This window comes from Aulonocara stuartgranti (assembly GCF_965226115.1).
Source record: "Aulonocara stuartgranti genome assembly, chromosome: 14".
In the NCBI taxonomy this organism is placed as follows: Eukaryota; Metazoa; Chordata; class Actinopteri; order Cichliformes; family Cichlidae; genus Aulonocara; species Aulonocara stuartgranti.
Genome location: NC_138950.1, coordinates 31998537 through 32138700, shown reverse-complemented (window position 1 = coordinate 32138700; position 140164 = coordinate 31998537). Strand labels below are relative to the sequence as shown.

Below are 140164 nucleotides of genomic sequence, written 5' to 3'. Positions count from 1 at the left end.
CGCCCCAGCTGCTGGAATATTACCGTTTTTTAAGATGTTTTTTGTAACGGTGTGGGATCGTGTTTCGTGGAGTGAGTGTGTGTGTCGAGGTGTGAATGCATTGCCACGATTTTGCTACTACTTATAAGACTGACAAACAATGATTTTGGTCTTTGGGGCCTGTTGGACAGCAAACCTTAAAACTTATCTTTGCCCTACAAACAGTCAAAACTACATCACACACACATGAAAATCAAGGTCAAAACACATAACCAAATTAAATGAAAGCAGTATAAATACATAAGCAAATTAATGAATTAACTTTTACGTTTTCATACATTTTTCCATTTGCCAAAGAAAAAAGTACTGTAAGGTGTTAAATTTAGACAACGCACACTAGCTTGCTGGGTTTTTTCTCAAAGGCATTTCCATCTGCAGTACTTTACAGTATTCATAGAACACTACAGTAATTTACAAAAATATCCAGCATAGTGGTGTGACTACAGTTTTGTATGGTGTTGTATCACTAATGGGGATTAGATTAGTATACTGTTTTCCTGCCGATGCTCAGGTAGCTCTACCTTGGCAACAGACCATGTGATAGAGTTCAATGGGAGAACACGACATTAAAAATAGACTTTCTAAAATTGACTCACTGATCATTCACTCTGTATCAATGGTGAGACTGAAAAAAGTGAAAGGAGTGAAATGAGTCACCATGGCAACAGAGCAGCCAGTGGGAGCGTTGGTTTTGGGGGGTAGGTTGTAAGGTCGTGATGGAGGAGTGAGGCACGAGCAGGAGAAAGAGCAGCAGGACAGAGGAAGCAAGCGATTGCGTGGGCAGGAGACGAGGGATGGAGCGGGGGTGGGGGTGGGGGTCAGTGGAGGGAAATAGAGAAAGACAGAGAGAGAGAGAGAGAGAGAGAGAGAGAAATGATGGCCGTAATCCGGATTAAATCAGTGGGTTTTGGACAATCCCGAGCTAAGACCGTCCGTGCCAACTCCCCACCCACCGTGGCAATCCCGTGCCAAGCCCCAGCCCAAATCAGCCTCTTTGGCACATGCAGGGAGCCTCCATGACACACAAGCAGACAGCACATGGCCATGCAGGGAACATCCCAAACCCACTCACACAAAACACACTCCAGAAAAAAAATATTACTAATACCTATTTTTATACAGTGTTTCTACAATCATGCAATCATGCAAATCAATGACAAATATGAATGACTGAAAGACACATGACATAAAATTTTTTAAATGATCTTAAATCCTGGGTTTTATATAGATGTAAAAGATCAACATAAAGTATGAGAATAAAAGCTGCCACTGTAGCTGGTTTAAAGACACGAGCGTGTGCTTGCTTCGGTTTTTACCACAATTTTAATGATATTCCAGTACAGAAGCTCAGAGATATACAGATATACAGAGGGACATGTTGGAACATTTTGAAAAACTGAGAGTTTGTGTAAAAAATTTAGCAAAAGTCGATGAGATAGAAACAAGTAACTATGAGATGATGTTGCGGCAGCAAGCAAAGGGACCATTGCAGTGTATACTGGGGCCTTAACACGGAGAGACAGACAACCATTCACACTATGGCCAATCACTAATTAACCTAACTGCACTTATTTGGACTGTGGACAGAAGGCAGAGTACCTAGAGAGAACCCACACTAACACGGGAAGAACATGCAAACTGCAGATAGAAAGAGCAAGATATTTATTTTGTTTTTATTTAGCTTTTTCATTTAGGAATACAATATAAACCTGGGCATGTTTAGTGCATGGTTGCCTTAAAAATGGCAACAGACAACTTTCTCCATCTTTCATATACAGTCTATGGTTTTATCCTGCTTTTCAGAGGTGTGATCACAAACTGCCTGTAGTAAATACATGTTTTCTTAGTCTTTCATTAAATAGAAATAACTGAGTGATAATTGCCTAGAGTTAACTATTTCTTTCATTCCCTGCTAAGCTCTCCCATTAAGAATTCACATGCTATTTATTGTCAGAAAGCTTGAAGTGAAAAGCTTCTATCGAAACCATGTGACGTGATATGAATGGAGCCTCGATAAATGCCACACAGATGCCTGTTGGGAGACACAGCTTTCTCCAGTAAATTGCAGCCAACATCACAAATCCTTTCTGCTGTCATTCTACAAGTTGTGAAGTCTAAATTTATCTGTATTCACCTCACAACACTGTCTACCAAGTATCTCTTTTTTCATAATTAGCTACGAGAGTGGTGCAAATGCAACCTACTGCTGAGAATAAAGCGCGCTCCCTGCAGCTCTGCCTCACCGCTTAATTGAAGAATCTGCAAATGGGATCGTGCTTCGTGGAGTGTGTGTGTGTGCCGAGGTGTGAATGCATTGTCACCCCCTATCTGCTTGCTGATATGATCAGCTGCAGACATGGGGACTGCGACAGTTTTGGCAGCATGCACGTTCGTGTGAGAAAGCGTGTCTATGTGTATGCTCCTGCCCCTGAGTGATGAGTAAATATAGTAACCGCACTGCAAGCTTACGCACATGTTCGTATATTTGGATGACCATCTGGTTATGAGTGCGCACATGTGTGTGAAGGGGCATTTGTGTGAGAAGGCAGTGAATCAGATGGTGCAGCATGTTAGTCCTGGCAGAGATTGTGTGTGTCTTAGCAAGGTGTAAGGTGTGTGCACTTTTGCTATTTGTTTATTCGTGTTGAGTCAGTTGCACTGTGCAGTCGCTGATACTGCCTCTGAGGAATAGTCATCACAAACACGCACACTATAAACAGCAGAAACAGATGGATCGACCACAAACCAAGTGGTCCTAACAGTAATCCAAGTGAAGTGTTAAGATGCAGCCGAAGATGGGAGTTGCTTTGTGGGGTGCAAGGGGGATAAATCAGTGTCAGAAGAATATCCTTTTCATCTTCAAAAAGCGAGATGGGATGAGATAACAGGATACATGATGATGTGTAGAGGAGTGGTTTTATCTGATCAACAGACAAACATGATGATCAATCAAATAAAATGGAGCGTCTTTACAAAGCCTGCATAGTAATGCTCTTAGTCATGTCTCACAAAAGCATATTGTATAAATAAGACAATAATCTCACAGTAATCTCACAATAAAAACACCAAGCTCACAAAAATAGACCCAAGTGAGAGAACATCAAAAGCTGACGCTCTGCCTTGTTCCAAACAAAGATCAAAGATAGATATTTGTTGTAATTTTAGCCCTCGTATTTTATGTAAGTTGCTTTTTTTCCCCTCTTCCTAACCTTTTTATAGCACTGAAAACAGCCAGGCAAGGATGAGTTTTAATGACATTTCATTATCATTAAATCACAGATTCACTGTGTTTTGTAAGCACTGCGTGCACCATACACTTACAGATATTCTGGGTGGCCCTACATGGGAATTTGTTCCACTGTAATCAAATGTTTAAATATTTCAAACACAACTGTCTCCCTTGGTAACAGCTGTGTTTACATGCATAGGAGTGCATTAAATACAATCATGTGAAGAAGTAAGAGTTCACAGGACTTTTATGTCCAGTCCTGGACAATGTTAAGTACAACCTTACTGTTTCCACAGGAATTAAGAGCAGAGGTAGCAGCCAAGTGCTGCTAATCAAATGCATTTGATTTACGGATAATTAGAAAGTGTGACCACTGCTGTAAAAGCAGAAGTCTTGGCAGTTTGCTGGTCTGGAGCATTCAGGTATGTGTTAACACAATGCCGCAACCTCCCCAGGATTGGACGTGGCAGCAAATTCACTCCGAGGTCGGACCGAGTATTGCTTAGAGAAAATGCAAAAAAATGCAAAAGCTACATCTCAGACTCTAGTGGCCGCAGTTAACATGTTAAATGTTAAAGTTCATGACAGAACAATTAGAAAAAGACTGAACAAGTGTGGCTAGTTTGGAAGTGTTACCAGTAGAAAGACTTTTCTCTCTACAAAGAACATGGCAGCATGGCTTAGGTTTGCAAAGTTAATCTGAATAAACCAAAAAGACTTGTAGAACAATAGTGACTCAGTCACTAATATGCATAAGGAATTGTTCTTACCCTGCACAAAAAGTGAAAAAAAGTGATGATGAAAAAGTGAATCAGACTTTTTGCAAATCCTTGGTGTCATGCTCACTGCCTACAATCCGCATACTATCTGCTTACCACTATACTGCCATTTATTTGTATAAGGAAACAAGTTCACCTTGAGGTGGAAAAGGTGGTGACAATATTGTTATACGCAGGGTTGCACATAAGTGGTCTGCAGGTGCGCATTCGCTGTCAAAATAAAAGACGCGCACCAGATAAGAAGTTGCCACGCGCGTTTGCGTACATATTAAAGGCAGTGTTTTTGTCCGGTAGAGTGGTATTTTCACAGCATATTCTGCACCACATCTCTGTGCGTTCATCATTTGTTTGAAGCCAGCTCACCTCCTGCAACCACTTTTCCGAGAATACGCGCTTCTTTTGCGGTTCGGACTCCTTCTGACATTTCTTTGGAGGTGGAGGAACACCAAAGCTTGCTTCTTCGACATCTTTAAGAGTTCTGAACAAATGTCTGTCCTCCTCCAGAAAATCTTATGTACGCAAACGCGCGTTGCAACTTCTTATCTGGTGTGCGTCTTTTATTTTGACAGCGAATGCGCACCTGCGGACCACTTATGTGCACCCCTGGTTATACGAGACAATCCTGCAAAAAAGGTCAAAAAGGTTTGGCAGGACAAAGTCTGAATTAAGAAAAGTAAATGGCGTCTGAAATGGAAGCCAAAAAAGGCACAACTTTGCAAAGGGTTTCCATGGACACCTCATACCAGCTGTCAAACACGGTAGTAAACACGGTAATAATTTGGGCTTGTTTTGCACCCACAAGATCCCCAAGCACATTAGCGTTACTGTGTCATCTATGAACTCCTCTGTATAGCAAAGTAGAATCTGAAATGCATAACCTGAAACTAGGTCATCCAACATGGCAATGAGCAAATCTTGGTATCTGTCTATGGATGCAGCTTTTTGACTAGGGTAGCTCACATTAGCTAATAACTTGGCAGTCTAAAAATGGTCACTTCTGGCCCTGAAAAACCAACCAACCATTTCCAGCTTCACAATGAGAATCCACTAGAGGATTACCTCATGGGCCATCATCTTATCCATCTTTTATTTACAGTCTGTGAGTTACATCAATACCCCAAAACCACATTTACTGTGGGTAGAGGTGATTTTTGTAGTTTAAACTCATTGTCTGGCTTTTTAAAAAAAAAAAAATCAGGGATCCGAAAGGTGTAATGTTTGCTTTACTTTGGATTCAGCTTGTGCCGCTAAAGCATGAAAACCAGCATGCAGTGATGTGAAGTTTGTTTATGATAAATAATTCATTGCATCACTCTGAGTATCATGCAGTAATACAGATGAGCACAGGGACTGCTTTTCTTGGGTGGGTTTTAAGGTATTGACTTTGTGACAACACAACAGTGGATGCCGGCAGGTGGTTCTTAATAACTTAAGGTGAATCAGAAGTGCGTGGATGCACCACCAGGGACACAACTGGTTCTGCTTTCCACTCCATTTTATAAAAAGTAGAGCGAACCATATGATAACTGCTAAGGATTCAGTTGCAACTTGGATTTACACTGGTGTTGGCAAAAATGATTTTCACTGCACTGTTCTCAAGTGATACAAAGCTAATGACTGCCTGGAAGGGTAGAAAAATGTATCAGTCTAGAACTAACAAGCACATATATGATAAGTAACAATAAAGTCTTCTAGATATTTCAACTATAATTACTTTTTACAGCAGGGTACCAAGGTTAATGTAGCAGAGCTTTAAAAAGAAACAATATCTTATAAATGAAGATAAGACTAAATTGCCTTAGATAGACATTTTTCCAGGGTGGATCCCGTGTGTGTGTGTGTGTGTGTGTGTGTGTGTGTGTGTGTGTGTGTGTGTGTGTGTGTGTGTGTGTGTGTGTGTGTGTGTGTGGTATTGTCCAGGTTAAACTAACCCTCCAGTATCATTCTAACACTGACCTGCTCCGTCCTCCAGTGAGGTGCTAACACTAAACCCATAAGCCTTGCTGAGTCACCCCAACAGGGACAGCTTCCCTCTGAGGCTCTGCAAGGTGAATTCTTTCTGAACTTTGACCCCTGCTCTAATTTTCATCCCCTCCACCCTTGAGATGTTTTTATAAATTGATGCCCTCCTAGATGCACAAAGCAGATTGGCATTAGTGTACAGGTTTATCATCTACTTTAAATAATGTCTTACAGTGTAACCAGTAAGCTGTCAGCCTGTAAATGTCATAGGCAGCTGTGAAACCCAAATGCAGTACACAGTATTTAAAATCAAAATCATTCTTTAATGCTGTTTAGAAATGTTTTTTTGAACTGAATCCAAATATTCAAAATCACTTGGAATAAATTCCTCAGAGAAAACAGAGCAAGAAAGTGAAGAGCAATCAGGGACAGACCCAAACTGAGCGTTCAAATACACAAAGGCTGATTAGGTGGTCGGTAAATAAAACAGGTGTAACCAATCAAGCAAAAGAAGATTTAACAAGAAACAAAAGGGAGCTAGAAACAAATAGAAACGCAAGGAATGCCGAATAATAAGACTATCCTCAGGAACTACGAGCTTGAGACTCAGTACGCTAATGAAAATACATTAAGAACATATAAATGTTAAGCACGCAGTGTGGGTGCTCGGTTAATGACCCAGGAGCATGACAGTAAATGCCATGTCAACCCTGACCTTAGCATATGTGGAGCGTGAGATTGAAGCAAGGAAGAATAAGCAGCTGGGGTACAGCGAGAGGATGGGGGAGGAAGTAGATACGGGGTGTAAGCAAAAAGAAATGAGAACACAAGCTGTGTAATTACATGCAGTTGCTCTCTTTTCTCCCCCAGCTACAACTCTGCCTCTATAGTAATCCCAATGGAGGCTGGTTGTAGTATTCCAGCCATGAAAGGCTGTGAGCAGCTAAAGAGCAGCTCTTTCCTGCTCTGAGGGCTCATTTCCAGGATCTTTGTATCTCGAGCAGGAACACTAGTGCATACTTGTGAGGCACTGTCAATAATAAACTTATGTTTGATATTTCATTTCCAGATGCTGCATGTAATTAAAGTTTTATCAGCAGCTGTGTAGGAGCCATCTAATGTAGCAGGAATGGCATGAGTCTTACTCCCATCAGTAATTCATAATCTGGCAATATAACATGTGAGGTCATTTTAATAAGTGTTGTGTGGTAGCACCGTGAAGGCGCTGACATTACAGCCGGCAGCATCTCAGGGGTCATTACATATGAATGGAAGGAAGTGTGAAAGCAGAGACAGAGAGGGATGGAGGGAATACATGTTGGCGGTCTCACTTGGCTCCCTGTTAGAGTGTCTTTTTAACAGTCTCGCAGGGGAATCTGCCGCAAGCGACTCGATATCGCAGCCTCTTTCCTTTTTTTTCCTGCAATATAGCATCATTTGTGAGCTAATTCTAATTATGTACAAACAAAATCGAGCGTAGCCTCTACGGGGTTGCGAGTGCTCCACAGGGACTTGCTAAATAAATGCACCATGATCTAAAGGTCATGTGACGACAGAGCTGAAACTTGCCACCAACCAGAGACGCATCGAGTTGCAGATAACAAAGGTCACTAATAAATATTGGTTTTAGCTTAATGCATGCATTGGAGTGTGCTGATAAAGTGGCATACACAGATACATGCACACATATATATGGATGAGCTCCCTGAGTGAACACTCTTGAGATTTACAGGGGCCGTGCTGAGGAATCCCACTGAGAGAGCAGGCCTTCGTCAAGAACGAGATGGAGACCTTGACTGGAAACATACAGTATTGATAAGTCTGCATGTGCACAGACACGCTGAGATCAAATGAAATCCTCCATCATCTTCTCTTCTGAAGGGAGACGTTAATGAACTGAAGCTGGAAGGCCTACTTGAAATGCACATCTAAGCAGTTCGAAGGCTTCAAAATGCTCCAGACAAAGTGCTCGTCAGATCATCTAACAGTGTCTGAAAACCTTTGGGTGCGTTTGGTCAGGCTTACAGTAAATTCTTTACATTTTTTTAAAGCAGAAACAGCGAGAGCTGAACGAACTACAGTTTGGGAATTTAACCCTTTCACGCATGGTGGTGGTCACAGTGACAGCTATTCAAAGGCTGTTTTCTTGTATTTGTGTCAGTGTTGATGGTATACTTGCACATAAACCACTACATTGGACACTGATGTGTCACTCTACACCAAATTCAGAATGTATGTTGTCCTCCTAAGTGGACAAACTCTTAGAAAAGTACATGTTTAAATAATGAAGTTCAAAAATCTTTTTTTCATGCCTAAAGATTAATAAAAATACTTAAGAAAAAAAATCCTGATTGAGGTTGTCATAATTCATCCATGAAAGGGTTAAACAGATCAGGATTTGCAAAAAACTTGTTATCCTGTCTTCAAGTGTGACTGTTCAAAGCCAGCGTAAATACTGTTTGATTACTGGGGATTTATGCTTCACCGGGAAATCTATGCTGTAGCAACGTCACAGCTGCAAACCCCTCTGAAACCCTACTCTGTAATGTAGCATGCACCTCCCTAGAAATATAACTACACATCAGGTCAATGCACCTCGCAACTTCTGGGATTGTTCTCTTCAGTACTGACAGTTCCTCCTTTGCATTTGCAGCTACTTTTCACAGAGTGAGAATAACCATCATCATCTCAATATAAGGTGCAATAATCATAGCATCAATATAAGGACTCACAAATTCCCCCAAAGTGGATTGTAAATACTATGCAATGTGAGGAAACATAAAAAGAAGTGGAAAAACTAGAATCACAAGTATGTTTGCCCCTGAAATAAACAACAAAAAGCAGGAACCAGCAGGGAAAAAAGTCCCGGCATTTTATTCGTTTTTGTCAACTTGCACTGCATATAAAACACCAGGACGCGACCACATGGTAATTAACACATTAATAATGTAGCAGCACAAGCAGAAATGTTGGCAGTAACATTGGTCATAGTCTCTACAAAGATTCCTCACAGAAGTCTAAATCCGGCCTTAGATCAGAATACTTTATTAATCCCAATGAATTATGTGGTCACAGTTGCTTAGAGACAGTAAGTACCAAACTAAATTTAAAAATACAATATATTACAAATGATATAGTTGATATAAAATTGATTAATATTGTTATTTTCTCTATAGCTGATGTGCAAATAACAGCATTAGCCTCCAAATATGCAAGAGTATAATTTTCTGTAAAAATGTGAAAAGTCATGTTGTATTTGAGAATTAAGTATTTAAATATTCACTTTGAGTAGTGAGAGTGTTTCTGCATACCAGCTCTCAGAGTGCTGCATTATCTGTTGATTTGGCTAAGTTTAAGAATTTACTGAAGTCAACAAAGTAAATTATTTATGAGAAAATTCGAGCAAATGCAACTCCTTTACGCCTTTACTCCATAAATACGCCGGCTCCTCTGTCAGGTAGCCAAGAACGAGCAGTGCCACCTAAAGAGGCTCAACATAAGGACTGAAAATCAGCCAGAGAAACTTGTCCTGATGGCTCCAGAGAGCGAATGTGTGATAGAAAGACATGCAAATGCTTGATTAAGGTTGTTCTTTTTCCCAGCAGATTCTGAATAAAATTGAAAAATTGAAAGATGGAGAGGATCATGTCTTTGAACTATTAGTATCATAGAGTCATGTTTTGTAGCTTCAGAGAGTCACTTGCTTCTTGATATTTTTATCTTATGAACTTTAATCTTAGTGTTCATTGTTTCAAGGTTTTGCTTTTATTCTGGATTCTTTGAGGGCGGTTGTTCTCTCTTATATTGTCTCTAGTCATGCCTATTAGGGCTGTCAATGGACCTGTTTAACACTGCTGCTCATAAATGGTGATGCTGATCACTGAACTTTTATTTTACTGTCTTTGGGGTGGCTCATTGAGAAAGCCATTGTAAGAATAAATATTTGGCCTGCTAATTAATATCAAGGTTTATGTTAACAGGCAAAAAGTCAATGAGGTACTTAGAGCTTTAATCGCTCACTTAACATTTCAGTCAGTTAAACCCATGAGGTAATTCGTATTGCAAATGGACAGGCCTGAAAGTCTGTTTCATTAAGCGACCTGTCTTCTGTCAAGCGCCGCTTTCCATTCGATTATTGGAGATCAATATTAGGAGGTGGGAGGATGGACTTACATGTTTAGCAGTCTCGTGCTGGCCAATGGCAGCTGACAAATGACACTTCCGCATATGGAAGGAGGACCATAGCGACAGAATGAGTGATGTGTTGACAGCAGTTAAGTGGCGAGTGTTATATCACAGCTTGTGTTCAGAGGCTGTGTGTACCAAAAGGCAGTGCCACAGTCCATCATGTGATCCCGGAGAACTCGATTTACACCTGGGCCGCTGCTCGTAATGGGAAGAATAAATCACTGCTAGCAGGTGATGCACAAGAACACACACACTCGCAGGCAGAACTAAAGCAAGCGCACATGATCTGCTGCCAAAGTACGTTAGAGCTCACGTTTTACGTACAGCCTGAGTGTTTCTGTAGACACACACACACATACATATAAACCCTGACTGTAGAAGGGACTCTACAGTCACGGTCGTGTGTATTCTTACACGAAGGAGTGTTATATTACTGCTAAAGTGTGCGTGACTCATGTATGACAAATTGACTCAGGCACACGCTGGCATCGCCTTAGGGACAGCAACCTGTCCAGTGCTTCTTTCACAGGACGCCACCTTCAGTGACCAATGAGATGAAGGAAAATAGCAGGGGAGAGACAAATGGGTTTAGGACTGACGGAAACAAGCTTTATTAAGAGACTTAAGTCCATGATTACACAGAAAAAGCACAACATAAAATATATATATATGTATATATATATTTAAAACATGAAACAATATTAGAAATAGAATCTACAATGAATACAAATCTTATATTACACATAGCGCAGTTATAAGAAATCAGTTTACACAAACACTTCAACCATTGATTCATTAGACTGGATGAGTAACAGGAAAAATTCACAGTAGGATTCATGAGCACTAAAATTATACTGTTAGCAGAACCATTCAAACTTTCTATAAAAGTGAACATTAACTTCCTGAAAAGTGCTTTTAAAGTACAAACACCTACACTTACAAACATCTGACATTGCATCTTTGGATGCAACGTGTACCTTCTGGATCTACTGATGAGCATGCCAGTAAAAGAGAACCCTCACAATGTACCCAGGAACACATTGTTTAAATTTACCAATAGTTTCCTGTGGTTTGCTCGATCAAAAGCTTTACACACATCAATAAAACACATGAGGACTGATGAATTTTTGGTCCTATACAAGTTCACTGTTTTCTTAAGTCCACATATACATATGTTGATACCATGCTTGAAACTAAACTGATTATCCAGAGAAGAGATATACACACTTTATCAAGCAGGATTCTTTCTAGAACCTTAGATAAAATACTGGCTAGTGTAGTCGGCCTATAATCATCCAGACAGCTCACTAGTCCAGCTTTGTCCTTAATAACAGGGAAAAGCAAAATACACAACATTGAGTCTGGTATGGCTCATAAAACCAGGGAAACAGAGTGCTAAAAGAGCTTAAACGAGCATTTTTTAGATGTGCTGCAGTAATGTGATCCATAATGCAGTAATGTAATGTTGTCTCCATAATGCTGCAATATTATCTGCCCCAGAAATATCTTCAACCACACACGGTAGAGATGGTTTGCCTGGTGGCTGATGGTTTCTTTCCAAAAATCTGTGACTTTATTACTCACCATTGTCCTGGCCATAGAGTCATAACTTTCTCATTTTAAATATAAAGCGAATAGCATACTTATATCTGGAATTCGCAAGTTTCTTCTGTTCAAACTCTGGACCTTGCTTAGGTCTTTCATCCATGGCTGAAAGATTATAGGGAGTATAAACATTTAGGATAACAAAACTATTGTTTTTCTGCGTATATTGTATACCAATACACCAGCTGATCATCCAGTCTAACTGACTTTATCACAGCATCATTTTTCTTTGCCCCAAAGCACATTCACACCCCCCCCCCCCCCCCTCAATTCTGTCTCTGACTATAGCTGTGCTGACATCAAATTTTGGAAAGGTAGTTAAGTTTCCCAAGTCTTTTTTAGGTAACCATGTCTCTCGCAAACATAAAATGTCCCATTCTGCAAGCAAACTGTCCACAACGATATGTCGAGCTTTATCCCCTGTAGGCCACGCAGGCCACCACAGTTGTAAGACAACACCTGAAGAGACATCATCATGCTAATATGTTAACACCAGGAGATGCAATTATCTCCCCTGCTGGATGCACTTTTTGACCATTTCACTAATGTCATTACATTCAGCAGTAACCTTGAAAGAACTGGGCTTGTTGCATATATTGACAGTTTTCTGGTGGGTGACATCTCTATTAAGTTTCTCTTTAAGATACAGAGAACGCGTTTCTGCATCTACATCTGTGGCAAATTTAGTGTCGAACATAATAACTAATTTAGTCTTTACAGTTTTGATAGTACTCACAGCTGCAGTACCAATGATAGATACAGTTCCAGGTCTCTTGTTGCGTCCAATGGTTGCAACATCCATTGCCGAACCTGAAACAACCTTCTCCGGCTACCGGAAATCCTCCCCTTCTTCACAACTTTACTCTATTGTGGAGAACACGTGAAGAGCTCTGACTCAGCTGGATCCTTCATAGTAGTAGTGTCCATGTTAAGTGGCTGTCATCAGAGCCAGATCTTGATCACACACTAAAATCTCTAGATAACACACTGACTCATCACTCACCCAGATCCTCGAACCAGCCAAGCCTCCAGCTCCCTGCCTTCCGGTCAGGCCACCTTTGCCTTGACTCTCCTGCAGCTCTTCAGAATGATTCCCCCAGGATAAAGTGAGAAGCGGTCCCCCAGTCCCTCAGCGCTCCGAGTAGCAGCCCCAGCCAGCAAGTCAGACTGACACTTAAGAGCAGTCACACGGTTTTTGACTTCCACAGCGCCAGCCCGAACTTGCTTACAAATGCCCGCCTGAAGTTTGACTACATATTTCAAAGCACCCACCTCATTACACTGCTGGTCCATTCACCGTAGTAAACAACAGACATAATCCCCATGTTCATCCATTTTTTAATTGGACAAGTTGCTAAAATGTCCTCCAGCATGACTGAGATAAACAGCAATGTGTTTGAGATTTCCAATAAACAGACTGTGTATCTCATGATGAGTGAATAAATATCCGAGTCACTCCCACCAGAAGCAACGAAAATAAGCGGTCGGTTGGCAAGACTGCCTGAGAAAGGCAAAGCTGTTTATCAATCAGCTGGTCATTACACAGTCTGTCAGTATGTCAAACAATGTGGGAGTGGAGGACAAAGTAGTTCCAAAAACACTTCTACAGTAAACACAGACTGGTGTCAACCAGTGTTTTCAGTGTGGGGTTGAAACTTTAAATTGCCTCTTTACATTCACGTTGATGTCATCATAGACGGTATAAAAAATGGACATTGCTTCCAAATTATAAGCGTGGAAGTGCCTGAAACCCGCTTTCTCTCCACCGGATAGCGATATCTGTCTTTGCAAAAATGTCTGTTGGGACATGGCTTTGTGTCTTGGAATTGGAATTCAAATGCTGATATAACAGCAGCCTTTAACCCACTTCTAACCTGAGCTCAATCCTAGGGCATCAAATACTGCCGTTCTGTCAAAGTCGCTGGGGTCTTGCACATATGCGCAAGGTGTTCTTTGATGTCAGTGCCATTATGTAATAACTGCTGCAATGTTAGACACCAACAAAAAATGCTCCTGATTGAAAGAACAGGAAGGTGCATTTAAAGCCTTAGTTATACTTGGTTGCGGACAGCTAGAGACCCGACAGGCAAGTAGTCGTTCCTATTATACTGCTTTAAAGTCCGCTGCCTGGCCGCATGCATAGTCGGTGCATTGTAATGTAAATTCTTTACAGACAAGTCCACACGGGCACAGAAAACAGCCAGGCATGCACACTCTTGCATGAACCCTCTCGCTGACTGTCTCATGATGACATTGACATCACTGGGACCCAAGCAGACGCTAGCAAACTCGCAGAGAGGGAAAACATAATCCCCACTTTAGGCATTGGCAATGATGTCTATCAGAAGACTGGCGTTCGTATTTTGAGTGGGAACTCTCTTTTTACTTACTGTTCACTTTTGCTTTTGTTAGCTTCAAGCACCAAAAGGGTTGGGTTTAAGAAAAGATCGCAATTAGGTCCTGCCGCAGCATGAACTCTACATATTAAAAAACTAGTGCTAATGCAGGGGTGGGCAACTCCAGGCCTCAAGGACTGGTGTCCTGCAGGTTTTAGATATAACCCTGGGTCAACACAGCTGAATCAAATCATTCATTCATATCAATTCATTACCAGGCCTCTGGAGAACTTCAAGACATGTTGAGGAGGTAATTGAGCCATTTAAATCAGCTGTGTTGGATGAAGGATACATCTGAAACCTGCAGGACACCGGTTCTTGAGGCCTGGAGTTGGACACCCCAGTGCTAATGGTAAATGGCCTGCATTTGTATAGCGCTTTTCTAGTCCTTGAGGACCCCAAAGCGCTTTACACTACATTCACACACAAGCTACATTGTAGCCACAGCTGCCCTGGGGCGCACTAACAGAGGCGAGGCTGCCGGACACTGGCGCCACCGGGCCCTCTGACCACCACCAGTAGGCAAACACGGGGTTAGTATCTTGCCCAAGGATATTTGGCATGCAGCCAGGAGGCAGCCTGGGATCGAACCACTGACCTTCTGATTAGTGGCTGACCTGCTCTGCCACCTGAGCTACAGCCACCCCATCATCTAATGGGACGTTATTGTGTTAAAGGGTTTAAAAGGGGTTTCCAGTTACATTATTAATTCACAGTGTAAATTTCCTGCAGAAGTCTAAATCACACATAAGGAGTCTCGCCCAAAACTTTCATTAGTGGCGTGTTGGCAGTGAAACCAGGCAAACCACAACAAGGAGAATGAGCCCTTAGCTTGGATAGTGATGGTGGTGTATTCATGATAAAAACTTCTTTATTTAAAAAAGTACCACCTCAGTTTTATCAGAAAGATTATGTATGAACTTTTGTTGTCTGTAGATATGTGGGAACTTTTCAGGTGCTATAATTTGCAGACTTGCTACAAATATTGCCATATGAGTATCTAGAGTGAGGGTACTCATTGAGCCAGAGCAGATGCAACTTAAGCAGGAAAGGGCTGCTGGTAAGCCCATGTGAATGTTTGGATATTTTTTTAAATTTCTAATGGGCTCCTCCTGTGTTCTGAACATTTCAGCTGTCTGTACAATAGATATAATCTGTGCAAAGATGATCTGAGCCTCTGGGTGTCCTGCTTGCTCTGCTTAGGTCATGACATGCAGCACCATCTCGTGACGAGACTCCTCTTGGCTTCCTACCAACGCCCTGCAGACTGAAGCCATGTGTCTGCTCGCTTGTCTGTGAATAAGCGCTCCCCGCTGCCTTCGCCTTCACTCGGTCTTTTTACTCTTTCTCCGTCATCTGCTTCGTGTCTCCCACATCTCGCACTCCGCTTGTCGGTTCTCCTCATCCCCGTTCTACTTTGGAACCAAGTTCTCTTGCTCTGCTTTTTGATTTGTTTAATTTTTACCCTTTCCCTTCACTGCCTGCCGTAGATGTCATTGTTCTTTTTGAGAGTTTCTCCTTAGCTACCCTCTCTTTCTGTCTTTTCTCCTTCCCGCTCTTTGCTGAGACCCCACACCCATTATGACTAGCCTAGATGATGAGGGACAGTGTGCTCCCAGGGTCTCGTGAATGAGGGAAAGCAAATGCTGACAAACCATGTATCAGAGTTTTGTAAGCAGAAGAAGACTCATCCAGAAAAAAAACAAACTCCACGCATCGTTTACTTTATAAACTGCCCAACATTCATTCGCTCAATAATTCAAGAGTACCACTAGCAAGGGTGAGTCAGTAGCTGGAGGGAATTGGTTTAAACTGCAAATTCAGATGGTTTCTCATGAACTTAAGTTGAACTTGCGGTTTCACACATATCCTGAGAAAGCCTTCATACTCAGGAATACGTCCTTTACTTAATGTTAAGACGTTTCTAATAATGTTTACAGAGCCGATGTGCTAAAATGCTCATGAATAATTGCTCGTCCTGCGGCCCTGAGAACGAGTTACTCCAACTAAGATGCAACACATCTCGGCATGTTAGAGAATGCATAAATCATAACTGCTGTGATCGGCTGTGGCTCGTGGATTTTTTTCTTTTGGGGGGGGGAGTAAAGATAAAGAAGATGACATCATACTTGACAGAAAAAGACAAGAGGTGAAGAAAACTGTGGTAAATTGTCAACTGGGTCACGCTTGTGTAGCGTGCTGGCTTCTGAAACCAACTTGATGTTACGGCAAGGAGGGAGGCATCAGTGTGGAGAAGCACATGGCAAAAACTGGGAATGACAGAATTGTAGATGTTTTAGTCCTCTGTGTGGACTAATAGTAGCCCTCATGGCTGCATAACCCTCCCATCGTATCACCCAGACAGATTAAAGAAACTAACCCACCTACCCCCCACAACCTGCAGCCCGTCACCCTGGACCTGAATGTGAGCACAGAGGGACTCACAGTCAGCATGCACACACTTACTATACTGTAGAAACACATATAGATAAGGACACATGCACATAATTTCAATTAAAAGATAGCATTCACGTCTTCAACAGCTCACCTTCCAATCATAGTAGAGTGCTGCTGCACAGCAGCCTCCAGGAGGCGCTCTAGGATGGTCCATTCTCCCATGGTTGGAGTCAGGAGGCATCCACTGGGCACAGAAAGTCAGGACTGACCCCACTTCAGGTGGGCTTCCCAGACAGCTGGGGTTCAAGTCAATCAATCAATCAATCAATCAAAGCTTTATTCGTCCTTGTCTCTCAGTGTTCAAGTCCACTTGTTAGGTTGAGTTGAGGTAGGGAGTGGCTTCAGGTGGCTGGTTTGGTATAGAGAAGTCAGGAACCTCAGTGACACCTCATTGTAAACTCCGTGTCTTCTATTAAATGTGCTGTCCGCCACGCTTTCCTCACACCACTAACTGTGACTCCTGACTCCGCGTGTGCGATTCGCCTTCCATGCACTTCTTCACGTGAACGTGTCTTCCTTCTCCTCTCCTCTGGGCTACCCCGGCTCTGTTTACCTCCTAAAACAGCTGGTGTGTCCTATGTTCTCACACCAACACTCGCACACACCTGCTCTGACAGAGACCCGAGCCTCTCGTCTACTTCTGCTGACTTTTGCGGAGCGGCCGTAGTTTGTGCAAACAGACATCCATCGCTCGCACACTAACACTACGCCCTCGTACGCTCGTTCTTTGACAGCATCTTGTAGTAACTCCGGCCGGGCAGAGGTCCATACACTCATGTGAGCCTGAGCAGCCAGGGGTTTCTGCGTGTTCTCCTCTCCTCCATCCTGTTTCTCTGTCCACTCTTCAGGCTGTTTTTCGAGGGATTCCTTCTCCTCCTCCTCTCTGTTGCTCCTTCCTTCCCTCCTGCTTTGGTTCAGGCAGAGCAGCACTGTAGCATCGCACTCTTCCTCCTCCTTCCCTCTGCTAGAAACCGTGCCGGAGTCGCTGGGTTATCCAGTTCCTCCCTGCCTCTCTCTCTCTCTGTTTGTTTCTGTCAGCGTGCTTTACGAGGCAGCGCTCCTTTCCTTTCTTCCCTTCATCTTGTTTTTTTCCTTCCCACTTGGTTTCTCTCTGTGTGCGCCCTCCACCTGCCTCCGTCTCTCTCCCTCTGTCTCTCTGAGCCAGTAGGCAGCCAGACCGAGCGTGTGTCTAGAGGATTAGAGCGAGGAATCATCTCTCTGCTCCTCCCCCCTCTGGCTCCCTCTCACTCACTCTCCATCACCGTGTTTATCCCCCCCCCCAATCATACCATACAAACAGTTTTTCACTCTTCCGCCACACACGATTTTCTCCTGCATTTACATTTTTGCCATCCATTGTGTTCTCGCGTCTGTGCAGTGATACCTACTGTACACTGCAGACGGAGACATTAGAGGCAGTGTCACGCCGAGGCTATGCAAGGATACTGAGGCGACACAGGGGAAGTGTGTGACAGAGCGAGAACACGATGGAAGCGCTCCATGTGTGTGTTTGTGTGTGTGAGATACTCACTCAAACACACCATCAGTAATTATGCGAGTAAATCACGCATGACCAAACATCTAGGTGTTTTCATTATCAGTGATTCTTCCCGTTGTTGCTCTTTTTTTTTTTAACAAATGCATTAATCATCATTAAATGTCACAGAGCAGATGTTGCAAAGAGGCACTGTAGTACTCTGTTTCATGATCTACGGTGATAAATAATAATTCAGATATTATGTAATATGCTGCTAGTAAGGCTTTTAAATACTACCTGGACAATAGCCTATAAGGGATATACATTAGATATATTTCGCAGTGGTAATATAAATATTAATGTGATATAAATATTAGTCAATAATGAGGAATTTCAGTATTTGCAAATAAGATGTCACATCTTGTACCTTCTGATATTTTTATTACATCCATTTTCCACAGGCTTAATGTGGAAAAATTGTGTGTTTAAGCACTTTTAAAGATGATAGAAAGCCAGAAAAGAACAAAATCAAAACAAACGAGTGTTGATATTTCACATTCAGGGCATCCCTACTCAGTATTACAGAAAAAATATGAATCCCGAATCTAGCACAAAGGATAGGGTCCTCCTTTGGCTATTTTGCTCGAACAATCCCATATTTAGTTTGCAATGACATTAAAAACAAAAACTTGAAAATATTTGACTTTTTTTTATGTTTAATATTAAAATATTTGACTTTCAGCTCCTCAGGACACATTTCCTGTAGTTTCAGAGACAGTGCTGAAAAGGTGCTATGCTCCCATAAACTTGATTAAAAGGTATATTTACAGTATGGTACAAAAAGCAGTATGTTTCTATGGCTAGTTTCCCCTTCAGAATAAGTGAGTACTGGGACTGAAAACACCTGGATTCAAAGATTGATAGATGTCGACTTCAGTCCATATATTTTGTGTGAGTTAGGAGAGCTTCTGTGTTGATTTGACAGGTGCTCTGACACACAGATTGTACATTCTAAACACAACAAACATATATGATTTTTCAGCACTGCTTCCTTGTCTGAAGTGTATCTTGTTTTGGGGTCATTCTGGGATCTTTATATCCCTGTATCCTGCATCACAGAGCTCAGTGCGTCCACGTGCCTCTGCGTGTGCTGCGTGTACGCAAGGAGGACAAGGTGAGACAGGCAGGAGGATACTGGGCCGCCCCCCCCAAAAAATAAGAAAGAAAAAAAAGAGCACGAGAGAGGGAGGGGAAAAAAATGCCTGTCACTTTGCAGCAAACAAGCCTGAGATCACTTGACAACGTTGACTCACACACACATATACACACTGTGGCATCTCCATGCAGCGCAGCTGAGTGTTTTAGAGGCTTCCACTGTTACTCGCTGGCTCTGCAGACCGGAGGAATAGTAATCTATTCTGAAGGAGGTAATGAGTGACTGCGCACACACGTAATCCCTCCTACTCCTCATGCCAACACAATCTGGCAGCACCATGTCTCACACGTGAAGAGAGGAGGGCAAACGGGAGGGGAGCAAACAACTTGGCTGCAGTCGGTCACTGGGATGAGTGCAGGAGAAAACACTAATATCCTTATATGGTGATGTGCGCGCTTTTGTTTTGACTAAAACAATGAAATTAGTTTGGAAACAGCTTGGTGACAAATTTTTATGTTGATTAGCCACGGTATGTTTATGTGCAGTTGGTGATAGCGTTGTAGAGCTGCAGGCCTCACCATAGGCCTGATTTATCAAATCTCAGTTCTCCAGACCTGTCACCTCCCATGAAGGCCTACAGATTTGGTGTTATATGTCAAAATGCCTCAATTTTTTTGATACAACCTACCAAATACTTAAAAAAAAAAAAACCCAAAAAAACCCAGCAACATCCACAAAAATATCTGTACAACAAATTATTTGATAAAATTACTTCTGGCCCAGTATCTCGTAAAAACTTTAAATATAGAACGAGGGGTTGGAGACGAGCTGTGGCTTTATGAGTCAGCAGGTTAATTCATCAGCAGGTAATTTGGCGTCATCACCACTAATGAGTGCTCAAACGAGCATAGCCCAGGATCAGGTGCTCAGTTTGTCTTGAGAGGGAGGAGGGACAGCTCAACCGACTAGCATGTGGTTGGGAGCCCTTTTGTGGACACTGAAGGTAAAGACTACAATTTCACACTGATTAACAGATAAGAAGCTTTGGAGCAACTCCAGGGACCATGGGGCTTAGGGGACGGGGCGTGGGTGTGGGTGTGTGTGCGCATGCAGGTCCTTGTTCACGCCAGTGGGACACTGAAGGCAATTATGGTTTTAAGCCAGCGGGATGGAATCAATTATCACATGCCAACTTCCTCAAGCCCATCTGTTTGTTTTTTTTAAACCCAATATTAAAAAAAAAGAAAAAGAAATGCATTAATCTACTTCAGTTAAGCTCAGCTCAATCAACTAATGTAAGTGAGGATTTTAAAAAGACATACTTTGTTTCTATTGTGTACCCTTAACTTTGTATGCTGCAAATTGTTATATAATGTGGGCATCCTAGCATCTAAAGCAGAGTGTATTAACTATTTGTGAAAACAGACTAAATGATGCAATCTCATTTGAGCAGCTTCTATGATGGACTTGTGTAATCAATATATAAAAACAAACAAGCACAGAAAAATGTTTAGGTGTGTGAGTATGGCATAATCTTAAGCAATGAGCTGACATATTGCCATTACCACTACAGGGTTTAACCCTTCATTAACCTAGTGTACTCTTGTATGAGCAGCGTAGTGACACACTGACAGCTGGACTTGACCATTTACTACAAACCCTTTGATCGTGCCCTGATAGGCATGACATTATGTAACACAAACACACAATGATACAGTAATCTGTATTTAACTGAAAGAAATTATAGAAACACTGCATGGCAGATGCACTACAGGAAACAATTAAAACTCATATCCGGCACTCTTGGTCAGAGTTTATATATCACTGCTGCAGGTGACATCAGTCTGAAAGGGCCCAGCAGGCCCTCAGCAGTCATTATGTCGTATATACACAGTTCCATTATTCTGCACTGGTGGTTTAAAAGTCTCCCAGCTTCTTGCGTTCAGTCCCGTGATGTGTAGGTCGGCATCAACTAATCTCCTTGAAAGCCCTCTTCTCCACATACTTCACCTTGAGTCTTCTCTTGAACCTAGGAGGGAGAGGGTGGAAACTCATGTTATTCACTACACACCTTATGAATTCACACATCACTCTGGGCCTTTGATGAGATGTTATGTAAGAGCGAAGCAGAGGTCCTTACTTGGCTCTTTCTCTGGGTTCAATAAGGTTTCTCTTCTGCAGACTCTTGAAGCGGTCCATGAGCACGCTGCCCTCTGGCTGTGGAGTCGCAACATTACACAAAGAGAAATAGTCAAAACAAAGCCATGTGACACAAATGTCACGCTGCTCTCACTGGATATGCAATTCCCACGTGCATCATAAAATCCTATTCTCATCACAAAGACCGATTTAAGTATTATTCAAAGACATAATTGGGGGAGATAAGAGGGAAGGACTGGGAATTTTCCACCAGCAATTACATCAAATGAAACTAATGATCCCTGTGGGGAAAGCGAGTCAGCACAGTATGAGAGAATGGGATAAAGCTTTGAATAGTGGAGAAGTGCTGAAGATAATACAGCAGCCAAATTAGTCAAAACCCATTACAGATAAACTGTGTCCTTGCTCACGGAGGTCAAAGTGCTTCTGAAGTACCTTGAGTTGTCGCAGGGAGCCGGCTAGCTCGTCGCTCAACTGAACCTCCATGTCCTGAGGCTGGAACCTGTGAAGAAATATATAAAGCAAACATTAAAGACGTGGATAGAAAAGGCTATTTATAGCCAAAAATGACCCCTGCTGAGACAATGTTGGCCACTACCAACAGAAAATTGAGCTGGGGCGAGGTGATGTGACTTGTCATGCTAGTTTTGTTTAGTTAAAAACAATATTTTGATTTCATAGCTATCAGGAATAGCAGCCATTACTAGAGTGCACTGAAGCTGTTGTACAACTTTACAGGATTACAGTTCTGTCCCCATTAGCAGCTGTGACTGAAGGAGAAAACCCAGATGAGCAATAAAGAGTCTAAGTGTTCAAACTTCCCTTGTCATAATCAGATTATTTTTTTTTTTTTTTTGATTTCACAACAACAGCTGTCAAAGAAACAAAGAAATAATATTTCGTATGTCATACGAAATAATAAAAACTTTAAAAGAAAAAAGAAAACCTGTCATTTAAACCCATTTTGCACCTCAGACTGTATAAAAGTTGTTAAAACTCTGGAGCACGTAAGTATGAGTGTGTAAAAAAACATGTTAGGCTTGTACTTGAGTTTGCCGAGTCGCCTGGGCTGAGCTTTCTGGGCCTCCTCCTTGGCCTTGCGTCGTTTCTGTCTGATCTGGGTCGTCTCTTCCTGCTGTTTGATCGAGGTCTTTATGGAGCGAAGCTGGAAGAGCTGCTGTTGCTGCTCAGTCTGTCGCCTCTCTGTCAACCGCTGCTGCTCCTATATTAGGGTTCAAAAGAGAGCCATGAGTGGACTGTGTTACATACACGCATGTTTTATCCCCTTCAGATTTCAGGTTAACTATTTACAAGTGTTGAAGTCATCAGATTACGTTTGAGCTGTTTGTTCTGACTCTTCTTTTGGCTGCCTATTTAGGGGGTCACCACAGCAGATCACCTGCCTCTCACGCCCTCCTCTGTCACACTGCCCCTCTGCATATTCATCTGCATTAAATCCATGAATCTCTGGTCATCCTTTGTCCCTCCTCTGTACATGTCCAAATGATCTCTGCCTTGCCTCTAACTTTGGCTCCAAATTGCTCAACCTAAGCTGCCCTCTGATGTACTCACGTCTAACCCATCTGTTCTGACTGGTGTGTTTATATCAAGTACTGTTATACTGTTTAAGAGATATTGTATACTTTATAAAAATGATTAATTTGGAGTCTTAGGCAGTGAGATAAATGTTTAAAATGTGAGTGGAATGATAATATGGGTAATAGGAGGTGAGCTTGTTAGACTAACTTTAAAACTTCAGTTTCCATTAGTTTTTTCTACTCTTGGTCCCGTATGGTTTCAGGGAGAGCAGATATTGCCAGCTGCGTCCGTGAGTATTGAAGTCCCACCCACCACTAACTGAACTAAATATTCTTACACAGACATCAGTGTATCCTCCAGTGAAAAATCTTAATACAATAAAATGCAATTAATGAGTTTTCAGTGGAACTTTTTGGCTTTTCACTGTAGGCACACATTCATCAGCCCAATAGTGACTCCATTAGGTGCCCTTAATAAGCCACGACAGTGAGCATGTATACAGAAGGACCACCCAAGTGGAAAGAAGCAGTCCTTAACAAACCCGTCCTTTACCAACAGTGGCAAATCAAAATGTGTGCTGTGAAAATCATTGCACTTTGGGTTTTGTGCAATCTTTTTGCAGATGTATGAAGACTTCTTAGGGTCAGGGTCACTGTAATTTGGGATGTTTTAAACCTTGTAGCCGTACCTTCATTTTTTCTGCCTTCTCTCTCTTTCTCTGTCTTTCAGTCTTCTTGTCGGCCACTGCGATGGCTCCCACTGCCACTTCCTCCCCATCCTCTTTTGGAGCATCTTTTTCTTCCTCCTCTTCACTCTCCTCTACCAAGCCTTCTACCTGCTCACGGAGGATTGTCTCCTGAAAAACGCAATAACGCACAATAGAATTGAAAAAAAGTCAAAGACACATTCATCAGCAGCACCAAAAACAAAGTGAAAGATGAAGGCGAGCTAGAGGAATTGTCAGCTGTACCTCTGTAGCTGTGTCTGCTTTGTTGTAAGCCAGCTGTCTCTCTAGTTTGTCTTCTACCTTCTTCTTTTTCAACTCCACCTCATGGGCTTCCCTGAGCAATTCCTGCATTCAGAAGAGAGAGATGAACATTTGTTAATTACCAGCTGCAGCTTTATAATAATCTAAGTCAGTGGTTGTTAGGCTGGGGCCATAGTTTCAAAGTCACCTTGCTCTAAATACTGTTTCCATTCAAAAATTTGCCTACATAAAAGTTACCATGTTTATTTTTTGCACCAAAGAGCACTAATATTAAATTATTAACAGTTATACAACACTTTAATCTTTTTCGGCAATTACATTTCAATATGTAGGATCAGTAACTACACCCAAAGATGCAGGTTTTTAATTTACCTGGTGGGAGAAAAAGTCTGGGTTGTAGGACCCTCCCGGAGCGATCACCTCTACAGCCGGGAGCACAGACGGCTTCTCGTTCAGCTTCTCTGGACGCTGAAATATCAAAATACCACACTTCAACAAAATCAAACAAATATATTTTTATACACTGATTCGAATCAATTAAAGCCCTCCCCCTATCTTACACGTAAGGGTTCTGAAAAGTTACAGCCTGTGCCAAACAGTTACCCCCCCACAGAAAACACTGCTGCCAACCCACTTATCACACTGCTGTAGTCAAGTCATACCATTATTTATCTACACTGCCATGTAACACACTGCCGTGATGTCAAACCAGTATCTCTGCACACAATGAATGAATGAGCAGCTTCCTCTACTACAACCTTAATACGTTCTGTAATTATATGAAAGCGTGAATACATGGGGTCCATGCACATCTATGCAAATTAACACCAAGCTGAACCTATTCTAACCCCCCAAAATAAGGCAATTAGTAGGTCGTGTAAATGAGCATAATTGGAGCACTTCAGACAGCATGATTAATCTTAGTCAACTGTTATTCTCACCTTGACAAGTTTCTTGCGCGTCTGTTGAAGATACCAGGGTTCGCCCAAATCTTTGGCTGTAATTGAAATTGGGGGGGGGGGGGGGGGGGGGGGGTTTTATACACAGCATTCCAATAAAATGTGTCAAAACTTCCACATTTTCTAAATTAACAACAGATGTTGGAAAAATCAAACCACACCCCTGTGCCAGTCTTGCAAGTTGTCAACACAGCTGCAGGGAAAGCAGCTGTTAGACAGCAAAGCAGCATGTTAAAGTATCCCTCCACCTCAGCTGGAACATTTCCTTTGGCTGACCTAAACTGGAACTTCATAATACATGTACAATAACACTGGCATACTGCAATCAACTCTAAACAAGCCAGCACTAAAACCTACACAGGGGTGTCGAACTCCAGGCCTCGAGGGCCGGTGTCCCGCAGGTTTTAAATCTCACCCTGAGTCAACACACCCGAATCAAATGATTAGTTCATTACCAGGTTTCTGGAGAACTTCCAGACATGTTGAGGTAATTTAGCCATTTAAATCAGCTGTTTTGGGTCAAGGACACATCTAATACCTACAGGACACCGGCCCTCAAGGCCTGTAGTTCGACACCTGTGACCTACAGCTTCCTCCTCTGGGTTCCCCTAATCACATCAGCTGTTATGGACAAACATTCTGTGCCACAGAAATCTTTAAATGAGTATTCACTCACACGGTGCCCATATCACTGATGGCTACCTGCTCTATGGATACCCAGCTTAATATTAGTCAATAGCTATACCCAAACCTAGAAATGCATGCAAACACATTTCAGGTTCATGCTTGCTTATAGCTTATCCTTCACATATAAACTACCAGAATGTAAACAAGATACAGATATCCACAGTTCTGCATGAACCCCGAGTCTCAGAGCCATGTGAAAGTGTTAAATCACTGCTGAATCCATCAAAAATCAATGAAGTGCTCTGGCACCTTTACCCTTGAAGCCATTAACAACTTCTATAAAGTTACAGAAACCAGTGAACCATCAAAATATGTCAGGTGGATCTCGTGCTGTAGATTTGAGTAGAAGAATGAAACAAATAGAACTGTCAGTGACTGCATCACTGGCTGCACCACTGCGAGAAAATCTTAGGCAAAAGGTTTTTTGTTTGTTAATCTCAGAGTAGACAGTAGATATAATCTGATATGTATAAGATGCATCCTCAGGTCCCAGACGACTGTTCACACAACAATCAGCTGAGCTCCATGTTAGTCTTCACATTCCCAAGAAGGAAATACTGGGAGCGCAAGGATGGGATCATCATTGGATGTACATAAATGAACACACAAAACTCACTCTCTTGTCCCCAAATGTCATAAAAATCTCTCTCTGGGTTGTTGTTGGCCTCAGTTTCTGTCTTTTTGCTCGTCCTGTCGACAACGGTTCTATTCAGCAGACGCTTCTTGCTCCGTGGGACCACGCCGTTGGCTGCCAGCTTCTCCGCTCTCTCGGCAGTGCGACGAAGTTTCTTGGCATTTGGCTTCTGGTAGGCCAGCACACTAGTGGGGGGGTGGAAGAGGAAGCAGAAGAGATGATTATTTGATTACATGCGGAAGAAGGATGCAAAAGAAATGGAAGTGTTAGAGCAGAATCTCCTCTCCTGGTGTGTTTTTATATCCTCAGATCCCAGGACACTGTTCACATAACAGTCTCCTGAGCTCCTGTGAACTGTCTTCACATTCCCATGAAGGAAATACTGGGAGCGCAAGGATGAGATCATCACAGGACACACACAGTCCTCCACATTAAGCCAAATAAATATTCTTAAAACATAGGTTTATATTCTACAAATTGTCTCCTGAATTTCTAAATGAAGGTGTTTATTATTAAGGGGAAAAAAAAATCCAAACCTACATTGTCCCGCGTGAAAAAGTGACTGCCTCCTTAACCTAATAACTGTTTGGGTCACCCTTAGCAGCAACAACTGCAATCAAGTGTTGGGATAACTGGAATTTTGGCCCGCTCATCTTTGCACACTTATAACTGAGCCACACTGGGGGGTTTTCGAGCATAATTGCCTTTCTAAGATCATGCCACAGCATCTCAATCGGGTTCCAGTCAGGACTTTGACTAGGCCAATCTAAAGTTGTCTTTTTGTTTTCCTTAAGCCATTCACAGGTGAAGTCGTCAGTCCACAGAGTATTTTCCCAAAAGTCTTGAAGATCAAGATGTTTTCTTGCAAAACTGAGACCACCCTTTATGTTCCTTTTGCTCAGCAGTGGTTTTCATCTTGGAACTCTGCCATACAGCCCTTTTTTGCCCAGTCTCTTTCTTATGGTGGAGTCATTGACACTGACTGTAACTAAGGCAGGTGAGGCCTGCAGTTCTTCGGATGTTGTTCTGGAGTTTTTTGTGACCTCTTGGATGAGTCATTGCTGCACTTTTGGAGTCATTTTGACTGACCAGGCACTCCTGTGAAGGAGTTCCATGTTTTTGCCATTTGTGGATAATGGCTCTCAACGTGGTTTGCTGGAGTCACACAGCTTTAGAAAGGGCTTTATAAAATTTTCCAGACTGACAGATCTCAATTACTTTGTCATTTGTTCCTGAATTTCCTTGGCATGTCTTTCAAGGATCTTTTGATCTACGCCACAAGCAGGTCCTATTTCAATGATTTCTTGACTGAGAATAGGAGTGGCAGTAATCAGGCCTGGGTGTGGCTAGAGAAATTGAACACAGCTTTGCAAAGATGCAATACACCAATTTATGTTACAAAAGGAGGGGACAATCACTTTTTCCACATAGGACCATGTAGGTTTTGAATTTCTTTTCCCCCTTAATAATTAACACCTTCAGTTAAAATCTGCATCGTGTTTACGTGCATCATTTTTGTCTAATACTTACATTTGTTTGATGATCTAAAACATTTAAGTGTGATAAACAAAAAACTGGAAATCAGACAAACAATTTAAAACAGATTCAAAGGGGGGATGGGGGGGTGTCACACTCAGTGAGTAGGACTATATGCCCAGACCTTGGTCCCAAGGCCCTTTGCTGTGTGTCTTCCCTGACGCTCCCACACTTGTCTACTCTTCACTACTGTGCCACTTAATAAAGGCAAAAAATACTGTTGAAAGACCACAGATTCAAGGATCAGAGAGACTAGGATTACTGACTCTTTAGGCGGTGCAACAAGGGAGTCATGCTGAAGGATCAGGTCTATCCTCAGAGGACGCGATGATTTCCCTTTCCTCTTCTTCCCCTTGACTGGTTCTGCAGCTTCTTCACAGAGGAAACAAAATTTTAGATTTACCAACTTGTTCAGGTGCATTTTTTAAACAAAATAATAGAAATCATTGGATAGAAATAAAGTGCTTTAGATGACAGGGAAACAAGTTTACCTTTCTCTTCAACTTTCTTCGGCTGTCCAACATCCAAAAAGAACAAACTGTCATCTGATTTCTCACACAGCAAACCCCTGAAATCCAAAAAGATGCCATTATGTCATACGTATAATTTAAAAGACAGATTTTCAACTACAACAATTATTCAACAGTGTCATGTATGCTGTGGACAGTGGAGAAAAACAAAGTCCATCACAGGGGTTTTTAAGCAGACTAAAAACCACCAAAGTCAATAACAGTAAACGCTCACATTTCAAGACCACAAACCAACACGTCTGTTTATTTTTGGCCGACAGCAGGTTTGAAACTATCAAGTCATTACAAACCATGATAGTGACAAAATAAAAGTCCCACGACAGAAGCAACTTCATCCTTGTAATGTTTAAAACGGATATGTTCTGAGACCATGATTATTATCAACTGAAAGGTAAACACAGCACATTTTTATCTGCCCAATATAAATCTAGGGGTAAAGGTGAGCAGAAATACTAGTATCAGATATAATAGTTGACAATTTCTGTTTTTAATTTTAGACTTAAAATACACATTTTCAACACGTCTCACTGGCTGTTAACTCACCCCGTGGTCCTCTCTTGATGCCTGACGTCTTCTAGAAACTCCTCTACGTCCTGTACGTCACTGTATTTGTTCCAGTTCTTCTTCTTATTCTTGTTCACACGCTTTCTCCGACTGCTGACCAGGTCTGTAGGGGTTACTTTGGGGTTTAAAGTTAAAAAACCTGGCTGTGAGATCGCCACGCGCTTCAATCTCCTGGCAGCCGCCATGTTGGAGGACTAGTGGGGGAGGGAGAAGCGCGTTTCTTCTTCTTTTGTATGCGGGAACCACAGTTTGGCGCCACCAGCCGGACTGGCAGAGTAAACGCTATTAAACTGCTTTTATAACTAACTTAATGAAAAAGTAGTTCTGCTTTTCACTGCATTGTTTACAAGATTAAGATGAGATTTGTTTATATATTTTACAAACTCACCATATTGTAGGACTGGCTCTAATGTAAAATATATATATTTATATTTGTATAATATTAACAGTTTAATTACACTGCTTTTACATTTTTATTTTGAGAAATAATATAAAATAAACAGCAAATATAGCTCTAAAGGGCTGAAAGACTGAATATCACTGTTTCTGCAATGACTCTTGAATGCTGATGGTGCTTCAGTCTCCCTTTTCCTGTAATGGGCGTTTGGTTTAAACACTTCTCTAATAATTACTTTAACCAACAAAAAGGTCAAAAATCAGCTTGGGGAAAAACTTGTTGCGGGACGTTGCTGGTGAAGGTGATGATGCAGTTGTTTATCATGTTGCAGCATGTGTGAAATATGTTTGTCACAGTTGCATCATGGGAAACGTGTCTCCTCTTGCTTTCATATGTTCTTTTTCCTTTTTTTCCTCCCTTCATTTTATTGCGAGAACAACGCTTAAGAGTCTCAAGAATACATTCCCAGTTTTAGGCGGCAATCTTTGACCAAGTTTTCAAAGGTGAGTATCATTATTTGAATAAAACTCCACTTTATCTTTTAATGTCAAGTTAGTTTGGAAATTATGTGTTTTTTCGTTTATTTTCGACGAAAACGCAGGGCACTCGAGCTATTATCTGCCTGCTCGGGGAGTGAGGGACCTAAAAAGCACTTGTGATCCGGTCGAATTTGACTCGGAAATGCGCCTAAAGTGAGGGGTCATCTGACACAATAATTATCATCAATCGATCCCCTGACATGTCTAGTGTCGTCCTCAAAAAGTGTATTCCACTTTCACGCCGCGGTTTTTATATTCTTCCGTCGTTTTTATCGTCACCCTCTTCGTTTGGTACAACGATTTTTCCTTCCCGTTTACATTCTTCAAGCCAACCAGCCAGCCATCATCTTCGGTGCGCTAGTTTGCCTTTACGAGGCCGCCGGGGTGGGCGGGGTCGACTGGTTTTCCTTTAAAATAGCTCATTCTGAATGAAAAACACTAGACTTGTGAGCAAGCGGAGAGCCCAATATGAAGAAACGAACAAACCCACGTTCAGTGCGCAAGGGGCGAGGTTTGTCTGGGAAACCCCGTGCCCTGAGTGGTTGGCATGTTCATTACGTCCCGCCCCAAAGGCGCTAATCCATGATGTGTTTGGGTTATCTGATAAAGGGCTCAGTTTTGATTGGGTGCCTATGCTGCCTATTACTGTTTTTTTTTTTTTTTTTATAGCCATTGCATAAGCCACCTCGGGTATTTAAAAAAAACAAAACAAAACTCAGGCTCCCGTGGAAGAGTGGAGTCTGTCATGTTGCTGTTAACTTCCAAATCATTTTAAATACAATGCGAAAGTTAATTTTCATTCTTTACAGCCTGTACACATATTTTATTCTGAACTTTCCGGAAGAAAAAAAAATAAACCCTGTCTGTTGAACATCTAAGAAATATGAAACTAAATTAATATGCAATCACTTTATTTTTATTATTGCTGTAACGAAAAAGATTGTCATAGATATGGGAAAAAGTGTCTGTATTTATTATTATTGTTGTTATTGTTTTTATTAATGCAGCCTTTTACTTGTTTTCTTCAGGTGATCTGTAGTAGCCATGGCCCGTACCAAGCAGACTGCCCGTAAATCCACTGGAGGTAAAGCTCCACGTAAGCAGCTGGCCACCAAGGCTGCTCGCAAGAGCGCCCCTTCCACTGGTGGTGTCAAGAAGCCCCATCGCTACAGGTGAGATGTCACCTAGCTCTCCTGGAAACTATAGTATAATGTAAACCTAATGTGTATGAAAAGAGCAGGCATCCGTCATTAGTCAGTCTTCTTAACTAGGGGCCCCCGTTGTATTGTTGCACATTCTCACTATAAGATAAGACTGACTCACTGCCAGTTTAATTTCCACCTCTGCACTTCAGGCCGGGTACTGTGGCTCTGCGTGAGATCCGTCGTTATCAGAAGTCCACTGAGCTGCTGATCCGCAAGCTGCCCTTCCAGCGTCTGGTGAGGGAAATTGCTCAGGACTTCAAGACTGACCTGCGTTTCCAGAGCGCAGCCATCGGAGCTCTGCAGGTCAGTAGCTCTCACTGATTAATTTCATTTTTAAAACAACAAAAAAACAGGCTATTTGTCATCTGTTCACTAAAATGCCTCTAATGTTGAATTTTTCTGCCACCTGCAGGAGGCCAGCGAGGCCTATCTGGTGGGTCTGTTTGAGGACACCAATCTGTGCGCCATCCACGCCAAGCGTGTCACCATCATGCCAAAAGACATCCAGCTGGCACGTCGCATCCGCGGAGAGCGTGCTTAAAACATTTTGATTTATTATACTCTGTCCTCTCGTCCCTTCGCCACTCATTTCTCCTTTTCCTTCCTATATACTTAGTAGTTTGGTTTGAGGTTCTCTATATATATCATGATTGTGATAACCGTAAATGTGTGATCATGTCTTCTTTGGTGCTACCGGTAGCAGATTTTTCTTAGCGGTATCTTCATGTACTTTGAAATCATTCATCAGTTCTAATTAGTGAGCCACAGGAATACCTTGTGACCTCTATGAATAAGATGCTTTTGCGAACCAAGAATAGTGTATGATCTGAACATGGGAATAGAAATTAGCATTAAGGTTGAGTTTCATCTTCAGACAGACACATACATTGATATGAGTCTTCTGACTTTCTTTTCTTTTTTTAAAAAAACAAGTAGAAATTTGTTGTAAAAGTAGTAAGTTTTCTTTTGCTTTTTTTTTTTTTTACGATATGGTGTATTTCTACTGTTGCTGTTTGATGTATCAAAATTCAAAAGATCAATTCTGGTTGTCAATTGGAAATGTCATTGTGCTATGATGACACTGCATGGTTTGACAGATGATGAGCGGCATATATGTAGCAGACCTTTGTTAATCATATTTTAATTTTCAGCCACGTTATCATGTCCAGGTAATATTATGACTTTTTGTTCCTCTCTCAGGTTGATATGGTAACCTTTTTTTTTTCTACTGTGTTCTTGATTTATGTTTCAGTCATTTTTAAGAGCAAAATATTTGTACTCCAGAATTCACATACAAACATAATAAACAGATTCTTGTGCTTAGATGAGTTGTGATTTTTATCTTGAAGCAATTTAAAGTCCCCAGCTTTGTATTTTTGGCATATTCATTTATAAAAATTAACCTAGTAAGATTAATTTCAGTTGTATTTATATAGCACTAAATCACAATAACAGTTGCTTCAAAGTGCTTTATATTGTAAGGTAAATACCCTGCAATAATAGAGGAAAAAAGATGACCATTTATAAGGAATTACTTGGTGACAGTAGGTAGGAAAAACGTCCTTTTAACAGGGGTTGGGGAGAAAAACTCACTCCAGGGACAAGGATAACTTTACTTACTTTTTTATTGTAAATTCATAAAACAGCAATAGTTAGTGAAAATACTATTAAAAATGTCGGAAGAACTACTCCAAAGTTATTTTTATTTTTTAAAATTAGTCCTTGTAAAACTAAATAACAGCATTTCGAATATGAAACATTTTGACAGTAGTTTTCCGACTGCTGCGAAAAAGCACTTAAAAACAACCTTTGAACTGTCACTGCATGAAGCCAACTTTTAAATGTCTCTTTCAGTTTGACTCAAATGTTAATACTTTAATTCGACAATAAAGAAGGCACTCAAAGGAAGCGCAGGCACTTCCGTTTTCTACATTTAGCTTTACCGACATTTAAAAGCCCGAAATGTTCGATTAAAAAGAAAACGTCAAACTAACTCCCCAGTGCCGGTGTTGTGCCAAAAAGTGATTTCCAATGTTTCCGTGTATTTTTTATGTGTAATATCTTTACGTATGTTGGTAAATAGACTTCGGTGAACAGCGTTTACAAAGGGGTTATATATAGAATTAAAAGATTATCTGTTTTTTCAAGTATCTTTATAACTCTGTGTTATTGTACTCACATTATAACCAATCCGGTCCTTTTTCCCCACTTACAATATTTTTACAGAACTATTGTAATATTTGCTGCCATTTCTGCTGTCTTACTCTTACAAAAGACATTTTTAATGTTAATGAGATTTTTTTTTAACTGCATAAATAAAGGTTCTATAAAAGTCGCTGCCAAAAACTGATTGCGGCTTCTACCTTGTTACACGAATGTTGTTTGTGGCTCAATATGACTTTGTGTCATCCATGAGGGATGCATTTGACATATGTTTCACATATTATAGGCCAACAAGTTACTTATAGCAGTTTAAATACGAGCAATCAGTTTTTGGCAAATACCGGAAATCAGTTTTTGGCAGACAATCACTTTTTGGCACAACACCGGGCAGCACCTGTCACTGTAACCACAGAAATGTTGTTAACGCCGTTGCATTGTGGGACGCATGATTGACGCGGCGGCCATTTTCCCGCTGGACGCTGCTTCCCATTGTGGATACGAAGAAGAAAATACAGCCAAGCGACACATTTCTCTCCACTTCTCTTCACTTTCCCTCTAGGTAAGCGTCTCGAAATGTGTCACCTGGTTCGTGGCTGAACTTTGAATTTTTCTGTTTGTTTTATTTACAATTCACAAGCTCGTTTGAGGGAGAAAAAGCAGTGTTTTCGTCGTGTGAGAAAATAAGACACACACGGCTGTCGAAGCGGCGGTGAAATGCAGTCCTCTTTGCAGCCGCTCAGATGAGCGGATATTCTGGTTCAAATTATGCGCCGGTTCAGCTCGGTTCTACGCTGCCATTAGGGGTCGTTCAGCATTCCTGTGTTCACCTATGAGTTCCTTAACATGTACTATCTCTGTTTTTTTCATTTTCCGATTCGCTGGAGCGTCGGAGAGTTGTAAAATTGAAGTTGTTTATGTGCTACCCGCTTGTTCTTCTGCCCTGGGTCTTTATCCCGCTTGCGCATCAAACCGCCGCCATCATCAGAGCGAGGTGGGCGGACCTAGTAACAGTGGAAGGTAGCTGGAGAGCCCGCCCATTTTAGTTTCCATACGCTGGTTGGCTCATGGTAATAGTTTTAGCTTTGCCAGCCAATCGTGTAGTCGTTCAACTTTGATTGACGCATGTCTGGCTGGTCGTCAACGGGAAATGTCTTGTGTGTTTATTTACTAGAAAAGTTGAGTAAATCTAAGTTGTCTGCTGCAACCTACAAGCTGCGGTAGCTGTGATTAAATAATTGCCTAATTTCAAATTGCCATTATTGAGCATATTCGACACAGCAGTAGCATTACATCAGTGCTGTTGCTGTAATAACAGAAAATAACACAAAATGCAATAAAAGGTTTTCCTGTTATCATATTTTAATTATTGGAGCCTTTCAAGCATTTAATGTATTTGTCCTCCATATTACTCAGCAAGAAAAAGAAGGCATTTGAAAAATTGTCCTATAAAATGCCAAATTCAACCTTTTTATTCACTCTTTTTCAGGTGATCTGTAGTAGCCATGGCCCGTACCAAGCAGACTGCCCGTAAGTCCACTGGAGGTAAAGCTCCACGTAAGCAGCTGGCCACTAAGGCTGCTCGCAAGAGCGCCCCTTCCACTGGTGGTGTCAAGAAGCCCCATCGCTACAGGTAAGGCAGGCAAAAACTAACTTGCAAAACTTCTCCTCTCCGTTTTTTTCAGCTTACTGTAAGGGTTTTGTGTTATTGTTTTTTCTTCAGGCTATCACTGATGTCTCTCCTCTTCTAAATGTGTTTATTGTTGCATATGCACAGTGCAAGTCAAAGCCAAGTTTAAAGTAAGTTTAATTTCCACCTCTGCACTTCAGGCCGGGTACTGTGGCTCTGCGTGAGATCCGTCGTTATCAGAAGTCCACTGAGCTGCTGATCCGCAAGCTGCCCTTCCAGCGTCTGGTGAGAGAAATTGCCCAGGACTTCAAGACTGACTTGCGTTTCCAGAGCGCAGCCATCGGAGCTCTGCAGGTCAGTATGAAATGGGGCTTTCAAGAGGAGTATCCCTCTGAAAAAATTCTCAGCTAGCTCTGCCCACACATGACTTTGGATGAGGTATCTGTACCTGACTGTTTCCACCTGAAACAGCCTGACTGCTCGCAGGGTTAGTTTCTAAAGCTGGCCAGACACTATGCTGGTTTGAATAAATGTGTGTGATGTGTTAACTCACACAATATGTTGATATTTAATCAGGGTCAGAACCTGCAGCCTCTGTGCTCACACTGTGCAGATCCATCATCCTGCCACCATGTGAAGCTCAGGGTTCTTGAAGCTGTGTGTTCAGTGTTGACACAACAAGAGAGAGGTGTCATTACTTTATGCATTTTTTTTTTTAAACATTGGCATGTTATTGTGCTTTTTTTTGTGCTGAAAATGTGATTTGAACCAACATTGCTAGAGTGCATTTTGCAAACTGTTGCACTCCTAAAATTTACATCTATATTGTATATCAGGTGTGCTGAAGACTTTATACAGTGTGCACACACACACAAACATATCTCTAGTATGTAGTTTAAAAAAAATTAAATCTCTGCACAATTTTGTTCAAGATTTTTTTTGTTTTTTTGTTGTTTTTGTTGTTTTTTTTGCAAAATGACTGATGAACTCCAAAAGTGTAATAAATATACCAAATTCAAGTGATCATTGAAGTGATTGTTTCAGCTCTGCTGAAAACTGTTGCATTTCCTCTTTTCTGCAGGAGGCCAGCGAGGCCTATCTGGTGGGTCTGTTTGAGGACACCAATCTGTGCGCCATCCACGCCAAGCGTGTCACCATCATGCCCAAAGACATCCAGCTGGCACGTCGCATCCGCGGAGAGCGTGCTTAAACGCTCTCGTTCTCCCTCTTGGTCTTTCTCCTTCTCACCTCTTCCTGTCCTTCCTTCACCTTTCTGCCTCTCCATCCCTCTGCCCCTCACCCGCCGTCCCTCCCTCCCTCCCTGTGTTAGTAGTGTGTAGAGGAAAACTGATTATATTATAATTAAAGTGTATAGTCGTGTTTTTCTTAGTGCTCTCGGCAGCAGACTTCTAGGGTACTCTCTTTTTGTGCATGTACCAAATCTTTGGTGATGAGATCTCCTCAAGCACACATATCCTGGTTTGCACTGTTTCTAACAGGCTCTGTGAGAGAGTGGGTAACATGGATAAAGTGAGGAGAGAAACAGAGTAGAACAATGCAAACGTGGGAGGGACAAGCAGGAGGACAGGATGGCTGTTTTTTTCTGCTGGGGGGACTCTGGTCTCCTTTCTGCAGCAGGGTGCTAGAAGAACTTGCCTGGTCCTCTCGTCCTGCTTCCTGTCCTGCCAGCCTCGGCTCAGCAGCAGTTTGTTTCTGCCCCAGAGAGCTGAGCCTGGACTTGGTGTCCTGTGTGTCTGCGTGAGTGTTGGCTCTGATCATCACAGCAAATTGTATACAGTCTATCAGCATCTTGGGGAAGTAGTTCTATGATTACCATATGGCTCATTGCTGTTATTCATTGTGTTGGGTTTTGTCTTTCCAAATAAGTCTCACAGTTGTGATTTTTTTCTTTGTTTGTTTTATTTTATTTTTGAAACTATTTGACACAGAGTTGGGGGGATGAACAGATTCAAAACAAAACAAATACAGAAAGCAGATTTGAAATATTTTTTTCTACTGAAATGTGATGCTACTGACTCTCAGTGACACCAAAGTTTGATCCTCTTGTACACGCTCTTATAGAGTTTAACCTCATCTGTCTGTTTGTTGTGTTCAAATTGGGTTCTAATTATTTAAAACCAAAGCTTATGAGCTCAAATGGTGTCAGAGATACTTTTTTAGCAGTGGCACGTTTTTTAATACCAAGACCTTTTTATAGCAAAGGCTCATCAAGATTTGTAACATTCTGTAAAACCAAAAGTTCTCAAAGTGTAAAAAAGATTTTTTTAAGAAAATAAAACAACTGATTAAAATGTGAAGGATATTCTGAATCAGCATTGAATGACTAATAATAGTCATTTTTTCTGTATACGTCCCCCCTGTACTTTTATTTTCTTCACTCTGGATCAATTGATCATCTGTATACCGCTTCTCAGGTTGACTTTTCACCCCTTTTAACTTAAATTTGTTTTTTGCTTTATTTGAGTTTCTTTTTTTTAAATGTTGAAAATAATGTTTCAATTAAACAATGTTTGTAATTTCCAGATTTGTCATATAAGGTGGTAATAAATGGATGTTACACACACTCCTCTGTGTCTGTGCTGCATAAATAAATGCTCTCAGGTGGATTGTTTATACCTGTTAAAGAAAGACCACTGTTCATTTACCAATAAGCTTTTCCAACAGTTTAGCAGCATTACAAAAGAGAAGTCTAAAATATATTAAGAATTTACATTTCGGTTCAGTCTACATGTAAATGGTTGCTGACCTGTATAGCTTCTTATTCTGTAGCAGGAATAAATAGCTAGAGTTGGTGCTGTAAGGATCCAGTTTATTGTGAAGAGTACTTTGTGCTCTGTAAGCTTTAAATATTTTTGGCTCTTCATTTTCAAACACTTACAAACTGCTCCCAACACATCAGAAACAAAAATAAATAAAATAGTTTTTATGACTCAATATGACCCCAAACTTTAAAACTTGAAGCTAAATGAGATGCACAAACAGCAGGTTCGAGAGCACCTGGGACTTCCTTAAGTTCCTTATATTATATTAATGGCAGTGACACCACTAGATGGCGCTACAACACAGTGTTTGTGACTTGAACTCATAGCTCCTCTACACCAAGAAATTAGTTACTTCTAAAATCACGATGGGCCTTAATTTAGAAATATATGTATATGATTGTAATTGTATGAATGAAATCAAAATATTTTTCCATCTTTCTTACCACTAATGTGGTTAACCAAAATTAAGTTAACCTTAAGCTCAGCTCTAACATTAAATTTTATTTTTTTTTGTCCATTAAACTTTGCCTTTTAATATTTTTAGGCCCCTCTCTCTGACACACACAGATGTGAGACTCCCTTCCTGGGTTGACATCATTCCCCTCATCACTGTTTCATTTCATCCTTCTACTCCCTTGATTAAAAGGGATAAAGCCATGCCCTCAGCCATGTTCATCACAATAAAACACACACATTTGCCCATGTCGCTGCATGTCTGTGTGACCTCAGCTATACTGATTACAATGAAACGCACACAGACAAACAAACATCTAATCAAACACCAGCCTTTAATCCTTTTGTTTTGACCAACCACTGTACATTGGTGCAGACTTACAAACATGTATGGATGTACACCCACATACCCACAGACAAGCGATCGCTTCTGGGCACCATTTTTCTGTCTGATGTCACTTCTAATCAAAAGCTCACATGACTTTATTGAGTCAATACTTGTTTAATAACTTTCATACAAGACATGGTCTTTACATATATATATTTTTCCCCATGAGATCAGCATTCATACAACTACTCCAGCTGACAGGATTTCCATTTTTCCTTTTCAGTCCAGTGGAGTCAGACTAAATGTAACAAGTTGTTAGTTAATGTTAAAATGACTAAATGAACTACCTTTCAGTGTAAAAAAAAAAACCCCATCCTGGTTAGGAAAACCTGCAATGCGTACAACGACTAATTGTCACAGCTTTCCTTTATATTATTCTCTTTTCTTCTATGTCCATCCATGCTTCCATTTTCTGATGTTTATCCAGGACCATGTTGTGGTGGCCAAGACAGCGAATCCTAGACCTCCTCTCCTGGACACCTCCTTCAGCTCATCTAGGGGAACACCAAGGCATTTCCAGGCCACGCAAGAGATGTATACTGTCCAGCGTGTTGTAGACCCCGGGGCCTGTTCATGGTAATACATGCCTGGAACACCTTGCCCAGGTGAGCCCCAGGAGGCATCCTACTCAGATAACCAAACCTACTCAGATCCCATGACCACAAGTGAGAGTAGGGATGTAGATTGCATCACTGCAGACACTGCACCAATCCGCTTATCAATCTCCTGCTCCAATCTTCCCTTACTCATGAACAAAACCCAGAGATATTTTAACTTGGGGATGCTAATTCTCATTCCTGCGTGGTCGAGCTTGAAGCCACCACCTTACAAAGCCAACAAAATTGCAGTGTTCCACACCTAGGATGAAAACTACATCGTTACATCCTCGACTGGCACCAACCACCTTGTGGCCACAGCTCCGTGCAGCATTGTTTATTTAGACTCAATGTTCCAAAGCTTCCATCCGAAGGATTTATTAGCTCTTCTCTTTATCCAAGTGTCCAAGACATGAGATCATAGATGTCACGAAATGATTACAAAAACAGTCATCAAGTTGCACCTCATGCTTTTATGTACAACCTTATACTTGAACATCGTGCTTGTTATGGACAAATTGTGATTAGCACAAGTTCAGTAACAGAATAACATTCAGGTTCAGATCAGGCAGATCTGGGCACTCTGAAGTGACCAACAACAGTCAGGACCAGTTCCCCGACCTGAAGGCACAGACACACAACCCTCTTGTGCACAATGGAAAATCTGAACGTACAGATAGCAAGCCGGGGGGATACAAGAATAGCCACCCTGGCCTGCCACTGCTCACTGCAGGCAACTCCAGTTTGAAACAAAGTCCAGTCCCTTTCAAGGAGACTGGTTCCAGAGCCAAAGTTCTGAAGTTGGGCTTTGAGGTGAGCCCTATTATATCTATCCAGTGTCTCGCAACCTTATACGCAAGGCCAGGCTCCTCCCCCACATGAGATGTGACATGCCATATCCCAAGATCCAACATTCCAACAGCCAGGGGTTTGACTGTCAGAGCCTTTGTCCTTGAATGCCACCCAACACCCCGTGTTCTCATTTAAATTCCACCCTCAGTCGTGAGTTAAACTGACCAAAGTGCCCCAGCCTGTATAGCAGTGGGTGTTAGGTGATTGGGGGGGGGAATATCACCTGATCAATAAGTTTGACAAGCTGGTTTTTTACATCCCACGATTTACCTTTATATGCTTTGTCTCGCTTCATGTATTTAAATTTTTTTTAAATGACAGCTCAGCAGATAAATTTGTATTGGATTATTTGAAACATCCATACCAGGATCAGACTTAAGCATCCTGCCGCGGTGGCACAATAACCCAGTCTGTTTCCTGTTCCAAACGGGACGCATTTTCCTAGATTATACTGAAAATTGGCTTCACACACTTACCCAGTTAATTATACATGAAATAATTTCATGCTCTGGATGAAAGGAACACCCTACTAATTGTCAGTTGCAGGATTTCATGGCAGAATATGAAAAGAATGGTCTCTTTCAGGATTTGGACCTGAAGGGTAGCATGGTGGTAGCAGGTGAGCCAGGCCTTTATTGTTCTGAATAAGCTGCAGTAACGAGGAATTACTGTGTGAAATATTTGTGTCTAGCTTTTGCCACTGATTGGAGCCTCTCTAGCTTTTCTTTGCTCTTTAGAAACATTCAGTCTGCTCTTAAAACAAAGAAGCATCATGTGAAACCACTACAGCTCTAATAGCTCAACATATAATGGACTCTGCATGTCAACACATTAAAGAGGTATGATCCTAGTTATTCTTCTTTCTATTTCATGCTTTTGTCTATGTGCGTGTTTCAGTGTGTATATGTGTGTGTATTTGTACACAACTGTGCATTCACCTTCCCCAAGGTCTGCGTAGTGGCGCTCCATCTGTGGCACTCAGGGGATTACAGCCAATCTGTCTGTCTGCTGCTCAAAGTGCTGACCGTCAGACCAGCAGCAGATTAACACAGTGCTGGGATTGGGAGGAGTGGAGGGGGGGGAGTGGGCAAATGAGGGAAGTGGGTAGATGTTGAGGAAGAGAGAGAGAGATGAGTGTGTGTGTGTGTGTGTGCGTGTGTGTGTGTGTGTGTGTGTGTGTGTGTGTGTGTGTGTGTGTGTGTGTGTGTGTTGGGGGAGAAGGGGGCAAGTTGAGGGGTCGACCCCAGATTAGAACAGAACTGGTACAGTGCGTATGTGTGTGTGTTTGTGTGTCTTATCTGGGGGAGGAGGGGGTGTATACATAGGACAGAAGGAGAAGAAGGAAGAGGGACAGATGTATATGGTGGGGGGGAACGAGTGGGGGCCAAAACTGGCATAAAACTCTATGCAAACAGGCATCTCCACTGTTTAAACCAGTTGAAACAGTTCAAATGGATCAATCTCTAAAATCTAAACTCTAAAGCATTAAAATTTGTCAGACGTGAAGGTGAAGGTGAAAAGTCTGATGTCATTTGTTTCTTTGTTTCTTTGTTTAATAAGGATCCCCACTAGCATCAGCCTTAGCTGTTCTTCCTGAGGTCCTTGCTCTCAATCCAACATCCACAACACATGAATAGAAACGAGCAGGTTGTTCTCATACAGACGCCACCGCGTTTCAGAGAGAGAATTAAAAAGCTACCTTATAACAGGACATAAATCCATCTTATTCTTTATTATTTCTAATTGATTGTGTTATCGCATGTCCAACTTACATCCTTGTAATGCAGTTTTAAGACGGGTCATGTGTGCGTTCAAATTCACCTAACATATGTAGCATGTCCCCATCATTATCCAAACAATTATAATCACAGTTTTTATTGGGTTATATTTAAAGTGTTCAATTGGGCCTCAATGTGCTGTAAAGGAGCCAGATGAGACCTTACTTGGATGAGAGTGTAGTATGCTAAGTTAAGCTAAGAAGCTAGGCAGTTTATTTTCCCAAGGGGCCACATGATAAACTGTGACTGTTGTGGAGGGCCACACCAATAAGGTGAACTCAGTTTTGATCTGTATTCATTTGATCTCTTTATAAGCTTATTGGTGTGACCCTCAACAACAGTCTCATGTGGCACCTTGGAAAAATTAATTGGTTAGCCCTGAAATGCTAGCCAGATTGGTTAGCAAGCTGCATTCACAAACTGTAAAGATACCAGGCACAATCATGCTTCTAAGTGACGACAGATTAACCAAAACTAGAGCACAAGCTTCTTGGATGGGCAGTACCTCAAAGAGGGACATAGTATTTTTCAGGTGACTACACCAAAAATGCTCTTGGAGGTCAAATTGAGTGGATAGTAGCGATAGTAGCCTGTTCTGGCATCCACCCATGCCCCTAACCTCACAATAAGTAGGTGAAATCAAACTGAGACTGAAGTGGGTTTAACCTCACTTGTCCTGTGAAGTCCAGCTGGGATGTCTGGCAGAAGATGGACGTAACATTGGGTTTTTTGTTTTTTGTTGTTTTGTTTTTTTTATTGTATGGTTGCAGCATTTGGGGATGTAGTCACTGTGGGAGGGCGGTGAATGGGTTAAGACTACAAGAGTGGACCACAGAGATTACTGTAATGTACTAGTGCACCACAAAGAGACTAGTAAGTGGGGGTGATGAGGAACTGGAGGTTGTGGGGGGCTGGGGTGGATGGAGTTGGGAATTGCTCTGAGGGATTAACTGTGGTCTCCTGTTAACACAAGCTGGTTGTCAGCTAGCAGCACAGCAGGGTTCAGTGAAGTCCCACACATGCTGTTTAATAAAGACTGTAGCTGTTTGTACACACTGTGTGTGGACAATGAGGGGGACATAAGAACAAAAGAAAAAATAGCTGAATGCTAAGGACTACATGTGGGGTTAGCGCAAGTGATGGTTTTCATGTAGCTTTTTAATCCACTTAATGCTGAAGTGCGATTCCACTGGTCAGTATATATGTGGTCAGAGAAAAGATAAGATAACCTTTATTAGTCCCACGCGTGGGAAATTTGTTTTGTTACAGCAGTGGACAGTGCAAAGTTGCATAGAAAAATTAGAGAAAAAACACTGGAATAATATATCCATAAGATACTGCACACAATAGAATATAATAACAATAAAATAAAATACTATATACAATCAAATAAAATAGAATACAAATGCTATATACGATATGAGTATGATACAACGATGCCAGAAAGAGTATTGCACTTAGTGTTATTGCTATTGCACATGTGTGGATGTGTGTGTGTTTGATCAGTTGAAGTCTTTGTTGTGGAGTCTGCCAGCAGTGGGGAGGAAAGACCTGCGAAATCTCTCCACGTCCCACATCGTGGGTGCCGCAGCCACTGAAGGAGCTGCTCAGTCCTGTTAGAGTCTCCTGCATGGGGTGGGAGATGTTTTCTAAAATGCTGTTACATTAGAATGATAAAGGTATATAGGTTAAAATTAGGTAACCTGCTGACTGTCTATAAAAAATCCCTTTGTCTGGAAAACAAAAAGGGAAAAGTGATGCCTTAAAAAGGGGGTGCCTTAAAAATGCATTCTTACTGATGGCCAGCAGGGGGTGACATTTCTTATTGCAAAAGGAAGTCAGATTGTATTGAAGCCTATGAGAAGAATTGCCCTTCTCCTCACTTGATTTACGGCCTCAGTAAAAACCTTCTTGACCAGTTCTTTTCTTGATCAATTGTTTCCAGTCTTATTTTTATACAATATGATATTAATATGGTGAATTGCTCTTACAATTATTTCAGAAGAAATAATAAAGTTGTGCATGTTTTCTTGTGAGTGAAAGATCTTAAAGATCAACACAAAGCTTTGAAAAAGGCTTTCTTTCATTGAGGGAAGACTACTGTTAACCAGAAAGACTTACACGCTCATGGCTAGCTAAGAATGATCAATTAACCCAGCATGCATGTGTCTCTGGATAACATAAAAAAAAGCCCACACAGTCACAGGGATAACCTGCAGGCAGCACTAAACCCTGCTCATATAACACAGCAAAGTTAAGATCAATCACTCAAGTGAAACGAGTAAGTAAATGAGTAGAGACACATTTTACATCCCTGTTCATGTTACTGTGCAGCACCAGTGTGTCCCTGTGTGCATGTGTGTGTCTGTACTGGCTTGCATCGCTTAGGCCATGTGCTTCTCTAGTCACACTGCTACCAGAAGCAGGCGAGGAGGGAGGGAGAACATACAGTCTGCAGACACATGGGAAATGCTCGGCAGCCTCTCTACAGCGCCCTTCGTTGAACAGTTAAGAACTGCAGTTTTGTGACTGACTGGTCAGTCTCTCCCTATCCTTATATTTCCTCCTCATGTTGTGTCTGTTTTTCCAAATTAAATACAACCGCAGGACGTGTGCATGGGCAGTGAAACAGAAACATGGATAGCAAGCAGTTTCCCCCGAGAATATAGTGACTTTCTTTGCTTTTAACTACTTAAGAACAAAATAATTGATGGTTACAGCAGGACAAAGACAAATATTGCGTCGATTCTATGAGCCATGTACAGTCAAAAACGATCTTTTAAGCCTTTGCGTGTTTGCACGGCACAGACTGCAGGCTCGATGCCCATGATTTGGCAATGAATAGATGCCGTTTCTTGATGAATTCTTCATCTCGTCACAGTGACACACAGTAAATATTTGTGTGAGTGTGAGGCTGCTCGCCCGTCACAAACCCCCTGACTGTTGATGTGTTTTTTTGGCAGACACACTGACATGTAAATAGCCACCGAGTCACAGAGTCGGAACAAACATGTTGACTTGTTGTTTCCAGAAGGAGTGTGTGTTGTTGGTGTGTGCTTATGTGTGTGTCTGACTCACATTTTGTAACTTAATGGAGGCACCCCTGACCCCCACCCCTCCCGCTCCCACGCCACAAGTTTGTGATTGGTCTGCAGCTCCAGCGTTGGGGATTAGGCCATGTTTCCCCACTTTACGTCCCCTGTTCCTCTCTCGCTCTCCTCTTTTCTATTCCTCTCTCCCATTCTCCCTGCGTCACATGATCCATTACATCACGGGATTGAGGTCAGAGCTGGATTAGGGCGAGCTACGTGAGCGAGCGAGCAAACGAGAGAGGCAACGCTGGAATTACTGAAAGTGAAGGAGGAGAAATGGGTAGGTAGTCGTTGTTTATGGGGGGGATCAGATGGCCTACAGATGACGAGTGAGGGGGAGAAAACTGAGACAAAGACAGAGGAGGAAGCACGGGAAGGCGAGGGGGGACAAAAACATGGAGTGGGGTTTTAGGCTAAAAAGCAGGACTTTTGGTCCTGTGACATGTAAAATGCTCTGATGCAGCTCCATGAAGGTAAAACATGTGTAAAGTATTCCAGGATATTAAAGAAGTGTTCATACTGAAGTAAGAAAACACAGGTAACATAAATGTGGTGGAGTGATGGGGGCAAAGGTCAGGCAACACTGGATGCTATCAGACACAGAGGGCAGTGACGAGTGGTGATTACCAGTGTAATCCACAGAAAATACAGCATATGTAGTGGTCAAAGTAGAAACACTGAAAATGAGAACAACTGTAGGTAATAAAATACTGATAACTGATACGTGTTTGAGCCACGTGTAAAGGCCAAGCACATCTGTAAGTGAAGCTGGAATTTGTTACAGTGAAGAGATTGGTCCCAGTTTAGATTTTCACCTACATGCAATTATTATGTTAACACTAGCATGAGACAGATGCTGTTTTTTATAATGTTTTTTTGTAATAACAATAATGTTTAACTGCAATTACCAAAAGCACATAGCATCTAACACTGACTATACTTTTGCCAATATTGCTTAAATCTACATGTGATTATATTTACTATATCTATATCTCTAACCAACCCTAACATGATTGAATATAGTTTTGTATTTTCTAATTAATTTTATTTCCATTTTGAATTTTTGTTTTTAATTTCATTTACTTTCAGTATTAGTTTCACTCTTTTTCATTATTGCTGCATCACGGGCATATGTTAGAGGCAGGGTTTCGGAAATCAGTACAGGTATTACAACAAAAGCACAAAACCTTTTGAAAGCAATTGACTCACAGTTTTGTATACATCCAAAGTCTCAATAAACACGACGGGCAAGGTTTGATACAAATGTATCAATTGTAATGCAATTGTAAACCCTTTATTAAAAAAACCTGGCCTTCACCCTTTAGTTTCCTCAAATTTTAGGCCCATTTCAAAACTTTCATTCCTTTCAAAAATATTGGAAAAAAATCGTTTTTACCCAAGTGAATACGTTTTTAGATACTAATGGTATCATGGATGTTTTTCAGTCTGGTTTTAAACATTTACACTCCACTGAAACAGCACTTTTTAACGATATCTTTTTAGCTAATGATTGTGGAAGTGTTGTGATCCTTGTGCTTTTAGATCTTACTGCAGCGTTTGATACTGTTGACTATAGTATTCTTATCTCCTGTTTGGAACACCTGGTTGGCATCAAAGATGCAGCACTGGATTGGCTTCGTTCATATTTGAGTGGCAGAACGTTTAGTGTTAATGTTGAAAATTTTGAGTCCACTTCAGCCCCTCTTTCTTGTGGGGTACCCCAGGGCTCAATCCTTGGCCCTCTTCTTTTTTCATTATACCTGCTCTCTTTGGGGTCTATTTTTACAAAACACAAAATATCCTTTCACTGCTACACAGACGACTGCCAAATTTATTTGCCTTTAGCACCAAATGGCCCAGGCTCCATCCAAATCCTTTTGAACTGCCTTGAAGATGACAAAGCTTGGATGGCTCTGAACTTTTTGAGTTTCAATGAGAGTAAAACGGAGGTGATTGTATTTAGACCTAATAATATTTCATGCAACCCGCTTGGGAATTGTGGTTGGCTAGGGTCTTATATCAAACAGCACGTGGCAAATTTGGGAGTCATTATGGACTCGGATTTTAAATTGAACAAACATATTAGTTCTGTGTTGCAAAAAAGCTTTTTCCAGTTGAGGCAAATAGCAAAGCTGAAGCCAGTTTTGTCAAGACGTGGCATGGAGAAGGTAATACATGCCTTTATTTCAACTCTACTACTACTGTAATGCACTGTATGTTGGAGTCAGCCAAGGATCATGCTGCCCGCCTCTTGACTGGTACCCACAGGCATGAACATGTAACTCCTATCCTGTCCTCTTTTCATTGGCTTCCTGTTCAATTAATTTCAAAGGTCTAACGCTGGTTTATAAATGCTTTAATGGTCTTGCTCCCCCATACCTTTCTGAGTTACTTCAGCCTTATATTCCTTCGTGGACCCTTAGATCAGCTGACCAGCTCCCGTTGGTTGTCCCAAAATCTAGGCTAAAATGTAGAGGAGAACGAGCCTTTTCAATTTTGGCCCCCAAACTCTGGAATACGCTGCCTTTAAATATTAGACAGGCATCTTCATTTCTTGTTTTTAAGTCGCTTTTGAAAACACACCATTTTTCGACAGCTTTCAGACTGGTGTGAGTTGATATGTTTATTATGTGTATTATTATGTGTTTATGTGAGTGTCAGTGTTTTTATCTTGTGTTTTACCCTTTTGTTTCTGTACAGCACTTTGGGCAAACTTTCTGTTTTTAAATTTGCTATATAAATAAATTGGATTTGGATATAAGTCTTGTACATACATTGGGAAAGCTACAAAAATTATGTCTGTATAAAAACTTCATGGTGAATAACTTTAACAAACTTAAATGGATTGGTTCTTATGCTTATGTAGCATTTTGCTACTCTATCTGAGCACCCAACGTGCTTTATACAACATGCTCCATTCACCCGTTCATACAAGCACGTTTTCTCTACTTTTTTTTCTCTTTTTCTTGTCTAACATTCACAAACATTCATTCTCTGAAGAATCCATGGACGAGCAACTTGGGGTTAGATATCTTACCCAGGGACACTGAGACACGCAGACTGAGGAAGCCAGAGACTGAAGCACCAACCTTGTGATTAATAGCTCAACTGCTCTACCTCCTGAGCCCTTACATGTTGCATATTGCGTGAGTAGTGTTGTCTCAAGCCAAATGCTGCAACTTATGCACAGAACTTATGATAATAAGATTCTTCTTCTGCAAATTAACTGGTCCGGCACTCTCACAAAACTTTTGGTTAATGCAAAATTATCTTTCAATTTGTTTTCAAAGACAACTCGGGAGAAAAGAACGTAAACACAAACTCCCTTTTGAAATGAGTCATCCATAAATAGTAACATTTCCCTTGAGCTTCAAATGTATCCATCCATCCAATCTCCACCGATGGAGCCTACTTATCCCACCTGCCATAGGTTGAGAGGTGGGGTACACCCTGGACATGTCACCAGTCTGTTACAGGGCTAACCTAGCCTTTTTTAGAATCACCAGCTTGCAGCAAGGTGGAGTAGGAGATAGCACTTTGGTCTCACAGGCCTTTCTGTGTGGAGTCTGCATGTTCTCTGATGTTTGTGTGGATTCTGTCCGGGTACTCTGGCTTTCTTCCTCAGTGCAAAGACATGCAGTTAGTGGGGGTGAGGTTATTATGTGTGAATGGTTGAAAAAAAATGTATGAATACATTTAAAGAATCTCCCATCTTCCTCGTCTCCATCTGTTTCACACCCTCTTTCTTACAGGTGCGCTACATAGACACACAGCCTGCTCATTAATACTAAGTAACAAACTAATAAAATGGTCCAACATTTAGCTCTGGCTCAAAAACTGAGTCATTTGTAGGAAAGTCCTACCTAATCTAGGTAACAAGACTAAAGTTCATAAGTACAGGATGTGAGACAGCTTGTGTATATGTATGGTTAAAATAATATTTTTATGGTAACACCAACATCTCACATTTTTTAAGAAAGAAAAGGGATTCTGACAAATTTAGTGTTACCACAGAGTTCGTTCTGGTAAACAGCACCTAAGTTGACCCTGCAATTAAACAGGAGAGATCAGGGTGAAGCTGTGGGAGCCAGACTGAGGATTAGACTACTGGCACAAAACTGGATCTGGGGTTCCTCCAGCATCCTGTGCAATCAATCCCAGTCACACAGTTGAGAAACGTGGTTCCAGCAGTGCTGCCTGCAGTGGAACGAGGGTGAGCGGCAACCCTGATCAGCAGCATCCATGTTCATACAGCGCTTTCCTTGTAATATCTTCTCCCTGTTCTACTTTGACATGCTGATGTTTGATGGACTTCATCTGTGTTATGTCATGATTTTATTTTTCTATTTGCAAGAGGTCAAAGTTTAATTAACCATACTTAATGTTCAATGATGGACTGGGCCTGCGACAGCATCTGTCAGCAGGGGGAACATTGGAACCAATTTGTCATGTGGAGAGGGAGAAGGCTTTAATCCCGCCGATGAAAAGAGAAATGTCCACAGAAAGATGGACATAGAGATGATGAGCGAGAGTGATGGCGTGGATGGAGAGGAAGAGGAGGACGAGAAGGAGGAGGAGGAAGAGGGAGACAGTAATCCCATCTAATTCACTTAGTGTTGCGCTGAGGGAGCAGGACACTAAGAGGATTTGGGACATTCTCTAAATTAGATCAGCAAGAATAACAAACTGCAAGGAGAGGTGGAGAGGAGGGAACGAAGGGGCACACTGGAGGAGGTGGTGGGGAGGAAGGGTCAGACGAGGGGAGGCGGCGTGAAGGAAGGAACATGTGAGAAGAAGGGAGAAAGAGAAGGGTGCAGAGGGAGAAGAGGTAGGTTACATGCAGCGGGAAAGAAGTCAAACGAAACCTCCGATGGGAGGTGGGACATCAGAAAGAGTGGCACAGGCACCAGAGAGGTACTGAAATGGCCACATTGCTACCTGTTGCCTCAGGTTCAGTCACTCGGATACATGCTCTCACTAGCTCCAAATGCCAAGTGCCTCCATAATCCAGACAACTGTTTGAGTGAAGCATATCATTAATCTGCGGCTCTAAAGTCTGACTTTTACTATTAGTGATATTAACTAGGTGTTAAGTTGTAATCTGCAGTAAAGCCCTAAGCAGAAGTGTATGCTGAGGCTGACAGTGGCTGGTTGATCCATTCATAGTGTAATACTGATCTTGTTACCACTGTTAGCTGCAGATCACTCACTACTTACACTGCAGTACTATGTGATTTAGAAGTATTACTGGACCATTACAAATCTTATTTAAATGATTGATACGAATTATTATTTTTAATGTCTCTTATGTAATCTGTGCAGAGACTAGGGCTATGCTATGCTACGATGTTGAGGTATGATAAATAATATCTGATGCTAAAGACTGACAAATGAAAAATAAATGACTAACTCGTTACCAAATACGTGATACAGTTAATCTTAGGTAACTTTACTGAGGAACAGTTGTGCTATGATAAATAATTACATTTTAATACTGTATGTATCACCTCTTTGGTTTCTCATTGAGAGTTCCAGTGAACAGCTAACAAATACAAGTTTAACACTTGGATTCAATTTCTTGATAGCCAAGGAGCACAAAATTTAACATTTATTTACAATAAAACAAGTCCAGGGCATTTAAAAAACTAAAACCAAGCTAAAAGTCCTACACATATACAATGTATGACAGGTGCAACAGTCTTGACATGGATGTTCTTGCACCAACCATCACAGAAAACCCTCTTCTTCATTGGTTGGTTGAGAAAGGCCTTACTGCATACAACTCCTCCACTATATCCAACACCAGTTCAGCAGACACTTCCAGGGCCAATCTCCTTGGCTTCTGTCTGGCTTCCCCATCCTGTTGCTCTGCTGAAGCTCTGCAGTCTTCATGCTTTCATGCCATTCTGCACATGCTCTGTGACTCCTATCGACTTGCCCACACCTCCCATCTTTTATGCAGTGTGAGCAGGTGTTAATGCAGGTGTTGTTATGGTTGGGTAGGAAGTAAAACACCCAACAAACTTCAAAATAAAAGCATGCAAAAATATATACAAACATGCATAAAACCATGCTATAAAAATAAACCAATAAAAGACAGAATACCAAGAGTCAAGTTAAGAGGAAACCAGGCACTGCTCATCACCAGGCCAATACCAACCCTACAGTGAAGCATGGTGGTGGCAGCAACATGCTGTGGGGGTGTTTTTCGGGAGCAGAAAGTAGGAGACTAGTCAGTGTTGAGGGAAAGATGGATGCAGCAATATGCACAGACATCCTTGATGTTAAACTGCTCCAGTGCCCTCTGGACCTCAGACTAGTGTGAAGGTTCATATTCCAATAGAACAACCCTAAGCACACAGCCAAAACACTACTTGGCTGTGTGCTTAGGGGCCACTCTGTGAATGTCCTTGGGTCCAGAGTCCAGAGTTGAACCTGATTGAACATCAGATCTCTTGAGAGATTTAAAAATGGCTGTGTACTGACATTCCCCATCCAACTCGATGGATCTTTAAGAGGTTCTGCAAACAAGAATGGGAGAAACTGGTCCATAAACAGGTGTGCCAAGCTTCATCATACTCAAAAAGACGGTACTTTCTACCAAAGCTGCTTCAAAAAAGGATTGAGCAAAGGCTGTGAATACTTATGTACATGTTATATTTTTTGCTTTGTATTTTTAATAAATTAGCAAAAATATCGATATAACTTTGTCATTATGGGGAATTGTGTGTAGAATTATATGGTGAATAATTAATTTAATACATTTTGGCTATAAAATGGCAAAATATACAACAAGTAAAGTACTGTGAATGCTTTATCAACCCTATCAAACATTTGCCCTCTCAAAATATTTACGTTTTTTACGTGATTTCAAGTACACTTTGCTCAAAAGCTGTCATATTTATACAACCACTGGTTGCTAGAGAGAACTGTGTAGTCCCCAAAAGGTTGGGAGTGGTTCCAAACCTCGCCAAATGCTCATAAGTACTCATTATTCCCTCATCAGTGGTTGCCAGATGGTTGTAAACTGTTCTCTAGTCCTGTGTGAATGGGACCTTTTTCACCAGATCTTGACAAATTAGCACACAATTAACTGGTCACAGTACATGAATTTAATCTGTTATTGTTGTTTCAAAATGTGCAAAGTGAGTTCTGCAATTATTAGAAATAAGGATGATGATTAGTTCATTACCAGGCCTCTGGAGAACTTTAAGACATGTTGAGGAGGTAATTTAGCCATTTAAATCAGCTGCGTTGGATCTAGGACACATCTAAAACCATTTGAGGCCTGGAGTTCCCCCACCCCTGCTCTAGTACTTGAATCTACAGTTCCTCTAGTGGTCTTTTCAGGGTCTAAAAGGGATTCCGTTCCCCAAACAGACAAGGGGATATTATGAACGTATATACCTGGAGACTTCCCAGACTGCTAATTATTACTAAATTGGACGTCTCTTTCCCCTGTTTCCACTGCTAGTACCTTTTGGAGCATTTTAATGGAATTGATTGCTGTGCAATATGTAGCATTGTGTGTAACTATAAGAGCTGTCATTAAAGTTTTTAAAGCTAAATGAAAATAAAACTGAGGTTGTCATTTTTGGCAACTTTAATCATATCGACAGCACTCTAGGCGCCCTTTCCTCATATTGTAAAACACATGTAAAAAACCTCGGTGTCTACATTGATGGTTCTTTTAAATTGAATAAGCAGGTGAGTGCAGTAGTTCAGTCCTGTTTTTTTCAGTTAAGACAGCTAGCCAAGGTAAAGCCATACCTTCCGGCTAACGTCTTTGAGCGTGTTATTCACCTTTTTCTTACTTGCAGCTGCAATTCATTGTATTATGGTCTAGATCAGGCCACCATCCATCGTCTTCAGATGGTTCAAAATGCAGCTGCTCGCCTGCTAACTGGTACCAAACGGAGAGAGCATATAACCCCAGTTTTAGCTTCTCTACACTGGCTTCCTGTCTCCTACAGGATCCAATTTAAACTTCTACTTTTTGTTTTTAAGTCACTTAATGCTCGAGCCCCTCCTTACCTGTCTGAGCTCCTCTCTGCCTATGCTCCAGGAAAAACCACGAGGTCTAGCTCAAAACTAATGCTGTCCATCCCACGGACTAACCTCAAATCCCGTGGTGATAGATCCTTCTCTGTGGCAGGTCCCAGACTTTGGAATAGTCTCCCCTTAAATATTAGATCTGCACAAACACTTGAGCAATTTAAATCATTACTAAAGACACATTTCTATGCCCAAGCATTTTGGTCTTATTTGAATTAGTTTAGTTATTGTTTTAATTCTTTTACTGTCCTATTATTGTTTTTTTTTACTGTTATTATTGTATTACATTGTTGCTTTTTAATACCATTTTTATATTGTTAAGCACTTTGTGCAGCATCGGCTGTTTGAAATGTGCTATATAAATAAATTTGACCTTGACCTTGACCTTGACTACTGCAATCACATTATTTCTCAGTAATGCAGTAATGTAACACTTTACTGTACTAAATTCAGCAATCCCATTACAGTTCTAAATATATCATTACTTTCATTACAAACTTTCTTCATTTAACTGCATGACAGGCAACATCCGAAATACCTGATGTCATAGGTATGGAAGAATAGGAAGGTAATAGGAAAGGAATAGGAAGAAGGAAAATGGTGGAGCAGTCTACAACTTACAAGGAGTGGACTTCTCCTACTCTTTTTTATTGCACAAAAGGACAAGAGCGCAATGGTAAAATGTAAACATCTGCACAGACAGTATGCTAACACAAAGCTAGCAAAGATCTCAGAGTGATGATAAGCTGACTGAATGCAGACCCCAGCCCAGCTTCCGGAGCCTGAACTTTAACAGGTAACAAAAAGCAGTGATGAGCGGTCAGGCTTGCCAGATTGCAGATTTGATTTCTACCTGTACATGCTTATACAGAATCACTGTGGGTAACGCCTGGGCGTATCTTGGTCTGGTTTTCAGCTTTTAGTTTTGTGTCCACATGTCAACACTAAAAACCTATATGTAGGATAGGAATATGTGTCGGCCTATAGAACTGTAGCCTGAGATTTATATTGTTAACTAACGATAATAATGTAATAATGCATTTCAGATCATGTTACAGAGTAATATAACAGGTAGTATAATTAATAACTTTCTGATTAAGCAACATACTTTATTATCAAATTTTGTAGCGTAATAATTTTCTTCTTGCGTTTGTTATATTTTGTAAACTTTTTATGGATTTCGATTATAGTATATTGCCTTTGTGTAGATGTCAGGGATATCACAACACTGTGAGCTACTACAGCTGTCATTTTGACTTCAGCCCTGAAACTAGGAGCACCAGAGAATTTCTAGCAGCAGGTTCCTGATTAACTTGAACCACCCTTGTAAGTCCCTTCTTATTTACACATGTAAGTTTCTGGCGTTTATTCTTCCAGTATGTTGTTTTCCTCTGGAAACGAGTGCCATTAAGATGTGTGTCCTATTGTAAGTTTTTAGTCTACCAATAAGCATGCATTAGCAGAATGCTTGTGTTTTATGGATACTGTTGCTTTCCCTGAAAGAAAAACTATATGTTTAAAAGAGTCTGCATTCACTAGTGTATGTTTGATGATGCAATTGCACCCACGTCAGTACAAATTCATGCCTATGTGTATTTGCGTGTGCCTGAGCGTGTGTTTGACGCATGTGTTATGGCGGCAGTGGGATTAGGAATCGATTAAGAGGAAATTGGACTGCAGTTGGACAGGAGGGAGGGAGAAAGGAAGGGAGGGAAGGAGGGATGGTGGGGAGGCCGCTCAGCTCTGGCAGCAGCAGCAGCCTGTGGCATGATTACAGTGTGCCTCCAGAGCAGGCCAGCCACCAGCTTGTTTGTAGGGGATTAGAGAGGGGAAAGAAATGAATCATATTTCTAAGTCCTGAGTGTATCCCTGTCTGTGTGTCTGTGCTTCGTGGTCCATATGCTGCTTCTGGGGGATTACAGGAGCATGCTGCCTGCAGAGTACAGGACATCTATCTATCTATCTATCTATCTATCTATCTATCTATCTATCTATCTATCTGTTAAATTCACTCTGCTCACGATTTAGTAACAAAAATCTGTCTTTTCATGTCACAGAGTGTAGCATTATAATTTCAAGTGTAACTGGGTAAATGAACAGCCACTGAAGTCTGTTAGTGACTGCAGTCTCATGCTTAATGTTAATAAGCTTTTTGGGTTAGCCAGAGTTATGCTGTGTCACCATGAGGCTGAACCCAGCTCTGTGTTCTCAGGCTAAATCCCAGTCAGAAGTCTCACTGTTACTGGGCAGCCTGAGTAATAACCTCAGCCGCCTCTATTGTGTGGTACATATCGTTTTTTGGTTTTTTTTGCCTTCCCTATGTTCCAAGAGACTATCACGATCACGTAACTTATCTGCTAACCTTGATATATCATATATTAAGTTGGTGTAGTTTGAAACAAATGGTGAATTGGTCCCTCTGGAATCTTCTCTGTAATGGTCAGCGCACCCTTTGATGCAACATTTCTATTGTCAAGTATGCATAATTCCCTTTTCTTTAAAGCTAATCCGGTGCTGTAACGACCACTGACTAGTTTGGTAGATCTTAAAGGTATATCTGAGAACTACTACTTTTTGAAGGTTCTGAATCATCTCTGATGTTGCCAGTTAATTTTGAATTACTGTGCCCACAGCTTCTCTGGTTTTAAAACCAATAGCCTGTTGACATGTCCTCCTGGCCATGATAACTTATAATGGTCCGCTGTACCAGAGGCATGTAGAAAAGTTGTCGCACCATATGCACGAGGTGTGTGTTTCATAATGGTTTCAGGGCAGTGTACCAGGGGCATGAAGAAAAGTTGTACCATATGCACGGGGAGTGTGTGTTGACATGTCCTCCTGGCCATGATAACTTAGAATGGTGCATTAAGAAAGCATAGTTTGGACAGAACAATGTCCATCATATACACTCTATATACACTATACACAACTCCAGAACTTGTGGCATATAGAACAACTTTATCATGGATTCCTGATGTCGGCCAGAAGCTGGTCAATCATTAAAGTTGTAATATATATACATACATACAGATATATATTTATATATAATGATAATGGCAATTGCCGGTGTTCATTTTTAATGGGCTAAACCTAAAATTATTCTTTTCAATGTATTTTTTTTGAAATAGGGAAAATTCTCTATCATGACTAACCTGTTGAAGTGTGTTGTAAAGCTCACGCGTGTAGTTAGGGTGTTCTAGAACAATTTAACTCTCAGAAAGAGGGTATGTGCTTACAGAGCTTTCATGTCATGCTCAGTGTTACTGACGGCCTTTAAGGAGCCTTCTTCATATAAGCTGTGTAAATTTTATGCTCATTGCCAAAATGCTCCTTTAGCAAAGACTAAGCCTTTCTGAATCCTCTGTCCAAGACAACATGGAGACAGCTGTTAAAGTTCCCTCGATCATCCTCTTGTGTACTGTTCCAGAAAATAGAAACAATCTCCAGGCTTTCTATCCTTGCTCTCACTGATGTTTGGTACTGAAGTTTGTCACTATCAAAAAAATCAATCTCCTTCAACTGTGGTTGGTATTATTGTCTTGGATTGGTAACTCAATACCTTGAGATTTGTCCTTTTGTATGCACAACTCGTATCTGTAAGGATATATTTTAACCTGCTGTCCTGTTACAAAACATGACTCCATATTTTCATCGTCAGGTACGATTCTCTAAACACAGTTTGGCTGAGGTTCCTGAATTCGCAGAAATAAAGGTGGAGTAAAAGTAATTCTGTTACTCAAGGTACAGTCTATAGAAATATACCCTCAAAGCTGCCTCAACACAATCAGCATTTCACAGTGACATGGGGAACACAGAACAGAGAGAGTGGACATGACATGAAGTGGGCATGATTGAATCTAAAGTTTATTCCACTTCAAGGAAGCTGGAGCTGAAGCGACTGCCTATGAGATACTGGTGACTGACATTTGAAAGTTATATGAAAAGCATTCATTATGCTAACTTTTTTTAAGGACCCTCTGGGTTTGAATGTGGGGCTGTTGTTCTCCCTGTGCCCTGTGGGTGTTTTTTGTGTACCTTTGTCTTTTCTCACTGTACAAAGCCATGCATATTAGATTAATCTGAACTAGCTGTTTGGTGCCTGAAACTGCTATATGAATGCCATTTCCAAGTATATGAATGAATAACAGTAATAATATATGTCAAAATTATACCAGAGATACCTTTATCACCTCTTTATGTCACGGTTTGTGGGGGGAGACTGTGTGTGGGTTTGTATAGACTACCCAAGAGCAGACAGAGGCGAGGAGGCGAAACTTGAAAGCCAAACGAACCTTTATTTGGCTAGTTGCAGGTAAAAACATGGAAACTGAGAAAAAATATGAACAACTATGAAATATGGAATAAACTGAGGGATGCTGGGAGAACTAAGACCTAGTATTATGACATAAACTGTTACAAAAAACGACCAGACATCGGGTGAAACACACATGAGTTGATCAGGGGGAGTGGAGACACATGAGGACACAGCTGACTCGAATGAAACATAATGACAACACAGGGGAGAGTAACACTGGACATGCTAACATGAGACACAGACCTTCAAAGTAAAACAAGAAACATGACAGGCACAGAGTAGACACTGAACTAAACCTAAACTCTTAACCAGAATAACACTGAAACTTATCCAAACAGGACAACTAAAGAATCAGAAAATAAACCATAATACAGAAAAAAATACCAAAATACAAGAAATAGATCATGCTGGGTTAAAATGACCCAGAACCATGGCACTTTTACATATTCCACACACTTGTGGTATTACATTTGTCTGTTGTTGCCATATTGTCTGATTTGGAGAGGGGAATGTCATTTTGAACATTAGTGAATGAGTATTTTCAGTTTTACTTCACCAGGTGCCTCATCTGGGGAAATGGGAGAAATGTCTAAATTTGCAGCAAGCAGTGCATCCCACAGCCCCATGACCAGTTTGCAGAAAGGCCTACAAGCTCCAAAATGCTTTAGAGCTTCCATAACGCCTGAATTGTGTTCGGTAGTACGTTTAAACCAGTCTCTCTGGGTTTCCTTTTCCTCTTTGGGACTTAATATAACTGACTCGTGTGCTTCTTTGTGGTTTTAATACAGCTGAATCAATTTCCCCAGTTTGTTGCAATCTTCCCTTGCATTTTCATCCTTTTTTGTAAGCTCTTTAATTTCATATGTTAGTCCTTTTGTTTTTTTCCCCACATTTAATTTGTATTCTGTCTGAAGACTTTCAATTTTTCAAGTCAGTGCCCTTATTTCAAGCTTGATTGTCCTCCTTTCCTCTATTTTCCTCAGGCATTTCACTAGTCTCACTCATTTTGTTAGATAAACTGTATTCCCAGCAGCTCAAAAGCTTAACTTTCTCGGCAACGCAAATTTGCAACCCAAAAAAAGCACATCGGCCACACTGTGACAGCCCAACTACAGCAAACCAAACAGGCAAAACATTTCCCAAAAGAACAAATAGCAGCCTTTAGAAACTGTTCAAACAGAAGCAATCAACACCTTTGATGACATTGATCTGTTCATGTCACCGAGTGACTTTCCTCTGTTTTTGCACCATAGATTATTCAATAAGTTTCAGATAATCCCACGAAAAATAATCAAAAAGGCCCCAACACAACAAAACACAGAGGTGAGGTCCAGTTCAGTGAGTCGAATTAGCCAGCTATGGCTGCCTGTGCCTGAGGCTCTATCAGTCAAACAGCCACATATACCTAACATTAAGCCTAAAAAATATCCAAAGGATGAGTTATTAATTATTATTAATACATTTTTCTTTCCTCCTGTCTGTAAATATCTTCATTTCATAGCTGAAGTGGGGATTCTTTGGGACTGACTTGCTTGTCCTGTAAGAATCAACACTGATTTTTAGTTGTGGATTTTGTTCCTTGATCTAATCTGAGGTGTCTGACTGATGCTCAGACTGACAGTAATTGATCTGAGGCATTAGAGAATATTATAACTTTGCTCTTTTCTGCGACTGGCTGACAGATCAACAACAGTACAAGAAAGCGTAGCCCACAGACCGGTCACATCACATCTAATAGCAAACACTCCTTGCAGGTTGACCTGCCCATGGACTGCCTTTGTATTACCCTGGTTGACCATAAAATATGGATAAAGCATATAGAAGGCAGTGCACAGGGACAAAAGACATAGCCTATGTGGTTCCCGGAAGCATGGCTAAAACCTTTCATCCAGTGCACTTTGCGCAACCCCCATAAAGCTGACCCTCTGGCCTATCGGTGGCAGGAACACACAGAAACATCCATCAATCCAAAGTAATCTGCCTGTCTCTCATGCTTCAGTTTGGACCCGGTGTGGTGGTGAGACTCGGTATTAGGGTTAGTTCTAATCTGTTTTCTGTCCTCTCTGCCCTGCTCCCTCTCATTTCAGCCTTATACCCACTGAGCCTCTTGTATGGATTCCTAATGTTCCCCACTATAGATGTCCCAGTGCTCCATTTTCTTCTCTTGCAGTAGAGGTGGGCGTATCGATCCAAATATCGATAGTATTACCAACACCAGTATCGGTATTGGATTGATGCTAGCGTGATAGGATCGGTACTTTGTTGATATCAGGCACACTGAATTGTGTTAAGCACATTATTTTTCTGGAAATGAAAAAAACATACCTCAAACATGCACTATGAAAAATGTCTGATCCTTTTTGTGTGACTGTCAGTTCTGTTTTATTAATAGCCCATATCAAATTTAAACAACAGGAGTTGACCCAACAAGCTTCAGAGACAGGCAAATTTAAATTCCAGGTCTCCAAAAAACCCAGTTTAAAAATAAATTCCAGGTCTCCAAAAAACCCAGTTTAAAAATAAATGGAAAGCTGAAAGATGTGTCTTTCTGTGTTAACTAATTATTGTGGAGAATAAAAATCACAGTGATTTAGTGGACACTAAAATGCATTTCCAAATTGATGATGATTCATCTCATAAATTGTGACACACTGCTCTCCCCTAAAAAAGCTGGCTTTATATGTTAAAAGTACCTGTATTAGTACCAGCAGTACTGACCCTGTATTCCCTTGGTATTGGAACGATATTAAAATTTGCAGTATCACTATTTAGCACTATCTTGCAGCCCTGAATTGCAGAGAAATGGAAGGATCCATGACTTAGAGAACACAGTAACCCAGGAGTTTTAATGAAGTTGTTTAATGTCTCAGAAACATTGTAGCTATCTGGCATGGTAGTGATGAGACCGGTCAAACACAGGAGACAAATGAAATATACAAAATAATTCATATCAGAAAATAAGCAGAGACGATTATAAAGCAAAAAAAAAAAAAAATGTAAGTACAATAAATGATTAAGAAGCATACTGCTACTTCTATTGGATAAACCCCTGAGTTTGACAAAAAAGAAGAAGAAGAAGCAGAAACCAGAAGTATATAAACAGAAAAAAAAATTAAAAGTTGGCAGTTTTCTAGAAATTAAGAAAGAGGGTAATAGAGTCTGTTGGGTGGAGTGCCTGTGTAACAACACACAGCTGATACCAGACATGATTACACTTTCAAGTTTTAATATTTACAAAACAACAACAAAAAAGTATATTAGCAAAGTCCATGTCAGCAGAAGATATAATATTAATGATGATAGTTATAATAGTACTGATAGTAATATGAACTTAAAAACAAATTACCACAAATTTTACTCAAACAAATTCACAAATTTGAAAAGAAACTTAAGTTGTTTTAAGTCTAATACAAAAAAGAAAAGAAATCAGACAAAACATCAAACACATAAAGTGGTACCCATCACATCTTTACAGGTTGGAGCTGAGAGAGGCACCAGACTCTGAGCAAAGGAGGAGGAGGAGGGGTGAGTCGGCCGCATGTAGGCCCAGTCCCTTCCCTTTCTCCGGTGCAGTCTCCTCTCCCATCAGATACCTCACTGCAGCAGTTTATTGGCAGTCTGCTCTCATCATGCCACTGTGAGATGAAGAGGGGTTCCTCTGCCTCAACTAGCAACAATGTGACCATTGTCCCTCAAAATGTGTGGAAGTGATCTTATTACACTAACAATGTACTAGCCATTCAGCTAATGATTATAACCATGCTCAAAGGCAACAGGTTCGTACTGCAGTCACTGGAGTGACCTACTCCTCCCCCCCCTCAGCTCGTATCCCACACAGGCTGCAAGGGGTCACTGTCATGCAAGGCTACTAGGAACCATCAGCTTGTGTGTGATTTAGAGAAGACCCTGTAAAGACACCGAGCTTTAGGTGTCACATTGGGTTAGCTGAACTGTTTTCATTTCTCAAAGCTCAATGATTAAAAAAAGCAGCTTTTTCAAAGAAAAACATGACAGAAAAAACAAAATTAGAAGTCTGAAAGGAAGAAATGCAGTTCTCATCAGTGTAAAAGGTCCATTTCAATTCTATGTTAAAAACAACCTGTAGGTTACAAATGTTGTTGTGCTGTGGCAATTTTACAAATAAGCCCTGCTTTAAATTTGGTCCAAGTCAAACTCAGCTTTATCAGTCGAATCAAAAGGAAAGCTTGTTCTCACTAGTCTGATTTTATTCTGCATACATAAGTCTCTTTTTCCTTACATGTAGTCATTCCTTGATTTCAAGGCTGATTTTCTATGTTGCTTAAACACGATTGCCATCTCTTTGTTACAATCACCAAACCGAGCTTCAACAGATCACATTACTCCCACTGATATTTTTCTGAAACGACAAACACGTAGAGTTTATTTCAGCCGATCACTTCCTCAGCTGATGTGTGATTGGTGGGACTTCTGTGTCCCAAGTTTACCTCTTCCTCCTTCTAAAACACATAGAAAGTAATCTTGTTTTTTTTTTCAACCTACTTTGATTATTATCTTTTTATTTCTTACCTCTTCCCTCTACCTCCCTCCCCACGCCCCACCTCCTGTTATTTACAAGACCTGGAACTTCCAGGAGTTCTGGTCTTTGTAGTCCAGACAGTCAGCGGCATTGAAATTGAGCTTCCAGGCAGTTTGGTCTTTGTAGTCTAGACAGTCGACGGCTCCAAAGCCCAGTGAGGCGGCTGTGTAGCCCTGGGAGGACAGTGAGGCTGGGGACTGGCTTAGGGGCCCGCCCATAGAGGAGGCTGTGATAGGGCTCAGGGCCCCTCCGGTCCCCGACAGCTGTGGGTGCATTGGAGACAGGTAGGAGCTACAGTCCAGGCCAGTGAAGTAGGAGGAGGAGCCTGCGTAGCTCTGGCTGTAGGCTGGGGCCTGGGTGTAGGTCATGGGGTAGGTGGTGGTACGCTGCATGCACGGGGTGGTGGAAGCAGACAGGGGGTCTGGCAGCGGAGAGATCGAGGCTGGGCTCCAGATGGACACTGTGGCACTAGCAGAGCTGGAACTGGGGGTGATGGCGGTGCCTGGAGGAGGGGGAGGAGGGCTGTAGGGACCGTTGGTGGGGTTGGCACTGGCCTCGGTGTTGGCCTCACGAGCAGGGGATGCCTTCTTTTTAGGGGGCCGTGGTTTGGACTGGCCTGTGCTCTGTTGCTGCTGCTGGCGGCACTTGGCACGACGGTTTTTGAACCAGACCTTTGGGAACAGGAGCATCAGAGAGAAGATATCTAAGTATCACTATTTCACAATCAAAGCAGCTGATAAAAAACATTAAAGATGTACAAGCTGCTTTCATAAGAACTCAACAAACCCTCACTTTCTTTCTGTATGTGTGTCTCTGTGACATACGCGCACGCGCGCGCGCGGGCGCACACACACACACACACACACAGGTGTTTTGCCCTGCCAATATAGGAAAATATATATGATTATAATTTTCAGTGTAATGTGTTACCTGGACTCTGGACTCAGGCAGGTTGATCTTGAGTGCCACTTCCTCCCTCATGAAGATGTCTGGGTAGCGTGTTTTGGCAAAAAGAGCCTCCAGGATGTCCAGCTGCGCACGCGTGAAAGTCGTGCGCTCCCGACGCTGTTTGCGTGGGGTGCCTACAAAAAATGTTATTATTATTATTATTATTATTATTATTATTATTGCCACGTTAAAATCTACGTTGAGTTTATACCTGAAGAATTCCGCAGAAAAATTATTGGACCATGTAAGGCCATGTATCAACGTTGGTGTGCATTTATTACATTTAAAAAATGATTGAACTGATGAATGAAAATAATATGAAATTCAAATCTATATATAAACCACTTCAATAAAAACGCTGGAACAAATAAACGAATTCCGATTTTTCTCTTGAATTCGCAGCATACACTTTAAATACATAAGCACTGTTGCGGCTTCGTTTCACATTTTATACGCTGCTGTGGATATTTGTAGACAAACAAATAGTGGCGAGTCTCCGTAGCTCAATCTTTTATGTGGCGTTCAGGAAAGAAACAAACGTGTGCGGGATTGAAACGTTTTTATAGGACCGAATAAGCGGATCCAGCAGGCCTGATGTTTTTCTTTCTTTTTTAATATTTCTGACTGGAAAAAAAAGAAAGACCGAAACGAAATGAATATCCACATCGGGGATTATGACTTTTAAAAACGTAAACTTTGGGCCGAGCTCGACAACACGCCTTCTGCCGTCGTTTCAAACTATCCTCTGAGCTGTGGCAGATGCTGATCGCTGCATATCGGCCTTTATAAACAACCTCAGTGTTCATTCATGAAAAAATATATATTATTAATGCACCAATATGAAATACAATGACTGTCCTTTTTGTAAATAGGTTACACTGTAAGCGCAACAGATTGGAGTTAGTTTTAATTCCGTGTGAGAACAGGCGGCCTTTCTCTTCTCACACATTTTCATTGTTTTTTGACTCTATAATCCTCTGAATTTATAGGTCAAGTGAACACATGTTCTGATACACGGAGCAGACACTTAGGTTCATAATCATAAATATAACCGTACAGATAAATTTTCAAATATATTATTCAAATTGAGTCTTTTTTTTTTCTTTACCGTTTTTCTGCGCGATATAAGCAATAAATACATAACGAATATTTCACTTAATTCCATCATTTCCCTTGTTTTATTTTATTTGTTTACTTAATATAAAGGCGATTAAAGAAACTACAGGTTTACACAGATTAAAAACACACAGAAGTCAAAGGCCAGTACTTACTGGGATATCCAACGGCGGCGGTGTGGAGCAGATCCATGCCCGGGCCGGACAGCGTTAACCCGTTCACGGCGTAATGGGGTTGCTTAATGTAGGACATCATGCCTCCTGCCGGCTTTAAAACACTCTCTCACTCGCTCTCTCCTTCTCTCAGACCGGGGGCCGGGTCTCCTAACTAGTCTCCAGGGGGTGTATCTCTCTCTCTCTCTCTCTCTCTCTCTCTCTCTCTCTCTTTCCCTCTCCCTCCTCTCTCTCTCTCTCTATTTTCCTTCTAACTGCCTTTAACGGTGTTTGTTCCTTTTCCTGGGATGTTTGGCCTTAGGTTGTTTTGTTTTTTTAATTGTCCATTGACTGCCTTCTCCTCAACTATTTTTATACGTTACTCTGACTTACTGCCTTCCAGCCAGGCACCTTTGGCGAAGCCCCTTTACGTTTGTTTCCATCTGACGCGTAAAACCACGGCGCTTTTAAGGATTTGGTGTTTGTTCAATGCTTCTAGTCAAAAAAAAGAAAGACTACCTCAACTGAAGTCGGCCCGGTGCGACAAGTCAATACACCACACTGAAAACAGCACAGTTCGCTAATCGAGGCCGGTTAGAATCTCCATCAGAGCCGTGCGTAATTGCAGTGCGCACATATAACGTGGCCGGGTGAAAGATGGCAAAAAGCAGCGGCAGCAGCGGCAGCAGCGGCAGCTCCACAGCAGTTTGGTGCCTGCGGTCTGACGGGTGTTGAAAAATTGTAAGGCGGGTGGGGGGCCTCTCTGTCCCTGGTCGTCCCTGAGAAGAAGAGGATGCTGATCTGCAGGGCGGACAAGTGAGGAGAGCGAGAAGAGACTGGCTAATTAGAAGTAACTTCTTATCCAAGTAGACACCCAGAGCCCTCCCTCCTTCTCTCTCTCCCCCTCTCTCTCTGCGCACACGCCCACGCGCATCTACATATTGTTCATTATTCATTCAAGTTGTCTTTCAATAGAGGATAATATATGGTCTTTTTAATGTCCCTATTTGATCTAAATGTCGCCGCAGCAACAAAGAAGACTTGTTGATATGCAGGCAGTAAACACAAACATCGAAAAAGTATTATAAAACACACACCGCGCGCGCAAACACAAATTTTTAACAATTTTCGTTTTTATAGCCACTTGCCAAGCTTAAAACAGTCGTCCCAGCAACAAGCATAGGTGTCCGGAGACATTGTCAAGATATCTTTTTTTTTTTATTTGAATTAATTCTTTTTAAAAAAAATTTAATATATTGTTCTAAAGTATTTTTGAAATTGGCCTCCCTAAAATAATTGGACAACTGAGTGTGGAGGCAGAGGTAGAGCAGCTGAGGCGGAGAAGGGGGGTACAGGCCGGATTAAAAGTAGCACAAAGACCGCGTTGTTCTGCTATTAAATCCCCTTCTGATCCCCAACATGCTGCCTCCGGACCAATTATCCATTCATTCACTTAATCAATAATAATAATAATAATAATAATAATAATAATAATAATAATAATAATAATAATAATAATAATCTGAAACTAGTTTTATTTGATTTGTCAGGCCCTGGTCTGATTATATACCTAAATTCTAAATGTGTTATAAGTATCTGATAAAGATGTTTTATTGCAAAGTCCGACGTTATTTCGTTATCTTATAATTTTGTACGCACTATTATTACAGAAGGTTGTTTGTTTTTTTGTTTCCCTTACCCTTTGTTTATTTTGTCAGTCCTGGTGTTGTATTTATTATCGCTGAGCTTTGTGTATGCGTTGTGTCTCCTCCCGGGGCTAGTTTGGCCTGTGCCATCCTCTACAGCGAGACAATTTCACAGTGTCCAAAGCCGATTCTCTGCGCTTGTTAATTGAATCGGATTTCTTATAGTTTAAAATCCACACACACACATACACACACATGTAGCTACAGCCCAAACTGTATAAGGGGTTTATCTAGCTCTGTAAAGCCAAAGCAGGAGATATAAAGACACACACAGAGCCACAGAGAGTATTTTACCGGCGTGTTTGAGCGTTTCCAAATCTAAGAATAAAATGTCTTCACCTGCTGAGGTGTGTGTGGCTGTCTCAGTGTGTGGGAGGCCTTCCAGTGTGCGCGCTGTTCACGGTTTGGATACGGTGGACTCTTCAGTTGCTTACCGCATCCAGGTACGCCTGTGTGTTTGTTGGTATGTCTAGCTGTTATTGTCAGTTGTTGTTGGGTAGTTTATACACAGCTAACTGCTAGCAGGATAGCTAATTGAGCTAACTGTGGGGAGTCCGAGGACAAGACTGTCTCGAGACCTCCAGCTGACATGAAAAAAAAAACGGCGGGAATAGCGAGACCTCAGATGCGCGTCAGGGCGCGAGCGCGGTAGTGCTGTGCACGCGCATTCTCCTAGCACCTGCCCTCAGAGTCTTAAGTACATTTTTTAACATGTTTTATGTTATAAGCTAACAGAAAATACATTGTTTTCTTACTTTTTATGTTAAAAATGTTTTTTTGTTATGAGCAGTAGAATTTGATAAGCTTATAGTAGAAAAAATAACTTCATTTAATCAGTAGTTTCTCAGTTGACAATATACGCGAGCATATTAAACAAAAGCATAAATAGCCTGTATTGTGTGCTAATTATAAATGACACATTTGTATTTGGGACTGTATTAGGCTATAAAGTATAGTTGTAAAATATTAGTATATAGTTATTTTTAGTTATTGTACATGTATTTTGAAATGGAAAAGCTGTTCTAAATTAGACTCTTAGGTTCCTAATAAGATAATAAAATATAGGATTTTTTTTAAAAATCGTCATTAGGTTGTAGCCTAAATGCTGCACCAGATTTAAAGAAAAAAAGTCCCAAAACTGCCGCATCCATTGTTTTAGAAAACAAGACAAGCATTATGAAAGCATTAGGAAGTTGACTCATTTATTCAGAATTATTTAGTACAGTCACTATTTTTGTCCTCCAAGTTATTTTCTTTGTGATTTTTACTCTTTAAATTGTGCTCTTGAATGTGCATAAAAAGATAAGCCCTCCCGAAGATACAGGGCTAGGTACCAGTCTAAATATTAATGCTCTTATTCAAAGCAGCAGATTTTACTGTTGCATGACAAGTAATGTTTTCTGGGTTGTTTGTTTTGGAAATTGTTCCGTGATGCTTGTGGTTTGGACGCACTAGGACCCAGAGTAGAAGCAAATTAAGGGCAACCATCACATAAGAGGCTTAGTGCATCTAATCTATACTCCCACAGACAAACACCTACACACACACACACACACACACACACACAGCAGGGCACAGCATTTCGTAAACATCCCATTTTGAAACAAGCACGCATACATGTCCCACAGGCAAACACTGCCATTGTATTTTCATTTAGTTTTCATTTTCTCCAAACTCTTTTATTCCCCTTGTTGACCTTAACTGCCATCCCACTTTGTTAGAGAACATTTGCCCATATGCTCCACTATTTCTCTCATCCCTTTTTCATTAGCGAACGCCCTTCAATAAACTAAGAAGCTGAGAGCAAACTCATCCATTCTGGACAGCTATAGTTAAAAAAAAAGAAAGAAAAATACTCAGATATGAAATCCTCCTCATCTGTATGCTCAGCGCTGCTCAGATGGATGTCTGAATGTTTTAATTCCAAAGGATAAAAAAAGGATTTCAAACTGGAATTGAAATGAAGTTTCACTCAGTCATTGCTCATGAAATGTTCCCGAGGCTTTTTTACTGACAGAAAATTTACTTTATTTTGCAGCTAGCCCTTTTTTCTGAATCCTCCCATGCTAAAACGGCTCAAAGACAACTTTCTCTTCTGTTTACTACCAATCCTTTACTTTGTGTGTGTGTGTGTGTGTGTGTGTGTGTGTGTGTGTGTGTGTGTGTGTGTGTGTGTGTGTGTGTGTGTGTGTGTGTGTGTGTTTGGGAATGATGGAGATGAAAAAAGCTGTTTTTGTGCCATTTGCAACACGACAAAGACCAAAAACCATTAAATTCAAAAAGGCCTAAAACACACATACACATACATGCACAAACCCTCCACACACACATTTCCCCCAGCTGTTAAATACTCTGACATCATATTGTTCGATACACAGCGTATTTTTGTATGTCTGTGTACACTCTGTGTGCTTATAGTGTGCATGTGTGTGTGTGTGAGACAGTTACACACACACACACACACGCGCACAGAGTTCAGCCGATTTATCATAATATGCTTTATCTGAAAAGTAAGTATCTTACCTCGGGATAAAGGGAGGAAAGAGGGGTTTGTGGCCAGATTGACAGAGGAAGGGTGGATGGAGAGAACTGAGCGCTCACTGCACTGGAACGGAGAGCCTGGACCTTAACTTCTGTGGCTGGATTGATCGGTTTTGATAAGGTAAACGAACATTATAGGAAGTTGCTGTTGTGAGAGAGAAAAGGCCACAGTGGTGTTTGTGTGTGAGTGAGGGTGAGACCGGCCAGGCTGACACAAACGAGAAGGTAAGAATGCGACAGTTACCGTGAGTGACTGGCGGACGACAAAAGTCTATAACTGGAGGAAACTGGGCGGAAAGTTAGGGCGGATGGGGTGGAGAAGAAGGAAGAAAGGAAGACTTGACTAGAGTGATGATAAAACAGGGCAGAAAAAAGTGGAAGAACAGAGAGAGAGAGGCAGATGGAGGGGGAGCATGGGAGGGGCGTTGTGACAGACCCAGTCTGAGCTTTCTCAGGGTCCCGCTGTCAGCGCTGTGCCGCCTCTCATGTTTTTCAGTATACAAGTTGGCCTATTCATATAGAAAGTCATTCACAGACGACACATGTTCATACTACATCTGTTGTAGGAGTTTGTATGTAGCTATGAATGCTGTTGTTGGAGGGTATGTATCGAGGTCAGTGTTAACTCCTCATTTAACTCGTGTAAGGATTACTCTGCGTGAGCCCAGGTCAGACCATGTGTCTCTCTCTCTGATAGTGCTTACATTTCATATATGTACAGTTGTGTGTAGGTTACACTGAATAGTCCTGCTGTTACAATGTTTCTGCACACTGTTAGTGTATACGTATGCATATGCGTGGGCTTGCGTGAGCGCGTCCTTTGAGAAGGATTTGGGTTACCAGCAGTCTGTCATGGATCTAGGCTGTTAACACTTATACAATGCGATGCATATATAAACATATACTCAACAAATATAGACCAGGGCTGGATACTTAATTTACTTGCACCTTGGTGGCTATGTATATATGGATACAAACAAGCTACTTTAAAGAATCTCTAACAAATTTGATGCAGCTAAAACTTCAGTCATATTTATACTTGGTGGTCTCTTTGGTGATATATTGCATGTTTGGAAACCTCTGAAAAATGGTTTCACATGAATTTTTTATGGTAAATACAGCCTGGAAGAAACTAATGCTTTGTTATTTATATTTATGACATTTTAAAAAAGAAATACAAACCTATTTCCGTGATTCTAAAACGCCTTTTCTTCACACTATCAGCTTTTATCAACTGCAACCAAAGACTTTTTTTCACATTTTTTCCATGTTTATGATACAGTCACATGAGGCCCCGTCCTTGAATAGAGTCGTGGCTATCAGGCTGATGAATGATATTAGTGAATGTTTTAATTAACCCCTGAATGCCTAGTGTAAACTAGTGTGACTGGTGTAAACTTATATAAACTTCAATAAATTACACAATAGATTTCTAAGCAATAAAATGCACTCACTCCCCCACCCAAAAAAAACAAACAAATAAATAATTCTTTACATCCTGCAGCAAATAGAATAAAAGTGAAAACTCATGCACTTATGCAAATTAATATTGCTGTATAATTAATATTATAATTTTAAAATTTTTATTTTCAGTTTCAGGGTTCAGCTTTTAAAGTGTTGGTTTTATTACCATGCGTGTTATGTGGACAGTTGTTTTATGAGATGAGATTAATGTAATTATACATAATGTATGATATGCGTGACGTCAGTCGTTGCAGGATGCAGTTCTGCTGAGTTTTTTTTTTTCTTAAAGAAGCTGTGCTGCACTCCAGCCTCCTTTGGGTCCCATGTGGAGGCACAAAGTGTGTGTATGACAGAAGAAGGAGGATCAGTCTGACTATGAGTTCATCTGTAAATGATGTCTGGCCAGCATCTTGATCAATTTCACAGACTGCAGACCCCCTGATGCGTGCATGTGTGTGTCCTGCTGTCTTCTCTGGTAGACAGATCTCTAATCAACTGCAGACAGCAGCAGGTGGTGTGTGTGTGTGTGTGTGCAATACCAGTCATCATTTAACCCCCTCCCTATCACTGTCTGAGGTTTTAGGGTGTTAACACCTGTTCATACCGTCATACTCATACACTTGTAGCTGAGAAACTGCATACCAAAATATCACCAAACAATGTCAAAATATTCACTTTTAATACTGGAAGTGAATACAAATTCAGTAAATGCAATAAAAAGAAAAAAAAAGTACACACACTCACACACACATATGCCCGAAATTCTGACTTGAACTAATTTAATTACATGTAAATTGTTCATTGAATTTTTCTATGCAAGTGCAATTTAAATTGCTACATTTAACAGGATCTGGTCCAATAAAATTATACCTGATTGTTATACTTTTTGTACTTATTTAAATAAATAAACCTTTGATTTTTATACATTTCAGATGCGTTTCATCCAAAATTCTGGCTTCATTTTAATTGTGGTTGAAGAAAAGGTAGATAATGATCATTCAAAATACAAGTTATGTTATGGAATAAACGGAGTTCATAATGTTGACTGATTATTTGAGGTAACCTTTATAGCAAACCAAATACTTTTCATTTGCTTAAAGTTATTTATTATTATTCATTAAAAATATATGATTAAACTGTAAAAACCGTGGAAAAACTGCTAATGTAAAAGCATTCACAGTGTTTAATTAACATCAAAAGGCAGCCTGTGCTCTTCAATTCAATTTGCATTTTTTTTTAACTATGTAGCACTAATTCACAACAACAGCACCCTCAGAGCGCTTTATAATTGTATGGTAAAGACTCAGGTTCGGACTCAAACCCGGGCCACTGCTCTCTGACCGTATGGCATGCAGTTGCCTGCTGACTCACAGGTACTAAAGTAGTACCTGTTACCCATCTATTCACAACTTAGACACAGCTTACACTAAGTTTTAAACCTAAATTTTTCAATTACACTATATGGACATGCTTTCTGTCTCCAGGGAAGTTATGTCCCCCAGATGTAACACACACACAGGCTTCAGCTAGTTAAGACAAAGCTCATATGTGCATTCATGCATGGCTTTATATGCTTTATAAAAGACCGTGTGTGTGTGTGTGTCTTCTGATCATGTGTGTGTGCTGGTGTGGAGGAGAAGGGGGACATTATTGCAGTGGGTGGACAAAGGTGGGGTGTGTGTGTGTGTGTGTGTGTGTGTGTGTGTGTAGCGTGGTACAGTAGCTTGAACCCCCACCCACCACCTGCAACACCACCAGCCCATATGGCAGTAGACAGCAGTAATAATCATGGAAGTGGAGCAACAGGCCCTGAGCCTCACTAATCCTCAGCCACACTCCGACACGTGCCACACTGATGCATACACCCACCCTATGGACACACACACACATACACACACACACTGAATGGTACTGAAGGTACCATTTATATATGCAATCATGCATACACACACACAGTCTCACAAATGCATATACTAACGAACAGAACAGAGTAGAATTACAAGGAATGTTTATTGCTCTGTAGCGGGTGGAGCTGCCACTGTTGTCTCAGTAGGTCCTGGTTTATCTTGCTTCATTAATAAGAACACTGTGCCAAAATACACATAAACAAACACACACACATCTTGCATTTACAGAACATCTTTCTCTCTATCAACGCTGTTTTTACGCTGCACACAGTTTCTGTTTAATCTCAGTTATGAAGCCATCGATTTCATGTTAATATTGTAACACATCGCCACAGGAGCACAAAGAGTTCTTTCTGATCAGCAGAAAAGCACCTTGGCTTCGTGCTCGTCCAAAGGCACATGCACTCGGCACACAAACAGAGTCGCGCGCACTCGCTCGGTACACATACACACACAGAAAACCTTTTACGTGTGACGCACAAGGAGACAGGGCGACAATGGCGCTCTTATTGTTAATTGGCTGTTTAATCCTGAGGAATGTGTGTGATTAGTACCCACCGGTGGGTCAGGATCTTGCTCAACACTCTTGTTCACAATGGACAGGCTGTAACAGAGATGTGAGAGTGAGCAGGCACGCAAATGCACACTTGTGCACACACTCACACAGACGGACAAAGGTGTGCAAATAGTGGTGCATGGGTATCACATAAAACACACACATATACACAGACAATTGAGCATCAATACACATGTGCAGATTGAGAGGCCCTCTCACAAAGTACTAAAGTGACCACACATACACAGCAATCTACCCAGCATGCAACTCAGTGGCAAAGAAAAACCATAATTGTGATTTCAATCATATAGTACTGCTCATGCAAGGGACATACAATTTGCAGGAAACACAATATATAGATGTAGCTACACATCTGCATGTGTGTGTGTGCTCTTTTTTTTTAACAATCACACCTTCACAGCAGAAATGAAAGCCATCTCAGAAGAGCTGGAGGCTACATCATGAGCATTGTCTGATGGTCATGAGACTGACTGCATGCTAACCCATATTCTCTTTTGCCTTCTTTTGTCAGCAAAGTAAAACGCTTTTTTAATGCCATAATATTCAACACAAGTGTAACTTTATATGTAAAAATTCACCCATTGAGTAAGTGTACTGGTAAGTGAGGTAAGCCACTGGTTGCACTGAAATGCAACGTGTCCTTAACGTTGTTTGTTTCGATGTTGTTTGTCAAGATTCAGAGGACACTTAGAGCACGCTACAGTGGCCTGCCTGCATCATGGGGTCCACTGTGCTGCTGATGCATATTTACAGGAGTGTAAAAAGGTTATGATGGACAGAAAGGAAGGGTTAATGGGACAGCCAAGACTGGTTACAGGTGGATTGCTGGGTCCTGTGTGTGTGTGTGTGTGTGTGTGTGTGTGTGTGTGTGTGTGTGTGTGTGTGTGTGTGTGTGTGTGTGTGTTCTGTAGGAGGTCCAACCAGGCTGCATCACTGCTGACACACTGCTGCTGGTAAATCCAGCTTAGTGTGTCTAAAACAGGCCTACGAAATCTGCCACAGGGCACCTAATGCTAGGGCCGCTGTCACCCTCAATCACTCACACACACCTAATCCCCACGCTGTGACCCCACACACACACACACACACACACATGGCCAGCGCTCTGGGCCCATTTAGCTTGGCAGGCACTCACAGTACCAGGAGACACCAGCCACAGGGTCAACATTTCATATGGTGGGAGAGTGATGGGGGAAAAGGAAGGATAAATGCGAGGTAGAGGGGTATGAGCTGCAGGAGTTCAGGCATGGAGGTAAGAAACAGGTGGCATTAGCTCTTGAGGTATGGCCAGAACAGAGAGGAGCAGAACAGCTGTGAGGTGAAGGTGCCTGAGGAAAAAGAGGGTTATGGGGCTGCGAATACGAGAGAAGTGGTGTGTTTGTAGGGATGAGAAAAAAAGGCACAGGGAAAAATGAAGGGTATGTGGTGAGGAGAGGACATGGGAAAAGATACTTAGGGGAGTCTGAGTACAAATCAATTCAAAAATTAAAAAGGCACCACTTTGTTAAATACACCATAGAATAAGACGAGCAAGTCTTGATAGCAGTGGGCAGGGGTATGACCTTAAGAGAAAAAAAACTATAAAGATGTTTATGAAAATACACATATATATAAATTAACTGTTTAATTATTCTTAAAGTTTTATAAAACATCTAGTATTCAATAATACACCATAAGAAAATGAAAGGGGAGCGGTCTTATAGTTAATTGTGTGTGGTGATATTTCTTTTCCATTACAAAGTCTTTATTTTTTCAAATTTAAAGATCCACTTCAGTCATTTTCTTTCCAATCCTGTAAATCTTCTGTCATGTCTTCTTTTCCCATAAAAAGCTTCACTTACATCTTCTACTATAATTAATTTTAAAACAGCTTAAAATAGGACCTCCCTTTCCACCTTCCTCTGTCCTACTGTGTGGTAATCCCTAAATTAATCTCAAGCACAGATTGGTCTTTTTCATTAAAGATATTTTGTTACTGCAGTTTGAAACTTAAATGAAGAGACCATTCACATTGCTGTTATATAACCCCTGTGCTAGAGTTATAGACTGTATATAAAAGATGGACAATGCTACCAGCTCTGAAAAGTGACATAGATCTGTCCTTTTAATAGCCAGAATGGGTGTGACTTGAGTCCAATTGTGTAGAGGTCTAGGGGAGAACATCCCTTCAGTTTTCTTGCTGTTTGATCTCAGTAAACACGTTTTAATTAGTTATGATCTCAATTGCTAGTTGCAAATCATATATTATATAACAAAATGTTTTATGTGCTAATCACAGACTTAATTAAAGTAAAAAAGGAGGATAAAGCAGGATATGCTTCACTTTGTTTGACAAATTGCTAGCTAATCAGCATGCAGTGGCTTCTCAGTCTGCTTTATGGTGGCCATGTCCATCTTTTGTATACAGTCCATGGCTGTAACAGTCAATGTTTCTGCCAGAATAAAGTATCTAAAAACTGGGGACTGGAACATGTAAAGGTTGCAGTACTCCAACTACTTTTGCGGTGTGGATCCACTAAGTATAGCTAGCATATCTACGAGTTCAACACTTTTATTGGTGGAGACTTTTTCATGTCTGTCTGCATTTATGTAAACTATGAACCTGCCAGTGCTGACAGCGTTCTTTGTGTTCTGTGTTTTTCCAGGTTCCTGTGCATGCAATGCAGCAATGGGGGTTGAAGAGCCAGCTGGTTTTACCGGTTAAAATGCTAAACTGAAAGATTCACACACACACACACACACACACACACACACACACACACACACACACACACACATATGTATATATATATATATATATATATATATATATATATATATATATATATATATATATATAATCTTAATGCTACACTGCAGCACTGTTCCCATCCTGTTGGCATGGGGTTAAAACAGGCCATAAGAGTTTATGTGCCAACGCTTGCTCCCATAAAGTAATTGAAGGCGAGACACTTAAAGCCTATCAATGCAACTTAGGACCGTGCTCCAACCACTAGGAGCTTTAACAAGACTAGCAGGGCTTTTTGATGCTCTCAGTCTAAATCCTTAATGTGTCTGCAAACAAATTGAGAATCTAGTCTTTAAATATCCTTCTTCTCAATCCTGTAAGCTTTCAAATGACCTTAAAGTATTAATCTTAACTTTAAAATGTATTATTGGATGGGCATTAGTAAAGTTACATTACATAGCACCAGTTCACAACAGCAGTTATCTCTATGAGCTTTACACTGTAAGGTAAAGACCCTGAAATATCAGATGTAAATTCTAATGAATGGAACAACCCCCAGACCACTTGGTGACTGTGGGAAAGAAGAGACCTCAGCAGGCTGTGGGGCAGCTGGGGGTGGTAAGGAAACAGGACAGCACCGAGGAGCAAAGAGAGCTCATAAACAACAAACAAGATGAAACACAAACTACTGGAAACTGGTGCAGAACAAACACGTGTATGATGTGTAACATCACATGGCTACCATAGAGATATTGCAACGGTACAGTATTTGTTTAAGACAATTTCAGGGCAGTGAATACTGTGAAACTACTTGGCAGGTAAGTAATAAATATTGTTGTCAATGAGAGAATCAGCATTATTAATAATGTAGGATCACAGTTTAACTTCTGTAAACTAACAGGATATTCATGTAATCTGCTTCTAATAATAAAGTAAAAGCATAAACACGCTGCTGTTCTCTGTCATTGTACGTGTTCATTTTAAGAGTGAATATGTGCGTGCGTGGCTGAGAAACACTTATCCTTTCAGACTGCCAGGTGACATTTTGTAAATGGTGGGTCACAGTGTGTCTTTCTGGTGGACTGGCAAGACACACAACAAGGGACAAATAACAAAGTGGAAATGCACGATTGGCAGTGTGACACACATACAGACACGCAATCCCCAAAGACTTGGAAGCGTAATAGTTTACAAGAGTCAAAATAGATTTCTGTAAATAGAAAAGTACAAAGAAGAACAAATTCTGTTATGAAATACTCAGAGGCTGGAAGCAGGCACACCACTGCCATCTAGTGGTCACAAGAAGAAACGCAGGACATTCAACAGTGAATAACAGGCAGAGAAGCCACATACATTTCAACACAAGAGCCTCATAAACTGTGATTGCTTTTTAAAATTAAATCTGCTTTAGCTGCAGCTAACATAAATGAACACATGAATGTTTCTAATGGCCTCATTAGTCTACCCCGTCTAAATCCTGGATCCTTAGTTCTTGCTCATGAATACGTATCCTTATCCTTAATCCGTTCACGTTAAACCAACACACGACATTGCTCAGTCTTCTTTGCATTCAGTTTTATTGTGAGTTGCTTAAAAAGCATTAAGTATGACTCCCAGGGACAGTTTTATTATGATCTTTGGAGAGTGTTGTTATAAACATACAGTCCTAAAAATGCTGTATGATAAATATTATGCACAAACCAGCATCCAACAAAAGTTTAGCTAGTCGCTTTAGGTGCAAGATCAAAATTTAAAAATGGCATTACTACTCTATACAGAACTGTTTTAAAAAAGCCCACTGGAGATATGTGTCCTATCACTATGAATCAAACATGTATCAATCCTTTTTAGCACAGTTTCTTCATCAGGTGCGCTTGATTAATCTGTCTGGATATGCAGGTGACCGACTGTGTACAGTGGAACAGCATTGGTAAATTAGACTAAATCAAGCACACCGACTATAGCAGACTATGATAAATCACAGACCGATGTTTGCAAGGGTGTCTCTACTCCCGCTCTGCTATGGCAACCAAGTGGGTTTCAATTTCTTCTTCAGCGAGTGTCCTGCCAGAAGGAGAGGAGGGAGGAAAAGTGGAAGAACAGAAGTCAGACATGGCAATGTTAAGTCCTTCAAAACAGAGAGATTCAAATCCTGTATAATTACCAGACTGACAAAAAAATAAAAAGCATCTGACAAACAATATAAACGGAATGAACCAAAACAAAAAAGTAAACTCGTATTTGCAATAAAAGCACCTAAAATAATAAACAATGCCACGTATCTTTCAGGGTAAAAATCTAGAGCAGAACCTCAGTCATGACCCATGTGGTGAAACCAGTGTGTGAATGAAGTTACCTGAACTTAGGTTTGTCTTTGGTCACTATGCCGATCTCCAGCTCACTGGCCTTGAAGTCCACTGACAGGACAGAGGACAGACAGGAAATGGCCAACTGGAAAGACAGGAAAGAAAAAATCCTTCAGTCAGAACATTAAAGAGGATTTTCGGTCAGAGCGAAAGCAGAGTACAACTTCACAGACTAACAAGGTGCACAGAGGAGAGAAAGCCGAAAGGAAAATGTTGTTTCAGGTGCGTTTTCCTACAACACAGGTTGTATTGCAAGTCATTCAAAAGTAGAGCTGGGCGATAGAACGATAACGATATGTATCGCGATATAACTTTTACTCGATAGAGAAATTAAGCTATCGCGATAGACCTCGCCGCTCTTGTCCTCTTAAAAAAAAAAAAAAAAAAGGTCAGCCGATCCAAATTCAGTAGCGCAGAGCCGAACCAATCACAGCCGCAGCGTCACGTCGCCTGACTTGTTACGTACAGCACAAGTGCCAAGCCGCACGTGTGTTTGTTTGGGAAGCAGCCAGCGGGTAATGGAGCCAGCGCGTAATGGAGGAAATGAGCGTGACCGAAGAGAAAACAGATGATGGTTCCAATGCCGGAGAGATTGTCGAACGGAAGAGCCATAGAAGTTCCGTAGTGTGAAGGTATTTCGGCTATTTCAAGTCTGACAAAAAACAGAGTAGCGCGCACTGTAAATTGTGCCGAAAGCAAGTCTGGAAATACAATAAACTGGTGCATGCGTCACACTGTGCGCCACGTTATTGTTTCGGTGAAATGAATTTCTACAATACTGTTACTGTTAATTCTACTCTCTGCAGTGTTTAAATGCTTACATATACACACAGTTACTGTCCCTCCACACATACGACTCGGTTCTGCTTCTATGCCCCAGCTTTGTTTACTTTTTCCCACCGAGGCTTCTAGACTTCTGATTGACCAACATTTCTGCACGGTTAGGAATCTAGCGCCACCTGCTGCTTTGGCATGTTCATAGCAGCGTTTTCCTTCATTTCTGCCTTTATGTGTGGACGGGATTATTTTTCAAAACGAAAACGGAAAATCTCCGTTTTCAAAAACACCCGTGTACGTGTGGACGTAGCCTCAGTCTCTGACTGGAAGCGCTAATTCATCATTCGGCTTTTGTCAGACTAAAGTAACTGTTAAAACTGTTTGAAAAGCTAAGCTATACAACAAGGAGAGATTGAGAATTTCCTTTTAGTTCTCAGTTTATTTGATATTGACAAAAGTTAGTCAGTTTTGTCTGTTCTTCTGTAAAACAAACTAATATTTATTTTTAGAATTAATACTTTATTTCTAAGTGGAATTGACAATTTAGTCTGTTTCATTTGTTCTATTTTGAAACTTAAACGCTTTAGCGGCTGCCTTTTGTGTAGTTTGCAATATTTGCCTTTATTTAGCTGAAAAAGTCTCATGTTCCTTAAGTACATCTACCCTGTTGAACTTATTATGAGAAATAAATATTTAAAAACAAGCTGCTGATTATTTCACATTTTACTTGTGAGCAACGGCACATTTAAATCTTACAAATATAGTTATTTGGCTTATATCGTGATAGATATCGTTATCGCCTGAAATGAAAAAAACATATCGTGATATGAAAAAATCTCATATCGCCCAGCTCTATTCAAAAGGTTTTAATAGTTTTGAGGAATGCTGGTTGATTCTCTGGCATTGGGCGATTTTCAGGCTTGGTTCAGTTTACACTTGGTTAACTGGCCTGACTCCAACATCATGAACAAAATCATGGTTTACACCTGCTTCTATAGTGTGCTCAGGTGACCACTAGTATTCAGGTTTTTAAAGGCCAAGTCAGATTTGACGTTTAAACCCCTCTAAATGTTGACACTGGCTGAACAAAAAGGGAACAGGACAAAAGAAAAAGTACCACCACATCTGCCCTCATGGCTCATTTTTCAAGGGACACATCAGGACACATTAGGGTTTACACTGCAAAAGATACAATATATGGACTAAAGCACAGGCCTACACATTATACCTACAGAATCCTGTTGGTCACAGAGAACCCAGGCCGTGAAGCTCCCAGTGCACACTCTTCTGTTGACGTTAATGTTAGAGAAGGTTTGAACCTCTGCAGTTACTGAGACAGCTGGTGCGCTGAGTGTAATAACGGACTGAAACAGAAGATGGCAGCACCGCATGTACAAGGATGCCAGCTGCCGTTACACCCCGAAGAAGAAGAAGCTCTGTCCCAGAATTCATAGCGCAGCCCAGCTCAGTTTCCAACAATGGCGGCAGCTAGTTAGTTTTAATATTACTCTTATTATTCTTTTTGGGTCACAAAAAAAAGTTTAACATATTTTCAGGCTGAATGTAGCTGTGTAAACCTCAAATATCTGCTCAGTTTATCAAGACACCACATATTTTCAAAAGCGCTCTGACGTTTTCGGAGACGTCTGTTACCCACTAGCTCGATAGCTAGCCGGGGGCTAGGCTCACTAGAGCCCGTGAGAACACCGGACTCCCGGCAAATCGTTTTCAAACCCACCGCCGTCTTTCGCTACGCAGGTTAAACATGTAATATAAGTCACTTAGATAACTTAAAAATGTTATTCTTTGGCTTTTTTAGTATTTTATTTGTTCCTGAGTAAATCGGTTTGGCTGAGAAATAAAGTTTTTACACAGCTGAATAAACGTCAAGCAGACAACTGATTATCAGAAGTGTGAGATGCTGGAGAATATACTCCAGTGTCCTGTTATATTTTAGATAGCAAGGAGCAGACGGCTGAGTTTATTAAACTTCACTGAAACAACCTGCAGATTTCATTAAAATTTAACAAACTATCATCTTGTCCTTATTTTTAGTTAGCACATACCTTAAATACTTCAAGCTGTAAGCTAATGATAGTTATATAAGAGCAGATGCTGCTGGTGCAGTAAGCTGTACGTTTTACGTCCAATGGATGCATGATCTGATTAGTCGACTAATCGCAAAAATAACGGTGACTAGTCGACTCTCAAAATAATCGTTTGTGGCAGCCCTATTGTAAAGGCAGACTGCATTGCTCGGTGCATGACTTTGTACACATGTGGCAATGGGACTGGCAATACTTGAATTCAAAGATTAAGAGGTGCGGCCCAACACTTTTGTCCATATAGTGTATGTCGTTAAATACATCATAGACAACTCAGCAGGCAGTTTTAGCGATCGTCACACAAAATGTATAATGCCAACCACACACTAGAAGACTTTAAAAGCACTTCTGAAGCATCTAGAGATGCTGTGTCTTGACTGAAAGTTTGTAGTCATAGATTGTAAGATTTTGCAAACACTGGGAATTTTTTTCAGGGTTATTATTTCCAAGTAACCAAATTGCCTTTAACAATATCACACAATGCTGGACAACTGAGCATTAAACAGAAGGTGCTGCATACATAAGATGCCACTGAGAATGAGACCGGAGGAAGAGAAGCTACTGGGTGTCAACCATGTTCATGAAAGTGATTTGCCTGAGCCATGACCAAAGACTTACAACTGAATCAAACGTGGGTGATTCCTATGGAATATGGAGACGACAACAACACCAACTTAAGGCAGCTTTGACTGAGACAATCGAGATGACAGAAAACTGCCAATATTTTGTCGTGACACGGGACATTTGTCTTCGACACTGATATTGCCTGAGAGTTATTTGGTGTAAGGCCAGCATCAGTGATTCTTTACAGGTGAGATGACCTGAGACATGTAAGCAGGGTTCATGTTACTGGAAACGTCACACTTTATGAGGTAAGTTCAGAGTCACATGAATGGCAATGTGAAACTGTTATAAGGACAGGCTGCTATGGTTCATTGTCACATTGACCTGTTTGCTCACAGGTCATCCTCTTGTAAATCATATCTCAATCAGAGATGCTGAAATCATGCAACACCCTCTCCTTCACTGACATACAACCACTGAGATGTTGATATTCTAACAAAGGTAAAAGGCCAAGTGCATCAGAGGCTGCTATTCTGGGAATGAGCAGGTATAGGAAAAACAAATTCAACAATGTATGATGAGCTAATCCTAGGTGAGGCAGATAATTTCAAGGCAGTGACTATACCAGTGATAAAGGCACAGATTTGACTTTTGCAGGATGTAAAAACATCCTGTATAACGACAGACAGGAATCCAGTGTTTTATTCAGGGACACTGTTGGTATACCTTGGCCTTTCTGTTGGAGGACAATCCTTTCGATTCCACCCAGCAGCTTTTACCACCACCGCATAACTCACCTTTTCGACTAAAATTGGAGGCATCGCATCAATAATTCAGAGAAAGTGTGTTTTCATCAAGCTTCATTTTACCTGCACTGTCCTGTCATGGTTGAGTTCTGGCTTTTTCTTCAGCTTCTTCTCCAGGTAGCTGTTAGCCTCCGTCTGTTTGGCTCCAACCGCCGTGGCTCTGAAGCCACAGTAATAGCCTGCCGGGTCGCATTTATAAAGGACAGGACCGTGCTGGGGGTCAATGGCCACCATGATCATACCTGGGAGCACACGGGGACAACTTAAGACAGCCGTCCTTCAGATTGTGAACATTCAGTGCACATGCAGTCAGTTTTTAATGAGCTCTTATATGTGTTATTAATGTGTCCCTTAAATTAAACTGTCTTAACTATTAATTATATCTATATATTAACGCAAATAAAATGTGAAAATGCACGTAAGCGCCTACTTACAGCAGCCTAGAGGTCTCATTTCAGCATTCTGCGTGTACACCTGAGAGATATCAGCCAACCTGCGACACAACACGTCTGCCGTGATGTCATAACCAAATTTATACTTCCATTCCCCAGCTTCCACTCGGGCCCGGTGAACCTGGGAACGACTGTCAGCTGCACAGAAACAACAGGATTTGAGTGTAATTACACACAAAAAGAACATCAACACTTTAACAACACATACATCACGTCTCATATTTATTCATTATTATTTATGACAGCACAGCATACACATTATCATAATGAAATGCATGCTGTTAAGTGATGTATACATACCATTGTGCCCGGTCATCACGCAGCCAATGCGAGGTGTTAGTTTGAACATGTTGGTCACAGTGGAAGAGTCCAGCAGCTTATCCTGTAGGAAAAATGATCCAACTTTATAAATCTAGACACTGCAGTATTTTGTCAAAGTAACAATTTAGACTCATGAAATGCATCTCTGATGGTTTTAAGCACTTTGATCTTCTGATAATTTCCTTTTTCCTTTTCTTTTGTTTTTTGTGATGTTCTTTTTCCAGGGTCTTTTTCTCTAATTCACATAGGATGAAATATTTATACATGGGATCAATTATATACAGACACCCCCACTAATCATTGGTTAAATGTGCCTTAGCAAGCTGGACACTTTTGGTAGCCATCAAAAAGGTTCTAGTATAATTCTGGCTGGATATATGACCAGTCCTTCTGCTCGAATTGGTAGAGTTCATTTATTTTGGTTTTTAGGAACATCATGACATCTGAAGCATAGTCCACAAATTTTCAACAGGGCTAAGGTTGGTTCTTTGGGTACTGCTACATCTTGTACCAGTACCACTGGTACAGCAAAACAGCCCAAGGGCAACTTAAGACCACTACTATGCTTGACAGCTTATACAGTGAGTGCTCTTGGGTTTGAAAGCCGCAGCTTTACTCCTCTAACATACCTCTTGCCATTGTGGCCAAATAGCTCAATATTTGTCTTGTCTGGCATTAAAACCTTTCTCCAGAAGGCCTTTGTGGTCTCTGAAAGACCCTGCCTTTCACCCTATCATAGTTCCAGCCCTCCTGTAACCCTAAATTGGATAAATGAATGGGTCTCCTGGATCATATCTGGATCCGTGCACACTCCATAACATCCATAACTGCAGTGACTAGATGATGAAGCTGACATAGGAGAATAAAAAACATGCCAAAGGTGTGTTTGAGGCCCTATCGCGTTATATACAGGGTATCTTATTCAAGCTTTTTGCTGACATGCTTTGAGTCATAAGTGGCCTCACTGTTTGGCTTCAGCTCACATCATCATCATCAGCATCATCACTAGTGAGACGCGTTTGAGGTCTTACCGGAACTTTCTTTTGTGTGACCACCACCGAGGTGTCCTTACCCCGGATCCCAACGGAGGTCAACCCGCCCTGAGAGATGGCTTTGAAGGCATACTCTGCATCGCAGCACAAGACACATATGAGAAAAAATAACAACATAAACCTCCCCCTTTATTTTTTTAATCTGATTATTTAATTTATGAGGGGGAAGGCACCGAGTTAGCCCATGATAGTTAGGAAAACAACTTAGAGGAACTATTTTTTTCTCTTTTCGGGATACTTCAAACACTAAAAGCACACATAAAGAATAAAACTAACTCAAACTAACTACTAACTGTGTGCAGTTATTCATATTGCAATTTAACTAGGTTATAAACATTCAAGCTTGAGTAAAAACAGGTATAGCAACTAGTACGTGTTCAACTTGGACGCTAACCGTACTCCGCACCGAAACCAGAAGAAGCTAGCTACTTTTGCTCCATCATGTTCTTGTAGTGTTGTTTCGATTAGCAGCAGCAGGTAGCTCACACCTGGTAATGACTGTGCTACTGTACTGTACACTAGGCATGGTCCGGGTTTGCTGTTAGCTAACACACAACAGAAAATGTCCCTTACCGACTTGGTACAGGCGGCCCTCTGGTGAAAAAATGGTGATGTGTCGGTCAAAACCTGCGTTGGACCCTCGGGACATCTTCCTCCTTGTGACCTCAGGTTAACTTTACTCAATATGTCTATATGAGCACGCAAATAATCGATACTTCGAGTGTTTTTCAAGAGTCAGATAATAGGAAATGACATGCCTGTGCTACTGCCGTGAAAGCAGGCTAATGGAGTAACTTCCCCGACAGGATTTTTACTTTCTCTTTCAGTTTTTCGCTCAGAGCGGCTCCATGACCGGCCCCGGCCGCTTTAATTGGATGGCAGCGCCAACGAGGAAGTCAGAGACTTTACTAGTTAAACTGGCTCTCTCGCTCCTCCTGTGCGGACTCAGACAACCATGACTCATGACTGTCCCCATAAAAGAGCGAGAGGACTCGACACTCCCGAGCAGAAGTGGCAGAGGGAAGGGATGAATGGATCGTCTGTCCGTGCGCGTGTGCGGTCCCTCGGCTGCAGGGGTCCGGATGTCAGAGCGCAGGGTGGGCTGCTGGCTCAGTGACAAGAAGCGCAGGAGGATGAACCTAGACGCGTTCATACGGTTCTGTGCGTAAGTGTACTTATTGTTTTACTATGAGGCTATTCAACTGTAAAATTCTCTATACTGAATGATTTGTCAGCATAGTCTTGTTCATTATGTCTAACATAACAATAGACAATAAGCATTTTAATATTTTTTCCTACAGACACCATGGAGTGGAAGTGGTAAAGGTGAGTTCTTTTCGCCCATGAAATCTTGGCTGTGTGTTAAATCTTAAATCACAATGGCGAGTCACATGAAATGCGAGGCTGAAGACTGGCCAGTTTATTTTATTTGTTACGTATTCGTGTTGATAATTACAGTTTAATTAAGACGAGTGGAACAAGGCAGTGTGTGAGTCATGCTGTGTCAGACTCCAAGGAGTAAGATGATTGTAAAAGCCTAAATTAGGGGAAAATTATTAATTTTTTTTAGTGTAAAGGCTAAAAACTTTCTTGTTTGTGTGTGTGTGGGCGAACATGCTTAACATTGCATGTCTTTGTAAGTGCGTGACGGTAGATGGATGTTTTCATACTTGCTTGATAGCTGTGACACTAGATTATGAACACTATGCGCTCATAGTCACATACTTGCGGCCACAACATTAGCAGTTAGTATCGCAGCCACCTGCGGCCACCTGCTATAATCTGCTTGTAGTGAACTTGCAACCCATCCGTGATCATAACTGTTCAGACATTTAACTGCACGCAAATATCTTCATATACTACTGCATGGGTGTGTAAAACCACCTGGGTGTGTTTTATGGTGATTTAGATTTCAGGAGCAGAGATCAGGAAGTGACTCTTTTTTCTTGTCTGAAAGATTTGCTGGTGGCTTAAAACGAAGCATTAAGCAATACCAAAAGAAAATCAAAAGAACTGCGTGAACAAGGTCTATATATATTTCATGTGGTGTCTTAACCTTTTACATACTGTGTGATGTCATGAAGTTGACCTTGCTTCTGGAAGTTATTACGAGTCACTGTGTTGCAATCTATTGACTGTAGGTGTGCCAGTGACAAGGCCCTGCTAATGTACATAATTATCTACTGGCTCTGTGGTTTGGTTGTAAAACATCTGATCCCTCCTGAAGCCAAGACAGCTGTCACCCCCAGAGGTCAACTCTTTTGTTTTTTTTCTTTGTTCTCTTCTCGAATCATATAAGGCTTAAAGACAGTGCTGACTTTCTATTTGGTTTTATTTATATGGCACCAAATCACAAGAACATTTACCTTCAGTCAGATTACTCCCCTATGACAAGGCGCTTGGTCATAGGTTTCCAAGGTTTCTAGGAAAAGTGGCCACAATTCAAAGAAACACCCCTGCTGTCCTTGCTGCTGACTACCGGTTGGATATGCAATGATTTCAAACTTAAAGTAATAACACAGACTCATTTGATCATGTCTTGTAGCACACGCTTTTTTGGGAGGCGATATTCAAATTAGCTTTATTCTTGTTTTATCACTGTTATAGACAGAATGGGGATATTATCAATGCAAACAGTAACACCTGTGTTTTTCCTGCTCAGCCATTTGAAAATTTGACTTTCTATATTTTTTGATGATCACTCCTTAATTGGTGCAGTGATCAGCTACATGTGCTAAAACAAACTGCCATTTGCAACTGTACATTTATTACACTTCAAGACTGCACAAATGAAGATAATATGAGTGATAATATGAGAATTTAGCTATATTAAACTCCTACAGCATAGATTGGCTACATCTATTATGGCTTACAGCTGCACCACCCTGAGCACACCCAATCTGATTTGACCTAAAAGATAAGCACAGTTGTTTAGAGACAGCCCGAGAGCGCCAGGGTCTGTAGGTTTAGTGGGTGGGTCATGTGGTAATTGTAAAGTTAGTGCTTTGATCCCCAGTTCCTCCAGTCTGCATGTCAAGCGAGATACTGAACCTTGAGTTGCTCCTCGTGCATTGATTGGAGTGTGTGTGTGTGAACATTATAAGGTATGGATATGTGTGCGAATGGGTTCAGTTCAATTAAATTTTTTTTATTTATATAGCACCGAATCACAGCAAGTTTCCTCAAGGTGCTGTATATTGTAAGGGAAACACCCTACTGTAATACAGAGAAAATCCCAACAGTCTAATGACGACCTGTGAGCAAACACTTGCTGGCAGTGGGAGGGAAAAAACTCGCTTTCAAAAGGAAGATGTCTGTGAAGGTTCTCAGTCATCCAGGTCATCGTAGTCAAAGGAGCTTGCAAAGAAAAGCGTCTGGACTTCTTTAAGTTGCTTGAAGACGTTTCACCTCTCATCCGAGAAGCTTCTTCAGTTCTAAGGTCAAATGGTGGAGAGTCCCAGATATAAACCTAGTGGGAGTAACCCCCCACAGAGGGACAAAAGGACCCCCCGATGATCCTCTAATCGCCTGAGCCAAGGTGTGAAACTGGGTGTGGGTCCAAATCAGGAGTAATCAGGACCCTACACCACCGGGCAGAACATGTTCCCTCTGAGCCTGAAGGAAAAAAGAAGGAACACACACATGTAAAGGAAGCACTCAAAATGTGCGGCTATCCTAAATGGGCGTTTTTAAAGTCAGCAAAGAGGCACAGAAAAGAAGATCAGACACCAGCGAGGGAGGATAAGAAGGACAGACGCAACAACATTGTCATCCCCTATGTAGCCGGTGTATCAGAGAAACTCAGGAGAGTTTTCTCCAAGCATGACATCCCGGTGTATTTCAGACCCAGCAACACGCTCAGACAGAAACTGGTTCACCCGAAAGACAAAATGCCAAGACACAAACTTAACAATGTGGTGTATGCTGTACAGTGCAGCGAGGAATGCTCAGACCTCGACATCGGAGAGACCAAACAGCCACTTCACAAGTGCATGGCACAACACAGAAGAGCCACCTCCACAGGACAAGACTCAGCAGTCCATCTGCATCTTAAGGATAAAGGACACTCTTTCGAGGATGCCAATGTTCACATTTTGGACAGAGAGGACAGGTGGTTTGAAAGAGGAGTGAAAGAAGCCATCTATCATCTATGTCCACTGTGAGCGACCATCTTTGAACAGAGGCGGTGGTTTACGACACCAACTCTCTGCCATCTATAATCCAGTTTTGAGATCCCTTCCCAGACGCCTTAACGCCCACTCACATCCTGGGCCATCTGATCTTAGGAATTCGCATGATAAGTGGGGCCAGGTTTCACAATGAGCTCACCCGAAACTCTGGCTGATTGGGACCCACGCCCAGTTTCCCACCTTGGCTCAGGCGATTAGAGGATCATCAGGGGGTCCTTTTGTCCCTCTGTGGGGGGTTTCTCCCACTAGGTTTATATCTGGGACTCTCCACCATTTGACATTAGAACTGAAGAAGCTTCTCGGATGAGAGGTGAAACGTCTTCAAGCAACTTAAAGAAGTCCAGACGCTTTTCTTTGCAAGCTCCTTTGACTTTCAAAAGGAAGATACCTCCTGCAGATCCAGTCTCAAGGAGGGGCAGCCATCTGTGAGACCAATTGGGGGTGAGGGGAGGAAGACAGAGATTTTAATAATTAATGATTAAAAACAGAGTTTATAAATGTGTATAAATATATATAGAGACTGAAGAAGAAACACTCAGTGCATCATGGGAAGCCCCTAGCAGCCTAGGTGTATTGCAGCGTAACAAAGGGAGGATTCAAGGTCACCCGATCCGGCCCTAACTACATGAAAAAGGAAAGTTTAAGTCTAGTCCTAAAAGTAGAGAGGGAGTCTGTCTCACTAATCCAAACTGGGATTAAAGAATAAGATAATGAAGCTTGTAATAAAAAGTAGAAAATTCTATATTAAAAGAAGTTCATCAACATAGCCTGTACATTTTTTTTTCTATTGTAGATTGATCTCACTCAGCCCCTGGGCCCTCAGGGACCCTTTGACATCATCCTTCACAAGCTGTCTGACGTAATTGTGGAAGCTGAGCACGATAGCCAATCACAGCAGCTCCTTGATAACTTTCAGGTAATGCTGCACCTATTTAAACTATTCATGTTGCAAGTCCAGTAAACTGTGTGTTCATCTGGGGCTGCTGACAGAGGATACTCCAGTACCCTCTGCATGTAGTCTTTTAATCTCGGGTGTTAATAATAATGGTGCAGCTGGACGTTTTCATTAATGAGCAGTTAGTGACTCCTCTCTCTTTCCCACCACAGAGTTATGTTTCAGCTCATCCTGACACAGTGCTGCTGGATCCCCTGCCTGCCATGGCTAAACTATTAGACCGCTTTATCTCGGGTCGGATAATGAGCCAACTGAACAGTTCACTCCGAGGTGACTGCAGCTTCTTAGCCCAACGGTAACACAACTTACAGCTCAATCGCAGATATTAACAGTTACTCATTCTTCTTTGTTTGTCAGACTGGCGTATCTGCAGTCCCCCATGCCTCGAGGTCCACAGTGGCAGTGACCTGTCATCCATTCAGCAGGCTGTGATAAGACAGGGCCTAACATTTCCTCTCAGTCAGTTCACTTAATGTCTGTCCTCCACATTTCTTACTTATTATCTTTGTGTGCATGCATGCATGTGTGTGTGTGACTGAAGCCTGGAGGTAACATGCAATTCAGTTTTATAAAAATAAAATACTAACACACAAACACTTCCTCTTTTCCTCACCTCAGTTTGTAAAACCAGAGTGGCACACGGCTCATATTCACATGAGGTAGCTGATTTGGTTTTTCCTGCCTCGCAAAATCCCACTTGATATCTACTAACTACTAACTGTAAAATGTATTCTTGTAAGTTTCCATTTCTTAATCTCATGTGGTCTCCATGCTGCAGATGTGTCTGCTCTTCAGTGCAGCCAGTCTGGCTGATATCCATCCCCCCTGTGTGCTTCAGAGTTTTGTGAACCACGGAGCCGTTTTGTACAAAGTGTTTGTGGTAGGAGACAAGCACTGCTGCGTAGAGAGACCCTCTATCAAGAACTTTCCCTCCGGCCCCTGTGGTCAGTTTCCACCCCGCCAATATTCCTTTCGTCTTTCCCGTCTTTTATCATTTAACTTTATATTTTAACTTTTTTTTTAACTCACTTGCATCGCCCTTACCTTTCTTGCTTTTCCTTTCGTTTTGTGTCCCTTCCTTTTGAGTTCCAGCATTTCATTTTCTCTACTACTTTTACTTTCATGTGCCACTGTTATCACCTAGTTTTGCTTTCTGTATAACAGTTTCTCTTTCTCCCTGCCTGCAGACAGGAAGACCATCTTCTTCAACAGCCAAAAGGTGTCCAAACCAGAGTCGAACTCTAATCTCACGTCTGTGAGTAATATTTCGGACTTAGTTTAAAGCAACAGGTCAAATGCTGCTCATGTCCACCATAAAATGCCACGTCTCATATTCTAAGGTGGATGAACATATGGTGGACCCGCCTTCTCCCAGCTCAGATGCTGTGGCCGCCCTCGTCAAGGAGCTCCGAGCTCAGCTCGGCATGGCCCTGTTTGGCGTGGATGTCATCGTCAACATAGGAACGCACGCGCTCACCGTCATCGACATCAACATTTTCCCAGGTAGTGCCGGAGTACACAGTGACTTACACACAGGAAGACACTGTCGTTTTCTGATGCGCTCTTTTCTCTGCTAGGCTACGAGGGCATGCCTCAGTTTTTCTCCTCTCTGCTCAGCCACATCCAGTCAGTGTTGGACAAACACGCCGCTGCTGGTTCACACACTACAGGTGGTTCCTCTGAGGAAACAGTGGGTGTTTGTCACCCCAGGAGTTGATCACAGATTGGTTTCATCAAAAGGATAAGCAAAACTTGATCCCGAACTTTATCCTCTTCAAAACACACTAATTACTTTGACCTGCTAATTGTCTCTGCTCTGTTAAGGCCAACAAACAAGCAAAAAAAAAAGGCAACCTACAGTACTTGAGTATACTTTTCTGTTTATTGATTGACAGGTAGCATAGAAGAAGATACAGCAGGCACAAAATATAGCACTCTGATTGGCCAGTAATAATACAAATGCCTTTTTTAATCACTTTTTTCCATATTGTGTCATATGTCCTCTATGCTGAGCGCGTCACCTCCCCACAGACGTTTCCTGCAGTGATCCTGCTGGTTTGTGAGATTCATTTTGTATTTCTATAGAAAAAGGAACTACAGTACATTCATGTTGATTAACCTTTGAGCGAACAAGCATCTCCTCTTTGGAATAGATTGCTATAACATCGTCAGTGTTGATTCATAACGTGTATTATTACCACGTGTTTACACAAGTTGACCGTCGGCTCGGCCAGTGTTCAAATACATAAACGTATCGTAAATCTCGGCCTTGTAGAAAAAAGAGAAATATTTGTATACGAGTACCACATGATGCACTTTGATTACATATTAAAATACATTAAATAATTCAGTATTTGGCTAATTATTGCATTCGCGTGTGCTCTAGTCTATACTGTGTTATTGCACTAAGTGGGCCTCCAGTAGCAACCCTGTTAATCCCGCACTAAGTGCATATCTGCCCAGTGTCCTCTTGGGGGCGGTGTTGCTTCATATTTCCCATGACCTTGGCTTACAGACCACATATCTGATATTTACACAAATGACATGACAGCCATTAAAACTGGGATGTAACACTACCTAGTATTTATCGACGTTATTGTCGGTGTCACTGTTACCAAAAAGACAACAAATGGCTTTAGTTTTTCCTCTCCTCCTTCCTTCAGCTCCTCCTTGGCTTGTTAAGATAAGAGTGCAAAGCTGGCTGAGAAACCTGAGGTGACACTTTTAGACCTTGTAAGCTGTAAGTACATCACCTCCTTCTGCCACACGATCAACCAGGCAAAAGACAAACTTAAAGTGTGACGTACGTGCAAGTGTGTGTTTCGCTCGTGTCACCCCGGTTCGTCGCAAACAGTCTGGCTGTAACAGTGCGTGCGCCGAATGAAACAAACAATCTTCATTTCTACTTAAGTCGCCAAAGAAATTAAGAGGAGATAACGACTTCCTCCTGGGTACAAATATCAGCAGTATCGTTAACAGTCGGAACAGCAGGGTACACACAGTTATCAGTTATTGCACAAAATATACTGTATATTAAAATACACTAACTACTTATAATAGGGAAACTGTATTTTTTTTTTCCTGAAACAAGAACACGCCATCAAAGATGAAACCTTCAGAGTAAAAGAAGCGCTGATTGCTATGATCATGACTCTTCGTGGCTGACAATCTGCAATCAAACTAACATCTGAATGAAAGTGCTGAAATGCTATTGCATCTATCGCCTGTCTACCTCACGCACGTTATTTACAGATACTCGAGAAGACAGGGGCAACGGTGATGAGCACAAGCTTTCAGATTCTCTGGGAAAACTACGTCTTTTTCTTCAACACAAAAACACATCCAAATGACCAAAAGAGAAGAAAAAAAGAGTATTCTTTTTCCCTCCAGGCAATCTAAAAGCAGAAATGAACCAACAGTATGTACACTTTGCACTAATGTCCATTTACAGATTCCTCTGAGTGTTGAAGGGATTTGAAGGCTGTTAAATGGAAACTGTGTGAGCCGAATGTGTGACTGTGAATGCAACAAAGGGGTTTTGTCATTCTGCTGTGCGTGTGGGTTATGGGTATCTTATCCTCTGCGAAGTTCCCTCAGCTCTGCAGCCACTTTGCGCAGCTCTGCTTCAATCTCCAGCAGCTCCTGCAGATTAAAAAACAGTTGCACAAGCCTGGAATCAGTGCATTTGTAATTTGAACAGACAAGCTAAGAGAAAGCATATTTTTCAACTATCCCAAACCACTGTCAATGTAACAAGAGACACCCCCCCCCAAAAAAAAAAAAACCAACAAAAAAAACAAAAAACAAAACATGCAATAATAAATGTTCCATTTAATGGAGTCTGGTCAAATTAAATTGACTTGTATACACCGACTATATACCAAGCATATTTACCTTAATGATTAATTGTTTGAATAAATGAACCACTGATTTTATATATTTCAGTTGCATTTCACTCTGACGTATTGGTCTTAATGCTTCATGTTTGATTTTGAAAGTGTAAAATCTTTTACTTTGTGATATACTGAATATTACAGTAACATACATTGTGATTTATCAACTTTTTTTAACCGCATGTAATGTCCTCAGATTTAAACTTTGTCAGTATTTGTTTTAGCCAATTAAAAAAAGTTATCTTACTTCAGTTATTTATTTATTTATTTATGTGATTAAAAATGAGATTATCAAGGTTGCCAGGTCACATGACCCCTTTTGGTTCTGGTATTCCCAGAGAATTTTAATTTATTTAATAAAATGTCGTTATTTGGTTTCCCTTTAACAATACTACATCACCAAGGATGATATCATGATTCTATGGGTTCCAATAACTACCAAGTAACTACAGTATAATTACACTGTAATCTGCAGTTAAGCCTGAATGTACCCATTAATTGTTCTAACTTACTTCTCCTTCATCTTCTTCATCCTCCTCTTCACCCTCATTGTCTTCCTCCTCCTGCTGCCCCTCCTCATCCTCCCTGACATATTCATCCTCATCTTCCTCGTCCTCCCCGTTTCCATCCTCCTCCTCCTCACCCTTGTACCGCTCCCGCTCAAACTGCCGTGTAGCCTCATCGCTCGCTTTCTCCATTACTCTCTTCTGCTGGGGCTCCTTCACCTCCACCTCCTTTGCTGCCTCTTCCTTCTTAAATCCAGTCTCTGTTTTCTCAGAGTCGGGCTCTTTGTCTCCTTCCTCGCCCTCCTCCTTCTTCTTCTCACTGTCCTCCTTCTTCTCTTCCCCCGTCTTTTGGTCCTCGTCTTCCTCTTTCTCCCTGCCCTGCACCTCCTGCTGTTCCTCCTCCTGCACCCGTTTCATCTTCCTGACGAGTTCATCCAGCTCCTCTTGCTTCTCCTTTCTCTCCCTCTCCTGCTCTGGCTTGCCCTTGCTGTCCTGCTCCTTGAGCAGCTCCTTCAACTCTTTTTCCACCTTCTCTTTCTCCACCATCAGTTCCACCTCATTCTTCCTCCTCTCCTCGAGCCTCTGCTTCTCCAAGTCCTCCACCATTTCCTCCTTCTTTTCTTTGTCCTGCTGCTCCTTCTTCTTGTCCTCCACCTTGTCCTTGTGCTCCGTCCCAGCGCCTTTCTGGATCTCCCTCTCCTTCACCACCTCATACCTCTTCTTTTTAAGCTCCTTCAGCAGCTCTTTGAGCTCTTCGTCATTTCTCTCCTCCTTGCCTTTCTTGGCGAGCTCTTCGGCAAGCAACTCCTCGAGCTCCTTGGCTCGTTCCTCCTCGTCATCCCTCTCTCTGTCTTCAATGCGCGGCTCCTCCATCACCTTCTCCTTGGTGTCATCATCCTCTGTTTTGTCTTCTTCCTCTCCCTCTGTCTCCTTTGCGAGGTTGCTCAGATCTCTCTCGTCCTCGCCCGTCTCCTCGAAGTCATTCTCATCCTTCTCATCATTGGCCAGATTGTACTCGTACCGCTGACGTTCATCATCATGCTCCTTATCTCTCTCTGAAAAATGGAAACAGTCAGTGTGACATAAAAAAAGACAACAAATATAAGTGCCCATGTTTTATGGGGGTTTTTTAGTAGTAATATCTTAAAAACAACATCAGACTGAGGCAGTGTGAATTTATGTGTACCATCATCAGCCAGTTTCTGCAGCTCCCTGAGAAGACCCTGATGCCTGTGCACCTCATCAAGTTCATCTGCAAAAAACAATTAGACACAAGCGAGCCTAATCACCGTGCAATCAAACCGCACACACCAAACCCTGCATGACACCATCTGATCTCTTAAGAACAGCTAATTGGTTACCTACCTGCTAGCTGTGGGCCACAATCGTGCGGTGACCCATCTTCATTCAGTGTCTCCTGAATAATACATTCAACCTAATGGTACAATACACACACACACACACACATATTTTACAGTTGAGTAATTAAAAAGCAGCAGACTGATGGATGAAATTCAAAAATAAAGTCTTGTTCCTCACCTTTGCATCATTAAGGGGTGAGATTACTGGCCGGCTTCCCACTGAAACACAAACACAGACAGAGACGCAGAGTGAACACGGTGAGGCACGGAGGGACAATTGGACTAAAAATCAATGTAATCAGCAGTTTTCTATCAGTAAAAGGAGCTGAAACCTTGCACCACAGATGAAGTAGTTTGTTTACTTTCCAACCGTTTGCTCTGTGCGAGCGTAGGTGGAGCTGTTCCCTTGTTAATGTGCTTAACTCCCAGTCCCCCCTTCTCTCTCGCACTCCAGGATGCAGTCGTTCCCAGAAGCTTTAGCTCACAAGGTCGTTTCCCACCCGGGTTAAATCAGTCACCAATACCACACAAGCCAGCCAGTCATTAAAGGCACACTAAGCTGCTCTGCTGGTGCCTTTTCCTCACGGTGATACACTGCATCTAGCGAGGACCAAGAATCCATGTTCATCCTGCAGCCTGCAACCCTCTCCTTCATTATTGCGCGCCGGGAGCGAGGACTGTTTGAAGTGTGAGACGTGATGCTGCTCAGTTCCAGCAGCTTTATTCACTCTTTGTTTACAAATGTCATCGCACATGTTAACTTTACTTTACAAGATTGTTTTTTGGTTTTTTTAGTGGTACTTTGCCATCACAATTATGAAGAAAATCATGCATAAATAAAGGCAAATATCATCAAGTCTGGGCCCCTGACATAAAAAGGGAAAAATAAATAAGTTTTTAACTGTCATAATATTTTTTGACTGACTTAAAATGCCTAATGAGCGTGTACTTCTATTAGCATGAAGTGCATTTTTCTTCCAAAACCACCACTGCCAAGCATACCACACTAACAGTGCCACCCAAAATACACAAAGGAGAATTTCTCTAAGGAAGTTTCTAAGGAATTACTCACATCTACAAAAAATATATATATCTCTGAGTCACATAATGGAAATCAACAGTTGTTTTGTTTTCTTAGTGTTTCTCATCAGCTTATTTATTAAAACCACTTCACTTTGATTGTGTCTATCAGCTAACAACAACGGTTTTGTTTGAAAGACTCCATAAAGGTTCACTTCATCAAACATGACTTCAAATGTTATGTATTCACAAATAATTATAAATAATAAAAGACACTGAGGAAAATTAAAGCTCTGACTTTTATCTGGGCTCTGTGGGATCGCAGCTCGCAGCCCGATCAGTGCAGGATCAATACGGGACCAGCTGATACCACTGGTGCCCCCTCGCAGACACGTGAGCTGCCTACAGTTTGGCCTTTTAACAGTCTGCATGTCCATGTGATGACGAAGTGTGTGTGTGCAAGCTGGGACACCCCAGCACCATAATTATCACCGTGATCTGGCTTTATTTCGGCTTGTCCGCTCAGAAATGAATACATCACGTGTCCAAGTCAAATTAGTGGAGTACACGAGCTGCTCAACAAGCCCCCAAATGTCTGTCTGCATCAGGAATAGGTGCATTTATTATGGGGGGGGGGGGGGGGGGGGGTTGAAGGATGCGCAATATGGAGTGTTGGCTTTGACAGATGTGGAGCGGCAGTTGCATTATGCAGTATTTTATATCCATTTTAATGTAATAATAGATTTGGTTGTATAGTGTTAGGGTGGGGTTATTGCCCTCACACACTGCGACACAACTCTAACCCACAGCTTGTAGTATCCTCTATAGGTTACTGACAGAGCTGTGCGCCCCTGCAGACACGCGCGTGTGTGTGTGTGAAGCACACTCCCCCCAGATTATAATTGATTACGCTGGCTCTCGCAGCGGCTGGCGCGTGCAGCTGAGCATCACGCGCACGTGTGCGCTGTTCCGCTCACCTGCGCGCGGAGCTTTTTCCATTTGGATTAGTAGCGGACAAAGCCGGGAATCCCTAAACACTGAAATACTCCTCTGTGTGTGAAATGTGTCTACGGGCAGAAGCAGCATCGCCCCACAGGCACACAAACACAAAGGTGGGCGCACAACAAATTATGTAACAACGCTCCTGTTTAGCCTATTAGTCTTAAACCCCTGCGGATTCCGCCATTAGGTTAGCATAAAGCGCCAGTCTGCGCCACAAAGTAGCGCTAAAACGCGTTTATTGTGTGTGTTTCTATCACAAAGCCGGCTCCATGGCGGTAAAAAGAGTAGCTGAGGTAGTAGCGTGTAAAGAACTGGGTCGTCTTCGGCTTAGCTTGCCAATTTTTTGCCGCCACTTCACACTAAAAGCGCCCTGCATGCACACAGTGTGTGTGTTTAATGGATGTGATGAATGCTTACCTCCGACGGCAGCCCAGAGAAACACCGCGGTTATCAGAATTCCCATAGGATCCAGAAAGTGAGGCTCCTGCAGGAGATAACCTTGAAATAACGGGCTGGATCTTCTTCACACACCCGCCGAGCGAGGTGGAGCCGAGCCGCGGAGCACAGTCCTCTGTGTGTGTGTGTGTGTGTGTCAGGTGACCGATTAAAGCCCAGACCGGTGCCAGAGAATCAGGTTGACGTCCTGTACTTAGCAAAAAATATTTGCGCATCAACTCTGATAACAGTAGGGGCATGCAGCTCTCCTTGGAGTCAAGTGAAAATAAATTAACTTAAACTGCGCTCTGTTTAAACCCCAGCCAACAAGCTCTTCAATGACACTATTAGGATAACACTTTGATTGCAGGCTCCCTGTAGGCTCCATCACCTCCTCTCCTCTAGCTCAATTATTTTAACAGATCACTTTGAAACAGCTGGTAATGTAAGGCACATTAACAGGTCTGTATGTCACCTTTGGGAGTTATTAAATATCCAACTGCAAGCTCCCTCCTTCAAAGGCACATAGTGTGTTTTTGTTGTAGAGCTAATCCATCTACAAGGTCTATATATGCAGCCCCCTGGAAAAAAACCCCAAAGTAACGATATTGGAGATATACACACTTTTTATTGCTTTTTTCTTATTGTTCCTCTAATTATCCAGACAAAAGACACCAGTTTCATTACATTAGACAAAGGAATGAATCTATTTACAGTGGTCTTCTTTCAAACACTGACAAACTTAATTCACTCTCAACGTTTTTTATGTCTTTTGAGGGACACGGTCAATCAACCAATCCACTTGCATTAAATAAACAAACAGTTATTTATTTATGTAGACGATGGCTTCTGTTTAGAGTGTTGAACTTGTGTTAGTGTCATCTAATTTTAGGAGCCGGCCTTGGTGGTGGGTAGCGCTGATTGGGTCCGATGTATTTCAGTGGAGTGTACTTTGGCTTCTCAATCACTTCCAGACTCAAGTAAGGCTGCAGGGCTCGGGGAACACGTATTGTTCCCTCCTGGTGAGAGAACGTAAGGAAGTATAGTCTTAGTTTCAAAACTTCTTGAAAACATATGAGAAAAAAGAGCTAGACTTTATCAATTCCTGTGAAAAACTAAATACACCCTCACTACTTCTATAAGAATTAACAGCCAGTTGGTGTTATTCAAATGCACTTAATTAATTGATTATCATTGAGTGCGAGTACCTTTACAAAAAGCAGAACTTTGGGACTTTGCTGGTCTGGAGCATTCAGGTGTGTGTTAACACGTGCTACAACCTTCCTAAGAGTGGACATCCCAGCAAATTTACCTCAAATGTTGGCTGTGCAATGCTCCGAGAAGTTTAATGGTTAAAGTTCATGATGGCACAATTATACAAGTACGGATTGTTTGGAAGTGTTGAAAGGAGAAAGCCTCTGATGTAGAAACAGAGCATGGCAGCATGAGTTAGGTTTGAAAAGCTTCAAGATTTCAAGAACAAGTCCTCTGTGAAAACGTAAAACCACGCACAGCCTATCAGCACCAACACAATGATCCAAACACAGCAGCAAATCAAAAGAACAGCTGAAAACGAAAAAAGAAAAAAAAAAATCAACCTGCTACAACGGCGAAAATGTTTAGCTCAGGTATATGCGATGTCAAGGTATCCATCTTTTACTACAGTCTAGATCAGTGGTTTTAAACTTAAAATATCTGTGGGCCACTTCTGTCATCTCGTGTGAGGGACACTTTAGTGTTCAAGTAGTACAAAAAAAAAACAATCACAAAAACACCCACAAATATTTCCAAAAATGTCGTGTTTTGTTTGTTTTTTGAAATTTCACATTTTGTATAACAAGACAAAGCTGCTAAAGTGAGCACAATTATTGTTCTCACTCTTAACTAACTGAAGCCTTTCACTGAACTACCAAATGAACAAACTGGCCAGACACGTGCCAGCACTTCTGCTATAATTTTGTTTGTATTTACCGAAATAAAAATGCAGACCTAAGTGTACACATTCGTTTTGGACTACGAGTGAAAATTGTTTTCTTTACAAATAACTCTCTCACTGAACTAACACACCCAATCCCTCATCACGTTTGTACTCTCTGCTCATATTGCCTTCCTATTAAGTCATTTTTTCCTTTTTAAAGAACTTATTGTAGCATTGCACTCAACAACAAACAAATCCTCCCTAACAAAAAAGTAACTTCACGTCAATATAAAGTAGGGGTGATGTGGGCCGCTAGTTTGAGACCCCTGGTATAGAGCCTGAACGTGACAGCTCAGTGGGTTTTAGAAAAAATTTAAAGATCCTTGATCTTGAAGTTCACCTGTACCATTCAACCTCAACCTGACTCGGTTGCCGTTTCCACTGCTGCAGTGAGACTTGCCTTTTACAACTTCTAACCCTTCTGTGGCTCTGTGTGCTGATTCAGAATTACAAAACAAATTATTCTTTGCAAACACAAACTGTCTTGTGGCACATAGAGTCACCAGCTTTCTTTACACTCAGTAAAGAAGTTGTCTCTCTCCCAGCAGCCTCAACTTTCCTTTGTTGTTCCACTGTGGCGTGTGCACGGGGCGCATTACTGCAGACAGCTGCTGTAACTAGGTCGAGTAAAATTTATTTAGAACCTCACGTGTATGTGCAAAGTCCCAGAAAAAAATGTTTGGAAGGCTAGGATGTGAGTTTGACAGAAGTGATTTAGAGAAACATGAATCACAACAGTCACAACACCACAAATATTACACATTATACACTGTGTTAGGTAGATGAGCTGACGTTTTATTATGAGAAACATGAGGGGAATATACTACAGAACTGTCTTTCATAATAATGTGGGGGAAAAAACTAATGTGGGGGGGAAAAAAATGCTGCTGGTGTCTTACTTTGGTTTGGTGCGTCTCTAGGATGGCGATTACTGTTCGGGGGATTGCACACGCTGTGGCGTTCACCTAGGATGAGGAAGAAAACATAGATTACGGAGGTGGTATATCTAACCAGCAGCAATATACAGCAGTGCAGCATCATCTGCAGTCTTACTGTGTGGGCGTACTGCAGACTGCCGTCCTCTCTCTCATACAGGATGTTGAGGCGTCTACTCTGGTAGTCTGTGCAGTTGGACGCACTGGAAACCTGAGATACAGAGGATATAAAATGAGCAACAATTATAAAAACCAGTCCGTAAATTTATTCATGCAGGAGTGGTGTGAGTCGCTATTGACTGTACAAACTGAAAGCTTCTTGATTAGAAATAGAAATGAGGTAACTGGAAGTAAGTAGGTAAATGGGTAATATTTATATAACAGGGCTGACCTCTCCATAGCTGTTTCTCCCAGGCATCCAGGCTTCAATGTCATACTTTCTGTGTGCCGGAGGGCCAAGTTCCTCTGTCGGCATGTCTAGCACTCTGAAGAAGAAAATAGTCACAGGTAAGGGTCAGATCTCAACATGTGAGGGATGTGTAAAGTGAAAGTAGTGCTGCATTTTCTGTAGACATTGGGTGACTTGAGCTTTAAATCTACTTTTTTTCTGTTTCACTTCAAATTCAAGACAGAACAGGGTTCAACCAAACTCACTGCTTTATGACTACATGGGATTGTCAGCCTGTCAATGAGCACTTTAGAAGCATTTCTCCCCAGACTCGACCCCTTGGATATAAAAAGTCATCATTCTATCCTTTTAGACACATGTGTACCGTTGAAACGCAGCTCACCTGTTCATATTTGAATGGCCAAAAATGTGACTGACAAATCCTAATCGGGTCACTTTCCAGTCGAAGTTGAAGGTTTGTTTTGTTTTTTTGCTTTTGTTTTTTTCAGAAGTACTGAAATTATTCCAAGCTTTACCGAGAAGAAGAGGGACGAGGTCATAATGTCACCAGTCACCAACACATGTGACCTGGTTCTAGCCATACATGTCCTTTCCACAACATTACCTCCACCATGTTTTACAGATGATGTGTTATGCTTCTGATCATGAGCCATTTCTCTCCTCCTCCATACTTTTCTTAAACACCATTTTGGTTTCATTTGTCCACTGATTTTTTTTTCCAGAACTATTGAGGCTCTTTCAAATGATTTCTGGCAAAGCTGGCCAGTGCAATCCTTCTTTTAAAGGATGTACCAGTTTCTTATATCTGATAGGTTTCTTTTGGCTTTACAGCCTAATGGACTTTTCCACTTTCAATGGAAAAATTTCAATTTCTTTGGACCTCATATTGAGATTTCCAGTGAACTAATGGAATAATAAGGGTGCAAACCTCACCTGGCCAAGAAAACTAAACACTACCACGCTAATAATGGCCAGAAAACATTTATGGCCCCAATATGTTCATTGTGTTGCGCACTGAATTTGACATCACATCCTGTCTTGCTTCAGCCAGTCATGCACATCTTGATCTTTGTAACGTAGCCAGCTGTGCCATGGCCACTGCAGCTGAGTTGAAGAGACTAGTGTAGGATCTTGTCAGTCTATACTGCCATTTTAATGATATACCAGTACAGAAGCTCAGAGACACACGGATATACAGACGTTGGAACAGAAAGCCTGAGTTTGTAGTGGGAAAAAAACAAAAAACACTGGACAAATTGTTGGCTTCTGTTTTTGAGTTCTTCTCCTCCTATATCAGCACTTATGTGGCAATATTGTCTGAGTGGCGACACCTAGTGTTCAGAAAAATACTGCAGCGTCTTAATGTTGGATATAAATACAAGTGACTGTGAGATGATGTTGTGGAACAAAGCGACCATTGTAGTGGGTATACAGAGCCACAGAAACACGGAAAACAGTGTTTACACATCAACACTAAAAATACCTTTACACTTAATATTTTATATCTTTGGTCTTTTGTTATTATGCTCAGCTTTCCATCTTTCCTCACTACACAAAACTATTTCTTACAACCAGTGCAAGCAGCTGAGGAGACAGTAAGACTGTGTGTGTGTGTGTGTGTGTGTGTGTGTGTGTGTGTGTGTGTGTGTGTGTGTTGACCTGTAGTGCAGTTCCAGTGCAGAAAACATCTCTTTTTGCAGACTGACAAACTCCTGCAGCAGCTGCGAGCTTTCTTCTCCTGTCTCGTCTGCCGTCACTCCAAACATCTCCACCTGCACAGACGCACATAGAAGCAAGCAGCCGCACAAGCAAATAACCACTTACATTATCATTGGTTTGTCCATGTACAGCAAATGTACACATTAAACTTCTGTGTGGCTTCTGACCTTATTGAAATGATGAACTCTGTAGAGCCCCCATGTCTCTCTGCCTGTGTCGGTCTCCGCTCTGTAGCAGGTGCTGCTGCACACCGTCCTGCACACAGACACGACAGCATCGCATTACGTGTAATTATTCCATATATCTCAAAGTAAGAGGTGGGGTGTACTTCACCTGACAGGAAGGTCCTTCGAGTTCACTGCATGATCCATGAAATAGCCTGAGGGAAGAGATACAAATGGATGCATCCAGTTTACACATTACCACCCCTCTCCAGATTAAAGAAACGCAACTAAACATACAGAGATCCACGAGAGCTTTTCTTTACTGAAACCTGACTACTGATAAGTTGATGGACAGCAAGACACACGACATCTCAATTCAGCAATCGATCGAATACAGGATTGCTGTTGGGACTAAGCAAACTTCTCTCAGTTACTACACTCGATAGCTGTAGGCTTACTAAACAATACAACACACTGTTGCTGTATTGATACACAACCAGCTGGTTATTTGAAACTGTGAGGAAATGGAAAAAGAAGCTTTACCTGCCACCCCAACCTCTCCAGTTCCAGCCAGGTTGAGGTCTGGGAAACGTGCAGGGTCCAGTGAGTAGACTTGTGAGCTGTGGGCATTGGGCTGCATCCCACAACCCTCCTGGAGGTGGGTCAAATCAGAGAGCAGAGTGAGATTATCTGTGGCTGTGCCCAGTTACTTCAACGAAAATTTATATATAACTGCAAAACAATTCATTTAGAATAATTTAAATTTAAATTGTTTGAAAAATGAGCTGAAAAATGAGATTAATGCAGATGTGCTAGCACCAAAAGTGAGTCAATCCCCAAAGACTCCCATGTTAAAATGCTCAACTTTGCTACAGATATGAATATGTTTACGGCCTGGTTTTGAAAAATGGTTTTCATCTCTATGGCTAATTACAAAGGTTATGACAAGGTAGCCATGTGAATGTATCTGACTCAGTCATTTTCATTTTATTAAGGCTTTAAGTTGGGGGCATAGCCACTTTGAGTGACAGGTGAGTGCCTACTCAGCAGCAAAACTGAGCTCCTAAACTGTGCTTATATCTGGCAAACAATAAACTCAAATTAAAGCCTTAAAATGAGGCTGAAAGACAAGACTACACAGAATAGTGAGTGTCTTGATGGATGAGGCCATCCTTTATGTATAGTGTATGACAAAAGTATTTTATTGTGACTTTAGAAACCTGAGCTTTGGTACTCACAAACACTGCACCCTTCAGCATATCAGGCACAACCATGGGAATGAAGCCCTGTAGGAGTCAAAGGAGGAATCCATGTTTGGCATGTCTAGATATTATATATATATATATATATAGATATAATAATACACACTACTAACATTAATTATCCGGGGATCACATCAAATGACCAAACACACATACCCGTCGCTGTAGCGTGTCAAGGGCAAAGTTCTGGAGTGCAGCTTGAAGTCTGGCCCCGGCTCCTCGAAGATAGTAGGACCTGTGGCCTGAGACATGAGCTAGATGCCTGCAGCAGTGGACAGAGGAAATGTGAATAGCGCAGTTTATTTAAATTAAAGTAGCTTGTACTGTATATTAGACAGTGTTATAGTGGACATACAGTACAGTGAAGGACTGTAAACAACAACCAGAGTCATCTTCACCTCTGCCTGATGAGTCCTAACTCTTCCCCCAGCTCTACATGTCCTTTGGGCTTAAAGTCAAACTCTGTACCAGAAACACACACAAACGTTTGTGTCAGCATTCATTAAAAAAAATATTAGGTAATCAATTTAAAGTTTAGAAATCTGCACTTCTCATCTCATTAGTCACCTGGTTTCTGTCCCACGAGCTCCACCACCCTCGCCTGGTTCTCATCTCCTATTGGCTGGAAAGAGCAAGAGAAACTTATGCTTAGTGACTTGAGCTTCACAGTAAATCTCTCCCAAGCAGCTCAGGACAAAGTAGTGTGTGTGCATAGTGTATCCTGACCACATCAGGGTGTGTAGTGTTGGGCAGCCTGAGTGCTCGGCCATAGTGTTCCTCATCCAGCTCGGTCTCTTTGTGGTACAGATGATTGAGTCTATTGCGGATCTCTCTGCCCTTCTGAAGAGCTTGGTTGTACTCTGGAAGCTAAAGAATAGAAAAGAGCAAAGACTCAGAAGTGGTGCCACATGAGATTTATTATAGGTCAAAAACACAGGGGAGTAGGAAGGTTAACTGACTCAGTAACAAAAGAGACAAGGTTCTGAAGTGAAACTTACATTGGCGAGGGCTTTCTTGTCCTCCTTTGTCTGTGAGGAAAAGATCAGTTAGGTCACAGAAATCTACTCTCTGACAACAACAAAAACCTCAAAGCAGAGTAAATGATGACGCAAACCTCGATAGAAACTGAAGTTCATTCTGGTTATAATGTTTAGAGCTGTAATAACTATTTCTCACCACTAGTGCTCTGACTATATCACTGATGCGCCGCTTCTCTTCCTCCAGCTCAGAGATTTCTGTCTTTACTGCCTGGAGCTCCTGCCACACACACACCTAAAAGGTAGACAATCAGGATGATCGAGTCAAAAGCAAGCACATTAGACAGCAGTGATAATAAGCAGGTGTACATATGTAAAAACACTGAGAACCAATCAGTCAAATTTAACACAGTCGATCTAATTTTAAACAACTGCTTTGTTTTTTGTTTCCCAGATGATTTCATGGTAGGATATCTTATTTACAGTCACAAGTATTCAGACCAAAGACGTCACTTTTTATTATGGTAAGTAGTGTAGTTTTAAGGTCAGTCAGCATGACTAGACATTTTTGTCAATTTTTAGATCCAGGCAAGATTTGCAGTGCCGTCCATAATGTTAGGGGAAAAGACTGGGTTTTTTTCTGCCTCTGTACACCACCACCACAGTGGATTGCAAATCAGGGAATCAAGATGCAATTTAAGTGCAGACTTTCAGCTTTAATTCTCAGGGTTATAAAAGATTTTGTATGAAATCTTTACACATCTATGTATCAGTGGGAGTTTGTGGCATCACACGTTTGGAGCGAATCATGTCCCAGTTACATTTTAAGCAAATGCATGTGGAGGCTTATTGTAAAAACAGATTTTTCAGTGAAGCGATAACACCCAGAAAAACTTTAGAAAATAGTGACATAGGATAAAATTATGGTGTTTTAATGCCACAAACAGTACTTAATTAGTAACTAAAACCGCTTACAATTTTCCTCACATCGTCCCCTCGCAGGTCCCCTTTCCTGCTCTCTACATTCGCTATGACTTTGTCAGTCTCCTCACACACAGCTCTCATGTCCAGCTCAGGCTTGTCACTGTAGCCTTCACGGACATGCTCGTACAAACGACTCCGGACTCCATGCGACAAGCGATGCGGGACAAATACATTTACGCTATGCACTGGACACTGTCTGGCTACCGGCTTTAGCACAGCAGCTGCAAAAACCCCAACTTTAGCGACCATGCCGATGCAGGTCGCCATGTTTGTCTCTTTAGCTGAGGATGCGTTCATGGAGGTATAGGAACAATCAACGCCGTATTCTGTTTAGGCTCTTGCTCAACTGAAGTTTCTCGTGGTTATCAATGTGTCCCGAACATTTGAGGCAATGTTTGTGTATTTCATTATTATTTTCATTGTTATTATTATTATTATTAATATTTTTGATTTATGATAAATTTATATTTTTAGGTGTCAGTTTAACTAGGTAGCGCTAGTTCTGGCTGTTAAAAAGTCCGTATCTTCCATGAATGCAGCATGAATGCGGAAACCAGTGTTACCGCAGCTAGAAACCAAATAAATTTTTGTAAACAATTAAATTTGGAAGAGAGAGAGAAACGAGTAGTTATTTAACGCAACTTTTGTCACAGAGGAGGAGCAGGATTTTTTTTTTTTAAATCCAGTAACAGGAAACGGCTCATCCTCCCCAAACAATCGTCACGGGGCAAAGGTCAGCCAATCAGATGAACGGAAGTTTACCGTTGCGGTAATCCGGTTCAGAGACGACAAGTGCGGCCGAAAGGAGCTGAACTCAGTCACAATTTTCAGCTCCGTGAGCCCTAAAAGCTGCAGTTATTACCGGCTAACCACCGAGCTGAGCGTCTGTGTACACTGCCATGGTGGACTGATGTGTGTAACGACGAGACGCGTTTGCACAGGAGGAGATTTTTTTTCTTTTTTTAAGCTAGTTTGTACCTCCAGTTGGTGATGGTGTACACAGGGCTGGATGAGTAGCCTGACGAGCAACGAGTAGCCTGACGCCTCTTCACCGCAGGCCGGGACAAGCGTTTCAGCTGAGTCCGGAGGACCAAGACAACCAAATGCTTCCAAGTTTTTGACAATAAACGAGGTACTTGGATACAGTCGGTCTGCTCCAAACTGCCTCACCAGTTCCTGCTGAAAGTGAGACCCAACCAGCTTTCACGGTGGAAACGAGAAGAAGAGCAAAGGTAAATGAAAGCTAAAAAAAATCCCCCATCACAGCCTCTATGAGCAGTGTGCTTTGGAATTTTTAAAACTCCACCTTTTATGGCAAGTATCATACATGTGATATTAAAATCAACGAGTTTCTTAACATGCACTGTATTGCAATGCTCTCATAATGTGTGGCTAGGAAAGCATACCTTTTTCTGCCAGTGATTTGGAGGTAGGTGCTATCTGGGCCATGTGTCCACAGTCTCTGGGTATAATGATGGTCCTTGGACGCATAAAGATCAGCCTGTTCTGTGTTTGCTGATGTTAAATGCATAATGCATGTGTATAATTCTCTGCTTGTGTCCACACCTTCAGATGAATGCTGTGCGGGGGGGCACAGTCACCTGGCGTCCCCAGCCGTGGCAGGACGGAGACGGGGGCGGAGGGGAGCCTCTGTCAGACAGCGACTCAGAGGAGGAGGACTTCCCCGATGACAGCACCACCCCGCTGGGGGACTACATAACTCATGGTGGGACATTAGAAAATGACAAGGCTGGGGTTTCTCTATTCCTGCACTACATTGGGCTGATCTTACCTTCTGTTGCCACTCTCTCATTCCTCCCACCTCTTTCTTCTCTGTCTTTCAGGACTGAAGCAACTCCTGGATGCTCAGCAGCTGTGTGATGTTACCCTCCTTGTTGAAGGAAAGAAGTTCATGTGTCACAGGTATGATTGCCATATGTTACAGGGTATGGAGATGCAAGGGTCTAATTCCCTGACAATAAGTAATTATTGACAATATTGGGAATAAATAAGCATGTTGATGCATGTTTTCCTGTGTTGGAGCCCTGACTTTGGTGAACAGGACCCTATCTCAGATGATAAAACCTATATAATATCCTTCATATCTTAAGTCTGAAGTACAGTTTGCCTCCACAGCATGACTTCTCTTTTCCACCTTTGACGTACTGAGTGTGTGGGCTCATCCATAAAACAGTAGAACAGCAATGTGCATCTCGGCCACTGTATTCAAGGTGATGATGCAACATGGTGGTTTCCACAAACCAGTGCCTGCCCCTGTGTATTTACAGTTTTTGTAGTAATTACACACTATCAATATGTAATTATGAGAGCAATATCAGAGGAACGTTGTCTTCACTGTGTAGTGTACCACTGCACATGGTTGAAATGACAATAAAGCTACTTGACTATTCCTTTTTCCCTTTTTTTTTCTTTAGTAAACTCAAAAACATGACTTGAAGAGCTTTGAACACTGAAAGACTGCAAAATTGATTTTCTAGCACTGACAAATAAATGTCCCTTTTATTTATACGCTCTGGTCCTTAGGTTTTTAGACAGTGTTATAGTTTTTGTCATTTTACCTCTGTATGCCACCACAGTGGATTTTAAATCAAACCATCAGTAAATAATTTACTTGGAGTGCAGACATTTAGCTTTAGTTGGAAAATTAAGGAGCAGTACAAGGTGAGACCTGTTCTCTGTCATTTTGTAACAATTTTCAGTAGTTTTCAGAGGTTCAGAGGAATTGAGATGAGATGCCTGACATTTAGAATCCATGGATGTCACCAAATGTTGTGTTTCCTCCAGTGAGGTGTTTGTTTTTGGGTCTCTCTGCATTCAGTTTTGTATTTAGTAACTAAATAGCTGCTCTGTTGAGTTAGGATCAAGTGACTGACTAGGACATTGAACAATCTCACATTTTTCTTGCCTTAAGAAACTCTTGGGTTGTCTTTTTGCTTTGGGTCATTATCTATTTGTAGTTCGAAGCTTTGTCCATTCATGCTTGCAGAATTTGTCTGAATCTGAGAAGGGAGTGTAGCTCTGTGCTCATCGTGATAGCTTTCTTGATTTGGATTGACACAGCTTTGAAACTTTGTATTAAAGTGAACAGCTACAGCTCTTTTATCGCCTTAAAATGCTGTGGAATAGCAAGAGAACCAGCCTCTGAAATAGAGAGCTATGAGCAGGTCTAGATTATTGTGATTTTTATATAATGATGCAAGTGACTTTGAAAGAGTGTGCATTGGTGCTCATCTACTGATGAGCTGAGAAGAGCCTTTTACTAAGGCAGCTCATCTGGCACACTAGAAAAAGAGACAAAAGTCACATCTGCATTATGTTTGAAATTCCAGTGTGATTCACAGCAGTGTCATTTCCCAATGTTTTTGTGCTTTCCAAAGCTATCACAACCACCATTGCCTCAAGGGCAGAAGAAGATAAAAAGCCACATGTTATAATGTGTAGTTCTGCATGAACATTTCCCGTCAGTCAACTGCATGCATTTGTTAGCACTGATACCCGTGGTTTAGAGTGATATGTAAGAGAAGACAGGGCAGCTTGTCCTTCGGGAAAATGGTCTGCTTGGAAGAATAGTTATTGCAGTAGGGTTGAAGTTCAGAAACTCGCCATTAAAAGACGTGCAATGGAAACTTCAGTGTTACAAAAACTGTAAAGGCACAGGTTTAGGAGTGGAGTATAGGAACTTACCAGATGAGTCATCCTTTGCTATATTCTGAATAAGAGCACCAGTGTGTGTGATGAAAAGAAAGAAAACAGTTCAAGCCTGAAATTTTTAAAGCTCTGTAATGCTTTTGGGAGGTATTTGTCCTGTTAGATCGGGGATGTCAAACTCATTTTACACCATGGGCCACATACAACTGACTTTAAGCTTGAGTGGGCTGGACCAGAAACTCCCCTTTCAGTCAGTGGACAGAAGTGTAAATACAGTTTAATCCCTGAGATATCGCAACGTAAAAAAAATAACAGTAATTTCAAACGTATGTCTCTGTTTTTCTACATGTTTCTATAGGCACTATGACTGTTTGTGCTAATATAAGATTACATAAAATTACAGACTGTCTTGTAATTATGCAACATGAAAGTTTCAGTTTTGTTAAGGAATTTATTTATTTTTTGTGTGCATCTATGGATCCATTGTATAAAACCTAAATTTGTACAGTAACAGGAAGTTTTCTTAATTGTTTATTTGTTACATTTTGTTGTGGTTCACTTTAATGTCTCACCCATCTACTTCTTCTTTTCTTTTGACTCTCCCTCGACTTCTCTTTGCCATCAGAGTCCTTTTAGCAGCCGTGAGTCCGTACTTTCGGGCCATGTTCACCAGCCCGCTGGTGGAGTCTCGCCTCACAGAGATCCGGCTTGAGGAAGTGACGCCATCTGTCATGGAAACCATCATCCAGTTTGTGTACACTGGGGAGGCTGGGCTCTCCCTGGATACAGCTGAGGATCTGTTTGTGGCTGCCAACCGGCTTCAGGTCATGCCCCTCCAGGACCTGTGCTCCAGGTAAAGTTAATATCCTCAGTAATTAGATGTTACAGTTCAAGTGGCTACGTTTTTACTTTGACTTTAGATTGTAATTAAAATAAAACCTATTCTGTTTTCTAGATGAAGATGGCAATTAAATCATCTTGTGTCATTCCCTTTTTCTCTTCTTCTGTTTTTCTTTGACATTTTTCTGCTTTTTTTTTTCTCACTTTAAATGCTTCAGGTTTCTTTTTGAGCACCTCTCAGTGGACAACTGCCTGGGGATGTACTCTCTGGCTCGCTCTCACCATGACCAGCTCCTGCTGCGTGCCTCCCTGCGACTGGTAGCCCAGCACTTTCCCCGGGTGGCCCGCCAGAAAGACTTCCTCCTGCTCGACCACGGCACCTTAGGCAGTCTTCTGAGCTCCGACCGTCTGGGCGTGGACTCGGAGGCAGAGGTATATGATGCGGCACGCCGCTGGGCAGAGCACCAGCCTTTGGATCGCTACGCTCACATGCCGGCGCTGCTTCACCACCTGCGCCCCGGGCTGTTGTCCCAGGAAGAGAGCCGAAGACTGAGTCAAGAACTGGGGCCAGCAGCAGCAGGAGAAGGCCTCGGCGGGCCTCTCAGACCACGAGAGGGAATGTTTGAGAAAAAGATTGTCTGTGTGGACCTGACGCCTCGGGAAGATGAGTATTTAGCTGCAAGAGACTACACGGTGGACTGCTTTGATCCTCGGACAGGGAAGTGGGAGAAGCTAGCACCACTCGGCTCACTTGTCAGTCCTGGCTGCACAGCTGTGGGCGACAGGCTTTTTGTAGCTGGTGGGATCCTGCGGACCGGCTCTGTGTCTGCAGCCGTGCATGAATACGATGCTGTGTTGGACCGCTGGATAGAGCAGCCTTCGATGGTCCAGCCCCGGGCCATGCTAGGCCTCCTTGGATGTGGAGAGTCACTCTATGCTTTGGGTGGCAGCAACCGCTCAGCTCTCCTGGACTCCAGTGAGACTCTGGACCTGACCACACTTCAGTGGAGTCCTGGGCCTCGGCTACCGCTCCCCCTGCGCGCCTTTGCCTGTGCAGCACTACGTGGAAGACTTTACCTCCTGGGTGGAACCACACTTGAACAGAACCGAGCTGTGGTCCACTCAGGCGTGCTTATTTATCACACCCTGACAGACTGCTGGACACGTGTGGCACTAGATTCAGGTGCCACCTGCCTCGCTGGAGGAGTAGCAGTGCGAGGTGGAGTGTGCGCCATTGGGGGATACATGAGGGATACCACCAAGTTCCTGGATGGTAACTACACCAACCTGGAGACTTTGGACGCTACAGGCCGTGTGCTGTTTTTCAGAGAAGGCAGAGGGTCAGGGGTGGAGAGGGAGGTGACTGGGGGAGGGGTGCTGGTCAGCGCAGAGCAGCGAGGGGGAGCGGGTGGCGGAAGTGACCGAGCTCCAAGCCCCGTCGTTTTTCCGGGGTTGCCTCGGCGGATTGCAGCAGGGGGTGTGGCCAGGTGGAAAAGACGGATTTATGTGTTGGGAGGGGAAAATGGCTCGCGCTTTTACGACAGCGTGTACTGTTGGAAACCCGGCTGGCGCAGCTGGGTTCAGAGACGGGAAAAACTTCCGGGAGATACCGGAGGCGTGAGCCAGTTTGGGTGCACCACTCTAAAATTCCCTAAAAAACACATCCTGTCCAGACTCAGACTAGCCAAAGAAAACTGCAAGAAGCCCTCTGACTAGCTGAGCAGGAAGCAGTGAGACTGAAGTGAGGGTCATAGACACAGATTTACTCCAAGGAGAATCAGCTCCTCCATGGCTTCTTGAAATGTTGAATTTTAAAATGAAGTCACGTGGAAAATAGCATTTTATACTATCTGAGTTCAGCCACCAAGCAGGCCTAGAATAGACCGGATCATCTGAAAGTGTCACAGATACATCAGTAGTCAAACAGGCAGTAGGTAGAGGCAGAAACTGGGGAAAAGTCAGGCAACGTGCACCTGAATGTAACTGAATCCACTGTTTGTCCTCTATAACCCAGAAAAGGGCCTTCACTTGATTGAAGTGTGATGTTATTTTAAGCTTTTTTTCTGCTGTTGTAATAACTCTAAATTTGTGGATTTTCTTTGGACGCATTTAGTTTAGACACAAGGATACTGGCACATTCCTGTTCACTTTATTTCCCTAAATCTTTTTTATTGCTCTCCTGATCTCAGCCTGCAAAAGCCCTTTGATACTGCAATTTTACAGCACACAAAACCTGACTGGATGGGAAATGTATTGTAGAAAGTTTTAGAATAACTGTATTTATAGAGCATCTTTGAAAAAAATCAAGAAATAATGGGTGTTGAAAGAAAGAAAGAGAAGAAATGAGCCCATAAATCATTGAGGTGATTGTAAAATAGATAATGGACTTTCTATAGCCTTTGTAGTGTTGCATTCCTGAAGACAGGAATACAGAAAGTAATGTAATGTAAGAAGAGCATGGATATGAGTTTCTAAGTTTTCTGTGAGTTGAAAGGATTTTTGATGGTGCAAGAAACAAGAGTGAAGAACAGACTGGACCTGGTAAACAATGCTTGATGTCAAAGATGACACGCACACATCTGGGAGTCATTTCAATAAATTGTGTGTGGAGGATTTCAGAGCAGCCATTGTCTCAGCCATGTCTGACACTTTTCTAATTAAGATGCAAAATGAAGGTTTTTGTTGTTTTCACAGATTCATTTTGATCCCAGGTTACAAAACTACATTAAACAGCTTTTCTAATGGCTCCAGCCCTCCCCCCCCCCCCCCCCCTTTTTTTTTTTTTTTTTAGATCAACAATATCAAGAAATTTGTGGTTGATAAAACTTTGAATAACAAGCTGATATGTTTCTTTTTTCATCTGACATAAATCATTTGGAACTGATATCTGAAAGCCATGGTACTTGCCGAGATGCCAATATTAGTCAACAAGGCCATTACAGCAATGAAAGGCCAATTCACCTTGTTTTTTTTATGAGTTCTGATAACTTATTATATGATAACTTATTTACTGTAGATATCTTAATTCTAATCATTTACGGCTATTTAAGTTCATTGTTTTTAATTTATTACATATTCCCTATCGTGGCCCTGCTATATTATCTTAACAACCTCCACATGTGAGCATGATTGGGATAAATATTCTAGACAAAGAGTGTGTAACCTAACAGAAGTGAATTTCCTGGTAATTCTGACTAATACGTTTTTAAAAAAAAGTTTTATATTTGTCTGAAACCCCAATGTTATCCTTTACACTAAGCTTTGAGCAACCCTTCAAGTCACTCCCTGTATGAACCTAGACTCTTTTAGCTCCGCCCACTTTACGCCAGCTTTCTTCTGAGTGGCTGCCCAGAATAGGAATAGGAAAACAAAAACAAGACGTGATAGCTATGGCAGCAAGTCCCGGATGAGCTTCGGGGAACCGAACGATCCAAGATCACGCGAAATCGTCAACAATCAAATCCAGCTAACTTACTTAGCGAGGTACGAAGAACGGGCCCCAGGTCACATTGTAACCAGTACATGTATTCCAGAAAGTAATGAAGAGAACAATATGTCCCCTTTAAAAGTGTTTTGGTTAGAAAACACTCGAGTGGGAGAAACGGAAAAAATGAAAGACTGTATTAACACATTCAGTGAGTTCTTTTAATCAGCTGAAGGAAACTAACTTTGTAGTTAATGTGATATCTAAACCCCTCTTAGAATTTGACCTTCAGTATCCTTGTGTCTAGACTCTGTTACATATCTTCCCTCCATCTTGAAGCCAGTTCAGTCTCTGCTTGATTCAGCAGACACGTGAAGCTTCAGCCGTAGGACTTTGAATGTACTTGGCATGGAGGTTATGGACTATCTAAACACACATTGAGTAGCATTGCACCTTATTTATTTATTTTTTTAAAGTATTTTAAGTCTTTTGTTGTTTCTAAACATTTGTGTTGAGACTGCACTTCCTGGATGTCCTGTAGGTCTGCTCAGAAATGATCTGCTGTGACTCTAAAACGCACTAATAATTATTCAGATGCCACAGAGATTAGGTCACGGTCAGGTTTTGTTTTGTTTCATTCTAAATCCGCTTTTCTCCACTTTCCACTGATAAATAATTTCAGAATCCAAAGTCAAACCGTCCTCTTATCGTTCCAGTTGAAAATGTTGCGCTAATAGTTTCTCCTTCAAGGTTGGAAAAGTGGAATTTCTCCAATTTTCCCAGCTCGCTTCATAGGCAGCAAGTTATTTCTAGTGGCCATAGTGACTTCCTAGGCTGTGCATCCCCATTAAATACTGTGGTCTTTATTTTATGTAGTGCATACTAAATGATACTTTGCTTACTCTAATTTATTCTTGCTTTATATTTGTTAAATACATGGACGTGAGCTGAGTTTCAGGATTCCCTTTTCCTCTTCACTGCTGATAATCAGTCCAGTTTGGATAAGAATTATTCCAAGTGCTTTGTTGGTACAGGGGATTCCATATGTTTTTGGGAAATGACAAAATTTTAATATATTTGCCACCTTCTTTGCCGTAAGTTTGTACAACACCACAGTGGATCATTTCTGTCACTTATCAAATTCAGGGTTGCGGTTGGGCTGGAGCCAATCCTAGCTGTCATAGGTGAAGAGGTGCAGTACACCCTGGATGCAAATTCAGTCTATTGCAGGGCTGACACATAGACAGACAACCTTTCACATCTACAGGCTATTTAAAAAAAAAAAAAAAAGGACACCAGTTAACCTTTGAACTGTGGGAGGAAGACAGAGTATCCGGAGGGAACCCACACAGATACTGGAAGAACATGCACACACAGAAAGGCCACAGATTGGATTTGAACCCAGGACCTTTTTGCCGTGAGGCTAATCACTGCACCACTTACCACTCTTGAAGTGCAGACTTTCAGCTTTAATTCAAGGTGTATATTGTGTCTGAGTGTAATGATAGTTTTTTTTTTTAATACTTGGATAAAATCCTTTGCAGTCAATGACTTCTTAAAGTCTAGAACTCATGGAGAACCAATGCTGTATTTCCTCCTTTGAGATGCTCTGCCTTTCAAGAACATCCCATTTCTTTGCCTTTAGGATGTCTTGAGTTGCCTTTGCAGTTTGCTTTGGCTCATTATCCGTTTGCACGGTCCCATCAGTTCTTCTGTATTTGTCTGGGCAGAGAGTACAGCTCTATACACGTCATAGGTCATCCTGCTGCTTCTGTTAGCAGTCACATGAGCTATAATGATGAGTCGCCCAGTTTCACTGCCAAGCCATACATGCCAATACCATAACGCTGCCTCCATGTTTTTCATATAATGTGGTGAGCTGTTAATCTCGGAAGTTCATCCTGGTTAACCAGGCTCTTTTAGATGATGTCCAGTCTGACTTTGTAGTTGTTGAGCATAACCAGTGGTTCACAACTTGTTGAAAACCTTCTGTATTTCCATTCATGGAGAGGTCTCTTCATACACAAAACTCCTCATGAGTGGCCTTGACTTGATTAGATGTTGTGAAGTTGTTTTGCTTAATCATGGAAATAATTCAACATGAACTTAAGTTGTCTTCTGGGTTCTTTCAGGCCTTTTGGTGTTGCTGGTTCAGATTGTTGAATTTGTTCACTCCTAACTTTTTTTTTTTCCTTTTAATTAGTCATGGAACCACATCAACTGCCATAACCCTGCTTTTTAAGTCAGTTGTCCAGTTACTTTTGAGCCTCTGGAAATGGGGAACTGCGTATAAAAGCAGCTGTAATTCCTAAACATTTAATGCAATACTTTTATTAAACCCCTTGAGTTGTAGCTGGAAATCTGCACTTTAATCACGTTGATGGTTTAAAATCCACTCTAGTACTGTGCTGAAGCAAAACTACAAAAAAAAATGCCATTCCACAAAAACTTATGCACCCGATGTTTCACTTTTGCTTCTTCCTGCCTTTCACTGAGCCACTGCCATTAGCTGAAATATGACCGCCAGTAGATTGGCAGCTTTCTCTTCTCCCTCAGGTGAGGTCAGTCCAACCTGGTGTTGAAGTTTCACGGAAGAGCTGGTAATGCGAGTCTCTCATGATGAGACCGTAATGGTCTCTGCTCACGGTTTGCCATTTTAGACATTTGATATGGAAGAATTCATACCAGTGTGTGTCTGACCAGTGAGGGTTTCTTTGTTTGTTTTGTGTTTCCAGAAAACTCCACACTACACTGCCTGTTAATTATTTCCCCTGACTTGCTCTGAGCTGTCACCCCGGAAATGTCAGACGAACTGATTTCCTCTCCCTCGGTGTGCTTACAGCTTGTGTGACATGTGAAAAGTGACTGTACGCATGCATGTTTTCTATGCTGAGGCGTAAATGTGTTCTACACAAGCTTTTCGCACACATCCAGGGCTCACATGCCGTGCGCCCATTCAAAGAAGCTGCCCTAATTTGTATTACTTAATGACATTTGTGAACTGGAAGGCAAATGGATGCTTCAATGGAAGCAGTGCTATCAAATGAATAAAGGACTTTTTTGCTTTTGTGTTTTGTGACTGTGACTTTTTTGACATGCCAGAACCTTTTATGTTGACTTGGTCACAATGATTTGCAATAATCATATTTTTATCATTGTTTAGTGAACCGTTGACCAAAATAAGGAAAAGTACCCATCTTTACTGGTAACATTACGGGTTGTTGTGGGAATAAAAGATGCAGGACATGCATAAAGTGGGTAATTGTGCATGTAAAATATTAATTCAATCCAGTGGAGCTACTTAACTCAAGGCATGTTTTTCATGGTTTAGTGTTAATAATTACTCTAATAAATAAACTGCTGAATCTGCCCATTGTCAAAAGTGACCAGAGCTCTCACTTAGACCAGTCGCCCCAACTTTGCTGCCTAACTGCTGCTCATCTTTGTAGTCAAGTTGATGCAGAAATGTAGGTGTATTTTTTTTTTTTGTAGATGACAAGACTTTTAAAAAAGCTTTACTTGAAGAAAAGTTGCAGGTAAACCCAAAGCAGGTTTCCTCTAAGGAATCATATCAAGTCAAGTTTTAGAGTGTTTTTAGGTACAAGTGGAGCAATGGCAGACAAGGTGACCATCAGCAATCCAGCAGACATCTCCATCATTGTTGGATATTTCATTGTGGTGATAAGTGTTGGCGTCTGGGTAAGTGTGCCTTAGAGAATTCCTGATTATTCTGATCATCTTTGATGTTTACGCACTTTTCCATGTTCCAGTCCATGTTTCGGACCAATCGTGGGACAGTTGGGGGATATTTCTTGGCCGGTCGTACCATGACGTGGTGGCCGGTGAGTTCAGTAGATACACAATAAATGTACACTTTAAACTGTTATTGGCTTAATATCTTCACTGTATTCATCAGCCAGTAATAGGCGCTGCACAGAAATACCAAAGTTTGAAGTAATTTTAAAACAATTGTGCTATACTTTGCGGTTTATCCAAAGGCGGTGTATAAATAGCCAATACATAAAAACGATACTATCGTTATTGGATTTTTAAATATTGAATCTGCATAGAATCTTTTTGCAGTATCTTAAAACATGATCAGTATATCAAATAATAATCCCCCATAAATGTGAGTGATTGTGAATGAGCACACACTCCTGCATTGAAAAATGCTAAATTTCTGAATATGAGGCTTCAACCGAACATCATCAGTTCTGAAATTGAAAATGCGCCACAAACTATTTGCATTTTGACCTGAAAACATTTGTATGTCTGAATGTGTCCATTTTTCTTTTCCTGTTGCATTCTCTCTCATTCAGTTGTATTTTTTGGCCTGAAGGTTGTGCAAAAAGGTGAGATTAATGAAGTGGCTCTCTTTCTCTGGCTAGAGCACCATGGAAACTTCTGCTCATCACAAACTGATCTGGAGCAGGTTATGTTCTGAGTTTCTAAGCTCCATGTTTTCACTGATTATTTTATTCAAAGTAAGCTCTAAGTGTTATACAGATACTCTGTTGAAGGAATAGGTTTTATACAGAACTGTGCAAAAGTCTTGAGCCACGTTTCTGGATATTTTTCTTCCAAGTCACCAGTTTTTAACATTACCCCCCCCAGTACAGTCCTTCTACTAAAATATGAATCTATGAAGCATAAAAAAGACGCTTTACTCAAGAGAGGAACCACTTTTGTATATTTAGGCATTTTGTTATTAGCAGCCTGTCATAAAGCACACCGTTTGTTTGCATTTCTTTAACCTTCTTTGTATTTTGCACAACTCTGTTGCTTCCCATATGGAAAAGATATATATAAATCTTATAAAGTTTGTATCTGTCTTGTGTGAAACTTGTATGAAAAGCATATAAGAGTGAAAACAGATATAAGAGCCCTTGAAAAATTATATAATGAAACTTGTATGTTTTGGATACTTACTAAAACAATGTATGAAAGTAATGAGAAAGTGGCCACTTTCATGAGTAAATCATGTAAGCCTTATATGATTTACTTAATCACATATAAGTTTTTACTATTTCTTTTCCATATGGGTTGTGAAGCTCGCACACAAGAATTTCACTCACATGTGCTGTACCAATGTACCTGCACATGTGATGTGACAATAAAAGTGATTTGATTTGATTTGATTTGACCTATCAGAGACGTACAGTATATCTCTGAACAGTGAGTGTCTACACTCATCTGCAAGGCATGATGGAGGCACTGTCGTGGTTTGGAGCTGGCTTTCTGTGAGTGGTTTTAGGGAATTATTAACACGAATAATATCGTCAGAGTTTAAACCAACATCCAAAACCATTTGGAAAATAACTGATTGACAACAGCTTTGTTTGTCAGAATGACAATGATCACAAACACACTGCCAGTATAGTAAAAGCATACCTGGATAGAAACTCTGTTTTTAGCTTATATATTGTTTCTATGTTTGCATGTTTTTCCATTTTCTTAGCAAATATATAAAGAAATAAAGGGTATCTCAAAACTTTAGCACAGTACTGTATATATAACTGCTGAGTCACATCCTAGTAACAACACCAAATGAAGCACAGTTATTACGTTACAGTACTGAGGAACCTGTAATGTTTAAACATATGAAGTTTAAAGTTTAACACCTCTAATGATCTCATAGAAATAAACAGCAGTGAAGAGAATATTTATTGGTTTTGCTGTTTCACTTGTAACAATCACAAATTCACATTGAAATAGTTTCTCTTGTCTTACTTGCAGTGTCAGTGTTGCGTTTTACTGTTACGTTTTCTGCGTGCTTCATAGATCTCTTTCGCCTTTTCCTGTGATAGTGCCTCTGACTGGAGTAACCAGTCCATTTTGTGCGGAGGAAGAGTCGAGTAATGCATCAAGTGTATGTACAGATCCCGAAGCAGAAGTCCCGGGCATCAAAATTCATTTGATTGCATTAATTAGTATATGTTTTTTATGTAGTGCCAGATCTCAAATTTTCTCTCTCTCCCTCTCAACACTTTTGTGGCAAAAATGACCAAATATTCAATAATTTTCGTGATTTTAAGCCTTTGAAATGCCAGTTTAATTAATTTAATGATCAGTTATTTATTAAAAGCTCCTGTAATTTTGCTGGATCGGCATCTCGTGTGGTTTTTGCAGGTTGGTGCGTCTCTGTTTGCCAGCAACATCGGCAGTGGTCACTTTGTTGGTTTGGCAGGCACCGGGGCGGCTGGCGGCATCGCCGTTGGAGGGTTTGAGTGGAGTGTAACAGTCACCTTATTTGCCTACATTAGACACACTGTAAATGACAACAAGTGACTGGAAGAAGGTCTAAATATGTCGCGTGTTTTTGTGTGTTGTTCGTTTTTATGTGCCAGGCTCTGTTTATCGTGCTGCTGCTCGGCTGGCTGTTTGTACCTGTCTACCTCACAGCCGGGGTAAGAAGTTCAGCCTGTGCTGTATTTCAGGCATCATAAAGTGTAGCCATTCACTGGTGTGATGAGATGTTGTGCTGTGGCAGGTGATCACGATGCCTCAGTATCTGAAGAAGAGGTTTGGTGGGACCAGAATCAGCCTCTACCTGTCAGTTATCTCACTGTTACTGTACATTTTGACTAAGATCTCAGTAAGTGATCCCATTAGTGCACACGTGTTTTAAAAAACTGTCCCTATTGTGTGTATTTCTCTCTTCATTCAATCTCTGTCTCTCTCCAGGTGGATATGTTTTCAGGAGCAGTGTTTATCCAGCAGGCGTTAGGATGGAATATCTACGTGGCTGTCATCGCCCTTCTGTTAATAACAGCTTTGTACACTGTTACAGGTATGGTAGGATCTATACCAGGGGTGGGGGAACTCCAGGCCTCAAGGGCCGCTGTCCTGCAGGTTTTAGATGCGTCCTTGATCCAACACAGCTGATTTAAATGGCTAAATTACCTCCTCAACAAGTCTTGAAGTTCTCCAGAGGCCTGGTAATGAACTAATCATTTGATTCAGGTGTGTTGACCCAGGGTGAGATCCAAAAAGTGCAGGACACCTGCCTTGAGGCCTGGAGTTCCCCACCCCTGATCTATACAGTACATGAAATAAGTATTTGATCCCCTACAACCCAGCCAGAATTATGGCTTCTAGAGATTTGGCTGTCCATCACCATATGGACAGCCTAGACCAAAGACAGACAAGACCAAAGAGTTGTAAAAGGATGTCAGGGATAGATCACGAGAAAGGAGGTGGATCAACACTGTAACGGGGAAAATTCTAATTTTTTCTTACATTTAGATTTAGGTGCTTAGGATTTCACTGTAGAGGTTTGTATAGCCTTTTGTTTTGGTCTGGTCATGCTGGAAGATGTTGCAGGCAGCAGAATGTTTTCCATGGCATCTCCAGACTCTGTCACATGTGCTCAATGTGAACCTGCTTTCATCTTTGAAGAGCACAGGGCGCCAGTGGTGAAGTTGCCAATCTTGGTGTTCTCTGGCAAATGCCAAACGACTTGCACGATGTTGGGTTCTAAGCACAACCCCCACCTGTGGTCGTTGGACCCTGATGCTACCCTCATGGAGTCATTTCTGACCGTTTGAGCAAATGCACATTTCTGGCCTGCTGGAGGTGATTTTGCAGAGGTCTGGGAATGCTCCTCCTGTTCCTCCTTGACAAAGGTGGAGATAGCGGTCCTGCTCCTGGTTTGTTGCCCTCCTCCATGTCTCCTGATGTACTGGCCTGTCTCCTGGTAGCACTTCCATGCTCTGGACACTACGCTGACAGACACAGCAAACCTTCTTGCCACAGCTCGCATTGATGTGCCATCCTGGATGACCTGTACTACCTGAGCCACTTGTGTGGGTTGTAGACTCCATCTCATGCTACCACTAGAGATAAATCACCGCCAGCATTCAAAAGTGACCAAAACATCAGCCAGAAAGCATAGGTACTGTGAAGTGGTCTGTGGTCACCACCTTTATTGGGGATGTCTTGCTAATTGCCTATAATTTCCAACTGTTGTCTGTACTTTTGCATAACAGCATGTGGAACTGATTGTCAATCAGTGTTGCTTCCTAAGTGGACATTTTGATTTCACAGAAGTGTAACTGACTTGGAGTTACATAGTGTTGTTTAAATGTTCCCTTTATTTTATTTTATTTTTTGAGCAGTGTAGCTTGACCACAGCTGACCTTGTTGTAGACTTTTTTAATAGAAAATTCCACAACAACACAAAACTCTATGGTAGGAGCTTGTTAATAATCTGAAGGCAGCTGGGACCACAGTCACTAAAAATACCATCAGTAACACTACTCTTTGGCATCAACTCAACCCACCATATTTATAGGAAGAGAAATGCTGAGTATGACCCAAAGAAAACCATCCTCACAGTCAAGCATAGAGGGGGAAACATCAATGCTTGGGGACTGTTTTTCTGCTAAGGGTACAAGATGACTTCAGTCCATTGAAAGGTAGTGACTTTGCATATCTCCAGACCTCAATCCTGTAGAAAATCTGTGGAGCCACATGAAACTTTGAGTGGCCAAGCAGCAGCCAAGAAGCCAAAACGATTTAGAGAGTTTCCGTAAAGAGGAGTGGACCCTGCTGAGATGTGAGCCAACCTGGTGACCAAGTATAAGAGACGTGTTCGACAACAAGGGTCTCTTCATGCTGTACTAAGTCCTGTTTTGCTTGGGGATCAAATATCCATTTCTTCCGCTTATCCGAGGCTGGGTCGCGGGGGCAGCAGCCCAAGCAGAGAAGCCCAGACTTCCCTCTCCCCAGCCACCTCCTCCAGCTTATCCGGGGGCACACCAAGGCGTTTCCAGGCCAGCCAAGAGATATAATCTCCCCAGCGTGTCCTGGGTCTGCCCCGGGGCCTCCTCCCGGTGGGACATGCCCGGAAAACCTCGTCCAGGAGGCGCCCAGGGGGCATCCTTGTCAGATGCCCGAACCACCTCAGCTGGCTCCTTTCGATGTGGAGCAGCAGCGGCTCTACTCTGAGCCCCTCCCGAATGGCCGAACTTCTCACCCTATCTCTAAGGGAGAGGCCAGCCACCCTTCGGAGGAAGCTCATTTCTGTCACTTGTATCCGCGATCGCGTTCTTTCGGTCACTACCCACAGCTCGTGGCCATAGGTGAGGGTAGGGACGTAGATCGACCGGTAAATTGAGAGCTTCGCTTTTATGCTCAGCTCTCTCTTCACCACAACAGACCGGTACAGCGTCCGCATCACTGCAGCCACAGCACCAATCTGTCTGTCGATCTCCGGCTCCCTTCTCCCATCACTCGTGAACAAGACCCCGAGATACTCAAACTCCTCCACTTGGGGCAGGAACTCATCCTCGACCCGGAGTGGGCACTCCACCCTTTTCCGGCTGAGGACCATTTCCTCAGATTTGGAGGTGCCAATTCTCATTCCCACCACTTCACACTCGGCTGCGCACCGTTCCAAGGCAAGCTGTAGGCCATCACCTGATGAAGCCAACAGGACCACATCATCTGCGAAAAGCAGAGATGAGATCCTGAGACCACCAAAGTGAAAGCCCTCCGCCACTTGGCTACACCTAGAAATTCTGTCCATAAAAATTATGAACAGAATCAGTGACAAAGGGGAGCCCTGGCGGAGCCCATCACCCACCAGGAACGAGTCCGACTTATTGCCGGCAATGCGAACCAAGCTCTTGCAACGGTCGTATAAGGACTGAATGGCCCGTAGCAATGGGCCTCCCGGAGCACCCCCCACAGGACCCCCCGAGGGACACGGTCGAATGCCTTCTCCAAGTCCACACAACACATGTAGACTGGTTGGGCAAACTCCCATGCGCCCTCGAGTATCCTTGAGAGGATAAAGAGCTAGTCCAGTGTTCCGCGACCAGGACGAAAACCGCGAATCACTACCTTATCTTGGTGGAGGGGTTTGTGTGTTCCAGGGTTCCCAGGGGCTATGTTGTCTGGGGGCTTTTGCCCCCTGGTAGGGTCTCCCATGGCAAATTGGTCCTGGGTGAGGGACCAGACAATGAGCGATTCAGAAGACCCGTATGAAAAGACTATCGAGGGAGCAGGGTTACCGGGGCCCCACCCTGGAGCCAGGCCCAGGGAGGGTGCCCGAGGGCGAGTGTCTGGTGGCCGGGCCTTAGTCCATGGGGTCCAGCCGGGCACAGCCCGAAAAAGGGATGTGGGCCCATCTTCCTGCAGGTCCACCACCCGCAGGAGGCACTGTAGGGGTTGGGTGCAATGTGAGTCGGACGGCGGCCAGGAGCGGAGGCCCTGGCGGACCGATCCCCGGCTACCAAGACAAGACAAATATTTTTTTCACTCAAAAACATGCGAATCAATTTTTAACATTTATTTAATTTTTTAAATCTATTTTGAGTTGATATTCTGTCTCTCTCCATTAAAATGAAACTACCATAAAAATTAGAGACCATTCATTTCTTTACAAGTTAGCAAACTTCCAAATTTAGCAGGGGATGAAATAGTTATTTATTTAAGGTCTACTCCACTAACTTTACACATGTGAAACCATATAACTATTATGTTGCTATAGTGATATCACCAGGGAGACCTTGGATGTGGGAACTTGTAGTTTGTAGGATAAGCTCTGGCTTACAGAGTTTAAAAGATGAGTGCAACCACAGCGCAGAGAGAGTTTAATGAAAGGTCTTTTGCAGAATGCAATGATACTAAAATTCGCCCCATTAGACTAAAAAAATAATATCAGGGTCCTATATTCTGATTTCTTGACAACTTTACGTTGACAAAATATTGCAGAGATTTTTTCCATATCAGTGTAGTTCAGTGTGTGTGTGTGTGTGCGTGTGTGTGTGTGTGTGCGTGTGCGTGTGTGTCTTACCAGGTGGGCTGGCTGCGCTGATGTACACCGACACAGTTCAGACTTTTGTCATCATTGCTGGGGCCTTTGTCCTTACCGGCTTCTGTGAGTCCAATCTTTGCAGCACGACACAACACGCGGGTCACACCTGGGTCCCCAGCAGTTTCACAACAACAGGAAAGACGTTAACCAGGGTCTGCAATCATTGACTTCATTACAGTAGAGGTGTACAGTTTGCTGACAGTGCAGACATGCAACCCCACCACACCTTTTGCTGACTCTACAACCATTCTTTACTAAAACGTCTTGAAATCACAGTCTAGTACTGGTGTAGAATATTAACTAATCCTCTGAGCAGTTAGTGCTGCTTCAGCAGCTGACTCATGTCTTCAGTTAGGATATCAGTTTGACACAACAAGAGAGTTCTGGACTATTGAACAGTAAAAACACAACACGCTTACACACACAAGCAAGAGTCCTGTTTGAGATTTTGGGAAATTGAGTGTGTTTTAAGCATCATCAGCCTTAGAGGGAGGGGTCCTAGCACAAATTATCCTCATGCTTTCTCCTTCTCACCTCTAGCATTTGCTAAAGTCGGGGGCTACAGCGCTCTGCTTAATAAATACAGCTCCGCCACGCCGCTTAATTTCACCTCCCTGGAACCCCACCGCTACAACATCTCCCCCCACTGCTACACCCCCAGAGCGGACGCCTTCAACCTGCTGAGAGACCCAGCTGCAGGGGACCTGCCCTGGCCCGGGGTGCTGATTGGGATTCCAATAGGGGGCATCTGGTACTGGTGTACAGATCAGGTGACTTTTATATCAGTGGAAGCACTTTGGTTTGGGGAGCCAGGGAGTTCAGCCAGTTTCTAACAGCTTCAACTACCATAAAAGGTGAAATACAGCAACATATGTTGTCAGAGTTACAACTTTAAATGGCACGCTTTACCAGTATTAGTAATTTAGTTCTTAAAAATCAATAGTTAAAGACAAACTTTGTAGCCTTTCTCTCAACTTCTCTGTTTATGCAGTCAGCGGACACTACCGCTGACTCAGAGAGGCTTACTGCAGCTCACAGAAGAACCTACTTTGGGCAGCTCTTTTATTCACAGTCTTATTCCCTTCCTGGCATTACCCCAAAGGGATTCATGTCTCCACCCAGAATCTTTCGCTTGTTAGTCGAATGTGTAAATCGCTACACTGTGGAGCCAGCTGCAGCGCACATACACTGCTGTAACTGTCTTTACGATACACTGAAGTCAAGCTGATAACCTGGTACAAGGGCGCCTGTCCTCAAGGAGGAGGAGGAGGAACCAATGGAGTGCAACAATACAGAAAAATAGTCTAGCTGGTGAAGGATGAAAGAAAAACACATTAGCAAACCAGTATTTCATTTGCCCCCCAGTAAAGCATCCTCACATGCTGTGTTACACTAATAAGGCCCATAAGATGCAGAATTACTGCATTAACAGTTGCTACTTTAAAGCAAATGTCTGAACCTTTAGGCACATATCGTTAGTCTGTGTCTTTCTCCAGGTGATTGTACAGCGGTGCCTCGCAGCTCGCAGCATCACAGACGTGAAGGCCGGCTGCATCATGTGCGGCTACCTCAAACTGCTGCCCATGTTCCTCATGGTGTTCCCCGGCATGATCAGCAGGATTCTCTACCCAGGTCTGTGGGCTACACTAGTAGTGGCAGGTGCACACTGCATCCTTATGAACCTGCCTGGCTCTTTTGAGACCGAATCGTCAAAAGTGACTCATCTCAAATCCAAGACCATAATTCCATTAAGCTTTTTGAACTCTCGCTTGTAAGCTTGACTTGCTGTAGGCAGGTGATGTGTCTGAACGTTGTGTGTGTGTGTTTTTATAGATGAGGTTGGCTGTGTGGTCCCTGAACTCTGCAAGAACATTTGTGGGACTGAGGTGGGCTGCTCCAATATAGCTTATCCTAAACTGGTGATATCAATAATGCCGGATGGTAAGGACACAATTATTGGCTACATTTAAAAAAAAAAAAAAAGATGGTTATTTTTGCCTTACATGACCCCTGCTCTGCTTCCTGTCACGCTTTTGTCCAGGTTTGCGCGGTCTGATGCTGGCTGTGATGCTGGCTGCTCTCATGTCCTCTTTGGCCTCCATCTTTAACAGCAGCAGCACTTTGTTCACCATGGACATCTGGACCCGTATCAGACCACAGGCCACTGAGCGTGAGCTCATCGTCGTAGGCAGGTACAGTGCAGCATGCTTTCTGTAACACTCAATGTTACAGAAAACCAGCATAACCAAAGAGAGGTCCTTTTCTTGGACTCTGCTTGAGTAACCCTGCATTAGCCACAGTTAACATAATCGTATTTATCTTATACTGGACGGCCCTTGTGTTCATCACCCTAACCCTAGCTCCGTGTAGGCTAACTTGCTACTGATTGGCAGCCCCTCGTAAATTGAAGGTTTGGAGCCAGAGCAGCGTCCCTGAGAGGATCGTTTTAAGAATATCTGCTCTTACTTTGCTCGTCAAAATGAACTAGGAGTAGAGAAATAACCAAAAAGAACTTGTTGCACACACACTGACCTTATTATTTGAAACTATGGCCATGTTTATTATTATTAACCTTTATTTTACCAGGAAAAGTCCCATTGAGATTAAAAACCTCTTTTTCAAGGGAGTCCTGGCCAAGAGGTGACAACATGTTTAATATGAACATCTAACACTGTAATAATGTGCATGTCAGAAACTTTTGTTAAATAACAAGCAGTAGAGTTTTAAAGAATTACACTTTGCTGAAGACGTCATACGAGAAGTTCTTCATTTCCTTTCCTAGGAAAGTAATATAAACAGCAGAGGTTTATAAAACTGAACTGATATGGACTGATTTACCAAACTCTCATATTTTCTCTGGTCTTTAGAGTCTGGGTTCTGTGTATTGTAGCTGTCAGTATCTGCTGGATCCCGGTGGTGCAGGCGGCACAGAGCGGTCAGCTGTTTGATTACATCCAGTCCGTCTCCAGCTATCTGGCTCCCCCTATCGCCACCGTCTTCCTCCTGGCTGTGTTTGTTAAGAGGGTCAATGAAACGGTGAGACATCGTCTGCCAACATTACAGCGATGAAACACCAGGTGTAGTCACAGTTATATGACATAACACTCATCTTCCTCCACTTGCAGGGTGCCTTCTGGGGCCTGATTTGTGGTCTGCTGATGGGTTTGTGTCGGATGTTGCTTGAGTTCTGGTTTGGTACCGGCAGCTGTATTTTCCCCTCCAGCTGCCCTTACCTGGTGTGTGGGATCCATTACCTCCACTTTGCCATTATCCTCTTCTTCTGTACCTCAGCGCTTGTGTTGCTGGTCAGTTGCTGCAGCGAGCCAATAGATGACCAGCATGTAAGTGATTTACACAGCACTGATTCACTGAGGGCCAAAATAAGGCCTTATTTATCAAATGCTTATGACAAAAACATGCCTTCCAGCTTCATCGTCTGGTGTTCAGCCTTCGTCATTCCAAAGAGGAGAGAAAAGATCTGGACTGGGAGCAAGAGGAAAAAGGGAGGAGGGCCAGGAGAGAGGCCAGCAGGAGGATGAGGGAGAATAAAAGCGATGCAGGTAAGAAACAAAGTGAAATCGCAGTGATGGAGAAAAGCAGAAGAAACACTCACTAAAGCAGCTTACAAACTATTTCTCCCTTTCAGTGGCTGAAGAGGAAGAGCAGTCTGGGATCTGCCAACTTATCAAACGGTTCTTTGGCCAGGGTGGCAGTTCCTCCCCGACCAATGACGAAGAAGAACCTGAGGAACCGGTGCAGATGCCCGACATCAGTGAGGACCCAGTGTGGAAGAACGCAGTGGACGTCAACGCTCTCATCATGATGGCTGTAGCAGTTTTCATGTGGGGATACTATGCATGACAGAGTCCTTATGTTGCTTAATGAAGGTGGATTTTTAAATGTCTAGAAATAAATACAAGTGTTGCCATCTGTTGGCAAACTCTGGTCACTGCACTTAAGCTATTTTCTTTATTTTGAAGTAGTTCAAAGTAGGTGCACGTGCAAATATACAACCATGCTGCATTCTGACACAGCATGGTCCTTCTCTACTTTTGTCCAGTTTTAAAAAGCATATGTAATGCAGTCTGAAAAATGCTTTATCAGGTTAAAATGCCATTACTGTATACGGTTACATCGTGATTCAATCACAGGTCGATCTCGAAAGGTGTGAAGATTGAATTCTAATAGAAGTTAACTCAATAAAGCCTAAAGATTTTTCTAACCTCCTCTAAAACCGTCTCAAAAACAAAAAAAAAGAAAAAAAGAAAATCAGTGGAAAGTTTGGAGTTGCTTTATACCACCCAACAACATGTGTGCTCATACTGTGCCCATCTTCATTCCCGTTTTTCCGTTAAAAGCAGTTTCAAGGGAAGGAAAAAGGTGGTTTGTATTGTGTCCAATAATCGAGTCGGCTCTAATATTACTCCATACATAGGCAGGGACACAGATTGACTTGTAATCGTAACTTGGCTGTTGAGACACCACACAAACCAGGTAGTGATTCCGATTTCCAGTTTTAATCATCACTTCTGTTTTTATTTAAGCAGATATTTCCCATGAGCATTGTACACATCTGGAACCCACAGAGGTCTCCCATAACTATCCAACCACCTTCCCATCTCCATGCAGAGTTTCAGCATCATTCATCACATCAGTTCTTTAATGTCCAGTCTGTCAGCTTGTGGGGAGGGGGGAGGGGGGGGGGGGGGTCTGGGAGTGTAAAAGCAAGAGAGAGAAAGGCGGAGGCTTTTTGTTTCCCCTCCCTAAGAATGGAGAGTCAGAGCAGTCACCAGGCACTGTTCATCTTACACTCCCACTCTAAGAGTTTTGGGTGGATCCAGAAGAGCTGAATGAAGTCTGTTGAGCATCTGAAATCTAGCCACTTACAGGGTCCTGTGCGACTCCCAATACTCTTGATCATCTGTGAGGTATCTGATGCCTCAGTCTCCTGCAGGGTGGGTAAGAGGTAGGGGGGCTTTTAAGGCTGGAAGCTGGTGTAGAGAGTTTCTGCGGCGTGTGGTAGTTGGTTTAACCCACTTCAAAGCATGAATGACAGCTTTGGCAAACACTGCCCTCTGCCAGATCGGAGGACGGAGGGGGTGGAAGAAAGGAAGAGAGCTAGGGGTTAAAACAAACATAGAATACTTAAAAATAAATCTTTGCAGGTTGAGTAGGGTGACAGACTGGTACAGGGAGAACTCAGTCCTCAAAATAAAAGCAAATACAACAGCAAACAATCTGACACTGACACACACACGCACACACACACACCCAAAAAACAGCAAAAGAAAACAAAAAAATAAAAACAAAAAAACAGCAAACAACCAAGTCAATCAAACCATACAAAAGTGACATCAGGCCTTTCCAAAGTGACATCAAGTTTCTCCCCCCCCCCCCCAATTCAATCCCCCTGAACTTAATCAGGTTCATCTCCCATGATTCTCTGTAAACCAGAAAGTTCTCAGTGGCTCCTCTTTATGGCTGGTCAGCAAGGTTAGGGTCCAATCTGAAACTATGACACGGCCCCAAAATCTCAGTCTCAGCCAGTGTGCAGAGACTGTGCCTGTAATTAACCAATGGCTATTTCAGAATTAACATCAGTGACACAGGCAATGATTTCAGCAGCATTATCAGGGGACTGATCGACGTGTACAACATTACAGCACATTCAGAAAATAGAAATGCATGGTGCAGGACAGGTACAAATGGCAACCTTGTACAACGGAAAAGAAAAAAAATCAAGTTTGCTTTATACAATCACATTTCTATATTAATGCTGAACATTCCACCACTGAAAAGTTTTACATCTGTTGGACTCGGTACAGCTCATTCCTTGAAGCACCATTGTACAGCAAACATGGAAGTTTGTGATACGACACAGAAACATAGAACAAGTTCTGGGAATAATAATAATAATAATAATAATAATAATAATAAGCAGGCTCTAGGGCATTACATTTTTATGCGTCACTTTATGAATGCTAATCTCAATCAAATACACTGCAAAGTTTTCACATGTATTACCTAACAACCATGTGCAGAGTTAGACAAGAACCCGAATGATTAAGAGGCAGAAAAAGGGTTGAATAACAGCAGCAGTAGGGGACCCAACCCTGGTATGGAAACTTTTCAAAGTGACCACTCTGGAGCACAGTGGGGGAGAGAGGGATTCTGGAGGGCTTCAAAAAACAAAAACAAACAAGGCAAGGAGAGTGACACACCTCTCTTCCTTCTTTACCACTGAAACACCTCCTACTGAGGGCAGGTATGAGGAAGGAGTGCTGCAGCAAAGAAAAACAAAACAGTCCTGGAGTGCTGATCCTCTCTGTTCCTGTTTGTCCTCTGATCAGATGAGAGTGGGAAAGAAGGAGGTGCACAGAATGAGATGAGAGTTGGTATATGTGAGGTGTGCCCTTTCTTCTCTACCTAGCTTCCTCCCTTCTGTCTTCCCGCTTGGTGCGGATGGGTTGAGAGCCATCAGCAGGCTGCTGGACCCAGTTGTTATCATGGAGTCCAACACGGCAGCCTGGCGTGTCCTTATCTGTACGCCGGCAGCACATCCAGTAGGAACGTCCATAAGGCAGGTCATGGTGGTAAGGTTTGGGGTGCCAACGGCACAAAGAAACATCCCCGCGCTCATATTGTCGCTTACACTGCTTGCAGGGGTCATCTCTATAGAGAGGGTCTTGATTCCACCGTGAATCCACAGCCCGCACCCCATATGTCTCAATCAATACCTTGAAGTAGTGGCAGGTGCACTTGAGGGCTGCCAGCGAGCGCGTTGGCAGGTAGCTGAAGATGTTGACCATGATGTGGTCAGGGAGCAGTAGCATGTACTGTCGAGGTTCAAGGAGTCGCTGAATCTGAAAGCGGATCTCCAGGAAGTCATGGGAAACATGACGGTAGAGGCGACACAGTGAAGGGTCTGAACAGTCTTCTCCAACGCTAGGAGAGTCTGGTCGGGTCGCCCGCTCCCCTGAGCCCACTGCCACCCCTGCCCCAGGACTGTTGTTGTTGGCGCAGTCCAAAGAGCACATTCCTGACCCACTGACAGGGCCCGTTCCTTTTACATCCTCCTCCTCAGCCCGAGGGGGCTGAAGGAAAAAGAGCTGTCCAGGAGGGGGATCGTCACATGAGGGATCAGTAGAGTTTCCAACACCCCCACTGCCCCCTCCCCCATTAGGCATAGCAAAACATACAGTCTCCTCCTGCACATTCTCTGTACTGTCCTTGCCATAAAACACACACTGATCCACAGCACCTGTCACCACCACCTCCACATGGAAACCAGTCACTCGCTCCCTTCCTACACCTACAGCCTTCTTCTCCCCAGAAGAGAGCTCCTGGGTTGGGTCTGGGCTGCCACAGGCCGGCCTGTCAGGGTGATGGAGGTCTCCATCTGGTTTCGGGGTAGCAGTTGTGGCAGCAAGCAGCAGACTACTAGGGTCTCTTGATGAGGGACTGACAAGCTGGTATAGGTCACAGGTAATTTTCTCTTTGGCCCTGGCTGCTGCCTGATTACTCCCACCACCACAGCTCATAAACATACAGCGGGACCTGCCAGCTGGCTCCAGTTGAGACCGTGGGTCCAGATTTGACACTCTGAAAGCTATCCTAACCTCACCATGACTGTGGCTGGGGGGTGGAGGAGGTGTTACCGTACCAGACTCACCTCCTCTCCTACACTCCCTTCCCCTGTCTTGATTACAGGACTCTATTCCAGAACCAGGGCCCAGATGAAGCTGATTCTCCAGGTTCTGGGACTCAAAGTGCGCAATGGCCTGGGCAACCCTGAATGACTCCTGCTGCTGCTCCTCAAGCTGCTGGTCTGTCTGGATGGGAGACGACGACTTCTGGACCTCTTTGGAGGGTTGACCACTGGAACTGTCTGACACAAAAACCATAGGAGAGGGGTCTGACACTGTGCCCCGCAGGAGAGTGTGCTGGTGGTGGGTAAGGCCCGGGCTCTGTGTGGTAATAGAGGGCTGGTGGTGGTGTTGGTTACCATGAACACCCACAATCCCTTGAAGGGCCATGGCAGTCCTCTGCTCAACCAAGGCAACCATCTCTGCGACTGAAAGCAGGTCCGTTTCATTCACCCCTCCCAGCTGTGGTTCATCAGGGCTGGGAGGTGTAAGGGAGGGGTCATTGCTGAGAAGTGACTCTGAAGCTTGGGAGCGTGTTGGAGGGTCATAGGATGAACATCGCCTCCGCCTTTTGGCTTTACTGCAGTCAGTCGCCCAGTTACCTTTGACCTGTTTAAAAAAAAAAAAAAATGCATTTAGGTCTTTGTCTCAATTCTAACTAAAATATCTTACAAAAACAATTATATAACTACAAAATAAATAAATACAATACTTCTTTACGGTTTCACCTCCTTACCTTCATTGCACTGGGTCTAGGCTGTCCAGCTCCACTGAACTGGTGCGCAACAAAGAAGGCAATCTTCTCCTTGGTATTACCTGGCTTAATAACATACCAGGTGTCTAACAAAACACGGCCATCTTCCATCTGGGACCCAGAGGAGGGTGGTGTAGGAGGGGCTGAAGGGGGTTGAGTGGCTTGGTTCTGTGTGAGGGAGCTGGAGTCAAGCTCAGGTTCAGGTGGAGTGTTCTCTGAACCCACACCCTCCTCTTCTCCATTCTGCTCCTGCACCCCCACTATCATCCCTACATCTTCATTTCTGGCACCTGAAGAGGGCTCAGACTTGCAGAGGGAGGGGGACCCTGCCACACCACCACTACCTCCACCACTCCCCCCTGAGCCTGGATTCCTAGCTTTGTTCTGGGAGTAGGTGCCAAAGGGGCGTGGGCACCACAGCCGGATGTGGGAGAAGGTGTCTCGGTCCATCAGGATGCGGACCACCGTGGCATATCGGCATCTACACTGGCCAGCAAACACCCGGAGCTCTCATTGTCGGCTCCCTGTCCTAGAGCCAACCTGATGGGCGCTGGGCATACAACCTACAACGACAGGATAGAGGGAAAAGGAAGTAGAAGAGGAAAGAAGAAGAGAAAAAGTTAAACTGCAGTTCGCCAGTGTTCATCAGTGCTGAGATCAAGTCAGATAATCAATGGCCAACTAGGGCTGTCCTCAACAGCTGCTGTGAAGTATTCACAGAGTTCACATTCAGCGCCGCTAAAGGGGTGAGAACAGAACAATCATCCTACTGCTGTTGGACTAATCACAACTGGTCTGCCTCCTACTCTGGCCAAACCTGATTAAGCGGTTACATTTGCTACTGTGCACCAAGATCATCTCACTTGCTTTGGAGCCTCTAAAATCGAATTAAAGGGATTCCATTTCAGGTTTGGGGTCTGTGGCCTGCAGATGAAAGGGATGAAAGACAGAACACAAAAGAGCCAAATGGACGCTCCTCTCTCTCCCCCGCTCCCTCTGCATCTCCAGGCTTCAAAGAGGACTTGATAGAAGGCAAAACAGGGAGGAGCATGCAGGCATATGATGGATCTATTTTTAGCAAACAGCAGAGAAGGCGGGTTAGTAGTGAAACTGTTGTAGTCCTTTTCCCTGTCCTCACCCTTTTCTCCCTGCCAAGGAGCGTATGCTGCAGGCTAAGAGGGAAAGCCTTTAGTCCACCCAGCATGCTTTGCATCAGCAGCTATGCCAGCTGTATGGACTGCCAGGAACGTGCCGGCACACTTAAAGAACAAGTGGCAACAGAGCAACATGTTCGGCACACTGCTAACCTGAAAGTGTCCATGACATCTGAGAACAGCTTGAATAATTACACCTCATCTGTCAGTCGTAAGCAATATGTTTAAACTGTTAAAGCAGACCTGAATGTAACCACAGAAATACAGATGTAAAAACTGACCACCCACCCCAGCTTAAATGTAGTTTGAATCATGTTTGATTCGTTCATGGCAATATTTTGTTAAAAACGACTGTCAGACTATGTTGACGGGGACATCCTGACCCCTATATAAATAATGTGAAGACTCTAAAGATTAGTCGACTAATCTAATAGTTAACATGTCGTTTGAAGCTTTGTAAGATCCCAAAAGACGCAAGAATAAGTAGGATTGAAGAGTAATAACGATATATAAGAGCAGACGCATGCTGGTGCAATAAGCTGTACGTTTTACGCCCAATGGACGCAGGATCTGATTAGTCGACTAATCGCAAAAATAATCGGTGACTAGTTGACTATCAAAATAATCGTTTGTGACAGCCCTACACTGCATGAGAAGTTTTTACAGCCATGGCAAGATGAGACAACAGCAGTAACAACTGCTCGCTGTGTTGAACACCATGTTGACATGTCTAGTTGTCATACTATAAATGATATCAACAACTGAGCCCTCTCTTGCTTCTTGTGTGGCGTGTCTGCTCAGATCTCGCTCCAGTGAGGTTTTCACAAAAAGCAGTTTTGTTTATCTGTAATTAATTTTCTGTGTTTAACTTTTGATTGACTGCTACAGTACCCGTTTGGTGCTGAAGTTCATCTACGTCATACACTGTTCTCCTGAGGTTGCATCCACCCTTTTTCATTCAGTTATGATTAATGTTTCTTGCGATTTCCTCCACCCATTCTTAGAAAGGGTGACAGGGGACATTATTCTACTACAGGCCATAATAAATATTCCCAGATAGAACAAGTTGGCACTGTGCAAAAGCTGGTGATCATCTATGTATTGTAATCCCAACTGCTAAGGAGAAATGGCCATGTAAGTTCATACAGGGTGTGTTTTAATGGATCACATAAACTAGAGTGGTTGGCAGTTCTCGAACCTACCTTGCCTGATAACACAGCTAATTGAAGACCTGTTTACTGTATGACTGTTTTTTACCAAACCCTGCTTTCCATTTTCGTTGGTTGTGCCTCTCGTCTGACACACTGGATGGGTGGTGCTTTGTACATTTGGACTAATGGAATAGCTCAGAGAGGTGCAAAAACCAAACACCACCCACACAGTGTGGTGAACCAATTCAAACGCTTCCTCTATAATCACACAGCAACAACACGGCTAAGAGCTGAGATTATACTGTTGTGAGGAATATAAAAAAAAAAGAAAAAAAGAAAAAGAAGCTAGCGAGCCCTTTTTCCTGCCTCGCTCCACGACCCCTTACAGATGTCTATTGAACGCTTTTATTCTCGGCCTCCTTTTTATCCATTTCTCTCTCCCTATTCTCACTGCAAGCAATCCATCTTTCATACCTTACTGGATGGCATAACAAGAGGGGTCAGAAGAGAGAATGCCTGCCCACAGCAGCAATCTATTATGAAGTCTCTCACACGCAACACATCAGCCACTTTAAACTGCAGACCAGACTTTATAGCACCTACATTCCTGTAAATATAAAAATGGCAAATAAAAAATAAAAATCTAAAAACATTTTTTAAATACAAAAAACCCCACACACAACCAACAAAAACAAAAAACAGTCACATTTTTATTTTTGTATTTTCCTTGTACTTTCCTACCTATAAGGAAACTAACAAAAAACAGAATTAAAAGAAGGTTGGAGAAAACCCTCTTTCTCTATTCGTGGATGTGTTGGCACTGGCAAAGAACAAAACTGCTCAGTTCTATGAAAATCTGGCAAGCAGTGGGACTCAGCCAGGTTGCTCCTCTGGGTTTTAGCAAGTCTATTCTTTTACTTCCTGCTCTCTGTATTCACTCACTGTATTCTCCGTTTCCATAAAGCTTAACAGGCAGCTCCACTGATATTGCATAACTCCTTGCATCTGTTGTCAGATGACTGACTAATAGTACATCAGAACACGAATGCAACCAGACAGCCCAGGTGAACAGCAATTTCCAGTCTGTGTATGCTAAATAAGTATATATTTAAATGACAACGCATTAGTTGTTTGACCAGTTTAACTCTTCCTTTAAGGAGACATAGAGATATGAAGGTGATTCATTTCGTTATGACGGTGATTTAGTCAATTATGAAACTCTGAAGTTAACCTGTCATCTTAACTATTCCAGGGGTGTAACAATTGTGACACAAACTGCAAATGACACACTGAATCGTATTTCAACATCCTCAAATGATCATGCCCCATGATTATTGCCCTTCTGAGTCTACATTTGTGTTATTAAGCCACATTACAGTGCACTGCAGTACAATGCAGAACACTCATAAAAATTTATTCACAACTCAACTATGAGTATGCACAAAGAAAAGAACTTACACATTTATTCTGTTATGCTGTGGATCAAGATGTAAAAATGTATAAATCTCAAATGTTATTGGCTGTGCTATACACCTATTTTTAGCTTTAAAAGTAGTCTTTTTGCCACACTACTAATGAGAGGCAAAAGCACATCAGTTTATACAAGAAAAGCACACCAATATATACTGCTGCAGCTATTTATAGCACTCACTACAAGCCATCCTCAATAATTATCACCACCACAAGAATAAGAAGCAGCAGCAGCTGTCTAATAAACCTAAATTCACAATATGTTATTTGTAATATTTGTAATGAACTTTGTGAATAGCAAGTTGTATGTTGGTTTATTTAGCCATGTTTGTAAAAACTAACAGTGATAAATATGATGATTAAAAATTCATCTTAAAATCAGTTTGCTCAAAAAAAACAAACAAACAAACGTATATGCGTGGACTTGTGTATACTTGAGGTCTGCACATAAAGAGCATGTGTGAGAGAAGGTGTACTCCTGTTTTGTTTTTATACAAAGCTGGAGATTAATTTCTCTTTCAGTTATAATATTTTGTACTAGACTGACCAGCAATTGAAAGTTATTCCCTATTCATTAGAGCCAGTTGCTGCGAATAAAAGCTTGGGTTTACGCATCCTGTAACAAACTAATCCCTCCAAACCTGTCCCAACAAATGTAGCGACTGATACCACCAATTTATTTAACTGTGCGTTTACATACACAAACTGCCAAATAAACAAAAAAGAATAAAAACAACAATAATGACTTAGCGCATGTAGAAAGTACACACCGAACTCCACAGCCTAGATGCAAACACCACGTATGACATGGACAATATGAGCTACTGCCCCATCTCATGCAATGATGGTGCTGCTGAAGCCTACTGAAGAAATGTCAACTACACAACTGCAAAAGCAAATGTTTTACACAATATAGCTCCACACAACACATATAAAAAGGTATTTATTTGCTCGCAAAATCCTGCTGTTAGAACAAATTTGCAGGTTTGACCTTTTACATCAAAACTCCATTTCTGCTGGAGGGACTCATTTCCCTATACAAATGAAGAGCAGTTTCACTCTCACCAGGTGAGCACAGTTCTGAACACACAGTGTACTACATCCCTGTAAACTCTAATTTAAGGTTTAACGAGGCGGATTAGCAGATGCTGAACCAAAGCATTTAACTTAAGATGGTGTTGCTGTTTTTCCCTTTAAGACTGTCAGCTCCTGGTCTAATGCCATCTTTGCAAAGAAGTCAGCCTGAATAACACTGAGTGAGAGTAACTCAAACTCCTTCCAACCACCCTCTAGCTCTCCCGCTCTCTTTTTCACAGCATTTCAGCCAGACGGGCAAAAGCTGACGAATGATGGGACCCAAGCATGCCAAAAAGCCTTAGCTCAATCTCCCTCCCTGCATGAAGACAATGCAACAGACGAGCAGCCAGCAGGCCAGCTTTGCTGCAAACTGTCAACACAACAATAGGGCAGAGCGCACTGCTCCAGCAGTCTGCCCAGGAACATTACGTGAGAGCAGGCTTTCTGTCTGGACACCTGGGGAGTGTGGCTGAGTAGACTGCAGGACTCACTGCGTCTGTGTGTGTCTGCACGTTTGTGCTGAAACATCACAAATTAGACTGTGATGCAAGTTTTGATTCAATCACAAAGGCCACTGTGTCAACAGTGTTATCCAACTGAACATCTGAAAGGAGGAGGGCAAATCAAACACTCGCAAACAAAATCACATCAAACTGAACTCCGTGTAAGATTGACTTTTTAAAATAGAGTATTATGCTACAGTCACAAAAACTGATTTCCTTTAGACTTCTTCATATGGGCTTATAAACAAACAACATTATACGAAAGAGAAGTTTATTTTATTTTCTATCGCAGTGCATACATCTAGATATTTGTGCCACGGAGTATTTAGTCTTCGCTCTCGGAGGCCTGCAGGTTATCCCTTACCTTTCCTAGTTGTGTTTAAGGTAACCAAACAACTCCGAAAACTAGCTGAAATACTGCCAACCTCTCCACACTCTCAACCAACAAGTGTGGCATCACAAAACACCATCCAGAAACAAATACTCTTATTTGTTGTTGTTATTATTGTAATCATTTGATGCTCGTTATCATCTCAATGTCTTTGGGAATCCAGTAGCTGGCTGAGAAAGTAGCAAACAGTTAGCTTACACAGCGGCATAGTAACGTAAAAATTCCCATCACCTTATTGGCCAAGTTTCCAACACTTTAATAATTAACATAACCTAACGTCGAGGGTAACCTAAAAAATCTTCTACAGACTTGAATACTTCATATAGATTATTAATGAGTAGTCGCACATAGCAAACAGGTCGGTTAGTAGCTACCAAGGTTGCTAGCTGAATAGCACAACTTACCTGCATAATAACATGACAGCGCTTGCTAGCAAGCTACGATTTTTTTTAAAAAGACCCCGAGCGTTGTATTTTGGCAGCTGGCTTACCTCAGTGGTTTTAACTGAAGCAGACAACCTTCTTAACCAACAGGCTGTCGATGACAAGTGTCTCCTCGCTGAATTTCGCTCCAACCAGTCTGTCTGGTCAAATGCAGGTGACACGAGTTAACTATCCGTGTCCACGTAGCTAAGCTAGCTCACTCACAGGCTAACGTCGTCATTAGCCAGCAGCTACTTTCTATTTATCAACCTTGTCTTAGTAGTGGCAGCCAACGAGGATGGCGTGCTTGTCAGCTCTCTGGACACAGTCTAGCTGACTGTAGGCCTTGTTAGGAATATCAACAGCCGCTCGACCACTATCTATTTAGAAGTGACACAAGCTTTTACGGTATGTTCTCGGGGATACCAAAATAATCAGTGTCAAAACGGCGAGATGAGGAAGGCCATCTTGTTGACAAGCAGCTGCATAAGACCCGCAGCCAATAGCGATGCAGAGTCGGTGGTGTGCCCATATATGGCGTATGCACAGCTCCCTCCCTCTGCCGCCCCCTGCACCCCCCCCGCTCCATCCACGCTCTCTACACTGGACCACACTGTAAAAACGCAACATCAAAAGGTCACTGTGTCAAAGACAGGTGGGAAAATCCATATAGGCACATTTCCACTCATTCCACACCAGCGTGACGTTCACCGTGACGAGCACTCTGCACCTTTTCTATACTTTCTGTGACTTAATATGTCCAAATCAGCATTTTTAATTTTTTGGCTAGGTAATCATTTGCATATTGTCATATCTTCTACAATTTGTTTGTATTTGTTTTTTTAAATTTCCATTGTGGAAGTCCTCCTGCTGTTATCCGACACATCTCATTGTTCACAATCATGTTCCGCAAGCTGAAATCAACAATGTTGTGCCAAATTGACTGATTTGTTTCCATTTTTATACCCAGTTTCCAACACTGTCTTGTGCCGCAGTGACCCAGTTTGGTTACAGGGATCATTAAAGTTTCATTTTATCTTCCAAAAGCTGTAGGTGTGTCCAAGTAAATAAAACTCACAGCAGCACTGGCTGTTACTCACTACTATATTTAAATACTCTCACACACCCATAATGCACACACATAATTAAATGCTGTCTCTGATAAATATAGATTGTGTATTATAGTGGTCAGTATCTTTTGCACATTTGCTTTTCAGAAACAGCTGTGTAAAAGCCTCCAGCAGCACCGTGTCAGTCCAGCAGAGGGCTAGATGCCGCAGCTTTATGTGTGCATAAATGTCAGCATCTTTTTTGCTTATGTCATCACTATCAATGTTAAAAAACAAAAACAAAAAAACAACTATGCTTTGACTTAATCTGTGCTATACTGCTTGTTGGGCCAAGTATCTGGTAACCTACTTGGAAACATTGGAAAACACTGTTTAAAGACATACTGGTGTTTTGATGATATGGTTTATGGTACTGTTTACCCCCGGGATCAAATCTTTCATAAATGTTCAGCTGAGTTGAGATCTGGTGACTGCACAGGCTGTATCATATGATTTCCATGATTTTCACACTCATCAAACCATTCAGAGACTTTTCAGGTCCGATGGATTGGGGCACTGTCGTTCTATTGGGCCAGAAATGTTGCATCACAGGTCTATTCAAAGCAGCTTTATATAAATTTTCAGTGACCTTTCTATCTTAATTCAATTACTTTCAATTCAATTATATTTATATAGCACCAAACAACAAGTACTTGGCAACAGTGGGACGGAAA

At 42.0% G+C, this 140164-nt stretch overlaps 12 protein-coding genes and 2 long non-coding RNA genes across 17 annotated transcripts in view; 7 read left to right on the top strand and 7 right to left on the bottom strand.

The window, feature by feature from the left end:
* Positions 1-17856, bottom strand: part of gjd1b (gap junction protein delta 1b) — a 32630-nt gene extending 14774 nt beyond the window's left edge. The window contains exon 1 of the mRNA XM_082503233.1: positions 16747-17856. Within this exon, the coding sequence (XP_082359359.1) occupies positions 16747-16817 (71 nt within the window). The 5' untranslated portion in view covers positions 16818-17856. The remainder of the gene's footprint in view (positions 1-16746) is intronic.
* A 3136-nt stretch (positions 17857-20992) lies between these two features.
* Positions 20993-29110, bottom strand: nop53 (NOP53 ribosome biogenesis factor). The gene is made up of 12 exons (XM_082504117.1): positions 28865-29110; positions 28283-28359; positions 28058-28163; positions 26238-26440; positions 24917-24972; positions 24348-24443; positions 23958-24059; positions 23676-23843; positions 22495-22670; positions 21884-21950; positions 21429-21505; positions 20993-21317 (listed from the first exon to the last, which is right to left on the bottom strand). Exons 1-12 carry the CDS (start codon positions 29068-29070, stop codon positions 21257-21259), a joined length of 1395 nt encoding a protein of 464 aa, XP_082360243.1. The 5' UTR covers positions 29071-29110; the 3' UTR covers positions 20993-21256.
* Positions 29111-29676: 566 nt separating this feature from the next.
* Positions 29677-32349, top strand: LOC309688405 (histone H3.3A). Its single transcript, XM_082504118.1, has 4 exons — positions 29677-29785; positions 30850-30993; positions 31176-31329; positions 31439-32349. Exons 2-4 carry the CDS (start codon positions 30866-30868, stop codon positions 31565-31567), a joined length of 411 nt encoding a protein of 136 aa, XP_082360244.1. The 5' UTR covers positions 29677-29785; positions 30850-30865; the 3' UTR covers positions 31568-32349.
* On the top strand, positions 29705-37400 carry LOC309688406 (histone H3.3A). Of its 2 annotated transcripts, none has more exons than XM_082504120.1 (4): positions 29705-29785; positions 34676-34819; positions 35017-35170; positions 35898-37400. In XM_082504120.1, the coding sequence occupies exons 2-4, from the start codon at positions 34692-34694 to the stop codon at positions 36024-36026; spliced, it is 411 nt and encodes a 136-aa protein (XP_082360246.1). In that variant the 5' UTR covers positions 29705-29785; positions 34676-34691; the 3' UTR covers positions 36027-37400. The 2 variants fall into 2 exon arrangements, with proteins under 2 accessions (XP_082360246.1, XP_082360245.1); XM_082504119.1 differs by lacking the exon at positions 29705-29785 and adding an exon at positions 33568-33748.
* A 19633-nt stretch (positions 37401-57033) lies between these two features.
* LOC309687150 lies at positions 57034-60246 on the top strand. Its single transcript, XR_014270642.1, has 2 exons — positions 57034-59588; positions 59624-60246. It is a non-coding gene; the product is annotated as an uncharacterized lncRNA (long non-coding RNA).
* Positions 59972-64720, bottom strand: LOC309687147 (homeobox protein otx5-like). Its single transcript, XM_082501880.1, has 3 exons — positions 63906-64720; positions 62617-62768; positions 59972-62357 (listed from the first exon to the last, which is right to left on the bottom strand). Exons 1-3 carry the CDS (start codon positions 64003-64005, stop codon positions 61719-61721), a joined length of 891 nt encoding a protein of 296 aa, XP_082358006.1. The 5' UTR covers positions 64006-64720; the 3' UTR covers positions 59972-61718.
* A 731-nt stretch (positions 64721-65451) lies between these two features.
* Positions 65452-75775, top strand: LOC309687149. The gene is made up of 2 exons (XR_014270641.1): positions 65452-66051; positions 74743-75775. It is a non-coding gene; the product is annotated as an uncharacterized lncRNA (long non-coding RNA).
* Positions 75776-76385: 610 nt separating this feature from the next.
* On the bottom strand, positions 76386-84100 carry LOC309687148 (proteasome subunit alpha type-6-like). The gene is made up of 7 exons (XM_082501881.1): positions 83842-84100; positions 83248-83342; positions 82196-82277; positions 81878-82033; positions 81507-81685; positions 77182-77276; positions 76386-76889 (listed from the first exon to the last, which is right to left on the bottom strand). Exons 1-7 carry the CDS (start codon positions 83915-83917, stop codon positions 76832-76834), a joined length of 741 nt encoding a protein of 246 aa, XP_082358007.1. The 5' UTR covers positions 83918-84100; the 3' UTR covers positions 76386-76831.
* A 163-nt stretch (positions 84101-84263) lies between these two features.
* LOC309687146 (inositol-tetrakisphosphate 1-kinase-like) lies at positions 84264-91209 on the top strand. 3 transcript variants are annotated; one of them, XM_082501878.1, is made up of 10 exons: positions 84264-84433; positions 84570-84594; positions 88252-88374; positions 88566-88683; positions 88771-88872; positions 89032-89072; positions 89192-89357; positions 89601-89668; positions 89754-89916; positions 90031-91209. In XM_082501878.1, the coding sequence occupies exons 1-10, from the start codon at positions 84300-84302 to the stop codon at positions 90156-90158; spliced, it is 1068 nt and encodes a 355-aa protein (XP_082358004.1). In that variant the 5' UTR covers positions 84264-84299; the 3' UTR covers positions 90159-91209. The 3 variants fall into 3 exon arrangements, with proteins under 3 accessions (XP_082358004.1, XP_082358003.1, XP_082358005.1); XM_082501877.1 differs by having other exon boundaries at positions 89991-91209; XM_082501879.1 differs by lacking the exons at positions 89032-89072; positions 89192-89357 and having other exon boundaries at positions 89991-91209.
* On the bottom strand, positions 90277-96916 carry LOC309687145 (uncharacterized protein). The gene is made up of 6 exons (XM_082501876.1): positions 96613-96916; positions 94352-94392; positions 94178-94247; positions 93999-94064; positions 92819-93867; positions 90277-92055 (listed from the first exon to the last, which is right to left on the bottom strand). The coding sequence occupies exons 1-6, from the start codon at positions 96656-96658 to the stop codon at positions 91987-91989; spliced, it is 1341 nt and encodes a 446-aa protein (XP_082358002.1). The 5' UTR covers positions 96659-96916; the 3' UTR covers positions 90277-91986.
* A 322-nt stretch (positions 96917-97238) lies between these two features.
* sars2 (seryl-tRNA synthetase 2, mitochondrial) lies at positions 97239-105371 on the bottom strand. Its single transcript, XM_082501874.1, has 16 exons — positions 105050-105371; positions 104274-104369; positions 104096-104125; positions 103824-103964; positions 103665-103719; positions 103496-103559; positions 103254-103359; positions 103074-103121; positions 102379-102487; positions 102005-102050; positions 101839-101926; positions 101612-101724; positions 99935-100028; positions 99662-99754; positions 99508-99573; positions 97239-97649 (listed from the first exon to the last, which is right to left on the bottom strand). Exons 1-16 carry the CDS (start codon positions 105353-105355, stop codon positions 97509-97511), a joined length of 1596 nt encoding a protein of 531 aa, XP_082358000.1. The 5' UTR covers positions 105356-105371; the 3' UTR covers positions 97239-97508.
* Positions 105372-105831: 460 nt separating this feature from the next.
* Positions 105832-112328, top strand: LOC309687142 (kelch repeat and BTB domain-containing protein 8). Its single transcript, XM_082501873.1, has 5 exons — positions 105832-106290; positions 106631-106784; positions 106903-106981; positions 109353-109580; positions 109786-112328. Exons 2-5 carry the CDS (start codon positions 106631-106633, stop codon positions 111281-111283), a joined length of 1959 nt encoding a protein of 652 aa, XP_082357999.1. The 5' UTR covers positions 105832-106290; the 3' UTR covers positions 111284-112328.
* Positions 112329-112356: 28 nt separating this feature from the next.
* slc5a2 (solute carrier family 5 member 2) lies at positions 112357-129079 on the top strand. The gene is made up of 15 exons (XM_082501871.1): positions 112357-116690; positions 116762-116833; positions 119121-119225; positions 119339-119398; positions 119482-119586; positions 119676-119781; positions 123796-123876; positions 124354-124583; positions 125310-125445; positions 125647-125754; positions 125855-126005; positions 126681-126849; positions 126939-127154; positions 127241-127373; positions 127460-129079. The coding sequence occupies exons 1-15, from the start codon at positions 116604-116606 to the stop codon at positions 127672-127674; spliced, it is 1974 nt and encodes a 657-aa protein (XP_082357997.1). The 5' UTR covers positions 112357-116603; the 3' UTR covers positions 127675-129079.
* On the bottom strand, positions 128315-138900 carry fbxo46 (F-box protein 46). Its single transcript, XM_082501870.1, has 3 exons — positions 138450-138900; positions 132196-132776; positions 128315-132068 (listed from the first exon to the last, which is right to left on the bottom strand). The coding sequence occupies exons 2-3, from the start codon at positions 132661-132663 to the stop codon at positions 130236-130238; spliced, it is 2301 nt and encodes a 766-aa protein (XP_082357996.1). The 5' UTR covers positions 132664-132776; positions 138450-138900; the 3' UTR covers positions 128315-130235.
* Between the last annotated feature and the right edge of the window lie 1264 nt (positions 138901-140164).

Excerpts from the sequence above, each read along its gene's own strand:
- nop53 (XM_082504117.1), bottom strand. The coding sequence starts at position 29,070 with ATGGCGGCTGCCAGGAGATTGAAGCGCGTGGCGATCTCACAGCCAGGT. Across the intron at positions 22,671-23,675 it reads AGAAGGCAGAAAAAATGAAG|GAGCAGCAGCGGTTGACAGA; the intron begins GTACGGCTACAA and ends ACCCTAATATAG. Across the intron at positions 21,951-22,494 it reads AGGCGACTCGGCAAACTCAA|GTTCCAGCCTCAGGACATGG; the intron begins GTACAAGCCTAA and ends ATTTCTTCACAG.
- LOC309688405 (XM_082504118.1), top strand. The coding sequence starts at position 30,866 with ATGGCCCGTACCAAGCAGACTGCCCGTAAATCCACTGGAGGTAAAGCT. Across the intron at positions 30,994-31,175 it reads AAGAAGCCCCATCGCTACAG|GCCGGGTACTGTGGCTCTGC; the intron begins GTGAGATGTCAC and ends TCTGCACTTCAG. Across the intron at positions 31,330-31,438 it reads CAGCCATCGGAGCTCTGCAG|GAGGCCAGCGAGGCCTATCT; the intron begins GTCAGTAGCTCT and ends TGCCACCTGCAG.
- LOC309688406 (XM_082504120.1), top strand. The coding sequence starts at position 34,692 with ATGGCCCGTACCAAGCAGACTGCCCGTAAGTCCACTGGAGGTAAAGCT. Across the intron at positions 34,820-35,016 it reads AAGAAGCCCCATCGCTACAG|GCCGGGTACTGTGGCTCTGC; the intron begins GTAAGGCAGGCA and ends TCTGCACTTCAG. Across the intron at positions 35,171-35,897 it reads CAGCCATCGGAGCTCTGCAG|GAGGCCAGCGAGGCCTATCT; the intron begins GTCAGTATGAAA and ends TCTTTTCTGCAG.
- LOC309687147 (XM_082501880.1), bottom strand. The coding sequence starts at position 64,005 with ATGATGTCCTACATTAAGCAACCCCATTACGCCGTGAACGGGTTAACG. Across the intron at positions 62,769-63,905 it reads CGCCGCCGTTGGATATCCCA|GCACCCCACGCAAACAGCGT; the intron begins GTAAGTACTGGC and ends CATTTTTTGTAG. Across the intron at positions 62,358-62,616 it reads TGCCTGAGTCCAGAGTCCAG|GTCTGGTTCAAAAACCGTCG; the intron begins GTAACACATTAC and ends CTGTTCCCAAAG.
- LOC309687148 (XM_082501881.1), bottom strand. The coding sequence starts at position 83,917 with ATGTCCCGAGGGTCCAACGCAGGTTTTGACCGACACATCACCATTTTT. Across the intron at positions 82,278-83,247 it reads TCACACAAAAGAAAGTTCCG|GATAAGCTGCTGGACTCTTC; the intron begins GTAAGACCTCAA and ends TTTTTCCTACAG. Across the intron at positions 81,686-81,877 it reads AATGAGACCTCTAGGCTGCT|GTATGATCATGGTGGCCATT; the intron begins GTAAGTAGGCGC and ends GTGTGCTCCCAG.
- LOC309687146 (XM_082501877.1), top strand. The coding sequence starts at position 84,300 with ATGGATCGTCTGTCCGTGCGCGTGTGCGGTCCCTCGGCTGCAGGGGTC. Across the intron at positions 84,434-84,569 it reads GCGTTCATACGGTTCTGTGC|ACACCATGGAGTGGAAGTGG; the intron begins GTAAGTGTACTT and ends TTTTTCCTACAG. Across the intron at positions 89,669-89,753 it reads CGAACTCTAATCTCACGTCT|GTGGATGAACATATGGTGGA; the intron begins GTGAGTAATATT and ends TCATATTCTAAG.
- LOC309687145 (XM_082501876.1), bottom strand. The coding sequence starts at position 96,658 with ATGGGAATTCTGATAACCGCGGTGTTTCTCTGGGCTGCCGTCGGAG. Across the intron at positions 94,393-96,612 it reads TCTCTGGGCTGCCGTCGGAG|TGGGAAGCCGGCCAGTAATC; the intron begins GTAAGCATTCAT and ends TTTGTGTTTCAG. Across the intron at positions 94,065-94,177 it reads TTGTGGCCCACAGCTAGCAG|ATGAACTTGATGAGGTGCAC; the intron begins GTAGGTAACCAA and ends TGTTTTTTGCAG.
- sars2 (XM_082501874.1), bottom strand. The coding sequence starts at position 105,355 with ATGAACGCATCCTCAGCTAAAGAGACAAACATGGCGACCTGCATCGGC. Across the intron at positions 102,488-103,073 it reads TGCTGAAGGGTGCAGTGTTT|GAGGGTTGTGGGATGCAGCC; the intron begins GTGAGTACCAAA and ends ACCCACCTCCAG. Across the intron at positions 97,650-99,507 it reads TAGAGACGCACCAAACCAAA|GAGGGAACAATACGTGTTCC; the intron begins GTAAGACACCAG and ends TTCTCTCACCAG.
- LOC309687142 (XM_082501873.1), top strand. The coding sequence starts at position 106,631 with ATGAATGCTGTGCGGGGGGGCACAGTCACCTGGCGTCCCCAGCCGTGG. Across the intron at positions 106,982-109,352 it reads AAGAAGTTCATGTGTCACAG|AGTCCTTTTAGCAGCCGTGA; the intron begins GTATGATTGCCA and ends CTTTGCCATCAG. Across the intron at positions 109,581-109,785 it reads CTCCAGGACCTGTGCTCCAG|GTTTCTTTTTGAGCACCTCT; the intron begins GTAAAGTTAATA and ends TAAATGCTTCAG.
- slc5a2 (XM_082501871.1), top strand. The coding sequence starts at position 116,604 with ATGGCAGACAAGGTGACCATCAGCAATCCAGCAGACATCTCCATCATT. Across the intron at positions 119,226-119,338 it reads TTGGAGGGTTTGAGTGGAGT|GCTCTGTTTATCGTGCTGCT; the intron begins GTAACAGTCACC and ends TTTATGTGCCAG. Across the intron at positions 119,587-119,675 it reads ACATTTTGACTAAGATCTCA|GTGGATATGTTTTCAGGAGC; the intron begins GTAAGTGATCCC and ends GTCTCTCTCCAG.
- fbxo46 (XM_082501870.1), bottom strand. The coding sequence starts at position 132,663 with ATGGACCGAGACACCTTCTCCCACATCCGGCTGTGGTGCCCACGCCCC. Across the intron at positions 132,069-132,195 it reads CTAGACCCAGTGCAATGAAG|GTCAAAGGTAACTGGGCGAC; the intron begins GTAAGGAGGTGA and ends TTTTTTAAACAG.